Consider the following 131,265-nt stretch of genomic DNA (forward strand, 5'->3'; position numbering starts at 1 on the left):
CTGGTTTTGTTCCTCGAGCTCTGGTTTTGTTCCTTGGGCACTGGTTTTGTTCCTCGGGCTCTCGTTTTCTTCCTCGGACTCTCGTTTTCTTCCTCGGGTTCTGGTTTTGTTCCTTGAGCTCTGTTTTTTTTCCTCGGGCTCTGGTTTTCTTCCTCAGGCTCTGGTTTTGTTGCTCGGGCTGTGGATTTCTTCCTCGAGCTCTCGTTTTCTTCTTCACGCCCTGGATTTGTTCCGCGGGTTCTGTTTTTGTTCCTCGGGCTGTGGTTGTGTTCCTCGGGCTCTGGTTTTGTTCCACGAGCTCTGGCTGTGTTCCTTGGGCTCTGGTTTTGTTCCTTGAGCTCTAGTTTTGTTCTTCGAGCTCGGGTTTTGTTCCTGGGGCTCTGGTTTTCTTTCACGGGCTCTGGTTTTGTTCCTCATGTTCTGGTTTTATTCCTCAGGCCCTGGTTTTATTCCTCGGGCTCTCGTTTTGTTCCTCGGGCTCTGCTTTATTTCCACGGGCTCTGGTTTTGTTCCTCGAGCTCTGGTTTTGTTCCTGGAGGGCTGGTTTTGTTCCTTGGGCTATGGTTTTCTTTCTCGGGCTCTGGCTTGGTTCCTCGGGTCCTGGTTTTTTCCTCGGGCTCTATTTTTGTTCCTCGGGCTCTTGTTTTCTTCCTCAGGCTCTGGTTTTGTTCCTCGGGCTCTGGTTTTGTTCCTCGGGCTCTGGCTTGGTTCCTCGCGCCCTGGTTTTTTGCCTCGGGCTCTGGTTTTGTTCCTCGGGCTCTGGTTTTGTTCCTCGGTTTCTGGTTTGGTTCCTCGGGCCCTGGTTTTATTCCACGGGCTCTGGTTTTCTTCCTATGGCCCTCTTTTTGTTCTTCAGGTCCTCCTTTTTGTCCTTGGGTTCTGGTTTTGTTCCTCGGGCTCTGGTTTTCTTCCTCAGCATCTGGTTTTGTTCCTCGAGCTCTGGTTTTGTTCCTTGGGCACTGGTTTTGTTCCTCGGGCTCTCGTTTTCTTCCTCGGACTCTCGTTTTGTTCCTCGGGTTCTGGTTTTGTTCCTTGAGCTCTGGTTTTCTTCTTTGGGCTCTGGTTTTCTTCCTCAGGCTCTGGTTTTGTTGCTCGGGCTGTGGATTTCTTCCTCGAGCTCTCGTTTTTTTCTTCAGGCCCTAGATTTTTTCCTCGGGCCCTGGTTGTGTTCCTTGGGCTCTGGTTTTGTTTCTCGAGCTCTGGTTTTGTTCCTTGGGCACTGGTTTTGTTCCTCGGGCTCTCGTTTTCTTCCTCGGACTCTCGTTTTGTTCCTCGGGTTCTGGTTTTGTTCCTTGAGCTCTGTTTTTTTTCCTCGGGCGCTGGTTTTATTCCTCGGGCTCTGGTTTTGTTGCTCGGGCTCTGGATTTCTTCCTCGAGCTCTCGTTTTCTTCTTCACGCCCTGGATTTGTTCCTCGGGTTCTGTTTTTGTTCCTCGGGCTGTGGTTGTGTTCCTCGGGCTCTGGTTTTGTTCCTCGAGCTCTGGCTGTGTTCCTTGGGCTCTGGTTTTGTTCCTTGAGCTCTAGTTTTGTTCTTCGAGCTCGGGTTTTGTTCCTGCGGCTCTGGTTTTCTTTCACGGGCTCTGGTTTTGTTCCTCATGTTCTGGTTTTATTCCTCAGGCCCTGGTTTTATTCCTCGGGCTCTCGTTTTGTTCCTCGGGCTCTGCTTTATTTCCACGGGCTCTGGTTTTGTTCCTCGAGCTCTGGTTTTGTTCCTCGAGGGCTGGTTTTGTTCCTTGGGCTATGGTTTTCTTTCTCGGGCTCTGGCTTGGTTCCTCGGGTCCTGGTTTTTTCCTCGGGCTCTATTTTTGTTCCTCGGGCTCTTGTTTTCTTCCTCAGGCTCTGGTTTTGTTCCTCGGGCTCTGGTTTTGTTCCTCGGGCTCTGGCTTGGTTCCTCGCGCCCTGGTTTTTTGCCTCGGGCTCTGGTTTGGTTCATCGGGCCCTGGTTTTATTCCACGGGCTCTGGTTTTCTTCCTATGGCCCTCTTTTTGTTCTTCAGGTCCTCCTTTTTGTCCTTGGGTTCTGGTTTTGTTCCTCGGGCTCTGGTTTTCTTCCTCAGGATCTGGTTTTGTTCCTCGAGCTCTGGTTTTGTTCCTTGGGCACTGGTTTTGTTCCTCGGGCTCTCGTTTTCTTCCTCGGACTCTCGTTTTGTTCCTCGGGTTCTGGTTTTGTTCCGTGAGCTCTGGTTTTCTTCTTTGGGCTCTGGTTTTCTTCCTCAGGCTCTGGTTTTGTTGCTCGGGCTGTGGATTTCTTCCTCGAGCTCTCGTTTTTTTCTTCAGGCCCTAGATTTTTTCCTTGGGCTCTGGTTGTGTTCCTTGGGCTCTGGTTTTGTTTCTCGAGCTCTGGTTTTGTTCCTTGGGCACTGGTTTTGTTCCTCGGGTTCTCGTTTTTTTCCTTGAGCTCTGTTTTTTTTCCTCGGGCTCTGGTTTTCTTCCTCAGGCTCTGGTTTTTTTGCTCGGGCTGTGGATTTCTTCCTCGAGCTCTCGTTTTCTTCTTCACGCCCTGGATTTGTTCCTCGGGTTCTGTTTTTGTTCCTCGGGCTGTGGTTGTGTTCCTCGGGCTCTGGTTTTGTTCCTCGAGCTCTGGTTGTGTTCCTTGGGCTCTGGTTTTGTTCCTTGAGCTCTAGTTTTGTTCTTCGAGCTCTGGTTTTGTTCCTGGGGCTCTGGTTTTCTTTCACGGGCTCTGGTTTTGTTCCTCATGTTCTGGTTTTATTCCTCAGGCCCTGGTTTTATTCCTCGGGCTCTCGTTTTGTTCCTCGGGCTCTGCTTTATTTCCACGGGCTCTGGTTTTGTTCCTCGAGGGCTGGTTTTGTTCCTTGGGCTATGGTTTTCTTTCTCGGGCTCTGGCTTGGTTCCTCGGGTCCTGGTTTTTTCCTCGGGCTCTATTTTTGTTCCTCGGGCTCTTGTTTTCTTCCTCGGGCTCTGGTTTTGTTCCTCGGGCTCTGGCTTGGTTCCTCGGGCCCTGGTTTTTTGCCTCGGGCTCTGGTTTTGTTCCTCGGGCTCTGGTTTTGTTCCTCAATTTCTGGTTTGGTTCCTCGGGCCCTGGTTTTATTCCACGGGCTCTCGTTTTCTTCCTATGGCCCTCTTTTTGTTCTTCAGGTCCTCCTTTTTGTCCTTGGGTTCTGGTTTTGTTCCTCGGGCTCTGGTTTTCTTCCTCAGCATCTGGTTTTGTTCCTCGAGCTCTGGTTTTGTTCCTTGGGCACTGGTTTTGTTCCTCGGGCTCTCGTTTTCTTCCTCGGACTCTCATTTTGTTCCTCGGGTTCTGGGTTTGTTCCCTGAGCTCTGGTTTTCTTCTTTGGGCTCTGGTTTTCTTCCTCAGGCTCTGGTTTTGTTGCTCGGGCTCTGGATTTCTTCCTCGAGCTCTCGTTTTTTTCTTCAGGCCCTAGATTTTTTCCTCGGGCCCTGGTTGTGTTCCTTGGGCTCTGGTTTTGTTTCTCGAGCTCTGGTTTTGTTCCTTGGGCACTGGTTTTCTTCCTCGGGCTCTCGTTTTCTTCCTCGGACTCTCGTTTTGTTCCTCGGGTTCTGGTTTTTTTCCTTGAGCTCTGTTTTTTTTCCTCGGGCTCTGGTTTTCTTCCTCAGGCTCTGGTTTTGTTGCTCGGGCTGTGGATTTCTTCCTCGAGCTCTCGTTTTCTTCTTCACGCCCTGGATTTGTTCCTCGGGTTCTGTTTTTGTTCCTCGGGCTGTGGTTGTGTTCCTCGGGCTCTGGTTTTGTTCCTCGAGCTCTGGCTGTGTTCCTTGGGCTCTGGTTTTGTTCCTTGAGCTCTAGTTTTGTTCTTTGAGCTCGGGTTTTGTTCCTGGGGCTCTGGTTTTCTTTCACGGGCTCTGGTTTTGTTCCTCATGTTCTGGTTTTATTCCTCAGGCCCTGGTTTTATTCCTCGGGCTCTCGTTTTGTTCCTCGGGCTCTGCTTTATTTCCACGGGCTCTGGTTTTGTTCCTCGAGCTCTGGTTTTGTTCCTCGAGGGCTGGTTTTGTTCCTTGGGCTATGGTTTTCTTTCTCGGGCTCTGGCTTGGTTCCTCGGGTCCTGGTTTTTTCCTCGGGCTCTATTTTTGTTCCTCGGGCTCTTGTTTTCTTCCTCAGGCTCTGGTTTTGTTCCTCGGGCTCTGGTTTTGTTCCTCGGGCTCTGGCTTGGTTCCTCGCGCCCTGGTTTTTTGCCTCGGGCTCTGGTTTGGTTCATCGGGCCCTGGTTTTATTCCACGGGCTCTGGTTTTCTTCCTATGGCCCTCTTTTTGTTCTTCAGGTCCTCCTTTTTGTCCTTGGGTTCTGGTTTTGTTCCTCGGGCTCTGGTTTTCTTCCTCAGCATCTGGTTTTGTTCCTCGAGCTCTGGTTTTGTTCCTTGGGCACTGGTTTTGTTCCTCGGGCTCTCGTTTTCTTCCTCGGACTCTCGTTTTGTTCCTCGGGTTCTGGGTTTGTTCCCTGAGCTCTGGTTTTCTTCTTTGGGCTCTGGTTTTCTTCCTCAGGCTCTGGTTTTGTTGCTCGGGCTGTGGATTTCTTCCTCGAGCTCTCGTTTTTTTCTTCAGGCCCTAGATTTTTTCCTCGGGCCCTGGTTGTGTTCCTTGGGCTCTGGTTTTGTTTCTCGAGCTCTGGTTTTGTTCCTTGGGCACTGGTTTTGTTCCTCGGGCTCTCGTTTTCTTCCTCGGACTCTCGTTTTGTTCCTCGGGTTCTGTTTTTTTTCCTTGAGCTCTGTTTTTTTTCCTCGGGCTCTGGTTTTATTCCTTGGGCTCTGGTTTTGTTGCTCGGGCTGTGGATTTCTTCCTCGAGCTCTCGTTTTCTTCTTCACGCCCTGGATTTGTTCCTCGGGTTCTGTTTTTGTTCCTCGGGCTGTGGTTGTGTTCCTCGGGCTCTGGTTTTGTTCCTCGAGCTCTGGTTGTGTTCCTTGGGCTCTGGTTTTGTTCCTTGAGCTCTAGTTTTGTTCTTCGAGCTCGGGTTTTGTTCCTGGGGCTCTGGTTTTCTTTCACGGGCTCTGGTTTTGTTCCTCATGTTCTGGTTTTATTCCTCAGGCCCTGGTTTTATTCCTCGGGCTCTCGTTTTGTTCCTCGGGCTCTGCTTTATTTCCACGGGCTCTGGTTTTGTTCCTCGAGCTCTGGTTTTGTTCCTCGAGGGCTGGTTTTGTTCCTTGGGCTATGGTTTTCTTTCTCGGGCTCTGGCTTGGTTCCTCGTGTCCTGGTTTTTTCCTCGGGCTCTATTTTTGTTCCTCGGGCTCTTGTTTTCTTCCTCAGGCTCTGGTTTTGTTCCTCGGGCTCTGGTTTTGTTCCTCGGGCTCTGGCTTGGTTCCTCGCGCCCTGGTTTTTTGCCTCGGGCTCTGGTTTTGTTCCTCGGGCTCTGGTTTTGTTCCTCGGTTTCTGGTTTGGTTCCTCGGGCCCTGGTTTTATTCCACGGGCTCTGGTTTTCTTCCTATGGCCCTCTTTTTGTTCTTCAGGTCCTCCTTTTTGTCCTTGGGTTCTGGTTTTGTTCCTCGGGCTCTGGTTTTCTTCCTCAGCATCTGGTTTTGTTCCTCGAGCTCTGGTTTTGTTCCTTGGGCACTGGTTTTGTTCCTCGGGCTCTCGTTTTCTTCCTCGGACTCTCGTTTTGTTCCTCGGGTTCTGGTTTTTTTCTGTGAGCTCTGGTTTTCTTCTTTGGGCTCTGGTTTTCTTCCTCAGGCTCTGGTTTTGTTGCTCGGGCTCTGGATTTCTTCCTCGAGCTCTCGTTTTTTTCTTCAGGCCCTAGATTTTTTCCTCGGGCCCTGGTTGTGTTCCTTGGGCTCTGGTTTTGTTTCTCGAGCTCTGGTTTTGTTCCTTGGGCACTGGTTTTGTTCCTCGGGCTCTCGTTTTCTTCCTCGGACTCTCGTTTTCTTCCTCGGGTTCTGGTTTTTTTCCTTGAGCTCTGTTTTTTTTCCTCGGGCTCTGGTTTTCTTCCTCAGGCTCTGGTTTTGTTGCTCGGGCTGTGGATTTCTTCCTCGAGCTCTCGTTTTCTTCTTCACGCCCTGGATTTGTTCCTCGGGTTCTGTTTTTGTTCCTCGGGCTGTGGTTGTGTTCCTCGGGCTCTGGTTTTGTTCCTCGAGCTCTGGCTGTGTTCCTTGGGCTCTGGTTTTGTTCCTTGAGCTCTAGTTTTGTTCTTCGAGCTCGGGTTTTGTTCCTGGGGCTCTGGTTTTCTTTCACGGGCTCTGGTTTTGTTCCTCATGTTCTGGTTTTATTCCTCAGGCCCTGGTTTTATTCCTCGGGCTCTCGTTTTGTTCCTCGGGCTCTGCTTTATTTCCACGGGCTCTGGTTTTGTTCCTCGAGCTCTGGTTTTGTTCCTCGAGGGCTGGTTTTGTTCCTTGGGCTATGGTTTTCTTTCTCGGGCTCTGGCTTGGTTCCTCGGGTCCTGGTTTTTTCCTCGGGCTCTATTTTTGTTCCTCGGGCTCTTGTTTTCTTCCTCAGGCTCTGGTTTTGTTCCTCGGGCTCTGGTTTTGTTCCTCGGGCTCTGGCTTGGTTCCTCGCGCCCTGGTTTTTTGCCTCGGGCTCTGGTTTTGTTCCTCGGGCCCTGGTTTTATTCCACGGGCTCTGGTTTTCTTCCTATGGCCCTCTTTTTGTTCTTCAGGTCCTCCTTTTTGTCCTTGGGTTCTGGTTTTGTTCCTCGGGCTCTGGTTTTCTTCCTCAGCATCTGGTTTTGTTCCTCGAGCTCTGGTTTTGTTCCTTGGGCACTGGTTTTGTTCCTCGGGCTCTCGTTTTCTTCCTCGGACTCTCGTTTTGTTCCTCGGGTTCTGGTTTTGTTCCTTGAGCTCTGGTTTTCTTCTTTGGGCTCTGGTTTTCTTCCTCAGGCTCTGGTTTTGTTGCTCGGGCTGTGGATTTCTTCCTCGAGCTCTCGTTTTTTTCTTCAGGCCCTAGATTTTTTCCTTGGGCTCTGGTTGTGTTCCTTGGGCTCTGGTTTTGTTTCTCGAGCTCTGGTTTTGTTCCTTGGGCACTGGTTTTGTTCCTCGGGCTCTCGTTTTCTTCCTCGGACCATCGTTTTGTTCCTCGGGTTCTCGTTTTTTTCCTTGAGCTCTGTTTTTTTTCCTCGGGCTCTGGTTTTCTTCCTCAGGCTCTGGTTTTTTTGCTCGGGCTGTGGATTTCTTCCTCGAGCTCTCGTTTTCTTCTTCACGCCCTGGATTTGTTCCTCAGGTTCTGTTTTTGTTCCTCGGGCTGTGGTTGTGTTCCTCGGGCTCTGGTTTTGTTCCTCGAGCTCTGGTTGTGTTCCTTGGGCTCTGGTTTTGTTCCTTGAGCTCTAGTTTTGTTCTTCGAGCTCTGGTTTTGTTCCTGGGGCTCTGGTTTTCTTTCACGGGCTCTGGTTTTGTTCCTCATGTTCTGGTTTTATTCCTCAGGCCCTGGTTTTATTCCTCGGGCTCTCGTTTTGTTCCTCGGGCTCTGCTTTATTTCCACGGGCTCTGGTTTTGTTCCTCGAGCTCTGGTTTTGTTCCTCGAGGGCTGGTTTTGTTCCTTGGGCTATGGTTTTCTTTCTCGGGCTCTGGCTTGGTTCCTCGGGTCCTGTTTTTTTCCTCGGGCTCTATTTTTGTTCCTCGGGCTCTTGTTTTCTTCCTCAGGCTCTGGTTTTGTTCCTCGGGCTCTGGTTTTGTTCCTCGGGCTCTGGCTTGGTTCCTCGGGCCCTGGTTTTTTGCCTCGGGCTCTGGTTTTGTTCCTCGGGCTCTGGTTTTGTTCCTCGGTTTCTGGTTTGGTTCCTCGGGCCCTGGTTTTATTCCACGGGCTCTGGTTTTCTTCCTATGGCCCTCTTTTTGTTCTTCAGGTCCTCCTTTTTGTCCTTGGGTTCTGGTTTTGTTCCTCGGGCTCTGGTTTTCTTCCTCAGGATCTGGTTTTGTTCCTCGAGCTCTGGTTTTGTTCCTTGGGCACTGGTTTTGTTCCTCGGGCTCTCGTTTTCTTCCTCGGACTCTCGTTTTGTTCCTCGGGTTCTGGTTTTGTTCCTTGAGCTCTGTTTTTTTTCCTCGGGCTCTGGTTTTCTTCCTCAGGCTCTGGTTTTGTTGCTCGGGCTGTGGATTTCTTCCTCGAGCTCTCGTTTTCTTCTTCACGCCCTGGATTTGTTCCGCGGGTTCTGTTTTTGTTCCTCGGGCTGTGGTTGTGTTCCTCGGGCTCTGGTTTTGTTCCACGAGCTCTGGCTGTGTTCCTTGGGCTCTGGTTTTGTTCCTTGAGCTCTAGTTTTGTTCTTCGAGCTCGGGTTTTGTTCCTGGGGCTCTGGTTTTCTTTCACGGGCTCTGGTTTTGTTCCTCATGTTCTGGTTTTATTCCTCAGGCCCTGGTTTTATTCCTCGGGCTCTCGTTTTGTTCCTCGGGCTCTGCTTTATTTCCACGGGCTCTGGTTTTGTTCCTCGAGCTCTGGTTTTGTTCCTCGAGGGCTGGTTTTGTTCCTTGGGCTATGGTTTTCTTTCTCGGGCTCTGGCTTGGTTCCTCGGGTCCTGGTTTTTTCCTCGGGCTCTATTTTTGTTCCTCGGGCTCTTGTTTTCTTCCTCAGGCTCTGGTTTTGTTCCTCGGGCTCTGGTTTTGTTCCTCGGGCTCTGGCTTGGTTCCTCGCGCCCTGGTTTTTTGCCTCGGGCTCTGGTTTTGTTCCTCGGGCTCTGGTTTTGTTCCTCGGTTTCTGGTTTGGTTCCTCGGGCCCTGGTTTTATTCCACGGGCTCTGGTTTTCTTCCTATGGCCCTCTTTTTGTTCTTCAGGTCCTCCTTTTTGTCCTTGGGTTCTGGTTTTGTTCCTCGGGCTCTGGTTTTCTTCCTCAGCATCTGGTTTTGTTCCTCGAGCTCTGGTTTTGTTCCTTGGGCACTGGTTTTGTTCCTCGGGCTCTCGTTTTCTTCCTCGGACTCTCGTTTTGTTCCTCGGGTTCTGGTTTTGTTCCTTGAGCTCTGGTTTTCTTCTTTGGGCTCTGGTTTTCTTCCTCAGGCTCTGGTTTTGTTGCTCGGGCTGTGGATTTCTTCCTCGAGCTCTCGTTTTTTTCTTCAGGCCCTAGATTTTTTCCTCGGGCCCTGGTTGTGTTCCTTGGGCTCTGGTTTTGTTTCTCGAGCTCTGGTTTTGTTCCTTGGGCACTGGTTTTGTTCCTCGGGCTCTCGTTTTCTTCCTCGGACTCTCGTTTTGTTCCTCGGGTTCTGGTTTTGTTCCTTGAGCTCTGTTTTTTTTCCTCGGGCGCTGGTTTTATTCCTCGGGCTCTGGTTTTGTTGCTCGGGCTCTGGATTTCTTCCTCGAGCTCTCGTTTTCTTCTTCACGCCCTGGATTTGTTCCTCGGGTTCTGTTTTTGTTCCTCGGGCTGTGGTTGTGTTCCTCGGGCTCTGGTTTTGTTCCTCGAGCTCTGGCTGTGTTCCTTGGGCTCTGGTTTTGTTCCTTGAGCTCTAGTTTTGTTCTTCGAGCTCGGGTTTTGTTCCTGGGGCTCTGGTTTTCTTTCACGGGCTCTGGTTTTGTTCCTCATGTTCTGGTTTTATTCCTCAGGCCCTGGTTTTATTCCTCGGGCTCTCGTTTTGTTCCTCGGGCTCTGCTTTATTTCCACGGGCTCTGGTTTTGTTCCTCGAGCTCTGGTTTTGTTCCTCGAGGGCTGGTTTTGTTCCTTGGGCTATGGTTTTCTTTCTCGGGCTCTGGCTTGGTTCCTCGGGTCCTGGTTTTTTCCTCGGGCTCTATTTTTGTTCCTCGGGCTCTTGTTTTCTTCCTCAGGCTCTGGTTTTGTTCCTTGGGCTCTGGTTTTGTTCCTCGGGCTCTGGCTTGGTTCCTCGCGCCCTGGTTTTTTGCCTCGGGCTCTGGTTTGGTTCATCGGGCCCTGGTTTTATTCCACGGGCTCTGGTTTTCTTCCTATGGCCCTCTTTTTGTTCTTCAGGTCCTCCTTTTTGTCCTTGGGTTCTGGTTTTGTTCCTCGGGCTCTGGTTTTCTTCCTCAGGATCTGGTTTTGTTCCTCGAGCTCTGGTTTTGTTCCTTGGGCACTGGTTTTGTTCCTCGGGCTCTCGTTTTCTTCCTCGGACTCTCGTTTTGTTCCTCGGGTTCTGGTTTTGTTCCGTGAGCTCTGGTTTTCTTCTTTGGGCTCTGGTTTTCTTCCTCAGGCTCTGGTTTTGTTGCTCGGGCTGTGGATTTCTTCCTCGAGCTCTCGTTTTTTTCTTCAGGCCCTAGATTTTTTCCTTGGGCTCTGGTTGTGTTCCTTGGGCTCTGGTTTTGTTTCTCGAGCTCTGGTTTTGTTCCTTGGGCACTGGTTTTGTTCCTCGGGTTCTGGTTTTTTTCCTTGAGCTCTGTTTTTTTTCCTCGGGCTCTGGTTTTCTTCCTCAGGCTCTGGTTTTTTTGCTCGGGCTGTGGATTTCTTCCTCGAGCTCTCGTTTTCTTCTTCACGCCCTGGATTTGTTCCTCGGGTTCTGTTTTTGTTCCTCGGGCTGTGGTTGTGTTCCTCGGGCTCTGGTTTTGTTCCTCGAGCTCTGGTTGTGTTCCTTGGGCTCTGGTTTTGTTCCTTGAGCTCTAGTTTTGTTCTTCGAGCTCTGGTTTTGTTCCTGGGGCTCTGGTTTTCTTTCACGGGCTCTGGTTTTGTTCCTCATGTTCTGGTTTTATTCCTCAGGCCCTGGTTTTATTCCTCGGGCTCTCGTTTTGTTCCTCGGGCTCTGCTTTATTTCCACGGGCTCTGGTTTTGTTCCTCGAGCTCTGGTTTTGTTCCTCGAGGGCTGGTTTTGTTCCTTGGGCTATGGTTTTCTTTCTCGGGCTCTGGCTTGGTTCCTCGGGTCCTGGTTTTTTCCTCGGGCTCTATTTTTGTTCCTCGGGCTCTTGTTTTCTTCCTCAGGCTCTGGTTTTGTTCCTCGGGCTCTGGTTTTGTTCCTCGGGCTCTGGCTTGGTTCCTCGCGCCCTGGTTTTTTGCCTCGGGCTCTGGTTTTGTTCCTCGGGCTCTGGTTTTGTTCCTCGGTTTCTGGTTTGGTTCCTCGGGCCCTGGTTTTATTCCACGGGCTCTGGTTTTCTTCCTATGGCCCTCGTGTTGTTCTTCAGGTCCTCCTTTTTGTCCTTGGGTTCTGGTTTTGTTCCTCGGGCTCTGGTTTTCTTCCTCAGGATCTGGTTTTGTTCCTCGAGCTCTGGTTTTGTTCCTTGGGCTCTGGTTTTCTTTCACGGGCTCTGGTTTTGTTCCTCATGTTCTGGTTTTATTCCTCAGGCCCTGGTTTTATTCCTCGGGCTCTCGTTTTGTTCCTCGGGCTCTGCTTTATTTCCACGGGCTCTGGTTTTGTTCCTCGAGCTCTGGTTTTGTTCCTCGAGGGCTGGTTTTGTTCCTTGGGCTATGGTTTTCTTTCTCGGGCTCTGGCTTGGTTCCTCGGGTCCTGGTTTTTTCCTCGGGCTCTATTTTTGTTCCTCGGGCTCTGGTTTTGTTCCTCGGGCTCTGGTTTTGTTCCTCGGGCTCTGGTTTTGTTCCTCGGGCTCTGGCTTGGTTCCTCGCGCCCTGGTTTTTTGCCTCGGGCTCTGGTTTGGTTCCTCGGGCCCTGGTTTTATTCCACGGGCTCTGGTTTTCTTCCTATGGCCCTCTTTTTGTTCTTCAGGTCCTCCTTTTTGTCCTTGGGTTCTGGTTTTGTTCCTCGGGCTCTGGTTTTCTTCCTCAGCATCTGGTTTTGTTCCTCGAGCTCTGGTTTTGTTCCTTGGGCACTGGTTTTGTTCCTCGGGCTCTCGTTTTCTTCCTCGGACTCTCGTTTTGTTCCTCGGGTTCTGGTTTTGTTCCTTGAGCTCTGGTTTTCTTCTTTGGGCTCTGGTTTTCTTCCTCAGGCTCTGGTTTTGTTGCTCGGGCTGTGGATTTCTTCCTCGAGCTCTCGTTTTTTTCTTCAGGCCCTAGATTTTTTCCTTGGGCTCTGGTTGTGTTCCTTGGGCTCTGGTTTTGTTTCTCGAGCTCTGGTTTTGTTCCTTGGGCACTGGTTTTGTTCCTCGGGCTCTCGTTTTCTTCCTCGGACTCTCGTTTTGTTCCTCGGGTTCTCGTTTTTTTCCTTGAGCTCTGTTTTTTTTCCTCGGGCTCTGGTTTTCTTCCTCAGGCTCTGGTTTTTTTGCTCGGGCTGTGGATTTCTTCCTCGAGCTCTCGTTTTCTTCTTCACGCCCTGGATTTGTTCCTCGGGTTCTGTTTTTGTTCCTCGGGCTGTGGTTGTGTTCCTCGGGCTCTGGTTTTGTTCCTCGAGCTCTGGTTGTGTTCCTTGGGCTCTGGTTTTGTTCCTTGAGCTCTAGTTTTGTTCTTCGAGCTCTGGTTTTGTTCCTGGGGCTCTGGTTTTCTTTCACGGGCTCTGGTTTTGTTCCTCATGTTCTGGTTTTATTCCTCAGGCCCTGGTTTTATTCCTCGGGCTCTCGTTTTGTTCCTCGGGCTCTGCTTTATTTCCACGGGCTCTGGTTTTGTTCCTCGAGCTCTGGTTTTGTTCCTCGAGGGCTGGTTTTGTTCCTTGGGCTATGGTTTTCTTTCTCGGGCTCTGGCTTGGTTCCTCGGGTCCTGGTTTTTTCCTCGGGCTCTATTTTTGTTCCTCGGGCTCTTGTTTTCTTCCTCAGGCTCTGGTTTTGTTCCTCGGGCTCTGGTTTTGTTCCTCGGGCTCTGGCTTGGTTCCTCGCGCCCTGGTTTTTTGCCTCGGGCTCTGGTTTGGTTCCTCGGGCCCTGGTTTTATTCCACGGGCTCTGGTTTTCTTCCTATGGCCCTCTTTTTGTTCTTCAGGTCCTCCTTTTTGTCCTTGGGTTCTGGTTTTGTTCCTCGGGCTCTGGTTTTCTTCCTCAGCATCTGGTTTTGTTCCTCGAGCTCTGGTTTTGTTCCTTGGGCACTGGTTTTGTTCCTCGGGCTCTCGTTTTCTTCCTCGGACTCTCGTTTTGTTCCTCGGGTTCTGGTTTTGTTCCTTGAGCTCTGGTTTTCTTCTTTGGGCTCTGGTTTTCTTCCTCAGGCTCTGGTTTTGTTGCTCGGGCTGTGGATTTCTTCCTCGAGCTCTCGTTTTTTTCTTCAGGCCCTAGATTTTTTCCTTGGGCTCTGGTTGTGTTCCTTGGGCTCTGGTTTTGTTTCTCGAGCTCTGGTTTTGTTCCTTGGGCACTGGTTTTGTTCCTCGGGCTCTCGTTTTCTTCCTCGGACCATCGTTTTGTTCCTCGGGTTCTCGTTTTTTTCCTTGAGCTCTGTTTTTTTTCCTCGGGCTCTGGTTTTCTTCCTCAGGCTCTGGTTTTTTTGCTCGGGCTGTGGATTTCTTCCTCGAGCTCTCGTTTTCTTCTTCACGCCCTGGATTTGTTCCTCAGGTTCTGTTTTTGTTCCTCGGGCTGTGGTTGTGTTCCTCGGGCTCTGGTTTTGTTCCTCGAGCTCTGGTTGTGTTCCTTGGGCTCTGGTTTTGTTCCTTGAGCTCTAGTTTTGTTCTTCGAGCTCTGGTTTTGTTCCTGGGGCTCTGGTTTTCTTTCACGGGCTCTGGTTTTGTTCCTCATGTTCTGGTTTTATTCCTCAGGCCCTGGTTTTATTCCTCGGGCTCTCGTTTTGTTCCTCGGGCTCTGCTTTATTTCCACGGGCTCTGGTTTTGTTCCTCGAGCTCTGGTTTTGTTCCTCGAGGGCTGGTTTTGTTCCTTGGGCTATGGTTTTCTTTCTCGGGCTCTGGCTTGGTTCCTCGGGTCCTGTTTTTTTCCTCGGGCTCTATTTTTGTTCCTCGGGCTCTTGTTTTCTTCCTCAGGCTCTGGTTTTGTTCCTCGGGCTCTGGTTTTGTTCCTCGGGCTCTGGCTTGGTTCCTCGGGCCCTGGTTTTTTGCCTCGGGCTCTGGTTTTGTTCCTCGGGCTCTGGTTTTGTTCCTCGGTTTCTGGTTTGGTTCCTCGGGCCCTGGTTTTATTCCACGGGCTCTGGTTTTCTTCCTATGGCCCTCTTTTTGTTCTTCAGGTCCTCCTTTTTGTCCTTGGGTTCTGGTTTTGTTCCTCGGGCTCTGGTTTTCTTCCTCAGGATCTGGTTTTGTTCCTCGAGCTCTGGTTTTGTTCCTTGGGCACTGGTTTTGTTCCTCGGGCTCTCGTTTTCTTCCTCGGACTCTCGTTTTCTTCCTCGGGTTCTGGTTTTGTTCCTTGAGCTCTGTTTTTTTTCCTCGGGCTCTGGTTTTCTTCCTCAGGCTCTGGTTTTGTTGCTCGGGCTGTGGATTTCTTCCTCGAGCTCTCGTTTTCTTCTTCACGCCCTGGATTTGTTCCGCGGGTTCTGTTTTTGTTCCTCGGGCTGTGGTTGTGTTCCTCGGGCTCTGGTTTTGTTCCACGAGCTCTGGCTGTGTTCCTTGGGCTCTGGTTTTGTTCCTTGAGCTCTAGTTTTGTTCTTCGAGCTCGGGTTTTGTTCCTGGGGCTCTGGTTTTCTTTCACGGGCTCTGGTTTTGTTCCTCATGTTCTGGTTTTATTCCTCAGGCCCTGGTTTTATTCCTCGGGCTCTCGTTTTGTTCCTCGGGCTCTGCTTTATTTCCACGGGCTCTGGTTTTGTTCCTCGAGCTCTGGTTTTGTTCCTGGAGGGCTGGTTTTGTTCCTTGGGCTATGGTTTTCTTTCTCGGGCTCTGGCTTGGTTCCTCGGGTCCTGGTTTTTTCCTCGGGCTCTATTTTTGTTCCTCGGGCTCTTGTTTTCTTCCTCAGGCTCTGGTTTTGTTCCTCGGGCTCTGGTTTTGTTCCTCGGGCTCTGGCTTGGTTCCTCGCGCCCTGGTTTTTTGCCTCGGGCTCTGGTTTTGTTCCTCGGGCTCTGGTTTTGTTCCTCGGTTTCTGGTTTGGTTCCTCGGGCCCTGGTTTTATTCCACGGGCTCTGGTTTTCTTCCTATGGCCCTCTTTTTGTTCTTCAGGTCCTCCTTTTTGTCCTTGGGTTCTGGTTTTGTTCCTCGGGCTCTGGTTTTCTTCCTCAGCATCTGGTTTTGTTCCTCGAGCTCTGGTTTTGTTCCTTGGGCACTGGTTTTGTTCCTCGGGCTCTCGTTTTCTTCCTCGGACTCTCGTTTTGTTCCTCGGGTTCTGGTTTTGTTCCTTGAGCTCTGGTTTTCTTCTTTGGGCTCTGGTTTTCTTCCTCAGGCTCTGGTTTTGTTGCTCGGGCTGTGGATTTCTTCCTCGAGCTCTCGTTTTTTTCTTCAGGCCCTAGATTTTTTCCTCGGGCCCTGGTTGTGTTCCTTGGGCTCTGGTTTTGTTTCTCGAGCTCTGGTTTTGTTCCTTGGGCACTGGTTTTGTTCCTCGGGCTCTCGTTTTCTTCCTCGGACTCTCGTTTTGTTCCTCGGGTTCTGGTTTTGTTCCTTGAGCTCTGTTTTTTTTCCTCGGGCGCTGGTTTTATTCCTCGGGCTCTGGTTTTGTTGCTCGGGCTCTGGATTTCTTCCTCGAGCTCTCGTTTTCTTCTTCACGCCCTGGATTTGTTCCTCGGGTTCTGTTTTTGTTCCTCGGGCTGTGGTTGTGTTCCTCGGGCTCTGGTTTTGTTCCTCGAGCTCTGGCTGTGTTCCTTGGGCTCTGGTTTTGTTCCTTGAGCTCTAGTTTTGTTCTTCGAGCTCGGGTTTTGTTCCTGCGGCTCTGGTTTTCTTTCACGGGCTCTGGTTTTGTTCCTCATGTTCTGGTTTTATTCCTCAGGCCCTGGTTTTATTCCTCGGGCTCTCGTTTTGTTCCTCGGGCTCTGCTTTATTTCCACGGGCTCTGGTTTTGTTCCTCGAGCTCTGGTTTTGTTCCTCGAGGGCTGGTTTTGTTCCTTGGGCTATGGTTTTCTTTCTCGGGCTCTGGCTTGGTTCCTCGGGTCCTGGTTTTTTCCTCGGGCTCTATTTTTGTTCCTCGGGCTCTTGTTTTCTTCCTCAGGCTCTGGTTTTGTTCCTCGGGCTCTGGTTTTGTTCCTCGGGCTCTGGCTTGGTTCCTCGCGCCCTGGTTTTTTGCCTCGGGCTCTGGTTTGGTTCATCGGGCCCTGGTTTTATTCCACGGGCTCTGGTTTTCTTCCTATGGCCCTCTTTTTGTTCTTCAGGTCCTCCTTTTTGTCCTTGGGTTCTGGTTTTGTTCCTCGGGCTCTGGTTTTCTTCCTCAGGATCTGGTTTTGTTCCTCGAGCTCTGGTTTTGTTCCTTGGGCACTGGTTTTGTTCCTCGGGCTCTCGTTTTCTTCCTCGGACTCTCGTTTTGTTCCTCGGGTTCTGGTTTTGTTCCGTGAGCTCTGGTTTTCTTCTTTGGGCTCTGGTTTTCTTCCTCAGGCTCTGGTTTTGTTGCTCGGGCTGTGGATTTCTTCCTCGAGCTCTCGTTTTTTTCTTCAGGCCCTAGATTTTTTCCTTGGGCTCTGGTTGTGTTCCTTGGGCTCTGGTTTTGTTTCTCGAGCTCTGGTTTTGTTCCTTGGGCACTGGTTTTGTTCCTCGGGTTCTCGTTTTTTTCCTTGAGCTCTGTTTTTTTTCCTCGGGCTCTGGTTTTCTTCCTCAGGCTCTGGTTTTTTTGCTCGGGCTGTGGATTTCTTCCTCGAGCTCTCGTTTTCTTCTTCACGCCCTGGATTTGTTCCTCGGGTTCTGTTTTTGTTCCTCGGGCTGTGGTTGTGTTCCTCGGGCTCTGGTTTTGTTCCTCGAGCTCTGGTTGTGTTCCTTGGGCTCTGGTTTTGTTCCTTGAGCTCTAGTTTTGTTCTTCGAGCTCTGGTTTTGTTCCTGGGGCTCTGGTTTTCTTTCACGGGCTCTGGTTTTGTTCCTCATGTTCTGGTTTTATTCCTCAGGCCCTGGTTTTATTCCTCGGGCTCTCGTTTTGTTCCTCGGGCTCTGCTTTATTTCCACGGGCTCTGGTTTTGTTCCTCGAGGGCTGGTTTTGTTCCTTGGGCTATGGTTTTCTTTCTCGGGCTCTGGCTTGGTTCCTCGGGTCCTGGTTTTTTCCTCGGGCTCTATTTTTGTTCCTCGGGCTCTTGTTTTCTTCCTCGGGCTCTGGTTTTGTTCCTCGGGCTCTGGCTTGGTTCCTCGGGCCCTGGTTTTTTGCCTCGGGCTCTGGTTTTGTTCCTCGGGCTCTGGTTTTGTTCCTCAATTTCTGGTTTGGTTCCTCGGGCCCTGGTTTTATTCCACGGGCTCTCGTTTTCTTCCTATGGCCCTCTTTTTGTTCTTCAGGTCCTCCTTTTTGTCCTTGGGTTCTGGTTTTGTTCCTCGGGCTCTGGTTTTCTTCCTCAGCATCTGGTTTTGTTCCTCGAGCTCTGGTTTTGTTCCTTGGGCACTGGTTTTGTTCCTCGGGCTCTCGTTTTCTTCCTCGGACTCTCATTTTGTTCCTCGGGTTCTGGGTTTGTTCCCTGAGCTCTGGTTTTCTTCTTTGGGCTCTGGTTTTCTTCCTCAGGCTCTGGTTTTGTTGCTCGGGCTCTGGATTTCTTCCTCGAGCTCTCGTTTTTTTCTTCAGGCCCTAGATTTTTTCCTCGGGCCCTGGTTGTGTTCCTTGGGCTCTGGTTTTGTTTCTCGAGCTCTGGTTTTGTTCCTTGGGCACTGGTTTTCTTCCTCGGGCTCTCGTTTTCTTCCTCGGACTCTCGTTTTGTTCCTCGGGTTCTGGTTTTTTTCCTTGAGCTCTGTTTTTTTTCCTCGGGCTCTGGTTTTCTTCCTCAGGCTCTGGTTTTGTTGCTCGGGCTGTGGATTTCTTCCTCGAGCTCTCGTTTTCTTCTTCACGCCCTGGATTTGTTCCTCGGGTTCTGTTTTTGTTCCTCGGGCTGTGGTTGTGTTCCTCGGGCTCTGGTTTTGTTCCTCGAGCTCTGGCTGTGTTCCTTGGGCTCTGGTTTTGTTCCTTGAGCTCTAGTTTTGTTCTTTGAGCTCGGGTTTTGTTCCTGGGGCTCTGGTTTTCTTTCACGGGCTCTGGTTTTGTTCCTCATGTTCTGGTTTTATTCCTCAGGCCCTGGTTTTATTCCTCGGGCTCTCGTTTTGTTCCTCGGGCTCTGCTTTATTTCCACGGGCTCTGGTTTTGTTCCTCGAGCTCTGGTTTTGTTCCTCGAGGGCTGGTTTTGTTCCTTGGGCTATGGTTTTCTTTCTCGGGCTCTGGCTTGGTTCCTCGGGTCCTGGTTTTTTCCTCGGGCTCTATTTTTGTTCCTCGGGCTCTGGTTTTCTTCCTCAGGATCTAGTTTTGTTCCTCGGGCTCTCGTTTTGTTCCTTGGGCACTGGTTTTGTTCCTCGGGCTCTCGTTTTCTTCCTCGGGTTCTGGTTTTGTTCCTTGAGCTCTGGTTTTGTTCTTTGGGCTCTGGTTTTCTTCCTCAGGCTCTGGTTTTTTTGCTCGGGCTCTGCATTTCTTCCTCGAGCTCTTGTTTTTTTCTTCAGGCCCTAGATTTGTTCCTCGGGCTCTGTTTTTGTTCCTCGGGCCCTGGTTGTGTTCCTTGGGCTCTGGTTTTGTTTCTCGAGCTCTGGTTTTGTTCCTCGGGCTCTGCTTTATTTCCACGGGCTCTGGTTTTGTTCCTCGAGCTCTGGTTTTGTACCTTGGGCACTGGTTTTGTTCCTCGGGCTCTCGTTTTCTTCCTCGGACTATCGTTTTGTTCCTCAGGTTGTGGTTTCTTTCCTTGAGCTCTGGTTTTCTTCTTTGGGCTCTGGTTTTCTTCCTCAGGCTCTGGTTTTGTTGCTCGGGCTCTGGATTTCTTCCTTGAGCTCTCGTTTTTTTCTTCAGGCCCTAGATTTGTTCCTCGGGCTCTGGTTTTGTTCCTCGAGCTCTGGTTGTGTTCCACGGGCTCTGGTTTTGTTCCTCGAGCTCTGGTTTTGTTCCTTGGGCTCTTGTTTTCTTCCTCGGACTCTCGTTTTGTACCTCGGGTTCTGTTTTTTTTTCTTGAGCTCTGTTTTTATTCCTCGGGCTCTGGTTTTCTTCCTCAGGCTCTGGTTTTGTTGCTCGGGCTATGGATTTCTTCCTCAAGCTCTCGTTTTCTTCTTCACGCCCTGGATTTTTTCCTCGGGTTCTGTTTTTGTTCCTCGGGCTGTGGTTGTGTTCCTCGGGCTCTGGTTTTGTTCCTCGAGCTCTGGTTGTGTTCCTTGGGCTCTGGTTTTGTTCCTTGAGCTCTAGTTTTGTTCTTCGAGCTCTGGTTTTGTTCCTGGGGCTCTGGTTTTCTTTCACGGGCTCTGGTTTTGTTCCTCATGTTCTGGTTTTATTCCTCAGGCCCTGGTTTTATTCGTCGGGGTTTCGTTTTTTTCCTCGGGCTCTGCTTTATTTCCTCGGGCTCTGGTTTTGTTCCTCGAGTTCTGGTTTTGTTCCTCAAGGGCTGGTTTTGTTCCTTGGGCTATGGTTTTCTTTCTCGGGCTCTGGCTTGGTTCCTCGGGTCCTGGTTTTTTCCTCGGGCTCTATTTTTTTTCCTCGGGCTCTTGTTTTCTTTCTCAGGCTCTGGTTTTGTTCATGGAGGTCTGGTTTTGTTCCTCGGGCTCTGGCTTGGTTCCTCGGGCCCTGGTTTTTTGCCTCGGGCTCTGGTTTTGTTCCTCGGGCTCTGGTTTTGTTCCTCGGTTTCTGGTTTGGTTCCTCGGGCCCTGGTTTTATTCCACGGGCTCTGGTTTTCTTCCTATGGCCCTCTTTTTATTCTTCAGGTCCTCCTTTTTGTCCTTGGGCTCTGGTTTTGTTCCTCGAGCTCTGGTTTTGTTTCTTGGGCACTGGTTTTGTTCCTCGGGCTCTCGTTTTCTTCCGCGGACTCGCATTTTGTTCCTCGGGTTCTGGTTTTGTTCCTTGAGCTCTGGTTTTCTTCTTTGGGCTCTGGTTTTCTTCCTCAGGCTCTGGTTTTGTTGCTCGGGCTGTGGATTTCTTCCTCGAGCTCTCGTTTTTTTCTTCAGGCCCTAGATTTGTTCCTCGGGCCCTGGTTGTGTTCCTTGGGCTCTGGTTTTGTTCCTCGAGCTCTGGTTTTGTTCCTTGGGCACTGGTTGTGTTCCTCGGGCTCTGGTTTTCTTCCTTGAGCTCTGGTTTTCTTCCTCGGGATCTGGTTGTCTTCCTCAGGCTCTGGTTTTATTGCTCGGGTTCTGGATTTCTTCCTCGAGCTCTTGTTTTCTTCTTCACGCCCTGGATTTGTTCCTCGGGTTCTGTTTTTGTTCCTCGGGCTGTGGTTGTGTTCCTCGGGCTCTGGTTTATTCCTCGAGCTCTGGTTGTGTTCCTTGGGCTCTGGTTTTGTTCCTTGAGCTCTAGTTTTGTTCTTCGAGCTCTGGTTTTGTTCCTTCAGGCTCTGGTTTTATTCCTCATGCTCTGGTTTTATTCCTCAGGCCCTGGTTTTATTCCTCGGGGTTTCCTTTTGTTCCTCGGGCTCTGCTTTATTTCCACGGGCTCTGGTTTTGTTCCTCGAGCTCTGGTTTTGTTCCTCGAGGGCTGGTTTTGTTCCTTGGGCTATGGTTTTCTTTCTCGGGCTCTGGCTTGGTTCCTCGGATCCTGTTTTTTTCCTCGGGCTCTATTTTTGTTCCTCGGGCTCTTGTTTTCTTCCTCAGGCTCTGGTTTTGTTCCTCAGGCTCTGGTTTTGTTGCTCGGGCTCTGGATTTCTTCCTCAAGCTCTCGTTTTCTTCTTCACGCCCTGGATTTGTTCCTCGGGTTCTGTTTTTGTTCCTCGGGCTGTGGTTGTGTTCCTCGGGCTCTGGTTTTGTTCCTCGAGCTCTGGCTGTGTTCCTTGGGCTCTGGTTTTGTTCCTTGAGCTCTAGTTTTGCTCTTCGAGCTCTGGTTTTGTTCCTGCAGCTCTGGTTTTCTTTCACGGGCTCTGGTTTTGTTCCTCATGTTCTGGTTTTATTCCTCAGGCCCTGGTTTTATTCGTCGGGGTTTCGTATTTTTCCTCGGGCCCTGCTTTATTTCCTCGGGCTCTGGTTTTGTTCCTCGAGTTCTGGTTTTGTTCCTCAAGGGCTGGTTTTGTTCCTTGGGCTATGGTTTTCTTTCTCGGGCTCTGGCTTGGTTCCTCGGGCCCTGGTTTTTTCCTCGGGCTCTATTTTTGTTCCTCGGGCTCTTGTTTTCTTCCTCAGGCTCTGGTTTTGTTCCTCGGGCTCTGGTTTTGTTCCTCGGGCTCTGGCTTGGTTCCTCGGGCCCTGGTTTTTTGCCTCGGGCTCTGGTTTTGTTCCTCGGGCTCTGGTTTTGTTCCTCGGGCTCTGGTTTTGTTCCTCGGTTTCTGGTATGGTTCCTCGGGCCCTGGTTTTATTCCACGGGCTCTGGTTTTCTTCCTATGGCCCTCGTGTTGTTCTTCAGGTCCTCCTTTTTGTCCTTGGGTTCTGGTTTTGTTCCTCGGGCTCTGGTTTTCTTCCTCAGGATCTGGTTTTGTTCCTCAAGCTCTGGTTTTGTTCCTCGGGCTCTGGTTTTTTTCCACGGGCTCTGGTTTTGTTCCTCGAGCTCTGGTTTTGTACCTTGGGCACTGGTTTTGTCCTCGGGCTCTCGTTTTCTTCCTCGCACTCTCGTTTTGTTCCTCAGGTTCTGGTTTTTTTCCTTGAGCTCTGGTTTTCTTCCTCGGGCTCTGGTTTTCTTCCTCAGGCTCTGGTTTTATTGCTCGGGCTCTGGATTTCTTCCTTGAGCTCTCGTTTTTTTCTTCAGGCCCTAGATTTGTTCCTCGGGCTCTGTTTTTGTTCCTCGGGCTCTGGTTGTGTTCCACGGGCTCTTGTTTTGTTCCTCGAGCTCTGGTTTTCTTCCTCGGGCACTGGTTTTGTTCCTCGGGCTCTCGTTTTCTTCTCGGACTGTCGTTTTGTACCTCGGGTTCTGTTTTTTTTCCTTGAGCTCTGTTTTTATTCCTCGGGCTCTGGTTTTCTTCCTCAGGCTCTGGTTTTGTTGCTCGGGCTCTGGATTTCTTCCTCAGGATCTGGTTTTGTTCATGGAGGTCTGGTTTTGTTCCTCGGGCTCTGGCTTGGTTCCTCGGGCCCTGGTTTTTTGCCTCGGGCTCTGGTTTTGTTCCTCGGGCTCTGGTTTTGTTCCTCGGTTTCTGGTTTGGTTCCTCGGGCCCTGGTTTTATTCCACGGGCTCTGGTTTTCTTCCTATGGCCCTCTTTTTGTTCTTCAGGTCCTCCTTTTTGTCCTTGGGCTCTGGTTTTGTTCCTCGGGCTCTGGTTTTCTTCCTCAGGATCTGGTTTTGTTCCTCGAGCTCTGGTTTTGTTCCTTGGGCACTGGTTTTGTTCCTCGGGCTCTCGTTTTCTTCCTCGGACTCTCGTTTTGTTCCTTGGGTTCTGGTTTTTTTCCTTGAGCTCTGGTTTTCTTCTTTGGGCTCTGGTTTTCTTCCTCAGGCTCTGGTTTTGTTGCTCGGGCTCTGGATTTCTTCCTCGAGCTCTCGTTTTCTTCTTCACGCCCTAGATTTCTTCCTCAGGCCCTGGTTGTGTTCCTTGGGCGCTGGTTGTGTTCCTTGGGCTCTGGTTTTGTTTCTCGAGCTCTGGTTTTGTTCCTCGGGCTCTGCTTTATTTCCACGGGCTCTGGTTTTGTTCCTCGGGTTCTGGTTTTGTTCCTTGAGCTCTGGTTTTCTTCCTCGGGATCTGGTTTTCTTCCTCAGGCTCTGGTTTTGTTCCTCGGGCTCTGGATTTCTTCCTCGAGCTCTCGTTTTTTTCTTCAGGCCCTAGATTTGTTCCTCGGGCCCTGGTTGTGTTCCTTGGGCACTGGTTTTGTTCCTCGAGCTCTGGTTTTGTTCCTTGGGCACTGGTTTTGTTCCTCGGGCTCTCGTGTTCTTCCTCGGACTCTCGTTTTGTTCCTCGGGTTCTGGTTTTCTTCCTTGAGCTCTGGTTTTCTTCCTCAGGCTCTGGTGTTCTTCCTCAGGCTCTGGTTTTTTTCCTCAGGCTCTGGTTTTATTGCTCGGGCTCTGGATTTCTTCCTCGAGCTCTTGTTTTCTTCTTCACGCCCTGGATTTGTTCCTCGGGTTCTGTTTTTGTTCCTCGGGCTGTGGTTGTGTTCCTCGGGCTCTGGTTTTGTTCCTCGAGCTCTGGCTGTGTTCCTTGGGCTCTGGTTTTGTTCCTTGAGCTCTAGTTTTGTTCTTCGAGCTCTGGTTTTGTTCCTGCGGCTCTGGTTTTCTTTCACGGGCTCTGGTTTTGTTCCTCAGGCTCTGGTTTTATTCCTCAGGCCCTGGTTTTATTCCTCGGGGTTTTGTTTTGTTCCTCAGGCTCTGCTTTATTTCCACGGGCTCTGGTTTTGTTACTCGAGCTCTGGTTTTGTTCCTCGAGGGCTGGTTTTGTTCCTTGGGCTATGGTTTTCTTTCTCGGGCTCTGGCTTGGTTCCTCGGATCCTGTTTTTTTCCTTGGGCTCTATTTTTGTTCCTCGGGCTCTTGTTTTCTTCCTCAGGCTCTGGTTTTGTTCATGGAGGTCTGGTTTTGTTGCTCGGGCTCTGGCTTGGTTCCTCGCGCCCTGGTTTTTTGCCTCGGGCTCTGGTTTTGTTCCTCGGGCTCTGGTTTTGTTCCTCGGTTTCTGGTTTGGTTCCTCGGGCCCTGGTTTTATTCCACAGGCTCTGGTTTTCTTCCTATGGCCCTCGTGTTGTTCTTCAGGTCCTCCTTTTTGTCCTTGGGCTCTGGTTTTGTTCCGCGGGCTCTGGTTTTCTTCCTCAGGATCTGGTTTTGTTCCTCGAGCTCTGGTTTTGTTCCTTGGGCACTGGTTTTGTTCCTCGGGCTCTCGTTTTCTTCCTCGGACTCTAGTTTTGTTCCTCGGGTTCTGGTTTTGTTCCTTGAGCTCTGGTTTTCTTCTTTGGGCTCTGGTTTTCTTCCTCAGGCTCTGGTTTTGTTGCTCGGGCTCTGGATTTCTTCCTCGAGCTCTCGTTTTCTTCTTCAGGCCCTAGTTTTCTTCCTCAGGCCCTGGTTGTGTTCCTTGGGCGCTGGTTGTGTTCCTTGGGCTCTGGTTTTGTTTCTCGAGCTCTGGTTTTCTTCCTCGGGCTCTGCTTTATTTCCACGGGCTCTGGTTTTGTTCCTCGGGTTCTGGTTTTGTTCCTTGAGCTCTGGTTTTCTTCCTCGGGCTCTGGTTTTCTTCCTCAGGCTTTGTTTTTGTTGCTCGGGCTCTGGATTTCTTCCTCGAGCTCTCGTTTTTTTCTTCAGGCCCTAGATTTGTTCCTCGGGCCCTGGTTGTTTTCCTTGGGCTCTGGTTTTGTTCCTCGAGCTCTGGTTTTGTTCCTTGGGCACTGGTTTTGTTCCTCGGGCTCTCGTTTTCTTCCTCGGACTCTCGTTTTGTTCCTCGGGCTCTGGTGTTCTTCCTCAGGCTCTGGTTTTCTTCCTCAGGCTCTGGTTTTATTGCTCGGGCTCTGGAGTCCTTCCTCGAGCTCTTGTTTTCTTCTTCACGCCCTGGATTTGTTCCTCGGGTTCTGTTTTTGTTCCTCGGGCTGTGGTTGTGTTCCTCGGGATCTGGTTTTGTTCCTCGAGCTCTGGTTGTGTTCCTTGGGCTCTGGTTTTGTTCCTTGAGCTCTAGTTTTGTTCTTCGAGCTCTGGTTTTGTTCCTGCGGCTCTGGTTTTCTTTCACGGGCTCTGGTTTTGTTCCTCAGGCTCTGGTTTTATTCCTCAGGCCCTGGTTTTATTCCTCGGGGTTTCGTTTTGTTCCTCGGGCTCTGCTTTATTTCCACGGGCTCTGGTTTTGTTCCTCGAGCTCCGTTTTTGTTCCTCGAGGGCTGGTTTTGTTCCTTGGGGTATGGTTTTCTTTCTCGGGCTCTGGCTTGGTTCCTCGGGTCCTGGTTTTTTCCTCGGGCTCTATTTTTGTTCCTCGGGCTCTATTTTTGTTCCTCGGGCTCTTGTTTTCTTCCTCGGGCTCTGGTTTTGTTCCTCGGGCTCTGGCTTGGTTCCTCGGGCCCTGGTTTTTTGCCTCGGGCTCTGGTTTTGTTCCTCGGGCTCTGGTTTTGTTCCTCGGTTTCTGGTTTGGTTCCTCGGGCCCTGGTTTTATTCCACGGGCTCTGGTTTTCTTCCTATGGCCCTCTTTTTGTTCTTCAGGTCCTCCTTTTTGTCCTTGGGTTCTGGTTTTGTTCCTCAGGCTCTGGTTTTCTTCCTCAGGATCTGGTTTTGTTCCTCGAGCTCTGGTTTTGTTCCTTGGGCACTGGTTTTGTTCCTCGGGCTCTCGTTTTCTTCCTCGGACTCTCGTTTTGTTCCTCGGGTTCTGGTTTTTTTCTGTGAGCTCTGGTTTTCTTCTTTGGGCTCTGGTTTTCTTCCTCAGGCTCTGGTTTTGTTGCTCGGGCTCTGGATTTCTTCCTCGAGCTCTCGTTTTTTTCTTCAGGCCCTAGATTTTTTCCTCGGGCCCTGGTTGTGTTCCTTGGGCTCTGGTTTTGTTTCTCGAGCTCTGGTTTTGTTCCTTGGGCACTGGTTTTCTTCCTCGGGCTCTCGTTTTCTTCCTCGGACTCTCGTTTTGTTCCTCGGGTTCTGGTTTTTTTCCTTGAGCTCTGTTTTTTTTCCTCGGGCTCTGGTTTTCTTCCTCAGGCTCTGGTTTTGTTGCTCGGGCTGTGGATTTCTTCCTCGAGCTCTCGTTTTCTTCTTCACGCCCTGGATTTGTTCCTCGGGTTCTGTTTTTGTTCCTCGGGCTGTGGTTGTGTTCCTCGGGCTCTGGTTTTGTTCCTCGAGCTCTGGCTGTGTTCCTTGGGCTCTGGTTTTGTTCCTTGAGCTCTAGTTTTGTTCTTCGAGCTCGGGTTTTGTTCCTGGGGCTCTGGTTTTCTTTCACGGGCTCTGGTTTTGTTCCTCATGTTCTGGTTTTATTCCTCAGGCCCTGGTTTTATTCCTCGGGCTCTCGTTTTGTTCCTCGGGCTCTGCTTTATTTCCACGGGCTCTGGTTTTGTTCCTCGAGCTCTGGTTTTGTTCCTCGAGGGCTGGTTTTGTTCCTTGGGCTATGGTTTTCTTTCTCGGGCTCTGGCTTGGTTCCTCGGGTCCTGTTTTTTTCCTCGGGCTCTATTTTTGTTCCTCGGGCTCTTGTTTTCTTCCTCAGGCTCTGGTTTTGTTCCTCGGGCTCTGGTTTTGTTCCTCGGGCTCTGGCTTGGTTCCTCGCGCCCTGTTTTTTTGCCTCGGGCTCTGGTTTGGTTCCTCGGGCCCTGGTTTTATTCCACGGGCTCTGGTTTTCTTCCTATGGCCCTCTTTTTGTTCTTCAGGTCCTCCTTTTTGTCCTTGGGTTCTGGTTTTGTTCCTCGGGCTCTGGTTTTCTTCCTCAGCATCTGGTTTTGTTCCTCGAGCTCTGGTTTTGTTCCTTGGGCACTGGTTTTGTTCCTCGGGCTCTCGTTTTCTTCCTCGGACTCTCGTTTTGTTCCTCGGGTTCTGGTTTTGTTCCTTGAGCTCTGGTTTTCTTCTTTGGGCTCTGGTTTTCTTCCTCAGGCTCTGGTTTTGTTGCTCGGGCTGTGGATTTCTTCCTCGAGCTCTTGTTTTTTTCTTCAGGCCCTAGATTTTTTCCTCGGGCCCTGGTTGTGTTCCTTGGGCTCTGGTTTTGTTTCTCGAGCTCTGGTTTTGTTCCTTGGGCACTGGTTTTGTTCCTCGGGCTCTCGTTTTCTTCCTCGGACTCTCGTTTTGTTCCTCGGGTTCTGGTTTTGTTCCTTGAGCTCTGTTTTTTTTCCTCGGGCTCTGGTTTTATTCCTCGGGCTCTGGTTTTGTTGCTCGGGCTCTGGATTTCTTCCTCGAGCTCTCGTTTTCTTCTTCACGCCCTGGATTTGTTCCTCGGGTTCTGTTTTTGTTCCTCGGGCTGTGGTTGTGTTCCTCGGGCTCTGGTTTTGTTCTTCGAGCTCTGGTTTTGTTCCTGGGGCTCTGGTTTTCTTTCACGGGCTCTGGTTTTGTTCCTCATGTTCTGGTTTTATTCCTCAGGCCCTGGTTTTATTCCTCGGGCTCTCGTTTTGTTCCTCGGGCTCTGCTTTATTTCCACGGGCTCTGGTTTTGTTCCTCGAGCTCTGGTTTTGTTCCTCGAGGGCTGGTTTTGTTCCTTGGGCTATGGTTTTCTTTCTCGGGCTCTGGCTTGGTTCCTCGGGTCCTGTTTTTTTCCTCGGGCTCTATTTTTGTTCCTCGGGCTCTTGTTTTCTTCCTCAGGCTCTGGTTTTGTTCCTCGGGCTCTGGTTTTGTTCCTCGGGCTCTGGCTTGGTTCCTCGGGCCCTGGTTTTTTGCCTCGGGCTCTGGTTTTGTTCCTCGGGCTCTGGTTTTGTTCCTCGGTTTCTGGTTTGGTTCCTCGGGCCCTGGTTTTATTCCACGGGCTCTGGTTTTCTTCCTATGGCCCTCTTTTTGTTCTTCAGGTCCTCCTTTTTGTCCTTGGGTTCTGGTTTTGTTCCTCGGGCTCTGGTTTTCTTCCTCAGGATCTGGTTTTGTTCCTTGAGCTCTGGTTTTGTTCCTTGGGCACTGGTTTTGTTCCTCGGGCTCTCGTTTTCTTCCTCGGACTCTCGTTTTCTTCCTCGGGTTCTGGTTTTGTTCCTTGAGCTCTGTTTTTTTTCCTCGGGCTCTGGTTTTCTTCCTCAGGCTCTGGTTTTATTCCTCGGGCTCCGGATTTCTTCCTCGAGCTCTCGTTTTCTTCTTCACGCCCTGGATTTGTTCCTCGGGTTCTGTTTTTGTTCCTCGGGCTGTGGTTGTGTTCCTCGGGCTCTGGTTTTGTTCCTCGAGCTCTGGTTGTGTTCCTTGGGCTCTGGTTTTGTTCCTTGAGCTCTAGTTTTGTTCTTCGAGCTCTGGTTTTGTTCCTGGGGCTCTGGTTTTCTTTTACGGGCTCTGGTTTTGTTCCTCATGTTCTGGTTTTATTCCTCAGGCCCTGGTTTTATTCCTCGGGCTCTCGTTTTGTTCCTCGGGCTCTGCTTTATTTCCACGGGCTCTGGTTTTGTTCCTCGAGCTCTGGTTTTGTTCCTCGAGGGCTGGTTTTGTTCCTTGGGCTATGGTTTTCTTTCTCGGGCTCTGGCTTGGTTCCTCGGGTCCTGGTTTTTTCCTCGGGCTCTATTTTTGTTCCTCGGGCTCTTGTTTTCTTCCTCGGGCTCTGGTTTTGTTCCTCGGGCTCTGGTTTTGTTCCTCGGGCTCTGGCTTGGTTCCTCGCGCCCTGGTTTTTTGCCTCGGGCTCTGGTTTTGTTCCTCGGGCTCTGGTTTTGTTCCTCGGTTTCTGGTTTGGTTCCTCGGGCCCTGGTTTTATTCCAAGGGCTCTGGTTTTCTTCCTATGGCCCACTTTTTGTTCTTCAGGTCCTCCTTTTTGTCCTTGGGTTCTGGTTTTGTTCCTCGGGCTCTGGTTTTCTTCCTCAGGATCTGGTTTTGTTCCTCGAGCCCTGGTTTTGTTCCTTGGGCACTGGTTTTGTTCCTCGGGCTCTCGTTTTCTTCCTCGGACTCTCGTTTTGTTCCTCGGGTTCTGGTTTTGTTCCTTGAGCTCTGGTTTTCTTCTTTGGGCTCTGGTTTTCTTCCTCAGGCTCTGGTTTTGTTGCTCGGGCTGTGGATTTCTTCCTCGAGCTCTCGTTTTTTTCTTCAGGCCCTAGATTTTTTCCTCGGGCCCTGGTTGTGTTCCTTGGGCTCTGGTTTTGTTTCTTGAGCTCTGGTTTTGTTCCTTGGGCACTGGTTTTGTTCCTCGGGCTCTCGTTTTCTTCTTCGGACTCTCGTTTTGTTCCTCGGGTTCTGGTTTTTTTCCTTGAGCTCTGTTTTTTTTCCTCGGGCTCTGGTTTTCTTCCTCAGGCTCTGGTTTTGTTGCTCGGGCTGTGGATTTCTTCCTCGAGCTCTCGTTTTCTTCTTCACGCCCTGGATTTGTTCCTCGGGTTCTGTTTTTGTTCCTCGGGCTGTGGTTGTGTTCCTCGGGCTCTGGTTTTGTTCCTCGAGCTCTGGCTGTGTTCCTTGGGCTCTGGTTTTGTTCCTTGAGCTCTAGTTTTGTTCTTCGAGCTCGGGTTTTGTTCCTGGGGCTCTGGTTTTCTTTCACGGGCTCTGGTTTTGTTCCTCATGTTCTGGTTTTATTCCTCAGGCCCTGGTTTTATTCCTCGGGCTCTCGTTTTGTTCCTCGGGCTCTGCTTTATTTCCACAGGCTCTGGTTTTGTTCCTCGAGCTCTGGTTTTGTTCCTCGAGGGCTGGTTTTGTTCCTTGGGCTATGGTTTTCTTTCTCGGGCTCTGGCTTGGTTCCTCGGGTCCTGGTTTTTTCCTCGGGCTCTATTTTTGTTCCTCGGGCTCTTGTTTTCTTCCTCAGGCTCTGGTTTTGTTCCTCGGGCTCTGGTTTTGTTCCTCGGACTCTGGCTTGGTTCCTCGCGCCCTGGTTTTTTGCCTCGGGCTCTGGTTTTGTTCCTCGGGCTCTGGTTTTGTTCCTCGGTTTCTGGTTTGGTTCCTCGGGCCCTGGTTTTATTCCACGGGCTCTGGTTTTCTTCCTATGGCCCTCTTTTTGTTCTTCAGGTCCTCCTTTTTGTCCTTGGGTTCTGGTTTTGTTCCTCGGGCTCTGGTTTTCTTCCTCAGCATCTGGTTTTGTTCCTCGAGCTCTGGTTTTGTTCCTTGGGCACTGGTTTTGTTCCTCGGGCTCTCGTTTTCTTCCTCGGACTCTCGTTTTGTTCCTCGGGTTCTGGTTTTGTTCCTTGAGCTCTGGTTTTCTTCTTTGGGCTCTGGTTTTCTTCCTCAGGCTCTGGTTTTGTTGCTCGGGCTGTGGATTTCTTCCTCGAGCTCTCGTTTTTTTCTTCAGGCCCTAGATTTTTTCCTCGGGCCCTGGTTGTGTTCCTTGGGCTCTGGTTTTGTTTCTCGAGCTCTGGTTTTGTTCCTTGGGCACTGGTTTTGTTCCTCGGGCTCTCGTTTTCTTCCTCGGACTCTCGTTTTGTTCCTCGGGTTCTGGTTTTGTTCCTTGAGCTCTGTTTTTTTTCCTCGGGCTCTGGTTTTATTCCTCGGGCTCTGGTTTTGTTGCTCGGGCTCTGGATTTCTTCCTCGAGCTCTCGTTTTCTTCTTCACGCCCTGGATTTGTTCCTCGGGTTCTGTTTTTGTTCCTCGGGCTGTGGTTGTGTTCCTCGGGCTCTGGTTTTGTTCCTCGAGCTCTGGCTGTGTTCCTTGGGCTCTGGTTTTGTTCCTTGAGCTCTAGTTTTGTTCTTCGAGCTCGGGTTTTGTTCCTGGGGCTCTGGTTTTCTTTCACGGGCTCTGGTTTTGTTCCTCATGTTCTGGTTTTATTCCTCAGGCCCTGGTTTTATTCCTCGGGCTCTCGTTTTGTTCCTCGGGCTCTGCTTTATTTCCACGGGCTCTGGTTTTGTTCCTCGAGCTCTGGTTTTGTTCCTCGAGGGCTGGTTTTGTTCCTTGGGCTATGGTTTTCTTTCTCGGGCTCTGGCTTGGTTCCTCGGGTCCTGGTTTTTTCCTCGGGCTCTATTTTTGTTCCTCGGGCTCTTGTTTTCTTCCTCAGGCTCTGGTTTTGTTCCTCGGGCTCTGGTTTTGTTCCTCGGGCTCTGGCTTGGTTCCTCGCGCCCTGGTTTTTTGCCTCGGGCTCTGGTTTGGTTCATCGGGCCCTGGTTTTATTCCACGGGCTCTGGTTTTCTTCCTATGGCCCTCTTTTTGTTCTTCAGGTCCTCCTTTTTGTCCTTGGGTTCTGGTTTTGTTCCTCGGGCTCTGGTTTTCTTCCTCAGGCTCTGGTTTTGTTGCTCGGGCTGTGGATTTCTTCCTCGAGCTCTCGTTTTTTTCTTCAGGCCCTAGATTTTTTCCTTGGGCTCTGGTTGTGTTCCTTGGGCTCTGGTTTTGTTTCTCGAGCTCTGGTTTTGTTCCTTGGGCACTGGTTTTGTTCCTCGGGCTCTCGTTTTCTTCCTCGGACTCTCGTTTTGTTCCTCGGGTTCTCGTTTTTTTCCTTGAGCTCTGTTTTTTTTCCTCGGGCTCTGGTTTTCTTCCTCAGGCTCTGGTTTTTTTGCTCGGGCTGTGGATTTCTTCCTCGAGCTCTCGTTTTCTTCTTCACGCCCTGGATTTGTTCCTCGGGTTCTGTTTTTGTTCCTCGGGCTGTGGTTGTGTTCCTCGGGCTCTGGTTTTGTTCCTCGAGCTCTGGTTGTGTTCCTTGGGCTCTGGTTTTGTTCCTTGAGCTCTAGTTTTGTTCTTCGAGCTCTGGTTTTGTTCCTGGGGCTCTGGTTTTCTTTCACGGGCTCTGGTTTTGTTCCTCATGTTCTGGTTTTATTCCTCAGGCCCTGGTTTTATTCCTCGGGCTCTCGTTTTGTTCCTCGGGCTCTGCTTTATTTCCACGGGCTCTGGTTTTGTTCCTCGAGCTCTGGTTTTGTTCCTCGAGGGCTGGTTTTGTTCCTTGGGCTATGGTTTTCTTTCTCGGGCTCTGGCTTGGTTCCTCGGGTCCTGGTTTTTTCCTCGGGCTCTATTTTTGTTCCTCGGGCTCTTGTTTTCTTCCTCGGGCTCTGGTTTTGTTCCTCGGGCTCTGGCTTGGTTCCTCGGGCCCTGGTTTTTTGCCTCGGGCTCTGGTTTTGTTCCTCGGGCTCTGGTTTTGTTCCTCAATTTCTGGTTTGGTTCCTCGGGCCCTGGTTTTATTCCACGGGCTCTCGTTTTCTTCCTATGGCCCTCTTTTTGTTCTTCAGGTCCTCCTTTTTGTCCTTGGGTTCTGGTTTTGTTCCTCGGGCTCTGGTTTTCTTCCTCAGGATCTGGTTTTGTTCCTCGAGCTCTGGTTTTGTTCCTTGGGCACTGGTTTTGTTCCTCGGGCTCTCGTTTTCTTCCTCGGACTCTCGTTTTGTTCCTCGGGTTCTGGGTTTGTTCCCTGAGCTCTGGTTTTCTTCTTTGGGCTCTGGTTTTCTTCCTCAGGCTCTGGTTTTGTTGCTCGGGCTCTGGATTTCTTCCTCGAGCTCTCGTTTTATTCTTCAGGCCCTAGATTTTTTCCTCGGGCCCTGGTTGTGTTCCTTGGGCTCTGGTTTTGTTTCTCGAGCTCTGGTTTTGTTCCTTGGGCACTGGTTTTGTTCCTCGGGCTCTCGTTTTCTTCCTCGGACTCTCGTTTTGTTCCTCGGGTTCTGGTTTTTTTCCTTGAGCTCTGTTTTTTTTCCTCGGGCTCTGGTTTTATTCCTCGGGCTCTGGTTTTGTTGCTCGGGCTGTGGATTTCTTCCTCGAGCTCTCGTTTTCTTCTTCACGCCCTGGATTTGTTCCTCGGGTTCTGTTTTTGTTCCTCGGGCTGTGGTTGTGTTCCTTGGGCTCTGGTTTTGTTCCTTGAGCTCTAGTTTTGTTCTTCGAGCTCGGGTTTTGTTCCTGGGGCTCTGGTTTTCTTTCACGGGCTCTGGTTTTGTTCCTCATGTTCTGGTTTTATTCCTCAGGCCCTGGTTTTATTCCTCGGGCTCTCGTTTTGTTCCTCGGGCTCTGCTTTATTTCCACGGGCTCTGGTTTTGTTCCTCGAGCTCTGGTTTTGTTCCTCGAGGGCTGGTTTTGTTCCTTGGGCTATGGTTTTCTTTCTCGGGCTCTGGCTTGGTTCCTCGGGTCCTGGTTTTTTCCTCGGGCTCTATTTTTGTTCCTCGGGCTCTTGTTTTCTTCCTCAGGCTCTGGTTTTGTTCCTCGGGCTCTGGTTTTGTTCCTCGGGCTCTGGCTTGGTTCCTCGCGCCCTGGTTTTTTGCCTCGGGCTCTGGTTTTGTTCCTCGGGCTCTGGTTTTGTTCCTCGGTTTCTGGTTTGGTTCCTCGGGCCCTGGTTTTATTCCACGGGCTCTGGTTTTCTTCCTATGGCCCTCTTTTTTTTTTCTTCAGGTCCTCCTTTTTGTCCTTGGGTTCTGGTTTTGTTCCTCGGGCTCTGGTTTTCTTCCTCAGGATCTGGTTTTGTTCCTTGAGCTCTGGTTTTGTTCCTTGGGCACTGGTTTTGTTCCTCGGGCTCTCGTTTTGTTCCTCGGGTTCTGGTTTTGTTCCTTGAGCTCTGTTTTTGTTCTTTGGGCTCTGGTTTCCTTCCTCAGGCTCTGGTTTTTTCCTCGGGCTCTGCATTTCTTCCTCGAGCTCTCGTTTTTTTCTTCAGGCCCTAGATTTGTTCCTCGGGCTCTGTTTTTGTTCCTCGGGCCCTGGTTGTGTTCCTTGGGCTCTGGTTTTGTTTCTCGAGCTCTGGTTTTGTTCCTCGGGCTCTGCTTTATTTCCACGGGCTCTGGTTTTGTTCCTCGAGCTCTGGTTTTGTACCTTGGGCACTGGTTTTGTTCCTCGGGCTCTCGTTTTCTCCCTCGGACTATCGTTTTGTTCCTCAGGTTGTGGTTTCTTTCCTTGAGCTCTGGTTTTCTTCCTCGGCCTCTGGTTTTCTTCCTCAGGCTCTGGTTTTCTTCCTCAGGCTCTGGTTTTATTGCTCGGGCTCTGGATTCCTTCCTCGAGCTCTTGTTTTCTTCTTCACGCCCTGGATTTGTTCCTCGGGTTCTGTTTTTGTTCCTCGGGCTGTTTTTGTGTTCCTCGGGCTCTGGTTTTGTTCCTCGAGCTCTGGTTGTGTTCCTTGGGCTCTGGTTTTGTTCGTTGAGCTCTAGTTTTGTTTTTCGAGCTCTGGTTTTGTTCCTGGGGCTCTGGTTTTGTTCCTCATGTTCTGGTTTTATTCCTCAGGCCCTGGTTTTATTCCTCGGGGTTTCGTTTTGTTCCTCGGGCTCTGCTTTATTTCCACGGGCTCTGGTTTTGTTCCTCGAGCTCTGGTTTTGTTCCTCGAGGGCTGGTTTTTTTCCTTGGGCTATGGTTTTCTTTCTCGGGCTCTGGCTTGGTTCCTCGGGTCCTGGTTTTTTGCTCGGGCTCTATTTTTGTTCCTCGGGCTCTTGTTTTCTTCCTCAGGCTCTGGTTTTGTTCCTCGGGCTCTGGTTTTGTTCCTCGGGCTCTGGCTTGGTTCCTCGTCCCTGTTTTTTTGCCTCGGGCTCTGGTTTTGTTCCTCGGGCTCTGGTTTTGTTCCTCGGTTTCTGGTTTGGTTCCTCGGGCCCTGGTTTTATTCCACAGGCTCTGGTTTTCTTCCTATGGCCCTCGTGTTGTTCTTCAGGTCCTCCTTTTTGTCCTTGGGTTCCGGTTTTGTTCCTCGGGCTCTGGTTTTCTTCCTCAGGATCTGGTTTTGTTCCTCGAGCTCTGGTTTTGTTCCTTGGGCACTGGTTTTGTTCCTCGGGCTCTCGTTTTGTTCCTCGGGTTCTGGTTTTGTTCCTTGAGCTCTGGTTTTGTTCTTTGGGCTCTGGTTTCCTTCCTCAGGCTCTGGTTTTTTGCTCGGGCTCTGCATTTCTTCCTCGAGCTCTCGTTTTTTTGTTCAGGCCCTAGATTTGTTCCTCGGGCTCTGTTTTTGTTCCTCGGGCCCTGGTTGTGTTCCTTGGGCTCTGGTTTTGTTCCTCGAGCTCTGGTTTTGTACCTTGGGCACTGGTTTTTTTTCCTCGGGCTCTCGTTTTCTCCCTCGGACTATCGTTTTGTTCCTCAGGTTGTGGTTTCTTTCCTTGAGCTCTGGTTTTCTTCCTCGGCCTCTGGTTTTCTTCCTCAGGCTCTGGTTTTCTTCCTCAGGCTCTGGTTTTATTGCTCGGGCTCTGGATTCCTTCCTCGAGCTCTTGTTTTCTTCTTCACGCCCTGGATTTGTTCCTCGGGTTCTGTTTTTGTTCCTCGGGCTGTGGTTGTGTTCCTCGGGCTCTGGTTTTGTTCCTCGAGCTCTGGTTGTGTTCCTTGGGCTCTGGTTTTGTTCCTTGAGCTCTAGTTTTGTTCTTCGAGCTCTGGTTTTGTTCCTGGGGCTCTGGTTTTCTTTCACGGGCTCTGGTTTTGTTCCTCATGTTCTGGTTTTATTCCTCAGGCCCTGGTTTTATTCCTCGGGGTTTCGTTTTGTTCCTTGGGCTCTGCTTTATTTCCACGGGCTCTGGTTTTGTTCCTCGAGCTCTGGTTTTGTTCCTCGAGGGCTGGTTTTGTTCCTTGGGCTATGGTTTTCTTTCTCGGGCTCTGGCTTGGTTCCTCTTGTCCTCGTTTTTTCCTCGGGCTCTATTTTTGTTCCTCGGGCTCTGGCTTGGTTCCTCGGTTCCTGTTTTTTGCCTCAAGCTCTGGTTTTGTTCCTCGGGCTCTGGTTTTGTTCCTCGGTTTCTGGTTTGGTTCCTCAGGCCCTGGTTTTATTCCACGGGCTCTGGTTTTCTTCCTATGGCCCTCGTGTTGTTCTTCAGGTCCTCCTTTGTGTCCTTGGGCTCTGGTTTTGTTCCTCGGGCTCTGGTTTTCTTCCTCAGGATCTGGTTTTGTTCCTCGAGCTCTGGTTTTGTTCCTTGGGCACTGGTTTTGTTCCTCGGACTCTCGTTTTCTTCCTCGGACTCTCGTTTTGTTCCTCGTGTTCTGGTTTTTTTCCTTGAGCTCTGGTTTTGTTTCTTGGGCACTGGTTTTGTTCCTCCGGCTCTCGTTTTCTTTCTCGGACTCTCGTTTTGTTCCTCGGGTTCTGGATTTTTTCCTTGAGCTCTGGTTTTCTTCCTCGGGCTCTGGTTTTCCTCCTCAGGCTCTGGTTTTATTGCTCGGGTTCTGGATTTCTTCCTCGAGCTCTTGTTTTCTTCTTCACGCCCTGGATTTGTTCCTCGGGTTCTGTTTTTGTTCCTCGGGCTGTGGTTGTGTTCCTCGGGCTCTGGTTTTGTTCCTCGAGCTCTGGTTGTGTTCCTTGGGCTCTGGTTTTGTTCCTTGAGCTCTAGTTTTGTTCTTCGAGCTCTGGTTTTGTTCCTTCAGGCTCTGGTTTTGTTCCTCATGTTCTGGTTTTATTCCTCAGGCCCTGGTTTTGTTCCTCGGGCTCTCGTTTTGTTCCTCGGGCTCTGCTTTATTTCCACGGGGTCTGGTTTTGTTCCTCGAGCTCTGGTTTTGTTCCTCGAGGGCTGGTTTTGTTCCTTGGGCTATGGTTTTCTTTCTCGGGCTCTGGCTTGGTTCCTCGGGTCCTGGTTTTTTCCTCGGGCTCTATTTTTGTTCCTCGGGCTCTGGTTTTCTTCCTCAGGATCTAGTTTTGTTCCTCGGGCTCTCGTTTTGTTCCTTGGGCACTGGTTTTGTTCCTCGGGCTCTCGTTTTCTTCCTCGGGTTCTGGTTTTGTTCCTTGAGCTCTGGTTTTGTTCTTTGGGCTCTGGTTTTCTTCCTCAGGCTCTGGTTTTTTTGCTCGGGCTCTGCATTTCTTCCTCGAGCTCTTGTTTTTTTCTTCAGGCCCTAGATTTGTTCCTCGGGCTCTGTTTTTGTTCCTCGGGCCCTGGTTGTGTTCCTTGGGCTCTGGTTTTGTTTCTCGAGCTCTGGTTTTGTTCCTCGGGCTCTGCTTTATTTCCACGGGCTCTGGTTTTGTTCCTCGAGCTCTGGTTTTGTACCTTGGGCACTGGTTTTGTTCCTCGGGCTCTCGTTTTCTTCCTCGGACTATCGTTTTGTTCCTCAGGTTGTGGTTTCTTTCCTTGAGCTCTGGTTTTCTTCTTTGGGCTCTGGTTTTCTTCCTCAGGCTCTGGTTTTGTTGCTCGGGCTCTGGATTTCTTCCTTGAGCTCTCGTTTTTTTCTTCAGGCCCTAGATTTGTTCCTCGGGCTCTGGTTTTGTTCCTCGAGCTCTGGTTGTGTTCCACGGGCTCTGGTTTTGTTCCTCGAGCTCTGGTTTTGTTCCTTGGGCACTGGTTTTGTTCCTCGGGCTCTCGTTTTCTTCCTCGGACTCTCGTTTTGTTCCTCGGGTTCTGGTTTTGTTCCTTGAGCTCTGGTTTTCTTCTTTGGGCTCTGGTTTTCTTCCTCAGGCTCTGGTTTTGTTGCTCGGGCTCTGGATTTCTTCCTCGAGCTCTCGTTTTCTTCTTCACGCCCTAGATTTCTTCCTCAGGCCCTGGTTGTGTTCCTTGGGCGCTGGTTGTGTTCCTTGGGCTCTGGTTTTGTTTCTCGAGCTCTCGTTTTCTTCCTCGGGCTCTGCTTTATTTCCACGGGCTCTGGTTTTGTTCCTCGGGTTCTGGTTTTGTTTCTTGAGCTCTGGTTTTCTTCCTCGGGATCTGGTTTTCTTCCTCAGGCTCTGGTTTTGTTGCTCGGGCTCTGGATTTCTTCCTCAAGCTCTCGTTTTTTTCTTCAGGCCCTAGATTTGTTCCTCGGGCCCTGGTTGTGTTCCTTGGGCACTGGTTTTGTTCCTCGAGCTCTGGTTTTGTTCCTTGGGCACTGGTTTTGTTCCTCGGGCTCTCGTGTTCTTCCTCGGACTCTCGTTTTGTTCCTCGGGTTCTGGTTTTCTTCCTTGAGCTCTGGTTTTCTTCCTCAGGCTCTGGTGTTCTTCCTCAGGCTCTGGTTTTCTTCCTCAGGCTCTGGTTTTATTGCTCGGGCTCTGGATTTCTTCCTCGAGCTCTTGTTTTCTTCTTCACGCCCTGGATTTGTTCCTCGGGTTCTGTTTTTGTTCCTCGGGCTGTGCTTGTGTTCCTCGGGCTCTGGTTTTGTTCCTCGAGCTCTGGTTGTGTTCCTTGGGCTCTGGTTTTGTTCCTTGAGCTCTAGTTTTGTTCTTCGAGCTCTGGTTTTGTTCCTGCGGCTCTGGTTTTCTTTCACGGGCTCTGGTTTTGTTCCTCAGGCTCTGGTTTTATTCCTCAGGCCCTGGTTTTATTCCTCGGGGTTTGGTTTTGTTCCTCAGGCTCTGCTTTATTTCCACGGGCTCTGGTTTTGTTACTCGAGCTCTGGTTTTGTTCCTCGAGGGCTGGTTTTGTTCCTTGGGCTATGGTTTTCTTTCTCGGGCTCTGGCTTGGTTCCTCGGATCCTGTTTTTTTCCTCGGGCTCTATTTTTGTTCCTCGGGCTCTTGTTTTCTTCCTCAGGCTCTGGTTTTGTTCATGGAGGTCTGGTTTTGTTGCTCGGGCTCTGGCTTGGTTCCTCGCGCCCTGGTTTTTTGCCTCGGGCTCTGGTTTTGTTCCTCGGGCTCTGGTTTTGTTCCTCGGTTTCTGGTTTGGTTCCTCGGGCCCTGGTTTTATTCCACAGGCTCTGGTTTTCTTCCTATGGCCCTCGTGTTGTTCTTCAGGTCCTCCTTTTTGTCCTTGGGCTCTGGTTTTGTTCCGCGGGCTCTGGTTTTCTTCCTCAGGATCTGGTTTTGTTCCTCGAGCTCTGGTTTTGTTCCTTGGGCACTGGTTTTGTTCCTCGGGCTCTCGTTTTCTTCCTCGGACTCTCGTTTTGTTCCTCGGGTTCTGGTTTTGTTCCTTGAGCTCTGGTTTTCTTCTTTGGGCTCTGGTTTTCTTCCTCAGGCTCTGGTTTTGTTGCTCGGGCTCTGGATTTCTTCCTCGAGCTCTCGTTTTCTTCTTCAGGCCCTAGTTTTCTTCCTCAGGCCCTGGTTGTGTTCCTTGGGCGCTGGTTGTGTTCCTTGGGCTCTGGTTTTGTTTCTCGAGCTCTCGTTTTCTTCCTCGGGCTCTGCTTTATTTCCACGGGCTCTGGTTTTGTTCCTCGGGTTCTGGTTTTGTTCCTTGAGCTCTGGTTTTCTTCCTCGGGCTCTGGTTTTCTTCCTCAGGCTCTGGTTTTGTTGCTCGGGCTCTGGATTTCTTCCTCGAGCTCTCGTTTTTTTCTTCAGGCCCTAGATTTGTTCCTCGGGCCCTGGTTGTTTTCCTTGGGCTCTGGTTTTGTTCCTCGAGCTCTGGTTTTGTTCCTTGGGCACTGGTTTTGTTCCTCGGGCTCTCGTTTTCTTCCTCGGACTCTCGTTTTGTTCCTCGGGCTCTGGTGTTCTTCCTCAGGCTCTGGTTTTCTTCCTCAGGCTCTGGTTTTATTGCTCGGGCTCTGGAGTCCTTCCTCGAGCTCTTGTTTTCTTCTTCACGCCCTGGATTTGTTCCTCGGGTTCTGTTTTTGTTCCTCGGGCTGTGGTTGTGTTCCTCGGGCTCTGGTTTTGTTCCTCGAGCTCTGGTTGTGTTCCTTGGGCTCTGGTTTTGTTCCTTGAGCTCTAGTTTTGTTCTTCGAGCTCTGGTTTTGTTCCTGGGGCTCTGGTTTTCTTTCACGGGCTCTGGTTTTGTTCCTCAGGCTCTGGTTTCATTCCTCAGGCCCTGGTTTTATTCCTCGGGGTTTGGTTTTGTTCCTCAGGCTCTGCTTTATTTCCACGGGCTCTGGTTTTGTTCCTCGAGCTCTGGTTTTGTTCCTCGAGGGCTGGTTTTGTTCCTTGGGCTATGGTTTTCTTTCTCGGGCTCTGGCTTGGTTCCTCGGGTCCTGGTTTTTTCCTCGGGCTCTATTTTTGTTCCTCGGGCTCTTGTTTTCTTCCTCAGGCTCTGGTTTTGTTCATGGAGGTCTGGTTTTGTTGCTCGGGCTCTGGCTTGGTTCCTCGGGCCCTGGTTTTTTGCCTCGGGCTCTGGTTTTGTTCCTCGGGCTCTGGCTTGGTTCCTCGGTTTCTGGTTTGGTTCCTCGGGCCCTGGTTTTATTCCACGGGCTCTGGTTTTCTTCCTATGGTCCTCGTGTTGTTCTTCAGGTCCTCCTTTTTGTCCTTGGGCTCTGGTTTTGTTCCTCGGGCTCTGGTTTTCTTCCTCAGGATCTGGTTTTGTTCCTCGAGCTCTGGTTTTGTTCCTTGGGCACTGGTTTTGTTCCTCGAGCTCTGGTTTTTTTCCCTGAGCTCTGGTTTTCTTCTTTGGGCTCTGGTTTTCTTCCTCAGGCTCTGGTTTTGTTGCTCGGGCTCTGCATTTCTTCCTCGAGCTCTCGTTTTTTTCTTCAGGCCCTAGATTTGTTCCTCGGGCTCTGTTTTTGTTCCTCGGGCCCTGGTTGTGTTCCTTCGGCTCTGGTTTTGTTTCTCGAGCTCTGGTTTTGTTCCTCGGGCTCTGCTTTTTTTCCACGGGCTCTGGTTTTGTTCCTCGAGCTCTGGTTTTGTACCTTGGGCACTGGTTTTGTTCCTCGGGCTCTCGTTTTCTTCCTCGCACTCTCGTTTTGTTCCTCAGGTTCTGGTTTTTTTCCCTGAGCTCTGGTTTTCTTCCTCGGGCTCTGGTTTTCTTCCTCAGGCTCTGGTTTTGTTGCTCGGGCTCTGGACTTCTTCCTCGAGCTCTCGTTTTTTTCTTCAGGCCCTAGATTTGTTCCTCGGGGTCTGTTTTTGTTCCTCGGGCTCTGGTTGTGTTCCACGGGCTCTTGTTTTGTTCCTCGAGCTCTGGTTTTGTTCCTCGGGCACTGGTTTTGTTCCTCGGGCTCTCGTTTTCTTCTCGGACTCTCGTTTTGTACCTCGGGTTCTGTTTTTTTTCCTTGAGCTCTGTTTTTATTCCTCGGGCTCTGGTTTTCTTCCTCAGGCTCTGGTTTTGTTGCTCGGGCTCTGGATTTCTTCCTCGAGCTCTCGTTTTCTTCTTCACGCCCTGGATTTGTTCCTCGGGTTCTGTTTTTGTTCCTCGGGCTGTGGTTGTGTTCCTCGGGCTCTGGTTTTGTTCCTCGAGCTCTGGCTGTGTTCCTTGGGCTCTGGTTTTGTTCCTTGAGCTCTAGTTTTGTTCTTCGAGCTCTGGTTTTGTTCCTGGGGCTCTGGTTTTCTTTCACGGGCTCTGGTTTTGTTCCTCATGTTCTGGTTTTATTCCTCAGGCCTTGGTTTTATTCGTCGGGGTTTCGTATTTTTCCTCGGGCCCTGCTTTATTTCCTCGGGCTGTGGTTTTTTTCCTCGAGTTCTGGTTTTGTTCCTCAAGGGCTGGTTTTGTTCCTTGGGCTATGGTTTTCTTTCTCGGGCTCTGGCTTGGTTCCTCGGGTCCTGGTTTTTTCCTCGGGCTCTATTTTTGTTCCTCGGGCTCTTGTTTTCTTCCTCAGGCTCTGGTTTTGTTCCTCGGGCTCTGGTTTTGTTCCTCGGGCTCTGGCTTGGTTCCTCGGGCCCTGGTTTTTTGCCTCGGGCTCTGGTTTTGTTCCTCGGGCTCTGGTTTTGTTCCTCGGTTTCTGGTTTGGTTCCTCGGGCCCTGGTTTTATTCCACGGGCTCTGGTTTTCTTCCTATGGCCCTCGTGTTGTTCTTCAGGTCCTCCTTTTTGTCCTTGGGCTCTGGTTTTGTTCCTCGGGCTCTGGTTTTCTTCCTCAGGATCTGGTTTTGTTCCTCGAGCTCTGGTTTTGTTCCTTGGGCACTGGTTTTGTTCCTCGGGCTCTCGTTTTCTTCCTCGGACTCTCGTTTTGTTCCTCGGGTTCTGGTTTTGTTCCTTCGGCTCTGGTTTTCTTCTTTGGGCTCTGGTTTTCTTCCTCAGGCTCTGGTTTTGTTGCTCGGGCTCTGGATTTCTTCCTCGAGCTCTCGTTTTCTTCTTCAGGCCCAAGATTTCTTCCTCAGGCCTTGGTTGTGTTCCTTGGGCGCTGGTTGTGTTCCTCGGGTTCTGGTTTTGTTCCTTGAGCTCTGGTTTTCTTCCTCGGGATCTGGTTTTCTTCCTCAGGCTCTGGTTTTGTTGCTCGGGCTCTGGATTTCTTCCTCGAGCTCTCGTTTTTTTCTTCAGGCCCTAGATTTGTTCCTCGGGCCCTGGTTGTGTTCCTTGGGCTCTGGTTTTGTTCCTCGAGCTCTGGTTTTCTTCCTTGAGCTCTGGTTTTCTTCCTCGGGCTCTGGTGTTCTTCCTCAGGCTCTGGCTTTCTTCCTCAGGCTCTGGTTTTATTGCTCGGGCTCTGGATTCCTTCCTCGAGCTCTTGTTTTCTTCTTCACGCCCTGGATTTTTTCCTCGGGTTCTGTTTTTGTTCCTCGGGCTGTGCTTGTGTTCCTCGGGCTCTGGTTTTGTTCCTCGAGCTCTGGTTGTGTTCCTTGGGCTCTGGTTTTGTTCCTTGAGCTCTAGTTTTGTTCTTCGAGCTCTGGTTTTGTTCCTGCGGCTCTGGTTTTCTTTCACGGGCTCTGGTTTTGTTCCTCAGGCTCTGGTTTTATTCCTCAGGCCCTGGTTTTATTCCTCGGGGTTTTGTTTTGTTCCTCAGGCTCTGCTTTATTTCCACGGGCTCTGGTTTTGTTCCTCGAGCTCTGGTTTTGTTCCTCGAGGGCTGGTTTTGTTCCTTGGGCTATGGTTTTCTTTCTCGGGCTCTGGCTTGGTTCCTCGGGTCCTGGTTTTTTCCTCGGGCTCTATTTTTGTTCCTCGGGCTCTTGTTTTCTTCCTCAGGCTCTGGTTTTGTTCATGGAGGTCTGGTTTTGTTCCTCGGTTTCTGGTTTGGTTCCTCGCGCCCTGGTTTTTTGCCTCGGGCTCTGGTTTTGTTCCTCGGGCTCTGGTTTTGTTCCTCGGTTTCTGGTTTGGTTCCTCGGGCCCTGGTTTTATTCCACGGGCTCTGGTTTTCTTCCTATGGTCCTCGTGTTGTTCTTCAGGTCCTCCTTTTTGTCCTTGGGCTCTGGTTTTGTTCCTCGGGCTCTGGTTTTCTTCCTCAGGATCTGGTTTTGTTCCTCGAGCTCTGGTTTTGTTCCTTGGGCACTGGTTTTGTTCCTCGGGCTCTCGTTTTCTTCCTCGGACTCTCGTTTTGTTCCTCGGGTTCTGGTTTTGTTCCTTGAGCTCTGGTTTTCTTCCTCAGGCTCTGGTGTTCTTCCTCAGGCTCTGGTTTTCTTCCTCAGGCTCTGGTTTTATTGCTCGGGCTCTGGATTTCTTCCGCGAGCTCTCGCTTTTTTCTTCAGGCCCTAGATTTGTTTTTCGGGCTCTGTTTTTGTTCCTCGGGCTGTGGTTGTGTTCCACGGGCTCTGGTTTTGTTCCTCGAGCTCTGGTTTTGTTCCTTGGGCACTGGTTTTTTTCATCGGGCTCTCGTTTTCTTCCTCGGACTCTCGTTTTCTTCCTTGGATTCTGGTTTTGTTCCCTGAGCTCTGGTTTTCTTCTTTGGGCTCTGGTTTTCTTCCTCAGGCTCTGGTTTTGTTCATGGAGGTCTGGTTTTGTTCCTCGGGCTCTGGCTTGGTTCCTCGGGCCCTGTTTTTTTGCCTCGGGCTCTGGTTTTCTATTTCGGGCTTTGGTTTTGTTCCTCGGTTTCTGATTTGGTTCCTCGGGCCCTGGTTTTATTCCACGGGCTCTGGTTTTCTTCCTATGGTCCTCGTCTTGTTCTTCAGGTCCTCCTTTTTGTCCTTGGGCTCTGGTTTTGTTCCTCGGGCTCTGGTTTTCTTCCTCAGGATCTGGTTTTGTTCCTCGAGCTCTGGTTTTGTTCCTTGGGCACTGGTTTTGTTCCTCGGGCTCTCGTTTTCTTCCTCGGACTCTCGTTTTGTTCCTCGGGTTCTGGTTTTGTTCCTCGAGCTCTGGTTTTCTTCTTTGGGCTCTGGTTTTCTTCCTCAGGCTCTGGTTTTGTTGCTCGGGCTCTGGATTTCTTCCTCGAGCTCTCGCTTTTTTCTTCAGGCCCTAGATTTGTTTTTCGGGCTCTGTTTTTGTTCCTCGGGCTCTGGTTGTGTTCCTCGGGCTCTGGTTTTGTTCCTCGAGCTCTGGTTTTGTTTTTCGAGGGCTGGTTTTGTTCCTTGGGCTATGGTTTTCTTTCTCGGGCTCTGGCTTGGTTCCTCGGGCCCTGGTTTTTTCCTCGGGCTCTATTTTTGTTCCTCGGGCTCTTGTTTTCTTCCTCAGGCTCTGGTTTTGTTCATGGAGGTCTGGTTTTGTTCCTCGGGCTCTGGCTTGGTTCCTCGGGCCTTGGTTTTTTGCCTCGGGCTCTGGTTTTGTTGCTCGGGCTCTGGATTTCTTCCTCGAGCTCTCGATTTTTCTTCAGGCCCTAGGTTTGTTCCTCGGGATCTGTTTTTGTTCCTCGGGCGCTGGTTGTGTTCCTCGGGCCCTGGTTTTATTCCACAGGCTCTGGTTTTCTTCCTATGTCCCTCTTTTTATTCTTCAGGCCCTCCTTTTTGTCCTTGGCCTTGGCTTTTGTTCCTCGGGCTCTGGTTTTCTTCCTCAGGATCTGGTTTTGTTCCTCGAGCTCTGGTTTTGTTCCTTGGGCACTGGTTTTGTTCCTCGGGCTCTAGTTCTCTTCCTCGGACTCTCGTTTTGTTCCTCGGGTTCTGGTTTTGTTCCTTGAGCTCTGGTTTTCTTCCTCGGGATCTGGTTTTCTTCCTCAGGATCTGGTTTTGTTGCTCGGGCTCTGGATTTCTTCCTCGAGCTCTCATTTTCTTCTTCACGCCCTGGATTTGTTCCTCGGGCTCTGTTTTTGTTCCTCGGGCTGTGGTTGTGTTCCTCGGGCTCTGGTTTTGTTCCTCGAGCTCTGGTTGTGTTCCTTGGGCTCTGGTTTTGTTCCTTGAGCTCTAGTTTTGTTCTTCGAGCTCTGGTTTTGTTCCTGGGGCTCTGGTTCTCTTTCACGGGCTCTGGTTTTCTTCCTCAGGCTCTGGTTTTATTCCTCAGGCCCTGGTTTTATTCCTCGGGGTTTCGTTTTGTTCCTCGGGCTCTGCTTTATTTCCACGGGCTCTGGTTTTGTTCCTCGAGCTCTGTTTTTCTTCCTCGAGGACTGGTTTTGTTCCTTGGGCTATGGTTTTCTTTCTCGGGCTCTGGCTTTGTTCCTCGGGCCCTGGTTTTTTTCCTCGGGCTCTATTTTTGTTCCTCGGGCTCTTGTTTTCTTCCTCAGGCTCTGCTTTGTTTCATGGAGGTCTGTTTTTTTTCCTTGGTCTCTGGCTTGTTTCCTCGGGCCCTGGTTTCTTTTTCTCGGCCTCTGGTTTTGTTCCTCGGGCTCTGACTTTGTTCCTCGGTTTCTGGTTTGGTTCCTCGGGCCCTGGTTTTATTCCACGGGCTCTGGTTTTCTTCCTATGGCCCTCGTGTTGTTCTTCAGGCCCTCCTTTTTGTCCTTGGCCTTGGTTTTTGTTCCTCGGGCTCTGGTTTTCTTCCTCAGGATCTGGTTTTGTTCCTTGAGCTCTGGTTTTGTTCCTTGGGCACTGGTTTTGTTCCTCGGGCTCTCGTTTTGTTCCTCGGGTTCTGGTTTTGTTCCTTGAGCTCTGATTTTCTTCTTTGGGCTCTGGTTTTCTTCCTCAGGCTCTGGTTTTGTTGCTCGGGCTCTGGATTTCTTCCTCGAGCTCTCGTTTTCTTCTTCAGGCCCTAGATTTGTTCCTCGGGCTGTGTTTTTGTTCCTCGGGCTCTGGTTGTGTTCCTTGCGCTCTGGTTTTGTTTCTCGAGCTCTGGTTTTGTTCCTCGGGCTCTCGTTTTCTTCCTCGGACTCTCTTTTTGTTCCTTGGGTTCTGGTTTTGTTCCTTGAGCTCTAGTTTTGTTCTTTGAGCTCTGCTTTTTTTCCTGGGGCTCTGGTTTTCTTTCACGGGCTCTGGTTTTGTTCCTCAGGCTCTGGTTTTATTCCTCAGGCCCTGGTTTCATTCCTCGGGGTTTCGTTTTGTTCCTCGGGCTCTGCTTTATTTCCACGGGCTCTGGTTTTGTTCCTCGAGCTCTGGTTTTGTTCCTCGAGGGCTGGTTTTGTTCCTTGGGCTATGGTTTTCTTTCTCGTGCTCTGGCTTGGTTCCTTGGGTCCTCGTTTTTTTCTCGGGCTCTATTTTTGTTCCTCGGGTTCTGGCTTGGTTCCTCGGGCCCTGGTTTTTTGCCTCGGGCTCTGGTTTTGTTCCTCGGGCTCTGGTTTTGTTCCTCGGTTTCTGGTGTGTTTCCTCGGGCCCTGGTTTTATTCCATGGGCTCTGGTTTTCTTCCTATGGCCCTCTTTTTGTTCTTCAGGTCCTCCTTTTTGTCCTTGGGCTCTGGTTTTGTTCCTCGGGCTCTGGTTTTCTTCCTCAGGATCTGGTTTTATTCCTCGAGCTCTGGTTTTGTTCCTTGGGCACTGGTTTTGTTCCTCGGGCTCTCGTTTTCTTCCTCGGACTCTCGTTTTGTTCCTCGGGTTCTGGTTTTGTTCCTCGAGCTCTGGTTTTCTTCTTTGGGCTCTGGTTTTCTTCCTCAGGCTCTGGTTTTGTTGCTCGGGCTCTGGATTTCTTCCGCGAGCTCTCGCTTTTTTCCTCAGGCCCTAGATTTGTTTTTCGGGCTCTGTTTTTGTTCCTCGGGCTGTGGTTGTGTTCCTCGGGCTCTGGTTTTGTTCCTCGAGCTCTGGTTTTGTTTCTCGAGGGCTGGTTTTTTTCCTTGGGCTATGGTTTTCTTTCTCGGGCTCTGGCTTGGTTCCTCGGGCCCTGGTTTTTTCCTCGGGCTCTATTTTTGTTCCTCGGGCTCTTGTTTTCTTCCTCAGGCTCTGGTTTTGTTCATGGAGGTCTGGTTTTGTTCCTCGGGCTCTGGCTTGGTTCCTCGGGCCTTGGTTTTTTGCCTCGGGCTCTGGTTTTGTTGCTCGGGCTCTGGATTTCTTCCTCGAGCTCTCGATTTTTCTTCAGGCCCTATATTTGTTCCTCGGGATCTGTTTTTGTTCCTCGGGCGCTGGTTGTGTTCCTCGGGCACTGGTTGTGTTCCTCGGGCCCTGGTTTTATTCCACAGGCTCTGGTTTTCTTCCTATGGCCCTCTTTTTATTCTTCAGGCCCTCCTTTTTATCCTTGGCCTTGGCTTTTGTTCCTCGGGCTCTGGTTTTCTTCCTCAGGATCTGGTTTTGTTCCTCGAGCTCTGGTTTTGTTCCTTGGGCACTGGTTTTGTTCCTCGGGCTCTCGTTCTCTTCCTCGGACTCTCGTTTTGTTCCTCGGGTTCTGGTTTTGTTCCTTGAGCTCTGGTTTTCTTCTTTGGGCTCTGGTTTTCTTCCTCAGGATCTGGTTTTATTGCTCGGGCTCTGGATTTCTTCCTCGAGCTCTCGTTTTCTTCTTCACTCCCTGGATTTGTTCCTCGGGCTCTGTTTTTGTTCCTCGGGCTGTGGTTGTGTTCCTCGGGCTCTGGTTTTGTTCCTCGAGCTCTGGTTTTGTTCCTTGAGCTCTAGTTTTGTTCTTCGAGCTCTGGTTTTGTTCCTGGGGCTCTGGTTTTCTTTCACGGGCTCTGGTTTTCTTCCTCAGGCTCTGGTTTTATTCCTCAGGCCCTGGTTTTATTCCTCGGGGTTTCGTTTTGTTCCTCGGGCTCTGCTTTATTTCCACGGGCTCTGGTTTTGTTCCTCGAGCTCTGTTTTTCTTCCTCGAGGACTGGTTTTGTTCCTTGGGCTATGGTTTTCTTTCTCGGGCTCTGGCTTGGTTCCTCGGGCCCTGGTTTTTTTCCTCAGGCTCTATTTTTGTTCCTCGGGCTCTTGTTTTCTTCCTCAGGCTCTGCTTTGGTTCATGGAGGTCTGGTTTTTTTCCTTGGTCTCTGGCTTGTTTCCTCGGGCCCTGGTTTCTTTTTCTCGGCCTCTGGTTTTGTTCCTCGGGCTCTGACTTTGTTCCTCGGTTTCTGGTTTGTTTCCTCGGGCCCTGGTTTTATTCCACGGGCTCTAGTTTTCTTTCTATGGCCCTCTTTTTGTTCTTCAGGCCCTCCTTTTTGTCCTTGGCCTTGGTTTTTGTTCCTCGGGCTCTGGTTTTCTTCCTCAGCATCTGGTTTTGTTCCTCGAGCTCTGGTTTTGTTCCTTGGGCACTGGTTTTGTTCCTCGGGCTCTCGTTCTCTTCCTCGGACGCTCGTTTTGTTCCTCGGGGTCTGTTTTTTTTTCCTTGAGCTCTGGCTTTCTTCTTTGGGCTCTGGTTTTCTTCCTCAGGCTCTGGTTTTGTTGCTCGGGCTCTGGATTTCTTCCTCGAGCTCTCGTTTTCTTCTTCACACCCTGGATTTGTTCCTCGGTTCTGTTTTTATTCCTTGGGCTGTGGTTGTGTTTCTCGGGCTCTGGTTTTGTTCCTCGAGCTCTGGTTGTGTTCCTTGGGCTCTGGTTTTGTTCCCTGAGCTCTAGTTTTGTTCTTTGAGCTCTAGTTTTGTTCCTGGGGCTCTGGTTTTCTTTCACGGGCTCTGGTTTTGTTCCTCAAACTCTGGTTTTATTCCTCAGGCCCTGGTTTTATTCCTCGGGCTCTCGTTTTGTTCCTCGGGCTCTGCTTTATTTCCACAGGCTCTGTTTTTCTTCCTCGAGGGCTGGTTTTGTTCCTTGGGCTCTGGATTTCTTCCTCAAGCTCTCGTTTTCTTCTTCAGGCCCTAGATTTGTTCCTTGGGCTCTGTTTTTGTTCCTTGGGTTCTGGTTTTGTTCCTTGAGCTCTAGTTTTGTTCTTTGAGCTCTGCTTTTTTTCCTGGGGCTCTGGTTTTCTTTCACGGGCTCTGGTTTTGTTCCTCATGTTCTGGTTTTATTCCTCAGGCCCTGGTTTTATTCCTCGGGGTTTCGTTTTGTTCCTCAGGCTCTGCTTTATTTCCACGGGCTCTGGCTTTGTTCCTCGAGCTCTGTCTTTGTTCCTCGAGGACTGGTTTTGTTCCTTGGGCTATGGTTTTGTTCCTCGGGATCTGTCTTGGTTCCTCAGGCCCTGGCTTTTTGTCTCGGCTCTGGTTTTGTTCCTCGGGCTCTTGTTTTCTTCCTCAGGATCTGGTTTTGTTCATGGAGGGCTGGTTTTGTTCCTCGGACTCTGGCTTTGTTCCTCGGGCCCTTTTTTTTTGCCTCGGGCTCTTGTTTTGTTTCTCGGGCTCTGATTTTGTTCCTCAGTTTCTGGTTTGATTCCTCGGGCCCTGGTTTTATTCCACGGGCTCTGGTTTTCTTCCTATGGCCCTCTTTTTGTTCTTCAGGCCCTCCTTTTTGTCCTTGGCCTTGGTTTTTGTTCCTCGGGCTCTGGTTTTCTTCCTCAGGCTCTGGTTTTGTTGCTCGGGCTCTGGATTTCTTCCTCCAGCTCTCGTTTTTTTCTTCAGGCCCTAGATTTGTTCCTCGGGCTCTGTTTTTGTTCCTCGAGCTCTGGTTGTGTTCCTTGGGCTCTGGTTTTGTTCCTCGAGCTCTGGTTTTGTTCCTTGGGCACTGGTTTTGTTCCTCGGGCTCTCGTTTTCTTCCTCGGACTCTCGTTTTGTTCCTTGGGTTCTGGTTTTGTTCCTTGAGCTCTGCTTTTCTTCTTTGGGCTGTGGTTTTATTCCTCAGGCTGTGGTTTTGTTGCTCGGGCTCTGGATTTCTTCCTCGAGCTATCGTTTTCTTCTTCACACCCTGGATTTGTTCCTCGGGCTCTGTTTTTGTTCCTCAGTCTCTGGTTGTGTTCCTTGGGCTCTGGTTTTGTTCCTTGAGCTCTAGTTTTTTTCTTCCTCAGGCTCTGGTTTTGTTCCTCAGGCTCTGGTTTTATTCCTCAGGCCCTGGTTTTATTCCTCGGGGTTTCGTTTTGTTCCTCGGGCTCTGCTTTATTTCCACGGGCTCTAGTTTTGTTCCTTGATCTCTGTTTTAGTTCCTCGAGGGCTGGTTTTGTTCCTTGGGCTATGGTTTTCTTTCTCAGGCTCTGGCTTGGTTCCTCGGGTCCTGGTTTTTTCCTCGGGCTCTATTTTTGTTCCTCGGGCTCTTGTTTTCTTCCTCAGGCTCTGGTTTTGTTCATGGAGGTCTGGCTTTGTTCCTCGGGCTCTGGCTTGGTTCCTCGGGCCCTGTTTTTGTTTTCTTGGCCGCTGTTTTTGTTCCTGGGTCTCTGATTTTGTTCCTCAGTTTCTGGTTTGGTTCCTCGGGCCCTGGTTTTATTCCACGGGCTCTGGTTTTCTTCCTATGGCCCTCTTTTTGTTCTTCAGGCCCTCCTTTTTGTCCTTGGCCTTGGTTTTTGTTCCTCGGGCTCTGGTTTTCTTCCTCAGGATCTGGTTTTGTTCCTCGAGCTCTCGTTTTCTTCTTCACGCCCTGGATTTGTTCCTCGGGCTCTGTTTTCGTTCCTTGGTCTGTGGTTGTGTTCCTCGGGCTCTGGTTTTGTTCCTCAAGCTCTGGTTGTGTTCCTCGGGCTCTGGTTGTGTTCCCTGGTCTCTGGTTCTCTTCCTTGATCCCTAGTTTTGTTCTTCGAGCTCTGGTTTTGTTCCTGGGGCTCTGGTTTTCTTTCACGGGCTCTGGTTTTGTTCCTCAGGCTCTGGTTTTATTCCTCAGGCCCTGGTTTTATTCCTCGGGGTTTCATTTTGTCCCTCGGGCTCTGCTTTATTTCCACGGGCTCTGGTTTTGTTCCTCGAGGGCTGGTTTTGTTCCTTGGGCTATGGTTTTTTTCATGGCGGGCTGGTTTTGTTCCTCGGGCTCTGGTTGTGTTCCTTGGGCTCTGGTTTTGTTTCTCGAGCTCTGGTTTTGTTCCTCGGGCTCTGCTTTATTTCCACGGGCTCTGGTCTTGTTCCTCGAGCTCTGGTTTTGTTCCTTGGGCACTGGTTTTGTTCCTCGGGCTCTCGTTTTCTTCCTCGGACTCTCGTTTTGTTCCTCGGGCTCTGGTTTTCTTCCTCGGGCTCTGGTTTTCTTCCTCAGGCTCTGGTTTTATTGCTCGGACTCTGGATTTCTTCCTCGAGCTCTCGTTTTCTTCTTCACGCCCTGGATTTGTTCCTCGGGCTCTGTTTTTGTTCCTCGGGCGCTGGTTGTGTTCCTCGGTTTCTGGTTTGGTTCCTCGGGCCCTGATTTTATTCCACGGGCTCGGGTTTTCTTCCTATGGCCCTCTTTTTGTTCTTCAGGCCCTCCTTTTTGTCCTTGGCCTTGGTTTTTGTTCCTCGGGCTCTGGTTTTCTTCCTCAGGATCTGGTTTTGTTCCTCGAGCTCTGGTTTTGTTCCTTGGGCACTGGTTTTTGTTCCTCGGGCTCTCCTTTTCTTCCTCGGACTCTCGGTTTGTTCCTCGGGTTCTGGTTTTGTTCCTTGAGCTCTGGTTTTCTTCTTTGGGCTCTGGTTTTCTTCCTCAGGATCTGGTTTTGTTGCTCGGGCTCTGGATTTCTTCCTCAAGCTCTCGTTTTGTTCTTCAGGCCCTAGATTTGTTCCTCGGGCTCTTTTTTTTTATCCTCGGGCTCTGGTTGTGTTCCTTGGGCTCTGGTTTTGTTCCTTGAGCTCTAGTTTTGTTCTTCGAGCTCTGGTTTTGTTCCTGCGGCTCTGGTTTTCTTTCACGCGCTCTGGTTTTGTTCCTCAGGCCCTGGTTTTATTCCTCGGGGTTTCGTTTTGTTCCTCGGTCTCTGCTTTATTTCCACGGGCTCTGTTTTTCTTCCTCGAGGGCTGGTTTTGTTCCTTGGGCTATGGTTTTCTTTCTCGGGCGCTGGCTTGGTTCCTCGGGCCCTGGTTTTTTTCCTCGGGCTCTATTTTTGTTCCTCGGGCTCTTGTTTTCTTCCTCAGGCCCTGGTTTTGTTCATGGAGGGCTGGTTTTGTTCCTCGGGCTCTGGCTTGGTTCCTCGGGCCCTGGTTTTTTGCCTCGGGCTCTGGTTTTGTTGCTTGGGCTCTGGATTTCTTCCTCGAGCTCTCGTTTTCTTCTTCACACACTGGATTTGTTCCTCGGGCTCTGTTTTTGATCCTCGGGCTCTGGTTGTGTTCCTTGGGCTCTGGTTTTGTTTCTCGAGCTCTGGTTTTGTTCCTCGGGCTCTGCTTTATTTCCACGGGCTCTGGTTTTGTTCCTCGAGCTCTGGTTTTGTTCCTTGGGCACTGGTTTTGTTCCTCGAGCTCTGTTTTTCTTCCTCGAGGGCTGGTTTTGTTCCTTGGGCTATGGTTTTCTTTCTCGGGCTCTGGCTTGGTTCCTCGGGCCCTGGTTTTTTTCCTCGGGCTCTATTTTTGTTCCTCGGGCTCTTGTTTTCTTCCTCAGGCTCTGGTTTTGTTCATGGAGGGCTGGTTTTGTTCCTCGGGCCCTGGCTTTTTGTCTCGGCTCTGGTTTTGTTCCTCGGGCTCTGATTTTGTTCCTCGGTTTCTGGTTTGGTTCCTCGGGCCCTGGTTTTATTCCACGGGCTCCGGTTTTCTTCCTATGGCACTCTTTTTGTTCTTCAGGCCCTCCTTTTTGTCCTTGGCCTTGGTTTTTGTTCCTCGGGCTCTGGTTTTCTTCCTCAGGATCTGGTTTTGTTCCTCGAGCTCTGGTTTTGTTCCTTGGGCACTGGTTTTTTTCCTCGGGCTCTCGTTTTCTTCCTCGGACTCTCGTTTTGTTCCTCGGGTTCTGGCTTTGTTCCTTGAGCTCTGTTTTTTTCCCTCGGGCTCTGGTTTTCTTCCTCAGGCTCTGGTTTTGTTGCTCGGGCTCTGGATTTCTTCCTCAAGCTCTCGTTTTCTTCTTCACGCCCTGGATTTGTTCCTCGGGCTCTGTTTTTGTTCCTCGGGCTGTGGTTGTGTTCCTCGGGCTCTGGTTTTGTTCCTCGAGCTCTGGTTGTGTTCCTTGGGCTCTGGTTTTGTTCCCTGAGCTCTAGTTTTGTTCTTTGAGCTCTAGTTTTGTTCCTGGGGCTCTGGTTTTCTTTCACGGGCTCTGGTTTTGTTCCTCAAACTCTGGTTTTATTCCTCAGGCCCTGGTTTTATTCCTCGGGCTCTCGTTTTGTTCCTCGGGCTCTGCTTTATTTCCACAGGCTCTGTTTTTCTTCCTCGAGGGCTGGTTTTGTTCCTTGGGCTCTGGATTTCTTCCTCAAGCTCTCGTTTTCTTCTTCAGGCCCTAGATTTGTTCCTTGGGCTCTGTTTTTGTTCCTTGGGTTCTGGTTTTGTTCCTTGAGCTCTAGTTTTGTTCTTTGAGCTCTGCTTTTTTTCCTGGGGCTCTGGTTTTCTTTCACGGGCTCTGGTTTTGTTCCTCATGTTCTGGTTTTATTCCTCAGGCCCTGGTTTTATTCCTCGGGGTTTCGTTTTGTTCCTCAGGCTCTGCTTTATTTCCACGGGCTCTGGCTTTGTTCCTCGAGCTCTGTCTTTGTTCCTCGAGGACTGGTTTTGTTCCTTGGGCTATGGTTTTGTTCCTCGGGATCTGTCTTGGTTCCTCAGGCCCTGGCTTTTTGTCTCGGCTCTGGTTTTGTTCCTCGGGCTCTTGTTTTCTTCCTCAGGATCTGGTTTTGTTCATGGAGGGCTGGTTTTGTTCCTCGGACTCTGGCTTTGTTCCTCGGGCCCTTTTTTTTTGCCTCGGGCTCTTGTTTTGTTTCTCGGGCTCTGATTTTGTTCCTCAGTTTCTGGTTTGATTCCTCGGGCCCTGGTTTTATTCCACGGGCTCTGGTTTTCTTCCTATGGCCCTCTTTTTGTTCTTCAGGCCCTCCTTTTTGTCCTTGGCCTTGGTTTTTGTTCCTCGGGCTCTGGTTTTCTTCCTCAGGCTCTGGTTTTGTTGCTCGGGCTCTGGATTTCTTCCTCCAGCTCTCGTTTTTTTCTTCAGGCCCTAGATTTGTTCCTCGGGCTCTGTTTTTGTTCCTCGAGCTCTGGTTGTGTTCCTTGGGCTCTGGTTTTGTTCCTCGAGCTCTGGTTTTGTTCCTTGGGCACTGGTTTTGTTCCTCGGGCTCTCGTTTTCTTCCTCGGACTCTCGTTTTGTTCCTTGGGTTCTGGTTTTGTTCCTTGAGCTCTGCTTTTCTTCTTTGGGCTGTGGTTTTATTCCTCAGGCTGTGGTTTTGTTGCTCGGGCTCTGGATTTCTTCCTCGAGCTATCGTTTTCTTCTTCACACCCTGGATTTGTTCCTCGGGCTCTGTTTTTGTTCCTCAGTCTCTGGTTGTGTTCCTTGGGCTCTGGTTTTGTTCCTTGAGCTCTAGTTTTTTTCTTCCTCAGGCTCTGGTTTTGTTCCTCAGGCTCTGGTTTTATTCCTCAGGCCCTGGTTTTATTCCTCGGGGTTTCGTTTTGTTCCTCGGGCTCTGCTTTATTTCCACGGGCTCTAGTTTTGTTCCTTGATCTCTGTTTTAGTTCCTCGAGGGCTGGTTTTGTTCCTTGGGCTATGGTTTTCTTTCTCAGGCTCTGGCTTGGTTCCTCGGGTCCTGGTTTTTTCCTCGGGCTCTATTTTTGTTCCTCGGGCTCTTGTTTTCTTCCTCAGGCTCTGGTTTTGTTCATGGAGGTCTGGCTTTGTTCCTCGGGCTCTGGCTTGGTTCCTCGGGCCCTGTTTTTGTTTTCTCGGCCGCTGTTTTTGTTCCTGGGTCTCTGATTTTGTTCCTCAGTTTCTGGTTTGGTTCCTCGGGCCCTGGTTTTATTCCACGGGCTCTGGTTTTCTTCCTATGGCCCTCTTTTTGTTCTTCAGGCCCTCCTTTTTGTCCTTGGCCTTGGTTTTTGTTCCTCGGGCTCTGGTTTTCTTCCTCAGGATCTGGTTTTGTTCCTCGAGCTCTCGTTTTCTTCTTCACGCCCTGGATTTGTTCCTCGGGCTCTGTTTTCGTTCCTTGGTCTGTGGTTGTGTTCCTCGGGCTCTGGTTTTGTTCCTCAAGCTCTGGTTGTGTTCCTCGGGCTCTGGTTGTGTTCCCTGGTCTCTGGTTCTCTTCCTTGATCCCTAGTTTTGTTCTTCGAGCTCTGGTTTTGTTCCTGGGGCTCTGGTTTTCTTTCACGGGCTCTGGTTTTGTTCCTCAGGCTCTGGTTTTATTCCTCAGGCCCTGGTTTTATTCCTCGGGGTTTCATTTTGTCCCTCGGGCTCTGCTTTATTTCCACGGGCTCTGGTTTTGTTCCTCGAGGGCTGGTTTTGTTCCTTGGGCTATGGTTTTTTTCATGGCGGGCTGGTTTTGTTCCTCGGGCTCTGGTTGTGTTCCTTGGGCTCTGGTTTTGTTTCTCGAGCTCTGGTTTTGTTCCTCGGGCTCTGCTTTATTTCCACGGGCTCTGGTCTTGTTCCTCGAGCTCTGGTTTTGTTCCTTGGGCACTGGTTTTGTTCCTCGGGCTCTCGTTTTCTTCCTCGGACTCTCGTTTTGTTCCTCGGGCTCTGGTTTTCTTCCTCGGGCTCTGGTTTTCTTCCTCAGGCTCTGGTTTTATTGCTCGGACTCTGGATTTCTTCCTCGAGCTCTCGTTTTCTTCTTCACGCCCTGGATTTGTTCCTCGGGCTCTGTTTTTGTTCCTCGGGCGCTGGTTGTGTTCCTCGGTTTCTGGTTTGGTTCCTCGGGCCCTGATTTTATTCCACGGGCTCGGGTTTTCTTCCTATGGCCCTCTTTTTGTTCTTCAGGCCCTCCTTTTTGTCCTTGGCCTTGGTTTTTGTTCCTCGGGCTCTGGTTTTCTTCCTCAGGATCTGGTTTTGTTCCTCGAGCTCTGGTTTTGTTCCTTGGGCACTGGTTTTTGTTCCTCGGGCTCTCCTTTTCTTCCTCGGACTCTCGGTTTGTTCCTCGGGTTCTGGTTTTGTTCCTTGAGCTCTGGTTTTCTTCTTTGGGCTCTGGTTTTCTTCCTCAGGATCTGGTTTTGTTGCTCGGGCTCTGGATTTCTTCCTCAAGCTCTCGTTTTGTTCTTCAGGCCCTAGATTTGTTCCTCGGGCTCTTTTTTTTTATCCTCGGGCTCTGGTTGTGTTCCTTGGGCTCTGGTTTTGTTCCTTGAGCTCTAGTTTTGTTCTTCGAGCTCTGGTTTTGTTCCTGCGGCTCTGGTTTTCTTTCACGCGCTCTGGTTTTGTTCCTCAGGCCCTGGTTTTATTCCTCGGGGTTTCGTTTTGTTCCTCGGTCTCTGCTTTATTTCCACGGGCTCTGTTTTTCTTCCTCGAGGGCTGGTTTTGTTCCTTGGGCTATGGTTTTCTTTCTCGGGCGCTGGCTTGGTTCCTCGGGCCCTGGTTTTTTTCCTCGGGCTCTATTTTTGTTCCTCGGGCTCTTGTTTTCTTCCTCAGGCCCTGGTTTTGTTCATGGAGGGCTGGTTTTGTTCCTCGGGCTCTGGCTTGGTTCCTCGGGCCCTGGTTTTTTGCCTCGGGCTCTGGTTTTGTTGCTTGGGCTCTGGATTTCTTCCTCGAGCTCTCGTTTTCTTCTTCACACACTGGATTTGTTCCTCGGGCTCTGTTTTTGATCCTCGGGCTCTGGTTGTGTTCCTTGGGCTCTGGTTTTGTTTCTCGAGCTCTGGTTTTGTTCCTCGGGCTCTGCTTTATTTCCACGGGCTCTGGTTTTGTTCCTCGAGCTCTGGTTTTGTTCCTTGGGCACTGGTTTTGTTCCTCGAGCTCTGTTTTTCTTCCTCGAGGGCTGGTTTTGTTCCTTGGGCTATGGTTTTCTTTCTCGGGCTCTGGCTTGGTTCCTCGGGCCCTGGTTTTTTTCCTCGGGCTCTATTTTTGTTCCTCGGGCTCTTGTTTTCTTCCTCAGGCTCTGGTTTTGTTCATGGAGGGCTGGTTTTGTTCCTCGGGCCCTGGCTTTTTGTCTCGGCTCTGGTTTTGTTCCTCGGGCTCTGATTTTGTTCCTCGGTTTCTGGTTTGGTTCCTCGGGCCCTGGTTTTATTCCACGGGCTCCGGTTTTCTTCCTATGGCACTCTTTTTGTTCTTCAGGCCCTCCTTTTTGTCCTTGGCCTTGGTTTTTGTTCCTCGGGCTCTGGTTTTCTTCCTCAGGATCTGGTTTTGTTCCTCGAGCTCTGGTTTTGTTCCTTGGGCACTGGTTTTTTTCCTCGGGCTCTCGTTTTCTTCCTCGGACTCTCGTTTTGTTCCTCGGGTTCTGGCTTTGTTCCTTGAGCTCTGTTTTTTTCCCTCGGGCTCTGGTTTTCTTCCTCAGGCTCTGGTTTTGTTGCTCGGGCTCTGGATTTCTTCCTCAAGCTCTCGTTTTCTTCTTCACGGCCTGGATTTGTTCCTCGGGCTCTGTTTTTGTTCCTCGGGCTGTGGTTGTGTTCCTCGGGCTCTGGTTTTGTTCCTCGAGCTCTGGTTGTGTTCCTTTGGCTCTGGTTTTGTTCCTTGAGCTCTAGTTTTTTTCTTCGAGCTCTGGTTTTGTTCCTGGGGCTCTGGTTTTCTTTCACGGGCTCTGGTTTTGTTCCTCGAGCTCTGGTTTTGTTCCTTGGGCACTGGTTTTGTTCCTCGTGCTCTCGTTTTCTTCCTCGGACTCTCGTTTTGATCCTCGGGTTCTGGTTTTGTTCCTTGAGCTCTGGTTTTCTTCTTTGGGCTCTGGTTTTCTTCCTCAGGCTCTGGTTTTCTTGCTCGGGCTCCGGATTTCTTCCTCGAGCTCTCGTTTTCTTCTTCACGCCCTGGATTTTTTCCTCGGGCTCTGTTTTCGTTCCTTGGGCTGTGGTTGTGTTCCTCGGGCTCTGGTTGTGTTCCCTGGGCTCTGGTTCTCTTCCTTGATCCCTAGTTTTGTTCTTTGAGCTCTGGTTTTGTTCCTGGGGCTCTGGTTTTCTTTCACGGGCTCTGGTTTTGTTCCTCAGGCTCTGGTTTTATTCCTCAGGCCCTGGTTTTATTCCTCGGGGTTTCCTTTTGTTCCTCGGGCTCTGCTTTATTTCCCCGGGCTCTGGTTTTGTTTCTCGAGGGCTGGTTTTGTTCCTTGGGCTATGGTTTTCTTTCTCGCGCTCTGGCTTGGTTCCTCGGGATCTGGTTTTTTTCCTCGGGCTCTATTTTTGTTCCTCGGGCTCTTGTTTTCTTCCTCAGGCCCTGGTTTTTTTCATGGCGGGCTGGTTTTGTTCCTCGGGCTCTGGTTGTGTTCCTTGGGCTCTGGTTTTGTTTCTCGAGCTCTGGTTTTGTTCCTCGGGCTCTGCTTTATTTCCACGGGCTCTGGTCTTGTTCCTCGAGCTCTGGTTTTGTTCCTTGGGCACTGGTTTTGTTCCTCGGGCTCTCGTTTTCTTCCTCGGACTCTCGTTTTGTTCCTCGGGCTCTGGTTTTCTTCCTCGGGCTCTGGTTTTCTTCCTCAGGCTCTGGTTTTATTGCTCGGACTCTGGATTTCTTCCTCGAGCTCTCGTTTTCTTCTTCACGCTCTGGATTTGTTCCTCGGGCTCTGTTTTTGTTCCTCGGGCGCTGGTTGTGTTCCTTGGTTTCTGGTTTGGTTCCTCGGGCCCTGATTTTATTCCACGGGCTCGGGTTTTCTTCCTATGGCCCTCTTTTTGTTCTTCAGGCCCTCCTTTTTGTCCTTGGCCTTGGTTTTTGTTCCTCGGGCTCTGGTTTTCTTCCTCAGGATCTGGTTTTGTTCCTCGAGCTCTGGTTTTGTTCCTTGGGCACTGGTTTTTTTCCTCGGGCTCTCGTTTTCTTCCTCGGACTCTCGTTTTGTTCCTCGGGCTCTGGTTGTGTTCCTTGGGCTCTGGTTTTGTTCCTTGAGCTCTAGTTTTGTTCTTCCTCAGGCTCTGGTTTTGTTCCTGGGGCTCTGGTTTTCTTTCACGGGCTCTGGTTTTGTTCCTCATGTTCTGGTTTTATTCCTCAGGCCCTGGTTTTATTCCTCGGGGTTTCATTTTGTTCCTCGGGCTCTGCTTTATTTCCACGGGCTCTAGTTTTGTTCCTCCATCTCTGTTTTAGTTCCTCGAGGGCTGGTTTTGTTCCTTGGGCTATGGTTTTCTTTCTCAGGCTCTGGCTTGGTTCCTCGGGTCCTGGTTTTTTCCTCGGGCTCTATTTTTGTTCCTCGGGCTCTTGTTTTCTTCCTCAGGCTCTGGTTTTGTTCATGGAGGTCTGGTTTTGTTCCTCGGGCTCTGGCTTGGTTCCTCGGGCCCTGTTTTTTTTTTCTCGGCCTCTGGTTTTGTTCCTCGGGCTCTGATTTTGTTCCTCAGTTTCTGGTTTGGTTCCTCGGGCCCTGGTTTTATTCCACGGGCTCTGGTTTTCTTCCTATGGCCCTCGTTTTGTTCTTCAGGCCCTCCTTTTTGTCCTTGGCCTTGGTTTTTGTTCCTCGGGCTCTGGTTTTCTTCCTCAGGATCTGGTTTTGTTCCTCGAGCTCTGGTTTTGTTCCTTGCGCACTGGTTTTGTTCCTCGGGCTCTCGTTCTCTTCCTCGGACTCTCGTTTTGTTCCTTGGGGTCTGTTTTTTTTTCCTTGAGCTCTGGTTTTCTTCCTCGGGCTCTGGTTTTCTTCCTCAGGCTCTGGTTTTGTTGCTCGGGCTCTGGATTTCTTCCTCGAGCTCTCGTTTTCTTCTTCACACCCTGGATTTGTTCCTCGGGCTCTCGTTTTCTTCTTCACACCCTGGATTTGTTCCTCGGGCTCTGTTTTTGTTCCTCGGGCTGTGGTTGTGTTTCTCGGGCTCTGGTTTTGTTCCTCAAGCTCTGGTTGTGTTCCTCGGGCTCTGGTTGTGTTCCCTGGGCTCTGGTTCTCTTCCTTGATCCCTAGTTTTGTTCTTCGAGCTCTGGTTTTGTTCCTGGGGCTCTGGTTTTCTTTCACGGGCTCTGGTTTTGTTCCTCAGGCTCTGGTTTTATTCCTCAGGCCCTGGTTTTATTCCTCGGGGTTTCATTTTGTTCCTCGGGCTCTGCTTTATTTCCACGGGCTCTGGTTTTGTTCCTCGAGGGCTGGTTTTGTTCCTTGGGCTATGGTTTTCTTTCTCGAGCTCTGGCTTGGTTACTCGGGTCCTGGTTTTTTTCCTCGGGCTCTATTTTTGTTCCTCGGGCTCTTGTTTTCTTCCTCAGGCCCTGGTTTTTTTCATGGCGGGCTGGTTTTGTTCCTCGGGCTCTGGTTGTGTTCCTTGGGCTCTGGTTTTATTTCTCGAGCTCTGGTTTTGTTCCTCGGGCTCTGCTTTATTTCCACGGGCTCTGGTCTTGTTCCTCGAGCTCTGGTTTTGTTCCTTGGGCACTGGTTTTGTTCCTCGGGCTCTCGTTTTCTTCCTCGGACTCTCGTTTTGTTCCTCGGGCTCTGGTTTTCTTCCTCGGGCTCTGGTTTTCTTCCTCAGGCTCTGGTTTTATTGCTCGGGCTCTGGATTTCTTCCTCGAGCTCTCGTATTCTTCTTCACGCCCTGGATTTGTTCCTCGGGCTCTGTTTTTGTTCCTGGGGCGCTGGTTGTGTTCCTCGGTTTCTGGTTTGGTTCCTCGGGCCCTGATTTTATTCCACGGGCTCGGGTTTTCTTCCTATGGCCCTCTTTTTGTTCTTCAGGCCCTCCTTTTTGTCCTTGGCCTTGGTTTTTGTTCCTCGGGCTCTGGTTTTCTTCCTCAGGATCTGGTTTTGTTCCTCGAGCTCTGGTTTTGTTCCTTGGGTTCTGGTTTTGTTCCTTGAGCTCTAGTTTTGTTCTTTGAGCTCTGCTTTTTTTCCTGGGGCTCTGGTTTTCTTTCACGGGCTCTGGTTTTGTTCCTCAGGCTCTGGTTTTATTCCTCAGGCCCTGGTTTCATTCCTCGGGGTTTCGTTTTGTTCCTCGGGCTCTGCTTTATTTCCACGGGCTCTGGCTTTGTTCCTCGAACTCTGTCTTTGTTCCTCGAGGGCTGGTTTTGTTCCTTGGGCTATGGTTTTCTTTCTCGGGCTCTGGCTTGGTTCCTCGGGCCCTGGTTTTTTTCCTCGGGCTCTATTTTTGTTCCTCAGGCTCTTGTTTTCTTCCTCAGGCTCTGGTTTTGTTCATGGCGGGCTGGTTTTCTTCCTCGGGCTCTGGCTTGGTTCCTCGGGCCCTGGCTTTTTGTCTCGGCTCTGGTTTTGTTCCTCGGGCTCTGATTTTGTTCCTCGGTTTCTGGTTTGGTTCCTCGGGCCCTGGTTTTATTCCACGGGCTCCGGTTTTCTTCCTATGGCACTCTTTTTGTTCTTCAGGCCCTCCTTTTTGTCCTTGGCCTTGGTTTTTGTTCCTCGGGCTCTGGTTTTCTTCCTCAGGATCTGGTTTTGTTCCTCGAGCTCTGGTTTTGTTCCTTGGGCACTGGTTTTTTTCCTCGGGCTCTCGTTTTCTTCCTCGGACTCTCGTTTTGTTCCTCGGGTTCTGGTTTTGTTCCTTGAGCTCTGGTTTTCTTCTTTGGGCTCTGGTTTTCTTCCTCAGGCTCTGGTTTTGTTGCTCGGGCTCTGGATTTCTTCCTCGAGCTCTCGTTTTTTTCTTCAGGCCCTAGATTTGTTCCTCGGGCTCTGTTTTTGTTCCTCGAGCTCTGGTTGTGTTCCTTGGGCTCTGGTTTTGTTCCTCGAGCTCTGGTTTTGTTCCTTGGGCACTGGTTTTGTTCCTCGGGCTCTCGTTTTCTTCCTCGGACTCTCGTTTTGTTCCTTGGGTTCTGGTTTTCTTCCTTGAGCTCTGCTTTTCTTCTTTGGGCTCTGGTTTTCTTCCTCAGGCTGTGGTTTTGTTGCTCGGGCTCTGGATTTCTTCCTCGAGTTCTTGTTTTCTTCTTCACACCCTGGATTTGTTCCTCGGGCTCTGGTTTTGTTCCTCAGGCTCTGGTTGTGTTCCTTGGGCTCTGGTTTTGTTCCTTGAGCTCTAGTTTTTTTCTTCCTCAGGCTCTGGTTTTGTTCCTGGGGCTCTGGTTTTCTTTCATGGGCTCTGGTTTTGTTTCTCAGGCTCTGGTTTTATTCCTCAGGCCCTGGTTTTATTCCTCGGGGTTTCGTTTTGTTCCTCGGGCTCTGCTTTATTTCCACGGGCTCTAGTTTTGTTCCTCGATCTCTGTTTTAGTTCCTCGAGGGCTGGTTTTGTTCCTTGGGCTATGGTTTTCTTTCTCAGGCTCTGGCTTGGTTCCTCGGGTCCTGGTTTTTTCATCGGGCTCTATTTTTGTTCCTCGGGCTCTTGTTTTCTTCCTCAGGCTCTGGTTTTGTTCATGGAGGTCTGGTTTTGTTCCTCGGGCTCTGGCTTGGTTCCTCGGGCCCTGTTTTTTTTTTCTCGGCCTCTGGTTTTGTTCCTCGGGCTCTGATTTTGTTCCTCAGTTTCTGGTTTGGTTCCTCGGGCCCTGGTTTTATTCCACGGGCTCTGGTTTTCTTCCTATGGCCCTCGTTTTGTTCTTCAGGCCCTCCTTTTTGTCCTTGGCCTTGGTTTTTGTTCCTCGGGCTCTGGTTTTCTTCCTCAGGATCTGGTTTTGTTCCTCGAGCTCTGGTTTTGTTCCTTGCGCACTGGTTTTGTTCCTCGGGCTCTCGTTCTCTTCCTCAGGCTCTGGTTTTGTTGCTCGGGCTCTGGATTTCTTCCTCGAGCTCTCGTTTTCTTCTTCACACCCTGGATTTGTTCCTCGGGCTCTGTTTTTGTTCCTCGGGCTGTGGTTGTGTTTCTCGGGCTCTGGTTTTGTTCCTCGAGCTCTGGTTGTGTTCCTTGGGCTCTGGTTTTGTTCCTTGAGCTCTAGTTTTGTTCTTCGAGCTCTAGTTTTGTTCCTGGGGCTCTGGTTTTCTTTCACGGGCTCTGGTTTTGTTCCTCAAACTCTGGTTTTGTTCCTCAGGCCCTGGTTTTATTCCTCGGTGTTTCGTTTTGTTCCTCGGTCTCTGATTTATTTCCACGGGCTCTGTTTTTCTTCCTCGAGGGCTGGTTTTGTTCCTTGGGCTATGGTTTTCTTTCTCGGGCGCTGGCTTGGTTCCTCGGGCCCTGGTTTTTTTCCTCGGGCTCTATTTTTGTTCCTCGGGCTCTTGTTTTCTTCCTCAGGCCCTGGTTTTGTTCATGGAGGGCTGGTTTTGTTCCTCGGGCTCTGGCTTGGTTCCTCAGACCCTGGTTTTTTGCCTCGGGCTCTGGTTTTGTTGCTTGGGCTCTGGATTTCTTCCTCGAGCTCTCGTTTTCTTCTTCACACACTGGATTTGTTCCTCGGGCTCTGTTTTTGATCCTCGGGCTCTGGTTGTGTTCCTTGGGCTCTGGTTTTGTTTCTCGAGCTCTGGTTTTGTTCCTCGGGCTCTGCTTTATTTCCACGGGCTCTGGTTTTGTTCCTCGAGCTCTGGTTTTGTTCCTTGGGCACTGGTTTTGTTCCTCGAGCTCTGTTTTTCTTCCTCGAGGGCTGGTTTTGTTCCTTGGGCTATGGTTTTCTTTCTCGGGCTCTGGCTTGGTTCCTCGGGCCCTGGTTTTTTTCCTCGGGCTCTATTTTTGTTCCTCGGGCTCTTGTTTTCTTCCTCAGGCTCTGGTTTTGTTCATGGAGGGCTGGTTTTGTTCCTCGGGCCCTGGCTTTTTGTCTCGGCTCTGGTTTTGTTCCTCGGGCTCTGATTTTGTTCCTCGGTTTCTGGTTTGGTTCCTCGGGCCCTGGTTTTATTCCACGGGCTCCGGTTTTCTTCCTATGGCACTCTTTTTGTTCTTCAGGCCCTCCTTTTTGTCCTTGGCCTTGGTTTTTGTTCCTCGGGCTCTGGTTTTCTTCCTCAGGATCTGGTTTTGTTCCTCGAGCTCTGGTTTTGTTCCTTGGGCACTGGTTTTTTTCCTCGGGCTCTCGTTTTCTTCCTCGGACTCTCGTTTTGTTCCTCGGGTTCTGGTTTTGTTCCTTGAGCTCTGTTTTTTTCCCTCGGGCTCTGGTTTTCTTCCTCAGGCTCTGGTTTTGTTGCTCGGGCTCTGGATTTCTTCCTCAAGCTCTCGTTTTCTTCTTCACGCCCTGGATTTGTTCCTCGGGCTCTGTTTTTGTTCCTCGGGCTGTGGTTGTGTTCCTCGGGCTCTGGTTTTGTTCCTCGAGCTCTGGTTGTGTTCCTTTGGCTCTGGTTTTGTTCCTTGAGCTCTAGTTTTTTTCTTCGAGCTCTGGTTTTGTTCCTGGGGCTCTGGTTTTCTTTCACGGGCTCTGGTTTTGTTCCTCGAGCTCTGGTTTTGTTCCTTGGGCACTGGTTTTGTTCCTCGCGCTCTCGTTTTCTTCCTCGGACTCTCGTTTTGATCCTCGGGTTCTGGTTTTGTTCCTTGAGCTCTGGTTTTCTTCTTTGGGCTCTGGTTTTCTTCCTCAGGCTCTGGTTTTCTTGCTCGGGCTCCGGATTTCTTCCTCGAGCTCTCGTTTTCTTCTTCACGCCCTGGATTTTTTCCTCGGGCTCTGTTTTCGTTCCTTGGGCTGTGGTTGTGTTCCTCGGGCTCTGGTTGTGTTCCCTGGGCTCTGGTTCTCTTCCTTGATCCCTAGTTTTGTTCTTTGAGCTCTGGTTTTGTTCCTGGGGCTCTGGTTTTCTTTCACGGGCTCTGGTTTTGTTCCTCAGGCTCTGGTTTTATTCCTCAGGCCCTGGTTTTATTCCTCAGGGTTTCATTTTGTTCCTCGGGCTCTGCTTTATTTCCCCGGGCTCTGGTTTTGTTTCTCGAGGGCTGGTTTTGTTCCTTGGGCTATGGTTTTCTTTCTCGCGCTCTGGCTTGGTTCCTCGGGATCTGGTTTTTTTCCTCGGGCTCTATTTTTGTTCCTCGGGCTCTTGTTTTCTTCCTCAGGCCCTGGTTTTTTTCATGGCGGGCTGGTTTTGTTCCTCGGGCTCTGGTTGTGTTCCTTGGGCTCTGGTTTTGTTTCTCGAGCTCTGGTTTTGTTCCTCGGGCTCTGCTTTATTTCCACGGGCTCTGGTCTTGTTCCTCGAGCTCTGGTTTTGTTCCTTGGGCACTGGTTTTGTTCCTCGGGCTCTCGTTTTCTTCCTCGGACTCTCGTTTTGTTCCTCGGGCTCTGGTTTTCTTCCTCGGGCTCTGGTTTTCTTCCTCAGGCTCTGGTTTTATTGCTCGGACTCTGGATTTCTTCCTCGAGCTCTCGTTTTCTTCTTCACGCCCTGGATTTGTTCCTCGGGCTCTGTTTTTGTTCCTCGGGCGCTGGTTGTGTTCCTTGGTTTCTGGTTTGGTTCCTCGGGCCCTGATTTTATTCCACGGGCTCGGGTTTTCTTCCTATGGCCCTCTTTTTGTTCTTCAGGCCCTCCTTTTTGTCCTTGGCCTTGGTTTTTGTTCCTCGGGCTCTGGTTTTCTTCCTCAGGATCTGGTTTTGTTCCTCGAGCTCTGGTTTTGTTCCTTGGGCACTGGTTTTTTTCCTCGGGCTCTCGTTTTCTTCCTCGGACTCTCGTTTTGTTCCTCGGGCTCTGGTTGTGTTCCTTGGGCTCTGGTTTTGTTCCTTGAGCTCTAGTTTTGTTCTTCCTCAGGCTCTGGTTTTGTTCCTGGGGCTCTGGTTTTCTTTCACGGGCTCTGGTTTTGTTCCTCATGTTCTGGTTTTATTCCTCAGGCCCTGGTTTTATTCCTCGGGGTTTCATTTTGTTCCTCGGGCTCTGCTTTATTTCCACGGGCTCTAGTTTTGTTCCTCCATCTCTGTTTTAGTTCCTCGAGGGCTGGTTTTGTTCCTTGGGCTATGGTTTTCTTTCTCAGGCTCTGGCTTGGTTCCTCGGGTCCTGGTTTTTTCCTCGGGCTCTATTTTTGTTCCTCGGGCTCTTGTTTTCTTCCTCAGGCTCTGGTTTTGTTCATGGAGGTCTGGTTTTGTTCCTCGGGCTCTGGCTTGGTTCCTCGGGCCCTGTTTTTTTTTTCTCGGCCTCTGGTTTTGTTCCTCGGGCTCTGATTTTGTTCCTCAGTTTCTGGTTTGGTTCCTCGGGCCCTGGTTTTATTCCACGGGCTCTGGTTTTCTTCCTATGGCCCTCGTTTTGTTCTTCAGGCCCTCCTTTTTGTCCTTGGCCTTGGTTTTTGTTCCTCGGGCTCTGGTTTTCTTCCTCAGGATCTGGTTTTGTTCCTCGAGCTCTGGTTTTGTTCCTTGCGCACTGGTTTTGTTCCTCGGGCTCTCGTTCTCTTCCTCGGACTCTCGTTTTGTTCCTTGGCGTCTGTTTTTTTTTCCTTGAGCTCTGGTTTTCTTCCTCGGGCTCTGGTTTTCTTCCTCAGGCTCTGGTTTTGTTGCTCGGGCTCTGGATTTGTTCCTCGGGCTCTCGTTTTCTTCTTCACACCCTGGATTTGTTCCTCGGGCTCTGTTTTTGTTCCTCGGGCTGTGGTTGTGTTTCTCGGGCTCTGGTTTTGTTCCTCAAGCTCTGGTTGTGTTCCTCGGGCTCTGGTTGTGTTCCCTGGGCTCTGGTTCTCTTCCTTGATCCCTAGTTTTGTTCTTCGAGCTCTGGTTTTGTTCCTGGGGCTCTGGTTTTCTTTCACGGGCTCTGGTTTTGTTCCTCAGGCTCTGGTTTTATTCCTCAGGCCCTGGTTTTATTCCTCGGGGTTTCATTTTGTTCCTCGGGCTCTGCTTTATTTCCACGGGCTCTGGTTTTGTTCCTCGAGGGCTGGTTTTGTTCCTTGGGCTATGGTTTTCTTTCTCGAGCTCTGGCTTGGTTACTCGGGCCCTGGTTTTTTTCCTCGGGCTCTATTTTTGTTCCTCGGGCTCTTGTTTTCTTCCTCAGGCCCTGGTTTTTTTCATGGCGGGCTGGTTTTGTTCCTCGGGCTCTGGTTGTGTTCCTTGGGCTCTGGTTTTATTTCTCGAGCTATGGTTTTGTTCCTCGGGCTCTGCTTTATTTCCACGGGCTCTGGTCTTGTTCCTCGAGCTCTGGTTTTGTTCCTTGGGCACTGGTTTTGTTCCTCGGGCTCTCGTTTTCTTCCTCGGACTCTCGTTTTGTTCCTCGGGCTCTGGTTTTCTTCCTCGGGCTCTGGTTTTCTTCCTCAGGCTCTGGTTTTATTGCTCGGGCTCTGGATTTCTTCCTCGAGCTCTCGTATTCTTCTTCACGCCCTGGATTTGTTCCTCGGGCTCTGTTTTTGTTCCTGGGGCGCTGGTTGTGTTCCTCGGTTTCTGGTTTGGTTCCTCGGGCCCTGATTTTATTCCACGGGCTCGGGTTTTCTTCCTATGGCCCTCTTTTTGTTCTTCAGGCCCTCCTTTTTGTCCTTGGCCTTGGTTTTTGTTCCTCGGGCTCTGGTTTTCTTCCTCAGGATCTGGTTTTGTTCCTCGAGCTCTGGTTTTGTTCCTTGGGTTCTGGTTTTGTTCCTTGAGCTCTAGTTTTGTTCTTTGAGCTCTGCTTTTTTTCCTGGGGCTCTGGTTTTCTTTCACGGGCTCTGGTTTTGTTCCTCAGGCTCTGGTTTTATTCCTCAGGCCCTGGTTTCATTCCTCGGGGTTTCGTTTTGTTCCTCGGGCTCTGCTTTATTTCCACGGGCTCTGGCTTTGTTCCTCGAACTCTGTCTTTGTTCCTCGAGGGCTGGTTTTGTTCCTTGGGCTATGGTTTTCTTTCTCGGGCTCTGGCTTGGTTCCTCGGGCCCTGGTTTTTTTCCTCGGGCTCTATTTTTGTTCCTCGGGCTCTTGTTTTCTTCCTCAGGCTCTGGTTTTGTTCATTGCGGGCTGGTTTTCTTCCTCGGGCTCTGGCTTGGTTCCTCGGGCCCTGGCTTTTTGTCTCGGCTCTGGTTTTGTTCCTCGGGCTCTGATTTTGTTCCTCGGTTTCTGGTTTGGTTCCTCGGGCCCTGGTTTTATTCCACGGGCTCCGGTTTTCTTCCTATGGCACTCTTTTTGTTCTTCAGGCCCTCCTTTTTGTCCTTGGCCTTGGTTTTTCTTCCTCGGGCTCTGGTTTTCTTCCTCAGGATCTGGTTTTGTTCCTCGAGCTCTGGTTTTGTTCCTTGGGCACTGGTTTTTTTCCTCGGGCTCTCGTTTTCTTCCTCGGACTCTCGTTTTGTTCCTCGGGTTCTGGTTTTGTTCCTTGAGCTCTGGTTTTCTTCTTTGGGCTCTGGTTTTCTTCCTCAGGCTCTGGTTTTGTTGCTCGGGCTCTGGATTTCTTCCTCGAGCTCTCGTTTTTTTCTTCAGGCCCTAGATTTGTTCCTCGGGCTCTGTTTTTGTTCCTCGAGCTCTGGTTGTGTTCCTTGGGCTCTGGTTTTGTTCCTCGAGCTCTGGTTTTGTTCCTTGGGCACTGGTTTTGTTCCTCGGGCTCTCGTTTTCTTCCTCGGACTCTCGTTTTGTTCCTTGGGTTCTGGTTTTCTTCCTTGAGCTCTGCTTTTCTTCTTTGGGCTCTGGTTTTCTTCCTCAGGCTGTGGTTTTGTTGCTCGGGCTCTGGATTTCTTCCTCGAGTTCTTGTTTTCTTCTTCACACCCTGGATTTGTTCCTCGGGCTCTGGTTTTGTTCCTCAGGCTCTGGTTGTGTTCCTTGGGCTCTGGTTTTGTTCCTTGAGCTCTAGTTTTTTTCTTCCTCAGGCTCTGGTTTTGTTCCTGGGGCTCTGGTTTTCTTTCATGGGCTCTGGTTTTGTTTCTCAGGCTCTGGTTTTATTCCTCAGGCCCTGGTTTTATTCCTCGGGGTTTCGTTTTGTTCCTCGGGCTCTGCTTTATTTCCACGGGCTCTAGTTTTGTTCCTCGATCTCTGTTTTAGTTCCTCGAGGGCTGGTTTTGTTCCTTGGGCTATGGTTTTCTTTCTCAGGCTCTGGCTTGGTTCCTCGGGTCCTGGTTTTTTCATCGGGCTCTATTTTTGTTCCTCGGGCTCTTGTTTTCTTCCTCAGGCTCTGGTTTTGTTCATGGAGGTCTGGTTTTGTTCCTCGGGCTCTGGCTTGGTTCCTCGGGCCCTGTTTTTTTTTTCTCGGCCTCTGGTTTTGTTCCTCGGGCTCTGATTTTGTTCCTCAGTTTCTGGTTTGGTTCCTCGGGCCCTGGTTTTATTCCACGGGCTCTGGTTTTCTTCCTATGGCCCTCGTTTTGTTCTTCAGGCCCTCCTTTTTTCCTTGGCCTTGGTTTTTGTTCCTCGGGCTCTGGTTTTCTTCCTCAGGATCTGGTTTTGTTCCTCGAGCTCTGGTTTTGTTCCTTGCGCACTGGTTTTGTTCCTCGGGCTCTCGTTCTCTTCCTCAGGCTCTGGTTTTGTTGCTCGGGCTCTGGATTTCTTCCTCGAGCTCTCGTTTTCTTCTTCACACCCTGGATTTGTTCCTCGGGCTCTGTTTTTGTTCCTCGGGCTGTGGTTGTGTTTCTCGGGCTCTGGTTTTGTTCCTCGAGCTCTGGTTGTGTTCCTTGGGCTCTGGTTTTGTTCCTTGAGCTCTAGTTTTGTTCTTCGAGCTCTAGTTTTGTTCCTGGGGCTCTGGTTTTCTTTCACGGGCTCTGGTTTTGTTCCTCAAACTCTGGTTTTGTTCCTCAGGCCCTGGTTTTATTCCTCGGGGTTTCGTTTTGTTCCTCGGTCTCTGATTTATTTCCACGGGCTCTGTTTTTCTTCCTCGAGGGCTGGTTTTGTTCCTTGGGCTATGGTTTTCTTTCTCGGGCGCTGGCTTGGTTCCTCGGGCCCTGGTTTTTTTCCTCGGGCTCTATTTTTGTTCCTCGGGCTCTTGTTTTCTTCCTCAGGCCCTGGTTTTGTTCATGGAGGGCTGGTTTTGTTCCTCGGGCTCTGGCTTGGTTCCTCAGGCCCTGGTTTTTTGCCTCGGGCTCTGGTTTTGTTGCTTGGGCTCTGGATTTCTTCCTCGAGCTCTCGTTTTCTTCTTCACACACTGGATTTGTTCCTCGGGCTCTGTTTTTGATCCTCGGGCTCTGGTTGTGTTCCTTGGGCTCTGGTTTTGTTTCTCGAGCTCTGGTTTTGTTCCTCGGGCTCTGCTTTATTTCCACGGGCTCTGGTTTTGTTCCTCGAGCTCTGGTTTTGTTCCTTGGGCACTGGTTTTGTTCCTCGAGCTCTGTTTTTCTTCCTCGAGGGCTGGTTTTGTTCCTTGGGCTATGGTTTTCTTTCTCGGGCTCTGGCTTGGTTCCTCGGGCCCTGGTTTTTTTCCTCGGGCTCTATTTTTGTTCCTCGGGCTCTTGTTTTCTTCCTCAGGCTCTGGTTTTGTTCATGGAGGGCTGGTTTTGTTCCTCGGGCCCTGGCTTTTTGTCTCGGCTCTGGTTTTGTTCCTCGGGCTCTGATTTTGTTCCTCGGTTTCTGGTTTGGTTCCTCGGGCCCTGGTTTTATTCCACGGGCTCCGGTTTTCTTCCTATGGCACTCTTTTTGTTCTTCAGGCCCTCCTTTTTGTCCTTGGCCTTGGTTTTTGTTCCTCGGGCTCTGGTTTTCTTCCTCAGGATCTGGTTTTGTTCCTCGAGCTCTGGTTTTGTTCCTTGGGCACTGGTTTTTTTCCTCGGGCTCTCGTTTTCTTCCTCGGACTCTCGTTTTGTTCCTCGGGTTCTGGTTTTGTTCCTTGAGCTCTGTTTTTTTCCCTCGGGCTCTGGTTTTCTTCCTCAGGCTCTGGTTTTGTTGCTCGGGCTCTGGATTTCTTCCTCAAGCTCTCGTTTTCTTCTTCACGCCCTGGATTTGTTCCTCGGGCTCTGTTTTTGTTCCTCGGGCTGTGGTTGTGTTCCTCGGGCTCTGGTTTTGTTCCTCGAGCTCTGGTTGTGTTCCTTTGGCTCTGGTTTTGTTCCTTGAGCTCTAGTTTTTTTCTTCGAGCTCTGGTTTTGTTCCTGGGGCTCTGGTTTTCTTTCACGGGCTCTGGTTTTGTTCCTCGAGCTCTGGTTTTGTTCCTTGGGCACTGGTTTTGTTCCTCGCGCTCTCGTTTTCTTCCTCGGACTCTCGTTTTGATCCTCGGGTTCTGGTTTTGTTCCTTGAGCTCTGGTTTTCTTCTTTGGGCTCTGGTTTTCTTCCTCAGGCTCTGGTTTTCTTGCTCGGGCTCCGGATTTCTTCCTCGAGCTCTCGTTTTCTTCTTCACGCCCTGGATTTTTTCCTCGGGCTCTGTTTTCGTTCCTTGGGCTGTGGTTGTGTTCCTCGGGCTCTGGTTGTGTTCCCTGGGCTCTGGTTCTCTTCCTTGATCCCTAGTTTTGTTCTTTGAGCTCTGGTTTTGTTCCTGGGGCTCTGGTTTTCTTTCACGGGCTCTGGTTTTGTTCCTCAGGCTCTGGTTTTATTCCTCAGGCCCTGGTTTTATTCCTCGGGGTTTCATTTTGTTCCTCGGGCTCTGCTTTATTTCCCCGGGCTCTGGTTTTGTTTCTCGAGGGCTGGTTTTGTTCCTTGGGCTATGGTTTTCTTTCTCGCGCTCTGGCTTGGTTCCTCGGGATCTGGTTTTTTTCCTCGGGCTCTATTTTTGTTCCTCGGGCTCTTGTTTTCTTCCTCAGGCCCTGGTTTTTTTCATGGCGGGCTGGTTTTGTTCCTCGGGCTCTGGTTGTGTTCCTTGGGCTCTGGTTTTGTTTCTCGAGCTCTGGTTTTGTTCCTCGGGCTCTGCTTTATTTCCACGGGCTCTGGTCTTGTTCCTCGAGCTCTGGTTTTGTTCCTTGGGCACTGGTTTTGTTCCTCGGGCTCTCGTTTTCTTCCTCGGACTCTCGTTTTGTTCCTCGGGCTCTGGTTTTCTTCCTCGGGCTCTGGTTTTCTTCCTCAGGCTCTGGTTTTATTGCTCGGACTCTGGATTTCTTCCTCGAGCTCTCGTTTTCTTCTTCACGCCCTGGATTTGTTCCTCGGGCTCTGTTTTTGTTCCTCGGGCGCTGGTTGTGTTCCTTGGTTTCTGGTTTGGTTCCTCGGGCCCTGATTTTATTCCACGGGCTCGGGTTTTCTTCCTATGGCCCTCTTTTTGTTCTTCAGGCCCTCCTTTTTGTCCTTGGCCTTGGTTTTTGTTCCTCGGGCTCTGGTTTTCTTCCTCAGGATCTGGTTTTGTTCCTCGAGCTCTGGTTTTGTTCCTTGGGCACTGGTTTTTTTCCTCGGGCTCTCGTTTTCTTCCTCGGACTCTCGTTTTGTTCCTCGGGCTCTGGTTGTGTTCCTTGGGCTCTGGTTTTGTTCCTTGAGCTCTAGTTTTGTTCTTCCTCAGGCTCTGGTTTTGTTCCTGGGGCTCTGGTTTTCTTTCACGGGCTCTGGTTTTGTTCCTCATGTTCTGGTTTTATTCCTCAGGCCCTGGTTTTATTCCTCGGGGTTTCATTTTGTTCCTCGGGCTCTGCTTTATTTCCACGGGCTCTAGTTTTGTTCCTCCATCTCTGTTTTAGTTCCTCGAGGGCTGGTTTTGTTCCTTGGGCTATGGTTTTCTTTCTCAGGCTCTGGCTTGGTTCCTCGGGTCCTGGTTTTTTCCTCGGGCTCTATTTTTGTTCCTCGGGCTCTTGTTTTCTTCCTCAGGCTCTGGTTTTGTTCATGGAGGTCTGGTTTTGTTCCTCGGGCTCTGGCTTGGTTCCTCGGGCCCTGTTTTTTTTTTCTCGGCCTCTGGTTTTGTTCCTCGGGCTCTGATTTTGTTCCTCAGTTTCTGGTTTGGTTCCTCGGGCCCTGGTTTTATTCCACGGGCTCTGGTTTTCTTCCTATGGCCCTCGTTTTGTTCTTCAGGCCCTCCTTTTTGTCCTTGGCCTTGGTTTTTGTTCCTCGGGCTCTGGTTTTCTTCCTCAGGATCTGGTTTTGTTCCTCGAGCTCTGGTTTTGTTCCTTGCGCACTGGTTTTGTTCCTCGGGCTCTCGTTCTCTTCCTCGGACTCTCGTTTTGTTCCTTGGGGTCTGTTTTTTTTTCCTTGAGCTCTGGTTTTCTTCCTCGGGCTCTGGTTTTCTTCCTCAGGCTCTGGTTTTGTTGCTCGGGCTCTGGATTTGTTCCTCGGGCTCTCGTTTTCTTCTTCACACCCTGGATTTGTTCCTCGGGCTCTGTTTTTGTTCCTCGGGCTGTGGTTGTGTTTCTCGGGCTCTGGTTTTGTTCCTCAAGCTCTGGTTGTGTTCCTCGGGCTCTGGTTGTGTTCCCTGGGCTCTGGTTCTCTTCCTTGATCCCTAGTTTTGTTCTTCGAGCTCTGGTTTTGTTCCTGGGGCTCTGGTTTTCTTTCACGGGCTCTGGTTTTGTTCCTCAGGCTCTGGTTTTATTCCTCAGGCCCTGGTTTTATTCCTCGGGGTTTCATTTTGTTCCTCGGGCTCTGCTTTATTTCCACGGGCTCTGGTTTTGTTCCTCGAGGGCTGGTTTTGTTCCTTGGGCTATGGTTTTCTTTCTCGAGCTCTGGCTTGGTTACTCGGGCCCTGGTTTTTTTCCTCGGGCTCTATTTTTGTTCCTCGGGCTCTTGTTTTCTTCCTCAGGCCCTGGTTTTTTTCATGGCGGGCTGGTTTTGTTCCTCGGGCTCTGGTTGTGTTCCTTGGGCTCTGGTTTTATTTCTCGAGCTCTGGTTTTGTTCCTCGGGCTCTGCTTTATTTCCACGGGCTCTGGTCTTGTTCCTCGAGCTCTGGTTTTGTTCCTTGGGCACTGGTTTTGTTCCTCGGGCTCTCGTTTTCTTCCTCGGACTCTCGTTTTGTTCCTCGGGCTCTGGTTTTCTTCCTCGGGCTCTGGTTTTCTTCCTCAGGCTCTGGTTTTATTGCTCGGGCTCTGGATTTCTTCCTCGAGCTCTCGTATTCTTCTTCACGCCCTGGATTTGTTCCTCGGGCTCTGTTTTTGTTCCTGGGGCGCTGGTTGTGTTCCTCGGTTTCTGGTTTGGTTCCTCGGGCCCTGATTTTATTCCACGGGCTCGGGTTTTCTTCCTATGGCCCTCGTGTTGTTCTTCAGGCCCTCCTTTTTGTCCTTGGCCTTGGTTTTTGTTCCTCGGGCTCTGGTTTTCTTCCTCAGGATCTGGTTTTGTTCCTCGAGCTCTGGTTTTGTTCCTTGGGTTCTGGTTTTGTTCCTTGAGCTCTAGTTTTTTTCTTTGAGCTCTGCTTTTTTTCCTGGGGCTCTGGTTTTCTTTCACGGGCTCTGGTTTTGTTCCTCAGGCTCTGGTTTTATTCCTCAGGCCCTGGTTTCATTCCTCGGGGTTTCGTTTTGTTCCTCGGGCTCTGCTTTATTTCCACGGGCTCTGGCTTTGTTCCTCGAACTCTGTCTTTGTTCCTCGAGGGCTGGTTTTGTTCCTTGGGCTATGGTTTTCTTTCTCGGGCTCTGGCTTGGTTCCTCGGGCCCTGGTTTTTTTCCTCGGGCTCTATTTTTGTTCCTCGGGCTCTTGTTTTCTTCCTCAGGCTCTGGTTTTGTTCATTGCGGGCTGGTTTTCTTCCTCGGGCTCTGGCTTGGTTCCTCGGGCCCTGGCTTTTTGTCTCGGCTCTGGTTTTGTTCCTCGGGCTCTGATTTTGTTCCTCGGTTTCTGGTTTGGTTCCTCGGGCCCTGGTTTTATTCCACGGGCTCCGGTTTTCTTCCTATGGCACTCTTTTTGTTCTTCAGGCCCTCCTTTTTGTCCTTGGCCTTGGTTTTTCTTCCTCGGGCTCTGGTTTTCTTCCTCAGGATCTGGTTTTGTTCCTCGAGCTCTGGTTTTGTTCCTTGGGCACTGGTTTTTTTCCTCGGGCTCTCGTTTTCTTCCTCGGACTCTCGTTTTGTTCCTCGGGTTCTGGTTTTGTTCCTTGAGCTCTGGTTTTCTTCTTTGGGCTCTGGTTTTCTTCCTCAGGCTCTGGTTTTGTTGCTCGGGCTCTGGATTTCTTCCTCGAGCTCTCGTTTTTTTCTTCAGGCCCTAGATTTGTTCCTCGGGCTCTGTTTTTGTTCCTCGAGCTCTGGTTGTGTTCCTTGGGCTCTGGTTTTGTTCCTCGAGCTCTGGTTTTGTTCCTTGGGCACTGGTTTTGTTCCTCGGGCTCTCGTTTTCTTCCTCGGACTCTCGTTTTGTTCCTTGGGTTCTGGTTTTCTTCCTTGAGCTCTGCTTTTCTTCTTTGGGCTCTGGTTTTCTTCCTCAGGCTGTGGTTTTGTTGCTCGGGCTCTGGATTTCTTCCTCGAGTTCTTGTTTTCTTCTTCACACCCTGGATTTGTTCCTCGGGCTCTGGTTTTGTTCCTCAGGCTCTGGTTGTGTTCCTTGGGCTCTGGTTTTGTTCCTTGAGCTCTAGTTTTTTTCTTCCTCAGGCTCTGGTTTTGTTCCTGGGGCTCTGGTTTTCTTTCATGGGCTCTGGTTTTGTTTCTCAGGCTCTGGTTTTATTCCTCAGGCCCTGGTTTTATTCCTCGGGGTTTCGTTTTGTTCCTCGGGCTCTGCTTTATTTCCACGGGCTCTAGTTTTGTTCCTCGATCTCTGTTTTAGTTCCTCGAGGGCTGGTTTTGTTCCTTGGGCTATGGTTTTCTTTCTCGGGCTCTGGCTTGGTTCCTCGGGTCCTGGTTTTTTCCTCGGGCTCTATTTTTGTTCCTCGGGCTCTTGTTTTCTTCCTCAGGCTCTGGTTTTGTTCATGGAGGTCTGGTTTTGTTCCTCGGGCTCTGGCTTGGTTCCTCGGGCCCTGTTTTTTTTTTCTCGGCCTCTGGTTTTGTTCCTCGGGCTCTGATTTTGTTCCTCAGTTTCTGGTTTGGTTCCTCGGGCCCTGGTTTTATTCCACGGGCTCTGGTTTTCTTCCTATGGCCCTCGTTTTGTTCTTCAGGCCCTCCTTTTTGTCCTTGGCCTTGGTTTTTGTTCCTCGGGCTCTGGTTTTCTTCCTCAGGATCTGGTTTTGTTCCTCGAGCTCTCGTTTTCTTCTTCACGCCCTGGATTTGTTCCTCGGGCTCTGTTTTAGTTCCTTGGGCTGTGGTTGTGTTCCTCGGGCTCTGGTTTTGTTCCTCAAGCTCTGGTTGTGTTCCTTGGGCTCTGGTTTTGTTCCTTGAGCTCTAGTTTTGTTCTTCGAGCTCTGGTTTTATTCCACGGGCTCTGGTTTTCTTCCTATGGCCCTCGTTTTGTTCTTCAGGCCCTCCTTTTTGTCCTTGGCCTTGGTTTTTGTTCCTCGGGCTCTGGTTTTCTTCCTCAGGATCTGGTTTTGTTCCTCGAGCTCTGGTTTTGTTCCTTGCGCACTGGTTTTGTTCCTCGGGCTCTCGTTCTCTTCCTCAGGCTCTGGTTTTGTTGCTCGGGCTCTGGATTTCTTACTCGAGCTCTCGTTTTCTTCTTCACACCCTGGATTTGTTCCTCGGGCTCTGTTTTTGTTCCTCGGGCTGTGGTTGTGTTTCTCGGGCTCTGGTTTTGTTCCTCGAGCTCTGGTTGTGTTCCTTGGGCTCTGGTTTTGTTCCTTGAGCTCTAGTTTTGTTCTTCGAGCTCTAGTTTTGTTCCTGGGGCTCTGGTTTTCTTTCACGGGCTCTGGTTTTGTTCCTCAAACTCTGGTTTTATTCCTCAGGCCCTGGTTTTATTCCTCGGGGTTTCGTTTTATTCCTCGGGCTCTGCTTTATTTCCACGGGCTCTGTTTTTCTTCCTCGAGGGCTGGTTTTGTTCCTTGGGCTCTGGATTTCTTCCTCAAGCTCTCGTTTTCTTCTTCAGGCCCTAGATTTGTTCCTTGGGCTCTGTTTTTGTTCCTTGGGTTCTGGTTTTGTTCCTTGAGTTCTGCTTTATTTCCACGGGCTCTGGTTTTGTTCCTCGGGCTCTGATTTTGTTCCTCGGTTTCTGGTTTGGTTCCTTGGTCCCTGGTTTTATTCCACGGGCTCCGGTTTTCTTCCCATGGCACTCTTTTTGTTCTTCAGGCCCTCCTTTTTGTCCTTGGCCTTGGTTTTTGTTCCTCGGGCTCTGGTTTTCTTCCTCAGGATCTGACTTTGTTCCTCGAGCTCTGGTTGTGTTTCTTGGGCACTGGTTTTGTTCCTCGAGCTCTGGTTTTGTTCCTTGGGCACTGGTTTTGTTCCTCGGGCTCTCGTTTTCTTCCTCGGACTCTCGTTTTGTTCCTTGGGTTCTGGTTTTGTTCCTTGAGCTCTGCTTTTCTTCTTTGGGCTCTGGTTTTCTTCCTCAGGCTGTGGTTTTGTTGCTCGGGCTCTGGATTTCTTCCTCGAGTTCTTGTTTTCTTCTTCACACCCTGGATTTTTTCCTCGGGCTCTGGTTTTGTTCCTCAGGCTCTGGTTGTGTTCCTTGGGCTCTGGTTTTGTTCCTTGAGCTCTAGTTTTTTTCTTCCTCAGGCTCTGGTTTTGTTCCTGGGGCTCTGGTTTTCTTTCATGGGCTCTGGTTTTGTTTCTCAGGCTCTGGTTTTATTCCTCAGGCCCTGGTTTTATTCCTCGGGGTTTCGTTTTGTTCCTCGGGCTCTGCTTTATTTCCACGGGCTCTAGTTTTGTTCCTCGATCTCTGTTTTAGTTCCTCGAGGGCTGGTTTTGTTCCTTGGGCTATGGTTTTCTTTCTCAGAGTCTGGCTTGGTTCCTCAGGCCCTGGTTTTTTCATCGGGCTCTATTTTTGTTCCTCGGGCTCTTGTTTTCTTCCTCAGGCTCTGGTTTTGTTCATGGAGGGCTGGTTTTTTTCCTCAGGCTCTGTCTTTGTTCCTCGGGCCGTGGTTTCTTTTTCTCGGCCTCTGGTTTTGCTCCTCGGGCTCTGATTTTGTTCCTCGGTTTCTGGTTTGGTTCCTCGGGCCCTGGTTTTATTCCACGGGCTCTGGTTTTCTTCCTATGGCCCTCTTTTTGTTCTTCAGGCCCTCCTTTTTGTCCTTGGCCTTGGTTTTTGTTCCTCGGGCTCTGGTTTTCTTCCTCAGGATCTGGTTTTGTTCCTCGAGCTCTCGTTTTCTTCTTCACGCCCTGGATTTGTTCCTCGGGCTCTGTTTTAGTTCCTTGGGCTGTGGCTGTGTTCCTCGGGCTCTGGTTTTGTTCCTCAAGCTCTGGTTGTGTTCCTTGGGCTCTGGTTTTGTTCCTTGAGCTCTAGTTTTGTTCTTCGAGCTCTGGTTTTATTCCACGGGCTCTGGTTTTATTCCTATGGCCCTCTTTTTGTTCTTCAGGCCCTCCTTTTTGTCCTTGGCCTTGGTTTTTGTTCCTCGGGCTCTGGTTTTCTTCCTCAGGATCTGGTTTTGTTCCTCGAGCTCTGGTTTTGTTTCTTGGGCACTGGTTTTGTTCCTCGGGCTCTCGTTTTCTTCCTCGGACGCTCGTTTTGTTCCTCGGGTTCTGGTTTTGTTTCTTGAGCTCTGTTTTTTTCCCTCGGGCTCTGGTTTTCTTCCTATGGCCCTCGTTTTGTTCTTCAGGCCCTCCTTTTTGTCCTTGGCCTTGGTTTTTGTTCCTCGGGCTCTGGTTTTCTTCCTCAGGATCTGGTTTTGTTCCTCGAGCTCTGGTTTTGTTCCTTGCGCACTGGTTTTGTTCCTCGGGCTCTCGTTCTCTTCCTCAGGCTCTGGTTTTGTTGCTCGGGCTCTGGATTTCTTCCTCGAGCTCTCGTTTTCTTCTTCACACCCTGGATTTGTTCCTCGGGCTCTGTTTTTGTTCCTCGGGCTGTGGTTGTGTTTCTCGGGCTCTGGTTTTGTTCCTCGAGCTCTGGTTGTGTTCCTTGGGCTCTGGTTTTGTTCCTTGAGCTCTAGTTTTGTTCTTCGAGCTCTAGTTTTGTTCCTGGGGCTCTGGTTTTCTTTCACGGGCTCTGGTTTTGTTCCTCAAACTCTGGTTTTATTCCTCAGGCCCTGGTTTTATTCCTCGGGGTTTCGTTTTATTCCTCGGGCTCTGCTTTATTTCCACGGGCTCTGTTTTTCTTCCTCGAGGGCTGGTTTTGTTCCTTGGGCTCTGGATTTCTTCCTCAAGCTCTCGTTTTCTTCTTCAGGCCCTAGATTTGTTCCTTGGGCTCTGTTTTTGTTCCTTGGGTTCTGGTTTTGTTCCTTGAGTTCTGCTTTATTTCCACGGGCTCTGGTTTTGTTCCTCGGGCTCTGATTTTGTTCCTCGGTTTCTGGTTTGGTTCCTTGGTCCCTGGTTTTATTCCACGGGCTCCGGTTTTCTTCCCATGGCACTCTTTTTGTTCTTCAGGCCCTCCTTTTTGTCCTTGGCCTTGGTTTTTGTTCCTCGGGCTCTGGTTTTCTTCCTCAGGATCTGACTTTGTTCCTCGAGCTCTGGTTTTGTTCCTTGGGCACTGGTTTTTTTCCTCGGGCTCTCGTTTTCTTCCTCGGACTCTCGTTTTGTTCCTCGGGTTCTGGTTTTGTTCCTTGAGCTCTGGTTTTCTTCTTTGGGCTCTGGTTTTCTTCCTCAGGCTCTGGTTTTGTTGCTCGGGCTCTGGATTTCTTCCTCGAGCTCTCGTTTTTTTCTTCAGGCCCTAGATTTGTTCCTCGGGCTCTGTTTTTGTTCCTCGAGCTCTGGTTGTGTTCCTTGGGCTCTGGTTTTGTTCCTCGAGCTCTGGTTTTGTTCCTTGGGCACTGGTTTTGTTCCTCGGGCTCTCGTTTTCTTCCTCGGACTCTCGTTTTGTTCCTTGGGTTCTGGTTTTGTTCCTTGAGCTCTGCTTTTCTTCTTTGGGCTCTGGTTTTCTTCCTCAGGCTGTGGTTTTGTTGCTCGGGCTCTGGATTTCTTCCTCGAGTTCTTGTTTTCTTCTTCACACCCTGGATTTGTTCCTCGGGCTCTGGTTTTGTTCCTCAGGCTCTGGTTGTGTTCCTTGGGCTCTGGTTTTGTTCCTTGAGCTCTAGTTTTTTTCTTCCTCAGGCTCTGGTTTTGTTCCTGGGGCTCTGGTTTTCTTTCATGGGCTCTGGTTTTGTTTCTCAGGCTCTGGTTTTATTCCTCAGGCCCTGGTTTTATTCCTCGGGGTTTCGTTTTGTTCCTCGGGCTCTGCTTTATTTCCACGGGCTCTAGTTTTGTTCCTCGATCTCTGTTTTAGTTCCTCGAGGGCTGGTTTTGTTCCTTGGGCTATGGTTTTCTTTCTCAGAGTCTGGCTTGGTTCCTCAGGCCCTGGTTTTTTCATCGGGCTCTATTTTTGTTCCTCGGGCTCTTGTTTTCTTCCTCAGGCTCTGGTTTTGTTCATGGAGGGCTGGTTTTTTTCCTCAGGCTCTGTCTTTGTTCCTCGGGCCGTGGTTTCTTTTTCTCGGCCTCTGGTTTTGCTCCTCGGGCTCTGATTTTGTTCCTCGGTTTCTGGTTTGGTTCCTCGGGCCCTGGTTTTATTCCACGGGCTCTGGTTTTCTTCCTATGGCCCTCTTTTTGTTCTTCAGGCCCTCCTTTTTGTCCTTGGCCTTGGTTTTTGTTCCTCGGGCTCTGGTTTTCTTCCTCAGGATCTGGTTTTGTTCCTCGAGCTCTGGTTTTGTTTCTTGGGCACTGGTTTTGTTCCTCGGGCTCTCGTTTTCTTCCTCGGACGCTCGTTTTGTTCCTCGGGTTCTGGTTTTGTTTCTTGAGCTCTGTTTTTTTCCCTCGGGCTCTGGTTTTCTTCCTATGGCCCTCGTTTTGTTCTTCAGGCCCTCCTTTTTGTCCTTGGCCTTGGTTTTTGTTCCTCGGGCTCTGGTTTTCTTCCTCAGGATCTGGTTTTGTTCCTCGAGCTCTGGTTTTGTTCCTTGCGCACTGGTTTTGTTTCTCGGGCTCTCGTTCTCTTCCTCAGGCTCTGGTTTTGTTGCTCGGGCTCTGGATTTCTTCCTCGAGCTCTCGTTTTCTTCTTCACACCCTGGATTTGTTCCTCGGGCTCTGTTTTTGTTCCTCGGGCTGTGGTTGTGTTTCTCGGGCTCTGGTTTTGTTCCTCGAGCTCTGGTTGTGTTCCTTGGGCTCTGGTTTTGTTCCTTGAGCTCTAGTTTTGTTCTTCGAGCTCTAGTTTTGTTCCTGGGGCTCTGGTTTTCTTTCACGGGCTCTGGTTTTGTTCCTCAAACTCTGGTTTTATTCCTCAGGCCCTGGTTTTATTCCTCGGGGTTTCGTTTTATTCCTCGGGCTCTGCTTTATTTCCACGGGCTCTGTTTTTCTTCCTCGAGGGCTGGTTTTGTTCCTTGGGCTCTGGATTTCTTCCTCAAGCTCTCGTTTTCTTCTTCAGGCCCTAGATTTGTTCCTTGGGCTCTGTTTTTGTTCCTTGGGTTCTGGTTTTGTTCCTTGAGTTCTGCTTTATTTCCACGGGCTCTGGTTTTGTTCCTCGGGCTCTGATTTTGTTCCTCGGTTTCTGGTTTGGTTCCTCGGGCCCTGGTTTTATTCCACGGGCTCCGGTTTTCTTCCCATGGCACTCTTTTTGTTCTTCAGGCCCTCCTTTTTGTCCTTGGCCTTGGTTTTTGTTCCTCGGGCTCTGGTTTTCTTCCTCAGGATCTGACTTTGTTCCTCGAGCTCTGGTTTTGTTTCTTGGGCACTGGTTTTGTTCCTCGGGCTCTCGTTTTCTTCCTCGGACTCTCGTTTTGTTCCTCGGGTTCTGGTTTTGTTCCTTGAGCTCTGTTTTTTTCCCTCGGGCTCTGGTTTTCTTCCTCAGGCTCTGGTTTTGTTGCTCGGGCTCTGGATTTCTTCCTCAAGCTCTCGTTTTCTTCTTCACGCCCTGGATTTGTTCCTCGGGCTCTGTTTTTGTTCCTCGGGCTGTGGTTGTGTTCCTCGGGCTCTGGTTTTGTTCCTCGAGCTCTGGTTGTGTTCCTTGGGCTCTGGTTTTGTTCCTTGAGCTCTAGTTTTTTTCTTCGAGCTCTGGTTTTGTTCCTGGGGCTCTGGTTTTCTTTCACGGGCTCTGGTTTTGTTCCTCGAGCTCTGGTTTTGTTCCTTGGGCACTGGTTTTGTTCCTCGCGCTCTCGTTTTCTTCCTCGGACTCTCGTTTTGATCCTCGGGTTCTGGTTTTGTTCCTTGAGCTCTGGTTTTCTTCTTTGGGCTCTGGTTTTCTTCCTCAGGCTCTGGTTTTCTTGCTCGGGCTCTGGATTTCTTCCTCGAGCTCTCGTTTTCTTCTTCACGCCCTGGATTTTTTCCTCGGGCTCTGTTTTCGTTCCTTGGGCTGTGGTTGTGTTCCTCGGGCTCTGGTTGTGTTCCCTGGGCTCTGGTTCTCTTCCTTGATCCCTAGTTTTGTTCTTTGAGCTCTGGTTTTGTTCCTGGGGCTCTGGTTTTCTTTCACGGGCTCTGGTTTTGTTCCTCAGGCTCTGGTTTTATTCCTCAGGCCCTGGTTTTATTCCTCGGGGTTTCATTTTGTTCCTCGGGCTCTGCTTTATTTCCCCGGGCTCTGGTTTTGTTTCTCGAGGGCTGGTTTTGTTCCTTGGGCTATGGTTTTCTTTCTCGCGCTCTGGCTTGGTTCCTCGGGATCTGTTTTTTTTCCTCGGGCTCTATTTTTGTTCCTCGGGCTCTTGTTTTCTTCCTCAGGCCCTGGTTTTTTTCATGGCGGGCTGGTTTTGTTTCTCGAGCTCTGGTTTTGTTCCTCGGGCTCTGCTTTATTTCCACGGGCTCTGGTCTTGTTCCTCGAGCTCTGGTTTTGTTCCTTGGGCACTGGTTTTGTTCCTCGGGCTCTCGTTTTCTTCCTCGGACTCTCGTTTTGTTCCTCGGGCTCTGGTTTTCTTCCTCGGGCTCTGGTTTTCTTCCTCAGGCTCTGGTTTTATTGCTCGGACTCTGGATTTCTTCCTCGAGCTCTCGTTTTCTTCTTCACGCCCTGGATTTGTTCCTCGGGCTCTGTTTTTGTTCCTCGGGCGCTGGTTGTGTTCCTCGGTTTCTGGTTTGGTTCCTCGGGCCCTGGTTTTATTCCACGGGCTCTGGTTTTCTTCCTGTGGCCCTCTTTTTGTTCTTCAGGCCCTCCTTTTTGTCCTTGGCCTTGGTTTCTGTTCCTCGGGCTCTGGTTTTCTTCCTCAGGATCTGGTTTTGTTCCTCGAGCTCTGGTTTTGTTCCTTGGGCACTGGTTTTTGTTCCTCGGGCTCTCCTTTTCTTCCTCGGACTCTCGGTTTGTTCCTCGGGTTCTGGTTTTGTTCCTTGAGCTCTGGTTTTCTTCTTTGGGCTCTGGTTTTCTTCCTCAGGATCTGGTTTTGTTGCTCGGGCTCTGGATTTCTTCCTCGAGCTCTCGTTTTGTTCTTCAGGGCCTAGATTTGTTCCTCGGGCTCTTTTTTTTTATCCTCGGGCTCTGGTTGTGTTCCTTGGGCTCTGGTTTTGTTCCTTGAGCTCTAGTTTTGTTCTTCGAGCTCTGGTTTTGTTCCTGCGGCTCTGGTTTTCTTTCACGCGCTCTGGTTTTGTTCCTCAGGCCCTGGTTTTATTCCTCGGGGTTTCGTTTTGTTCCTCGGTCTCTGCTTTATTTCCACGGGCTCTGTTTTTCTTCCTCGAGGGCTGGTTTTGTTCCTTGGGCTATGGTTTTCTTTCTCGGGCGCTGGCTTGGTTCCTCGGGCCCTGGTTTTTTTCCTCGGGCTCTATTTTTGTTCCTCGGGCTCTTGTTTTCTTCCTCAGGCCCTGGTTTTGTTCATGGAGGGCTGGTTTTGTTCCTCGGGCTCTGGCTTGGTTCCTCGGGCCCTGGTTTTTTGCCTCGGGCTCTGGTTTTGTTGCTTGGGCTCTGGATTTCTTCCTCGAGCTCTCGTTTTCTTCTTCTCGCCCTGGATTTGTTCCTCGGGCTCTGTTTTTTTTCCTCGGGCTCTGGTTGTGTTCCTTGGGCTCTGGTTTTGTTTCTCGAGCTCTGGTTTTGTTCCTCGGGCTCTGCTTTATTTCCACGGGCTCTGGTTTTGTTCCTTGGGCACTGGTTTTGTTCCTCGAGCTCTGTTTTTCTTCCTCGAGGGCTGGTTTTGTTCCTTGGGCTATGGTTTTCTTTCTCGGGCTCTGGCTTGGTTCCTCGGGCCCTGGTTTTTTTCCTCGGGCTCTATTTTTGTTCCTCGGTCTCTTGTTTTCTTCCTCAGGCTCTGGTTTTTTTCATGGCGGGCTGGTTTTGTTCCTCGGGCTCTGGCTTGGTTCCTCAGGCCCTGGCTTTTTGTCTCGGCTCTGGTTTTGTTCCTCGGGCTCTGGTTTTGTTCCTCGGTTTCTGGTTTGGTTCCTCGGGCCCTGGTTTTATTCCACGGGCTCCGGTTTTCTTCCTATGGCCCTCTTTTTGTTCTTCAGGCCCTCCTTTTTGTCCTTGGCCTTGGTTTTTGTTCCTCGGGCTCTGGTTTTCTTCCTCAGGATCTGACTTTGTTCCTTGAGCTCTGGTTTTGTTTCTTGGGCACTGGTTTTGTTCCTCAGGCTCTCGTTTTCTTCCTCGGACGCTCGTTTTGTTCCTCGGGTTCTGGTTTTGTTCCTTGAGCTCTGTTTTTCTTCTTTGGGCTCTGGTTTTCTTCCTCAGGCTCTGGTTTTGTTGCTTGGGCTCTGGATTTCTTCCTCGAGCTCTCATTTTCTTCTTCACGCCCTGGATTTGTTCCTCGGGCTCTGTTTTTGTTCCTCGGGCGCTGGTTGTGTTCCTTGGGCTCTGGTTTTGTTTCTCGAGCTCTGGTTTTGTTCCACGGGCTCTGCTTTATTTCCACGTCTCTGGTTTTGTTCCTCGAGCTCTGGTTTTGTTCCTTGGGCACTGGTTTTGTTCCTCGGTCTCTCGTTTTCTTCCTCGGACTCTCGTTTTCTTCCTCGGCCTCTGGTTTTCTTCCTCAGGCTCTGGTTTTGTTGCTCGGGCTCTGGACCTCTTCCTCGAGCTCTCGTTTTCTTATGCACGCCCTGGATTTTTTCCTCGGGCTCTGTTTTTGTTCCTCGGGCTGTGGTTATGTTCCTCGGGCTCTGGTTTTGTTCCTCGAGCTCTGGTTGTGTTCCTTGGGCTCTGGTTTTTTTTCCTTGAGCTCTAGTTTTGTTCTTCGAGCTCTGGTTTTGTTCCTGGGGCTCTGGTTTTCTTTCATGGGCTCTGGTTTTGTTCCTCAGGCCCTGGTTTTATTCCTCGGGGTTTCCTTTTGTTCCTCGGGCTCTGCTTTATTTCCACGGGCTCTGGTTTTCTTCCTCGAGGGCTGGTTTTGTTCCTTGGGCTATGGTTTTCTTTCTCGGGCTCTGGCTTGGTTCCTCGGGCCCTGGTTTTTTTCCTCGGGCTCTATTTTTGTTCCTCGGGCTCTTGTTTTCTTCCTCAGGCCCTGGTTTTGTTCATGGAGGGCTGGTTTTGTTCCTCGGGCTCTGGCTTGGTTCCTCGGGCCCTGGTTTTTTCCCTCGGGCTCTGGTTGTGTTCCTTGGGCTCTGGATTTCTTCCTCGAGCTCTCGTTTTCTTCTTCAGGCCCTAGATTTGTTCCTCGGGCTCTGTTTTTGATCCTCGGGCTCTGGTTGTGTTCCTTGGGCTCTGGTTTTGTTTCTCGAGCTCTGGTTTTGTTCCTCGGGCTCTGCTTTATTTCCACGGGCTCTGGTTTTGTTCCTCGAGCTCTGGTTTTGTTCCTTGGGCACTGGTTTTGTTCCTCGAGCTCTGGTTTTCTTCCTCGAGGGCTGGTTTTGTTCCTTGGGCTATGGTTTTCTTTCTCGGGCTCTGGCTTGGTTCCTCGGGCCCTGGTTTTTTTCCTCGGGCTCTATTTTTGTTCCTCGGGCTCTTGTTTTCTTCCTCAGGCTCTGGTTTTTTTCATGGCGGGCTGGTTTTGTTCCTCAGGCTCTGGCTTGGTTCCTCGGGCCCTGGCTTTTTGTCTCGGCTCTGGTTTTGTTCCTCGGGCTCTGATTTTGTTCCTCGGTTTCTGGTTTGGTTCCTCGGGCCCTGGTTTTATTCCACGGGCTTCGGTTTTCTTCCTATGGCCCTCTTTTTGTTCTTCAGGCCCTCCTTTTTGTCCTTGGCCTTGGTTTTTGTTCCTCGGGCTCTGGTTTTCTTCCTCAGGATCTGACTTTGTTCCTCGAGCTCTGGTTTTGTTTCTTGGGCACTGGTTTTGTTCCTCGGGCTCTCGTTTTCTTCCTCGGACTCTCGTTTTGTTCCTCGGGTTCTGGTTTTGTTCCTTGAGCTCTGGTTTTCTTCTTTGGGCTCTGGTTTTCTTCCTCAGGCTCTGGTTTTGTTGCTCGGGCTCTGGATTTCTTCCTCGAGCTCTCGTTTTCTTCTTCACGCCCTGGATTTGTTCCTCGGGCTCTGTTTTTTTTCCTCGGGCTCTGGTTGTGTTCCTTGGGCTCTGGTTTTGTTTCTCGAGCTCTGGTTGTGTTCCTCGGGCTCTGGCTTGGTTCCTCGGGCCCTGGTTTTTTGCCTCGGGCTCTGGTTGTGTTCCTTGGGCTCTGGATTTCTTCCTCGAGCTCTCGTTTTCTTCTTCAGGCCCTAGATTTGTTCCTCGGGCTCTGTTTTTGATCCTCGGGCTCTGGTTGTGTTCCTTGGGCTCTGGTTTTGTTTCTCGAGCTCTGGTTTTGTTCCTCGGGCTCTGGCTTGGTTCCTCGGGCCCTGGCTTTTTGTCTCGGCTCTGGTTTTGTTCCTTGGGCTCTGGTTTTGTTCCTCGGTTTCTGGTTTGGTTCCTCGGGCCCTGGTTTTATTCCACGGGCTCCGGTTTTCTTCCTATGGCCCTCTTTTTGTTCTTCAGGCCCTCCTTTTTGTCCCTGGCCTTGGTTTTTGTTCCTCGGGCTCTGGTTTTCTTCCTCAGGATCTGACTTTGTTCCTCGAGCTCTGGTTTTGTTTCTCGAGCTCTGGTTTTGTTCCTCGGGCTCTGCTTTATTTCCACGGGCTCTGGTTTTGTTCCTCGAGCTCTGGTTGTGTTCCTTGGGCTCTGGTTTTTTTTCCTTGAGCTCTAGCTTTGTTCTTCGAGCTCTGGTTTTGTTCCTGGGGCTCTGGTTTTCTTTCATGGTCTCTGGTTTTGTTCCTCAGGCCCTGGTTTTATTCCTCGGGGTTTCCTTTTGTTCCTCGGGCTCTGCTTTATTTCCACGGGCTCTGGTTTTCTTCCTCGAGGGCTGGTTTTGTTCCTTGGGCTATGGTTTTCTTTCTCGGGCTCTGGCTTGGTTCCTCGGGCCCTGGATTTGTTCCTTGGGCTCTGTTTTTGTTCCTTGGGCTGTGGTTGTGTTCATCGGGCTCTGGTTTTGTTTCTCGAGCTCTGGTTTTGTTCCTCGGGCTCTGCTTTATTTCCACGGGCTCTGGTTTTCTTCCTCGAGCTCTGGTTGTGTTCCTTGGGCACTGGTTGTGTTCCTCGGGCTCTCGATTTCTTCTTCAGGCCCTAGATTTGTTCCTCGGGCTCTGTTTTTGATCCTCGGGCTCTGGTTGTGTTCCTTGGGCTCTGGTTTTGTTTCTCGAGCTCTGGTTTTGTTCCTCGGGCTCTGCTTTATTTCCACGATCTCTGGTTTTGTTCCTCGAGCTCTGGTTTTGTTCCTCGGGCACTGGTTTTGTTCCTCGAGCTCTGTTTTTCTTCCTCGAGGGCTGGTTTTGTTCCTTGGGCTATGGTTTTCTTTCTCGGGCTCTGGCTTGGTTCCTCGGGCCCTGTTTTTTTTCCTCGGGCTCTATTTTTGTTCCTCGGGCTCTTGTTTTCTTCCTCAGGCTCTGGTTTTGTTCATGGCGGGCTGGTTTTATTCCTCCGGCCCTGGCTTTTTGTCTCGGCTCTGGTTTTGTTCCTCGGGCTCTGATTTTGTTCCTCGGTTTCTGGTTTGGTTCCTCGGGCCCTGGTTTTATTCCACGGGCTCCGGTTTTCTTCCTATGGCCCTCTTTTTGTTCTTCAGGCCCTCCTTTTTGTCCTTGGCCTTGGTTTTTGTTCCTCGGGCTCTGGTTTTCTTCCTCAGGATCTGACTTTGTTCCTCGAGCTCTGGTTTTGTTCCTTGGGCACTGGTTTTGTTCCTCGGGCTCTCGTTTTCTTCCTCGGACGCTCGTTTTGTTCCTCGGGTTCTGGTTTTGTTCCTTGAGCTCTGGTTTTCTTCTTTGGGCTCTGGTTTTCTTCCTCAGGCTCTGGTTTTCTTGCTCGGGCTCTGGATTTCTTCCTCGAGCTCTCGTTTTCTTCTTCACACCCTGGATTTGTTCCTCGGGCTCTGTTTTTGATCCTCGGGCTCTGGTTGTGTTCCTTGGACACTGGTTTTGTTTCTCGAGCTCTGGTTTTGTTCCTCGGGCTCTGCTTTATTTCCACGGGCTCTGGTTTTGTTCCTCGAGCTCTGGTTTTGTTCCTTGGGCACTGGTTTTGTTCCTCGAGCTCTGGTTTTCTTCCTCAAGGGCTGGTTTTGTTCCTTGGTCTATGGTTCTCTTTCTCGGGCTCTGGCTTGGGTCCTCGGGCCCTGGTTTTTTTCCTCGGGCTCTATTTTTGTTCCTTGGGCTCTTGTTTTCTTCCTCAGGCCCTGGTTTTTTTCATGGAGGGCTGGTTTTGTTCCTCGGGCTCTGGCTTGGTTCCTCGGGCCCTGGTTTTTTCCCTCGGGCTCTGGTTGTGTTCCTTGGGCTCTGGATTTCTTCCTCGAGCTCTCGTTTTCTTCTTCAGGCCCTAGATTTGTTCCTCGGGCTCTGTTTTTGATCCTCGGGCTCTGGTTGTGTTCCTTGGGCTCTGGTTTTGTTTCTCGAGCTCTGGTTTTGTTCCTCGGGCTCTGCTTTATTTCCACGGGCTCTGGTTTTGTTCCTCGAGCTCTGGTTTTGTTCCTTGGGCACTGGTTTTGTTCCTCGAGCTCTGGTTTTCTTCCTCGAGGGCTGGTTTTGTTCCTTGGGCTATGGTTTTCTTTCTCGGGCTCTGGCTTGGTTCCTCGGGCCCTGGTTTTTTTCCTCGGGCTCTATTTTTGTTCCTCAGGCTCTTGTTTTCTTCCTCAGGCTCTGGTTTTTTTCATGGCGGGCTGGTTTTGTTCCTCGGGCTCTGGCTTGGTTCCTCGGGCCCTGGCTTTTTGTCTCGGCTCTGGTTTTGTTCCTCGGGCTCTGATTTTGTTCCTCGGTTTCTGGTTTGGTTCCTCGGGCCTGGTTTTATTCCACGGGCTCCGGTTTTCTTCCTATGGCCCTCTTTTTGTTCTTCAGGCCCTCCTTTTTGTCCGTGGCCTTGGTTTTTGTTCCTCGGGCTCTGGTTTTCTTCCTCAGGATCTGGTTTTGTTCCTCGAGCTCTGGTTTTGTTTCTTGGGCACTGGTTTTGTTCCTCGGGCTCTCGTTTTCTTCCTCGGACTCTCGTTTTGTTCCTCGGGTTCTGGTTTTGTTCCTTGAGCTCTGGTTTTCTTCTTTGGGCTCTGGTTTTCTTCCTCAGGCTCTAGTTTTGTTGCTCGGGCTCTGGATTTCTTCCTCGAGCTCTCATTTTCTTCTTCACGCCCTGGATTTGTTCCTCGGGCTCTGTTTTTGTTCCTCGGGCTCTGGTTGTGTTCCTTGGGCTCTGGTTTTGTTTCTCGAGCTCTGGTTTTGTTCCTCGGGCTCTGCTTTATTTCCACGGGCTCTGGTTTTCTTCCTCGAGCTCTGGTTTTGTTCCTTGGGCACTGGTTGTGTTCCTCGGGCTCTCGTTTTCTTCTTCAGGCCCTAGATTTGTTCCTCGGGCTCTGTTTTTGATCCTCGGGCTCTGGTTGTGTTCCTTGGGCTCTGGTTTTGTTTCTCGAGCTCTGGTTTTGTTCCTCGGGCTCTGCTTTATTTCCACGGGCTCTGGTTTTGTTCCTCGAGCTCTGGTTTTGTTTCTTGGGCACTGGTTTTGTTCCTCGAGCTCTGGTTTTCTTCCTCGAGGGCTGGTTTTGTTCCTTGGGGTATGGTTTTCTTTCTCGGGCTCTGGCTTGGTTCCTCAGGCCCTGGTTTTTTTCCTCGGGCTCTATTTTTGTTCCTCGGGCTCTTGTTTTCTTCCTCAGGCTCTGGTTTTGTTCATGGCAGGCTGGTTTTGTTCCTCGGGCCCTGGCTTTTTGTCTCGGCTCTGGTTTTGTTCCTCGGGCTCTGATTTTGTTCCTCGGTTTCTGGTTTGGTTCCTCGGGCCCTGGTTTTATTCCACGGGCTCTGGTTTTCTTCCTATGGCCCTCTTTTTGTTCTTCAGGCCCTCCTTTTTGTCCTTGGCCTTGGTTTTTGTTCCTCGGGCTCTGGTTTTCTTCCTCAGGACCTGACTTTGTTCCTCGAGCTCTGGTTTTGTTTCTTGGGCACTGGTTTTGTTCCTCGGGCTCTCGTTTTCTTCCTCGGACTCTCGTTTTGTTCCTCGGGTTCTGGTTTTGTTCCTTGAGCTCTGGTTTTCTTCTTTGGGCTCTGGTTTTCTTCCTCAGGCTCCGGTTTTGTTGCTTGGGCTCTGGATTTCTTCCTCGAGCTCTCCTTTTCTTCTTCACGCCCTGGATTTGTTCCTCGGGCTCTGTTTTTGATCCTCGGGCTCTGGTTGTGTTCCTTGGGCTCTGGTTTTGTTTCTCGAGCTCTGGTTTTGTTCCTTGGGCACTGGTTTTGTTCCTCGGGCTCTCGTTTTCTTCCTCGGACTCTCGTTTTCTTCCTCGGCCTCTGGTTTTCTTCCTCAGGCTCTGGTTTTATTGCTCGGGCTCTGGATCTGTTCCTCGAGCTCTCATTTTCTTATTCACGCCCTGGATTTGTTCCTCGGGCTCTGTTTTTGTTCCTCGGGCTGTGCTTGTGTTCCTCGGGCTCTGGTTTTGTTCCTCAAGCTCTGGTTGTGTTCCTTGGGCTCTGGTTTTGTTCCTTGAGCTCTAGTTTTGTTCTTCGAGCTCTGGTTTTATTCCACGGGCTCTGGTTTTATTCCTATGGCCCTCTTTTTGTTCTTCAGGCCCTCCTTTTTGTCCTTGGCCTTGGTTTTTGTTCCTCGGGCTCTGGTTTTCTTCCTCAGGATCTGGTTTTGTTCCTCGAGCTCTGGTTTTGTTTCTTGGGCACTGGTTTTTTTCCTCGGGCTCTCGTTTTCTTCCTCGGATGCTCGTTTTGTTCCTTGGGTTCTGGTTTTGTTCCTTGAGCTCTCGTTTTCTTCCTCGGCCTCTGGTTTTCTTCCTCAGGCTCTGGTTTTATTGCTCGGGCTCTGGATCTCTTCCTCGAGCTCTCGTTTTCTTCTTCACGCCCTGGATTTGTTCCTCGGGCTCTGTTTTCGTTCCTCGGGCTGTGCTTGTGTTCCTTGGGCTCTGGTTTTGTTCCTCGAGCTCTGGTTGTGTTCCTTGGGCTATGGTTTTGTTCCTTGAGCTCTAGATTTGTTCTTCGACCTCGGGTTTTGTTCCTGCGGCTCTGGTTTTCTTTCACGGGCTCTGGTTTTGTTCCTCAGGCTCTGGTTTTATTCCTCAGGCCCTGGTTTTATTCCTCGGGGTTTTGTTTTGTTCCTCGGGTTCTGCTTTATTTCCACGGGCTCTGGCTTTGTTCCTCGAGCTCTGTTTTTGTTCCTCGAGGGCTGGTTTTGTTCCTTGGGTTATGGTTTTCTTTCTCGGTCTCAGGCTTGGTTCCTCGGGTCCTGGTTTTTACCTCGGGCTCTATTTTTGTTCCTCGGGCTCTTGTTTTCTTCCTCAGGCTCTGGTTTTGTTCATGGAGGTCTGGTTTTGTTCCTCAGGCTCTGTCTTTGTTCCTCGGGCCGTGGTTTCTTTTTCTCGGCCTCTGGTTTTGTTCCTCGGGCTCTGATTTTGTTCCTCGGTTTCTGGTTTGGTTCCTCGGGCCCTGGTTTTATTCCACGGGCTCTGGTTTTCTTCCTATGGCCCTTTTTTTGTTCTTCAGGCCCTCTTTTTTGTCCTTGGCCTTGGTTTTTGTTCCTCGGGCTCTGGTTTTCTTCCTCAGGATCTGGTTTTGTTCCTCGAGCTCTGGTTTTGTTCCTTGGGCACTGGTTTTGTTCCTCGGGCTCTCCTTTTCTTCCTCGGACTCTCGTTTTGTTCCTCGGGTTCTGGTTTTGTTCCTTGAGCTCTGGTTTTCTTCCTCGGGCTCTGGTTTTCTTCCTCAGGCTCTGGTTTTGTTGCTCGGGGTCTGGATTTCTTCCTCGAGCTCTCGTTTTCTTCTTCACGCCCTGGATTTGTTCCTCGGGCTCTGTTTTCGTTCCTTGGGCTGTGGTTGTGTTCCTCGGGCTCTGGTTTTGTTCCTCAAGCTCTGGTTGTGTTCCTTGGGCTCTGGTTTTGTTCCTTGAGCTCTAGTTTTGTTCTTCGAGCTCTGGTTTTATTCCACGGGATCTGGTTTTCTTCCTATGGCCCTCTTTTTGTTCTTCAGGCCCTCCTTTTTGTCCTTGGCCTTGGTTTTTGTTCCTCGGGTTCTGGTTTTCTTCCTCAGGCTCTGGTTTTATTGCTCGGGCTCTGGATCTCTTCCTCGAGCTCTCGTTTTCTTTTTCACGCCCTGGATTTGTTCCTCGGGCTCTGTTTTAGTTCCTCGGGCTGTGCTTGTGTTCCTTGGGCTCTGGTTTTGTTCCTCGAGCTCTGGTTGTGTTCCTTGGGCTATGGTTTTGTTCCTTGAGCTCTAGTTTTGTTCTTCGAGCTCTGGTTTTGTTCCTGGGGCTCTGGTTTTCTTTCACGGGCTCTGGTTTTCTTCCTCAGGCTCTGGTTTTATTCCTCAGGCCCTGGTTTTATTCCTCGGGCTCTCGTTTTGTTCCTCGGGCTCTGCTTTATTTCCACGGGCTCTGGTTTTGTTCCTCGAGGGCTGGTTTTGTTCCTTGGGCTATGGTTTTCTTTCTCGGGCTCTGGCTTGGTTCCTCGGGTCCTGGTTTTTTCCTCGGGCTCTATTTTTGTTCCTCGGGCTCTTGTTTTCTTCCTCAGGCCCTGGTTTTGTTCATGGAGGGCTGGTTTTGTTCCTCAGGCTCTGGCTTGGTTCCTCGGGCCGTGGTTTCTTTTTCTCGGCCTCTGGTTTTGTTCCTCGGGCTCTGATTTTGTTCCACGGTTTCTGGTTTGGTTCCTCGGGCCCTGGTTTTATTCCACGGGCTCTGGTTTTCTTCCTATGGCCCTCTTTTTGTTCTTCAGGCCCTCCTTTTTGTCCTTGGCCTTGGTTTTTGTTCCTCGGGCTCTGGTTTTCTTCCTCAGGATCTGGTTTTGTTCCTCGAGCTCTGGTTTTGTTCCTTGGCACTGGTTTTGTTCCTCGGGCTCTCCTTTTCTTCCTCGGACTCTCGTTTTGTTCCTCGGGTTCTGGTTTTGTTCCTTGAGCTCTGATTTTGTTCTTTGGGCTCTGGTTTTCTTCCTCAGGCTCTGGTTTTGTTGCTCGGGCTCTGGATTTCTTCCTCGAGCTCTCGTTTTCTTCTTCGCGCCCTGGATTTGTTCCTCGGGCTCTGTTTTCGTTCCTTGGGCTGTGGTTGTGTTCCTCGGGCTCTGGTTTTGTTCCTCAAGCTCTGGTTGTGTTCCTTGGGCTCTGGTTTTGTTCCTCGGGCTCTAGTTTTGTTCTTCGAGCTCTGGTTTTATTGCACGGGCTCTGGTTTTCTTCCTATGGCCCTCTTTTTGTTCTTCAGGCCCTCCTTTTTGTCCTTGGCCTTGGTTTTTGTTCCTCGGGTTCTGGTTTTCTTCCTCAGGCTCTGGTTTTATTGCTCGGGGTCTGGATCTCTTCCTCGAGCTCTCGTTTTCTTTTTCACTCCCTGGATTTGTTTCTCGGGCTCTGTTTTTATTCCTCAGGCTGTGCTTGTGTTCCTTGGGCTCTGGTTTTGTTCCTTGAGCTCTAGTTTTGTTCTTCGAGCTCTGGTTTTGATCCTGGGGCTCTGGTTTTCTTTCACGGGCTCTGGTTTTGTTCCTCAGGCTCTTGTTTTATTCCTCAGGCCCTGGTTTTATTCCTCGGGGTTTTGTTTTGTTCCTCGGGCTCTGCTTTATTTCCACGGGCTCTGGTTTTGTTCCTCGAGCTCTGTTTTTCTTCCTCGAGGGCTGGTTTTGTTCCTTGGGCTATGGTTTTCTTTCTCAGGCTCTGGCTTGGTTCCTCGGGCCCTGTTTTTTTTCCTCGGGCTCTATTTTTGTTCCTCGGGCTCTTGTTTTCTTCCTCAGGCCCTGGTTTTATTCCTCGGGGTTTCGTTTTGTTCCTCAGGCTCTGCTTTATTTCCACCGGCTCTGGTTTTGTTCCTCGGGCTCTGGTTTTGTTCCTTGGGCATTGCTTTTGTTCCTCGGGCTCTCTTTTTCTTCCTCGGACTCTCGTTTTATTCCTCGGGTTCTGTTTTATTTCCTTGAGCTCTGGGTTTCTTCCTCGGGCTCTGGTTTTCTTCCTCAGGCTCTGGATTTATTGCTCGGGCTCTGGATTTCTTCCTCGAGCTCTCGTTTTCTTCTTCACGCCCTGGATTTGTTCCTCGGGCTCTGTTTTTGTTCCTCGGGCTGTGGTTGTGTTCCTCGGGCTCTGGTTTTGTTCCTCGAGCTCTGGTTGTGTTCCTTTGGCTCTGGTTTTGTTCCTTGAGCTCTAGTTTTGTTCTTCGAACTCTGGTTTTGTTCCTGGGGCTCTGGTTTTCTTTCACGGGCTCTGGTTTTGTTCCTCATGTTCTGGTTTTATTCCTCAGGCCCTGGTTTTATTCCTCGGGGTTTCCTTTTGTTCCTCGGGTCTGCTTTATTTCCACGGGCTCTGGTTTTGTTCCTCGAGGGCTGGTTTTGTTCCTTGGGCTATGGTTTTCTTTCTCGGGCTCTGGCTTGGTTCCTCGGGCCCTGGTTTTTTTCCTCGGGCTCTATTTTTGTTCCTCGGGCTCTTGTTTTCTTCCTCAGGCCCTGGTTTTGTTCATGGAGGGCTGGTTTTGTTCCTCGGGCTCTGGCTTGGTTCCTCGGGCCCTGTTTTCTTGCCTCGGGCTCTGGTTTTGTTCCTCGGGCTCTATTTTTGTTCCTCGGGCTCTTGTTTTCTTCCTCAGGCCCTGGTTTTGTTCATGGAGGGCTGGTTTTGTTCCTCAGGCTCTGGCTTGGTTCCTCGGGCCCTGGTTTCTTTTTCTCGGCCTCTGGTTTTGTTCCTCGGGCTCTGATTTTGTTGCTCGGTTTCTGGTTTGGTTCCTCGGGCCCTGGTTTTATTCCACGGGCTCCGGTTTTCTTCCTATGGCCCTCTTTTTGTTCTTCAGGCCCTCCTTTTTGTCCTTGGCCTTGGTTTTTGTTCCTCGGGCTCTGGTTTTCTTCCTCAGGATCTGGTTTTATTCCTCGAGCTCTGGTTGTGTTCCTTGGGCTCTGGTTTTGTTCCTTGAGCTCTAGTTTTGTTCTTCGAGCTCTGGTTTTATTCCACGGGATCTGGTTTTCTTCCTATGGCCCTCTTTTTGTTCTTCAGGCCCTCCTTTTTGTCCTTGGCCTTGGTTTTTGTTCCTCGGGTTCTGGTTTTCTTCCTCAGGCTCTGGTTTTATTGCTCGGGCTCTGGATCTCTTCCTCGAGCTCTCGTTTTCTTTTTCACGCCCTGGATTTGTTCCTCGGGCTCTGTTTTAGTTCCTCGGGCTGTGCTTGTGTTCCTTGGGCTCTGGTTTTGTTCCTCGAGCTCTGGTTGTGTTCCTTGGGCTATGGTTTTGTTCCTTGAGCTCTAGTTTTGTTCTTCGAGCTCTGGTTTTGTTCCTGGGGCTCTGGTTTTCTTTCACGGGCTCTGGTTTTCTTCCTCAGGCTCTGGTTTTATTCCTCAGGCCCTGGTTTTATTCCTCGGGGTTTCGTTTTGTTCCTCGGGCTCTGCTTTATTTCCACGGGCTCTGGTTTTGTTCCTCGAGGGCTGGTTTTGTTCCTTGGGCTATGGTTTTCTTTCTCGGGCTCTGGCTTGGTTCCTCAGGCCCTGGTTTTTTTCCTCGGGCTCTATTTTTGTTCCTCGGGCTCTTGTTTTCTTCCTCAGGCTCTGGTTTTGTTCATGGCGGGCTGGTTTTGTTCCTCGGGCCCTGGCTTTTTGTCTCGGCTCTGGTTTTGTTCCTCGGGCTCTGATTTTGTTCCTCGGTTTCTGGTTTGGTTCCTCGGGCCCTGGTTTTATTCCACGGGCTCCGGTTTTCTTCCTATGGCCCTCTTTTTGTTCTTCAGGCCCTCCTTTTTGTCCTTGGCCTTGGTTTTTGTTCCTCGGGCTCTGGTTTTCTTCCTCAGGACCCTGACTTTGTTCCTCGAGCTCTGGTTTTGTTTCTTGAGCACTGCTTTTGTTCCTCGGGCTCTCCTTTTCTTCCTCGGACTCTCGTTTTGTTCCTCGGGTTCTGGTTTTGTTCCTTGAGCTCTGGTTTTCTTCTTTGGGCTCTGGTTTTCTTCCTCAGGCTCTGGTTTTGTTGCTTGGGCTCTGGATTTCTTCCTTGAGCTCTCCTTTTCTTCTTCACGCCCTGGATTTGTTCCTCGGGCTCTGTTTTTGATCCTCGGGCTCTGGTTGTGTTCCTTGGGCTCTGGTTTTGTTTCTCGAGCTCTGGTTTTGTTCCTTGGGCTCTGCTTTATTTCCACGGGCTCTGGTTTTCTTCCTCGAGCTCTGGTTGTGTTCCTTGGGCTATGGTTTTGTTCCTTGAGCTCTAGTTTTGTTCTTCGAGCTCTGGTTTTGTTCCTGGGGCTCTGGTTTTCTTTCACGGGCTCTGGTTTTGTTCCTCAGGCTCTGGTTTTATTCCTCGGGGTTTCGTTTTGTTCCTCGGGTTCTGCTTTATTTCCACGGGCTCTGGTTTTGTTCCTCGAGCTCTGTTTTAGTTCCTCGAGGACTGGTTTTGTTCCTTGGGTTATGGTTTCCTTTCTCGGGCTCTGGCTTGGTTCCTCGGGTCCTGGTTTTTTCCTCGGGCTCTATTTTTGTTCCTCGGGCTCTTGTTTTCTTCCTCAGGCTCTGGTTTTGTTCATGGAGGGCTGGTTTTGTTCCTCAGGCTCTGGCTTGGTTCCTCGGGCCGTGGTTTCTTTTTCTCGGCCTCTGGTTTTGTTCCTCGGGCTCTGATTTTGTTCCTCGGTTTCTGGTTTGGTTCCTCGGGCCCTGGTTTTATTCCACGGGCTCTGGTTTTCTTCCTATGGCCCACTTTTTGTTCTTCAGGCCCTCCTTTTTGTCCTTGGCCTTGGTTTTTGTTCCTCGGTCTGTGGTTTTCTTCCTCAGGGTCTGGTTTTGTTCCTCGAGCTCTGGTTTTGTTCCTTGGGCACTGGTTTTTTTCCTCGGGCTCTCCTTTTCTTCCTCGGACTCTCGTTTTGTTCCTCGGGTTCTGGTTTTGTTCCTTGAGCTCTGGTTTTCTTCCTCGGGCTCTGGTTTTCTTCCTCAGGCTCTGGTTTTGTTGCTCGGGCTCTGGATTTCTTCCTCGAGCTCTCGTTTTCTTCTTCACGCCCTGGATTTGTTCCTCGGGCTCTGTTTTCGTTCCTTGGGCTGTGGTTGTGTTCCTCGGGCTCTGGTTTTGTTCCTCAAGCTCTGGTTGTGTTCCTTGGGCTCTGGTTTTGTTCCTTGAGCTCTAGTTTTGTTCTTCGAGCTCTGGTTTTATTCCACGGGCTCTGGTTTTATTCCTATGGCCCTCTTTTTGTTCTTCAGGCCCTCCTTTTTGTCCTTGGCCTTGGTTTTTGTTCCTCGGGCTCTGGTTTTCTTCCTCAGGATCTGGTTTTGTTCCTCGAGCTCTGGTTTTGTTTCTTGGGCACTGGTTTTTTTCCTCGGGCTCTCGTTTTCTTCCTCGGATGCTCGTTTTGTTCCTTGGGTTCTGGTTTTGTTCCTTGAGCTCTGGTTTTCTTCTTTGGGCTCTGGTTTTCTTCCTCAGGCTCTGGTTTTGTTGCTCGGGCTCTGGATTTCTTCCTCGATCTCTTGTTTTCTTCCTCACACCCTGGATTTCTTCCGCGGGCTCTGTTTTTGTTCCTCGGGCTCTGGTTGTGTTCCACGGGCTCTGGTTTTGTTCCTCGAGCTCTGGTTTTGTTCCTTGGGCACTGGTTTTGTTCCTCGGGCTCTCGTTTTCTTCCTCGGATGCTCGTTTTGTTCCTTGGGTTCTGGTTTTGTTCCTTGAGCTCTCGTTTTCTTCCTCGGCCTCTGGTTTTCTTCCTCAGGCTCTGGTTTTATTGCTCGGGCTCTGGATCTCTTCCTCGAGCTCTCGTTTTCTTCTTCACGCCCTGGATTTGTTCCTCGGGCTCTGTTTTCGTTCCTCGGGCTGTGCTTGTGTTCCTTGGGCTCTGGTTTTGTTCCTCGAGCTCTGGTTGTGTTCCTTGGGCTATGGTTTTGTTCCTTGAGCTCTAGATTTGTTCTTCGACCTCGGGTTTTGTTCCTGCGGCTCTGGTTTTCTTTCACGGGCTCTGGTTTTGTTCCTCAGGCTCTGGTTTTATTCCTCAGGCCCTGGTTTTATTCCTCGGGGTTTCCTTTTGTTCCTCGGGCTCTGCTTTATTTCCACGGGCTCTGGCTTTGTTCCTCGAGCTCTGGTTTTCTTCCTCGAGGACTGGTTTTGTTCCTTGGGTTATGGTTTTCTTTCTCGGTCTCTGGCTTGGTTCCTCGGGTCCTGGTTTTTACCTCGGGCTCTATTTTTGTTCCTCGGGCTCTTGTTTTCTTCCTCAGGCTCTGGTTTTGTTCATGGAGGTCTGGTTTATTTCCTCAGGCTCTGTCTTTGTTCCTCAGGCTGTGGTTTCTTTTTCTCGGCCTCTGGTTTTGTTCCTCGGGCTCTGATTTTGTTCCTCGGTTTCTGGTTTGGTTCCTCGGGCCCTGGTTTTATTCCACGGGCTCTGGTTTTATTCCTATGGCCCTTTTTTTGTTCTTCAGGCCCTCTTTTTTGTCCTTGGCCTTGGTTTTTGTTCCTCGGGCTCTGGTTTTCTTCCTCAGGATCTGGTTTTGTTCCTCGAGCTCTGGTTTTGTTCCTTGGGCACTGGTTTTTTTCCTCGGGCTCTCCTTTTCTTCCTCGGACTCTCGTTTTGTTCCTCGGGTTCTGGTTTTGTTCCTTGAGCTCTGGTTTTCTTCTTTGGGCTCTGGTTTTCTTCCTCAGGCTCTGGTTTTGTTGCTCGGGCTCTGGATTTCTTCCTCGAGCTCTCGTTTTCTTCTTCACGCCCTGGATTTGTTCCTCGGGCTCTGTTTTCGTTCCTTGGGCTGTGGTTGTGTTCCTCGGGCTCTGGTTTTGTTCCTCGAGCTCTGGTTGTGTTCCTTTGGCTCTGGTTTTGTTCCTTGAGCTCTAGTTTTGTTCTTCGAGCTCTGGTTTTGTTCCTGGGGCTCTGGTTTTCTTTCACGGGCTCTGGTTTTGTTCCTCAGGCTCTGGTTTTATTCCTCAGGCCCTGGTTTTATTCCTCGGGGTTTCCTTTTGTTCCTCGGGCTCTGCTTTATTTCCACGGGCTCTGGTTTTGTTCCTCGAGGGCTGGTTTTGTTCCTTGGGCTATGGTTTTCTTTCTCGGGCTCTGGCTTGGTTCCTCGGGCCCTGGTTTTTTTCCTCGGGCTCTATTTTTGTTCCTCGGGCTCTTGTTTTCTTCCTCAGGCCCTGGTTTTGTTCATGGAGGGCTGGTTTTGTTCCTCGGGCTCTGGCTTGGTTCCTCGGGCCCTGTTTTTTTGCCTCGGGCTCTGGTTTTGTTCCTCGGGATCTATTTTTGTTCCTCGGGCTCTTGTTTTCTTCCTCAGGCCCTGGTTTTGTTCATGGAGGGCTGGTTTTGTTCCTCAGGCTCTGGCTTGGTTCCTCGGCCCCTGGTTTCTTTTTCTCGGCCTCTGGTTTTGTTCCTCAAGCTCTGATTTTGTTCCTCAGTTTCTGGTTTGGTTCCTCGGGCCCTGGTTTTATTCCACGGGCTCTGGTTTTCTTCCTATGGCCTTCTTTTTGTTCTTCAGGCCCTCCTTTTTGTCCTTGGCCTTGGTTTTTGTTCCTCGGGCTCTGGTTTTCTTCCTCAGGACCTGACTTTGTTCCTCGAGCTCTGGTTTTGTTTCTTGGGCACTGGTTTTGTTCCTCGGGCTCTCGTTTTCTTCCTCGGACTCTTGTTTTGTTCCTCGGGTTCTGGTTTTGTTCCTTGAGCTCTGGTTTTCTTCTTTGGGCTCTGGTTTTCTTCCTCAGGCTCTGGTTTTGTTGCTCGGGCTCTGGATTTCTTCCTCGAGCTCTCGTTTTCTTCTTCACGCCCTGGATTTGTTCCTCGGGCTCTGTTTTTGTTCCTCGGGCTCTGGTTGTGTTCCTTGGGCTCTGCTTTTGTTTCTCGAGCTCTGGTTTTGTTCCTCGGGCTCTGCTTTATTTCCACGGGCTCTGGTTTTCTTCCTTGAGCTCTGGTTTTGTTCCTTGGGCACTGGTTGTGTTCCTCGGGCTCTCGTTTTCTTCTTCAGGCCCTAGATTTGTTCCTCGGGCTCTGTTTTTGATCCTCGGGCTCTGGTTGTGTTCCTTGGGCTCTGGTTTTGTTTCTCGAGCTCTGGTTTTGTTCCTCGGGCTCTGCTTTATTTCCACGGGCTCTGGTTTTGTTCCTCGAGCTCTGGTTTTGTTCCTTGGGCACTGGTTTTGTTCCTCGAGCTCTGGTTTTCTTCCTCGAGGGCTGGTTTTGTTCCTTGGGGTATGGTTTTCTTTCTCGGGCTCTGGCTTGGTTCCTCAGGCCCTGGTTTTTTTCCTCGGGCTCTATTTTTGTTCCTCGGGCTCTTGTTTTCTTCCTCAGGCTCTGGTTTTGTTCATGGCGGGCTGGTTTTGTTCCTCGGGCCCTGGCTTTTTGTCTCGGCTCTGGTTTTGTTCCTCGGGCTCTGATTTTGTTCCTCGGTTTCTGGTTTGGTTCCTCGGGCCCTGGTTGTATTCCACGGGCTCCGGTTTTCTTCCTATGGCCCTCTTTTTGTTCTTCAGGCCCTCCTTTTTGTCCTTGGCCTTGGTTTTTGTTCCTCGGGCTCTGGTTTTCTTCCTCAGGATCTGGTTTTATTCCTCGAGCTCTGGTTTTGTTTCTTGGGCACTGGTTTTGTTCCTCGGGCTCTCGTTTTCTTCCTCGGACTCTCGTTTTGTTCCTCGGGTTCTGGTTTTCTTCCTTGAGCTCTGGTTTTCTTCTTTGGGCTCTGGTTTTCTTCCTCAGGCTCTGGTTTTGTTGCTTGGGCTCTGGATTTCTTCCTCGAGCTCTCCTTTTCTTCTTCACGCCCTGGATTTGTTCCTCGGGCTCTGTTTTTGATCCTCGGGCTCTGGTTGTGTTCCTTGGGCTCTGGTTTTGTTTCTCGAGCTCTGGTTTTGTTCCTTGGGCTCTGCTTTATTTCCACGGGCTCTGGTTTTCTTCCTCGAGCTCTGGTTTTGTTCCTTGGGCACTGGTTTTGTTCCTCGGGCTCTCGTTTTCTTCCTCGGACTCTCGTTTTCTTCCTCGGCCTCTGATTTTCTTCCTCAGGCTCTGGTTTTATTGCTCGGGCTCTGGACTTTTTCCTCGAGCTCTCGTTTTCTTATTCACGCCCTGGATTTGTTCCTCGGGCTCTGTTTTTGTTCCTCGGGCTGTGCTTGTGTTCCTTGGGCTCTGGGCTTGTTCCTCGAGCTCTGGTTGTGTTCCTTGGGCTCTGGTTTTGTTCCTTGAGCTCTAGTTTTGTTCTTCGAGCTCTGGTTTTGTTCCTGGGGCTCTGGTTTTCTTTCACGGGCTCTGGTTTTCTTCCTCAGGCCCTGGTTTTATTCCTCGGGCTCTCGTTTTGTTCCTCGGGCTCTGCTTTATTTCCACGGGCTCTGCTTTATTTCCACGGGCTCTGGTTTTGTTCCTCGAGGGCTGGTTTTGTTCCTTGGGCTATGGTTTTCTTTCTCGGACTCTGGCTTGGTTCCTCGGGCCCTGGTTTTTTCCTCGGGCTCTATTTTTGTTCCTCGGGCTCTTGTTTTCTTCCTCAGGCCCTGGTTTTGTTCATGGAGGGCTGGTTTTGTTCCTCAGGCTCTGGCTTGGTTCCTCGGGCCGTGGTTTCTTTTTCTCCGCCTCTAGTTTTGTTCCTCGGGCTCTGATTTTGTTCCTCGGTTTCTGGTTTGGTTCCTCGGGCCCTGGTTTTATTCCACGGGCTCTGGTTTTCTTCCTATGGCCCTCTTTTTGTTCTTCAGGCCCTCCTTTTTGTCCTTGGCCTTGGTTTTTGTTCCTCGGGCTCTCGTTTTCTTCCTCAGGATCTGGTTTTGTTCCTCGAGCTCTGGTTTTGTTCCTTGGGCACTGGTTTTGTTCCTTGGGCTCTCCTTTTCTTCCTCGGACTCTCGTTTTGTTCCTCGGGTTCTGGTTTTGTTCCTTGAGCTCTGATTTTGTTCTTTGGGCTCTGGTTTTCTTCCTCAGGCTCTGGTTTTGTTGCTCGGGCTCTGGATTTCTTCCTCGAGCTCTCGTTTTCTTCTTCGCGCCCTGGATTTGTTCCTCGGGCTCTGTTTTCGTTCCTTGGGCTGTGGTTGTGTTCCTCGGGCTCTGGTTTTGTTCCTCAAGCTCTGGTTGTGTTCCTTGGGCTCTGGTTTTGTTCCTTGAGCTCTAGTTTTGTTCTTCGAGCTCTGGTTTTATTGCACGGGCTCTGGTTTTCTTCCTATGGCCCTCTTTTTGTTCTTCAGGCCCTCCTTTTTGTCCTTGGCCTTGGTTTTTGTTCCTCGGGTTCTGGTTTTCTTCCTCAGGCTCTGGTTTTATTGCTCGGGGTCTGGATCTCTTCCTCGAGCTCTCGTTTTCTTTTTCACTCCCTGGATTTGTTTCTCGGGCTCTGTTTTTGTTCCTCAGGCTGTACTTGTGTTCCTTGGGCTCTGGTTTTGTTCCTCGAGCTCTGGTTGTGTTCCTTGAGCTCTGGTTTTGTTCCTTGAGCTCTAGTTTTGTTCTTCGAGCTCTGGTTTTGATCCTGGGGCTCTGGTTTTCTTTCACGGGCTCTGGTTTTGTTCCTCAGGCTCTGGTTTTATTCCTCAGGCCCTGGTTTTATTCCTCGGGGTTTCCTTTTGTTCCTCGGGCTCTGCTTTATTTCCACGGGCTCTGGTTTTGTTCCTCGAGGGCTGGTTTTGTTCCTTGGGCTATGGTTTTCTTTCTCGGGCTCTGGCTTGGTTCCTCGGGCCCTGGTTTCTTTTTCTCGGCCTCTGGTTTTGTTCCTCGGGCTCTATTTTTGTTCCTTCGGCTCTTGTTTTCTTCCTCAGGCCCTGGTTTTGTTCATGGAGGGCTGGTTTTGTTCCTCAGGCTCTGGCTTGGTTCCTCGCGCCCTGGTTTCTTTTTCTCGGCCTCTGGTTTTGTTCCTCGGGCTCTGATTTTGTTGCTCGGTTTCTGGTTTGGTTCCTCGGGCCCTGGTTTTATTCCACGGGCTCTGGTTTTCTTCCTATGGCCTTCTTTTTGTTCTTCAGGCCTTCCTTTTTGTCCTTGGCCTTGGTTTTTGTTCCTCGGGCTCTGGTTTTCTTCCTCAGGATCTGGTTTTGTTCCTCGAGCTCTGGTTTTGTTTCTTGGGCACTGGTTTTGTTCCTCGGGCTCTCGTTTTCTTCCTCGGACTCTCGTTTTGTTCCTCGGGTTCTGGTTTTGTTCCTTGAGCTCTGGTTTTCTTCTTTGGGCTCTGGTTTTCTTCCTCACGCTCTAGTTTTGTTGCTCGGGCTCTGGATTTCTTCCTCGAGCTCTCGTTTTCTTCTTCACGCCCTGGATTTGTTCCTCGGGCTCTGTTTTTGTTCCTCGGGCTCTGGTTGTGTTCCTTGGGCTCTGGTTTTGTTTCTCGAGCTCTGGTTTTGTTCCTCGGGCTCTGCTTTATTTCCACGGGCTCTGGTTTTCTTCCTCGAGCTCTGGTTTTGTTCCTTGGGCACTGGTTGTGTTCCTCGGGCTCTCGTTTTCTTCTTCAGGCCCTAGATTTGTTCCTCGGGCTCTGTTTTTGATCCTCGGGCTCTGGTTGTGTTCCTTGGGCTCTGGTTTTGTTTCTCGAGCTCTGGTTTTGTTCCTCGGGCTCTGCTTTATTTCCACGGGCTCTGGTTTTGTTCCTCGAGCTCTGGTTTTGTTCCTTGGGCACTGGTTTTGTTCCTCGAGCTCTGGTTTTCTTCCTCGAGGGCTGGTTTTGTTCCTTGGGCTATGGTTTTCTTTCTCGGGCTCTGGCTTGGTTCCTCAGGCCCTGGTTTTTTTCCTCGGGCTCTATTTTTGTTCCTCGGGCTCTTGTTTTCTTCCTCAGGCTCTGGTTTTGTTCATGGCGGGCTGGTTTTGTTCCTCGGGCCCTGGCTTTTTGTCTCGGCTCTGGTTTTGTTCCTCGGGCTCTGATTTTGTTCCTCGGTTTCTGGTTTGGTTCCTCGGGCCCTGGTTTTATTCCACGGGCTCCGGTTTTCTTCCTATGGCCCTCTTTTTGTTCTTCAGGCCTTCCTTTTTGTCCTTGGCCTTGGTTTTTGTTCCTCGGGCTCTGGTTTTCTTCCTCAGGACCTGACTTTGTTCCTCGAGCACTGGTTTTGTTTCTTGGGCACTGGTTTTGTTCCTCGGGCTCTCGTTTTCTTCCTCGGACTCTCGTTTTGTTCCTCGGGTTCTGGTTTTGTTCCTTGAGCTCTGGTTTTCTTCTTTGGGCTCTGGTTTTCTTCCTCAGGCTCTGGTTTTGTTCCTTGGGCTCTGGATTTCTTCCTCGAGCTCTCCTTTTCTTCTTCATGCCCTGGATTTGTTCCTCGGGCTCTGTTTTTGATCCTCGGGCTCTGGTTGTGTTCCTTGGGCTCTGGTTTTGTTTCTCGAGCTCTGGTTTTGTTCCTTGGGCTCTGCTTTATTTCCACGGGCTCTGGTTTTCTTCCTCGAGCTCTGGTTTTGTTCCTTGGGCACTGGTTTTGTTCCTCGGGCTCTCGTTTTCTTCCTCGGACTCTCGTTTTCTTCCTCGGCCTCTGGTTTTCTTCCTCAGGCTCTGGTTTTATTGCTCGGGCTCTGGAACTTTTCCTCGAGCTCTCGTTTTCTTATTCACGCCCTGGATTTGTTCCTCGGGCTCTGTTTTTGTTCCTCGGGCTGTGCTTGTGTTCCTTGGGCTCTGGGCTTGTTCCTCGAGCTCTGGTTGTGTTCCTTGGGCTCTGGTTTTGTTCCTTGAGCTCTAGTTTTGTTCTTCGAGCTCTGGTTTTGTTCCTGGGGCTCTGGTTTTCTTTCACGGGCTCTGGTTTTGTTCCTCAGGCCCTGGTTTTATTCCTCGGGGTTTCGTTTTGTTCCTCGGGCTCTGCTTTATTTCCACGGGCTCTGGTTTTGTTCCTCGAGCTCTGTTTTAGTTCCTCGAGGACTGGTTTTGTTCCTTGGGTTATGGTTTTCTTTCTCGGGCTCTGGCTTGGTTCCTCGGGTCCTGTTTTTTTCCTCGGGCTCTATTTTTGTTCCTCGGGCTCTTGTTTTCTTCCTCAGCCTCTGGTTTTGTTCATGGAGGGCTGGTTTTGTTCCTCAGGCTCTGGCTTGGTTCCTCGGGCCGTGGTTTCTTTTTCTCGGCCTCTGGTTTTGTTCCTCGGGCTCTGATTTTGTTCCTCGGTTTCTGGTTTGGTTCCTCGGGCCCTGGTTTTATTCCACGGGCTCTGGTTTTCTTCCTATGGCCCACTTTTTGTTCTTCAGGCCCTCCTTTTTGTCCTTGGCCTTGGTTTTTGTTCCTCGGTCTGTGGTTTTCTTCCTCAGGGTCTGGTTTTTTTCCTCGAGCTCTGGTTTTGTTCCTTGGGCACTGGTTTTGTTCCTCCGGCTCTCCTTTTCTTCCTCGGACTCTTGTTTTGTTCCTCGGGTTCTGGTTTTGTTCCTTGAGCTCTGGTTTTCTTCCTCGGGCTCTGGTTTTCTTCCTCAGGCTCTGGTTTTGTTGCTCGGGCTCTGGATTTCTTCCTCGAGCTCTCGTTTTCTTCCTCACGCCCTGGATTTGTTCCTCGGGCTCTGTTTTCGTTCCTTGGGCTGTGGTTGTGTTCCTCGGGCTCTGGTTTTGTTCCTCAAGCTCTGGTTGTGTTCCTTGGGCTCTGGTTTTGTTCCTTGAGCTCTAGTTTTGTTCTTCGAGCTCTGGTTTTATTCCACGGGCTCTGGTTTTATTCCTGTGGCCCTCTTTTTGTTCTTCAGGACCTCCTTTTTGTCCTTGGCCTTGGTTTTTGTTCCTCGGGCTCTGGTTTTCTTCCTCAGGCCCTGGTTTTGTTCCTCGAGCTCTGGTTTTGTTTCTTGGGCACTGTTTTTGTTCCTCGGGCTCTCGTTTTCTTCCTCGGACTCTCGTTTTGTTCCTCGGGTTCTGGTTTTGTTCCTTGAGCTCTGGTTTTCTTCTTTGGGCTCTGGTTTTCTTCCTCACGCTCTAGTTTTGTTGCTCGGGCTCTGGATTTCTTCCTCGAGCTCTCGTTTTCTTCTTCACGCCCTGGATTTGTTCCTCGGGCTCTGTTTTTGTTCCTCGGGCTCTGGTTGTGTTCCTTGGGCTCTGGTTTTGTTTCTCGAGCTCTGGTTTTGTTCCTCGGGCTCTGCTTTATTTCCACGGGCTCTGGTTTTCTTCCTCGAGCTCTGGTTTTGTTCCTTGGGCACTGGTTGTGTTCCTCGGGCTCTCGTTTTCTTCTTCAGGCCCTAGATTTGTTCCTCGGGCTCTGTTTTTGATCCTCGGGCTCTGGTTGTGTTCCTTGGGCTCTGGTTTTGTTTCTCGAGCTCTGGTTTTGTTCCTCGGGCTCTGCTTTATTTCCACGGGCTCTGGTTTTGTTCCTCGAGCTCTGGTTTTGTTCCTTGGGCACTGGTTTTGTTCCTCGAGCTCTGGTTTTCTTCCTCGAGGGCTGGTTTTGTTCCTTGGGCTATGGTTTTCTTTCTCGGGCTCTGGCTTGGTTCCTCAGGCCCTGGTTTTTTTCCTCGGGCTCTATTTTTGTTCCTCGGGCTCTTGTTTTCTTCCTCAGGCTCTGGTTTTGTTCATGGCGGGCTGGTTTTGTTCCTCGGGCCCTGGCTTTTTGTCTCGGCTCTGGTTTTGTTCCTCGGGCTCTGATTTTGTTCCTCGGTTTCTGGTTTGGTTCCTCGGGCCCTGGTTTTATTCCACGGGCTCCGGTTTTCTTCCTATGGCCCTCTTTTTGTTCTTCAGGCCTTCCTTTTTGTCCTTGGCCTTGGTTTTTGTTCCTCGGGCTCTGGTTTTCTTCCTCAGGACCTGACTTTGTTCCTCGAGCACTGGTTTTGTTTCTTGGGCACTGGTTTTGTTCCTCGGGCTCTCGTTTTCTTCCTCGGACTCTCGTTTTGTTCCTCGGGTTCTGGTTTTGTTCCTTGAGCTCTGGTTTTCTTCTTTGGGCTCTGGTTTTCTTCCTCAGGCTCTGGTTTTGTTCCTTGGGCTCTGGATTTCTTCCTCGAGCTCTCCTTTTCTTCTTCATGCCCTGGATTTGTTCCTCGGGCTCTGTTTTTGATCCTCGGGCTCTGGTTGTGTTCCTTGGGCTCTGGTTTTGTTTCTCGAGCTCTGGTTTTGTTCCTTGGGCTCTGCTTTATTTCCACGGGCTCTGGTTTTCTTCCTCGAGCTCTGGTTTTGTTCCTTGGGCACTGGTTTTGTTCCTCGGGCTCTCGTTTTCTTCCTCGGACTCTCGTTTTCTTCCTCGGCCTCTGGTTTTCTTCCTCAGGCTCTGGTTTTATTGCTCGGGCTCTGGAACTTTTCCTCGAGCTCTCGTTTTCTTATTCACGCCCTGGATTTGTTCCTCGGGCTCTGTTTTTGTTCCTCGGGCTGTGCTTGTGTTCCTTGGGCTCTGGGCTTGTTCCTCGAGCTCTGGTTGTGTTCCTTGGGCTCTGGTTTTGTTCCTTGAGCTCTAGTTTTGTTCTTCGAGCTCTGGTTTTGTTCCTGGGGCTCTGGTTTTCTTTCACGGGCTCTGGTTTTGTTCCTCAGGCCCTGGTTTTATTCCTCGGGGTTTCGTTTTGTTCCTCGGGCTCTGCTTTATTTCCACGGGCTCTGGTTTTGTTCCTCGAGCTCTGTTTTAGTTCCTCGAGGACTGGTTTTGTTCCTTGGGTTATGGTTTTCTTTCTCGGGCTCTGGCTTGGTTCCTCGGGTCCTGTTTTTTTCCTCGGGCTCTATTTTTGTTCCTCGGGCTCTTGTTTTCTTCCTCAGCCTCTGGTTTTGTTCATGGAGGGCTGGTTTTGTTCCTCAGGCTCTGGCTTGGTTCCTCGGGCCGTGGTTTCTTTTTCTCGGCCTCTGGTTTTGTTCCTCGGGCTCTGATTTTGTTCCTCGGTTTCTGGTTTGGTTCCTCGGGCCCTGGTTTTATTCCACGGGCTCTGGTTTTCTTCCTATGGCCCACTTTTTGTTCTTCAGGCCCTCCTTTTTGTCCTTGGCCTTGGTTTTTGTTCCTCGGTCTGTGGTTTTCTTCCTCAGGGTCTGGTTTTTTTCCTCGAGCTCTGGTTTTGTTCCTTGGGCACTGGTTTTGTTCCTCCGGCTCTCCTTTTCTTCCTCGGACTCTTGTTTTGTTCCTCGGGTTCTGGTTTTGTTCCTTGAGCTCTGGTTTTCTTCCTCGGGCTCTGGTTTTCTTCCTCAGGCTCTGGTTTTGTTGCTCGGGCTCTGGATTTCTTCCTCGAGCTCTCGTTTTCTTCCTCACGCCCTGGATTTGTTCCTCGGGCTCTGTTTTCGTTCCTTGGGCTGTGGTTGTGTTCCTCGGGCTCTGGTTTTGTTCCTCAAGCTCTGGTTGTGTTCCTTGGGCTCTGGTTTTGTTCCTTGAGCTCTAGTTTTGTTCTTCGAGCTCTGGTTTTATTCCACGGGCTCTGGTTTTATTCCTGTGGCCCTCTTTTTGTTCTTCAGGACCTCCTTTTTGTCCTTGGCCTTGGTTTTTGTTCCTCGGGCTCTGGTTTTCTTCCTCAGGCCCTGGTTTTGTTCCTCGAGCTCTGGTTTTGTTTCTTGGGCACTGTTTTTTTTCCTCGGGCTCTCGTTTTCTTCCTCGGATGCTCGTTTTGTTCCTTGGGTTCTGGTTTTGTTCCTTGAGCTCTGGTTTTCTTCTTTGGGCTCTGGTTTTCTTCCTCAGGCTCTGGTTTTGTTGCTCGGGCTCTGGATTTCTTCCTCGAGGTCTTGTTTTCTTCCTCACACCCTGGATTTGTTCCTCGGGCTCTGTTTTTGTTCCTCGGGCTCTGGTTGTGTTCCACGGGCTCTGGTTTTGTTCCTCGAGCTCTGGTTTTGTTCCTTGGGCACTGCTTTTGTTCCTCGGGCTCTCGTTTTCTTCCTCGGATGCTCGTTTTGTTCCTTGGGTTCTGGTTTTGTTCCTTGAGCTCTCGTTTTCTTCCTCGGCCTCTGGTTTTCTTCCTCAGGCTCTGGTTTTATTGCTCGGGCTCTGGATCTCTTCCTCGAGCTCTCGTTTTCTTCTTCACGCCCTGGATTTGTTCCTCGGGCTCTGTTTTCGTTCCTCGGGCTGTGCTTGTGTTCCTTGGGCTCTGGTTTTGTTCCTCGAGCTCTGGTTGTGTTCCTTGGGCTATGGTTTTGTTCCTTGAGCTCTAGATATGTTCTTCGACCTCGGGTTTTGTTCCTGCGGCTCTGGTTTTCTTTCACGGGCTCTGGTTTTGTTCCTCATGTTCTGGTTTTATTCCTCAGGCCCTGGTTTTATTCCTCGGGGTTTTGTTTTGTTCCTCGGGTTCTGCTTTATTTCCACGGGCTCTGGCTTTGTTCCTCGAGCTCTGTTTTAGTTCCTCGAGGACTGGTTTTGTTCCTTGGGTTATGGTTTTCTTTCTCGGTCTCTGGCTTGGTTCCTCGGGTCCTGGTTTTTACCTCGGGCTCTATTTTTGTTCCTCGGGCTCTTGTTTTCTTCCTCAGGCTCTGGTTTTGTTCATGGAGGTCTGGTTTTGTTCCTCAGGCTCTGTCTTTGTTCCTCGGGCTGTGGTTTCTTTTTCTCGGCCTCTGGTTTTGTTCCTCGGGCTCTGATTTTGTTCCTCGGTTTCTGGTTTGGTTCCTCGGGCCCTGGTTTTATTCCACGGGCTCTGGTTTTCTTCCTATGGCCCTTTTTTTGTTCTTCAGGCCCTCTTTTTTGTCCTTGGCCTTGGTTTTTGTTCCTCGGGCTCTGGTTTTCTTCCTCAGGATCTGGTTTTGTTCCTCGAGCTCTGGTTTTGTTCCTTGGGCACTGGTTTTTTTCCTCGGGCTCTCCTTTTCTTCCTCGGACTCTCGTTTTGTTCCTCGGGTTCTGGTTTTGTTCCTTGAGCTCTGGTTTTCTTCTTTGGGCTCTGGTTTTCTTCCTCAGGCTCTGGTTTTGTTGCTCGGGCTCTGGATTTCTTCCTCGAGCTCTCGTTTTCTTCTTCACGCCCTGGATTTGTTCCTCGGGCTCTGTTTTCGTTCCTTGGGCTGTGGTTGTGTTCCTCGGGCTCTGGTTTTGTTCCTCAAGCTCTGGTTGTGTTCCTTGGGCTCTGGTTTTGTTCCTTGAGCTCTAGTTTTGTTCTTCGAGCTCTGGTTTTATTCCACGGGCTCTGGTTTTCTTCCTATGGCCCTCTTTTTGTTCTTCAGGCCCTCCTTTTTGTCCTTGGCCTTGGTTTTTGTTCCTCGGGTTCTGGTTTTCTTCCTCAGGCTCTGGTTTTATTGCTCGGGCTCTGGATCTCTTCCTCGAGCTCTCGTTTTCTTTTTCACGCCCTGGATTTGTTCCTCGGGCTCTGTTTTTGTTCCTCGGGCTGTGCTTGTGTTCCTTGGGCTCTGGTTTTGTTCCTCGAGCTCTGGTTGTGTTCCTTGGGCTATGGTTTTGTTCCTTGAGCTCTAGTTTTGTTCTTCGAGCTCTGGTTTTGTTCCTGGGGCTCTGGTTTTCTTTCACGGGCTCTGGTTTTGTTCCTCAGGCTCTGGTTTTATTCCTCAGGCCCTGGTTTTATTCCTCGGGGTTTCGTTTTGTTCCTCGGGCTCTGCTTTATTTCCACGGGCTCTGGTTTTGTTCCTCGAGCTCTGTTTTATTTTCTCGAGGACTGGTTTTGTTCCTCAGGCTCTGGCTTGGTTCCTCGGGCCCTGGTTTCTTTTTCTCGGCCTCTGGTTTTGTTCCTCGGTTTCTGGTTTGGTTCCTCGGGCCCTGGTTTTATTCCACGTGCTCTGGTTTTCTTCCTATGGCCTTCTTTTTGTTCTTCAGGCCCTCCTTTTTGTCCTTGGTCTTGGTCTTTTTTCCTCGGGCTCTGGTTTTCTTCGTCAGGATCTGGTTTTGTTGCTCGGGCTCTGGATTTCTTCCTCGAGCTCTCGTTTTCTTCTTCACGCCCTGGATTTGTTCCTCGGGCTCTGTTTTCGTTCCTTGGGCTGTGGTTGTGTTCCTCGGGCTCTGGTTTTGTTCCTCGAGCTCTGGTTGTGTTCCTTGGGCTCTGGTTTTGTTCCTTGAGCTCTAGTTTTGTTCTTTGAGCTCTGGTTTTGTTCCTGGGGCTCTGGTTTTCTTTCACAGGCTCTGGTTTTGTTCCTCAGGCTCTGGTTTTATTCCTCAGGCCCTGGTTTTATTCCTCGGGGTTTCCTTTTGTTCCTCGGGCTCTGCTTTATTTCCACGGGCTCTGGTTTTGTTCCTCGAGGGCTGGTTTTGTTCCTTGGGCTATGGTTTTCTTTCTCGGGCTCTGGCTCGGTTCCTCGGGCCCTGGTTTTTTCCTCGGGCTCTATTTTTGTTCCTCGGGCTCTTGTTTTCTTCCTCAGGCCCTGGTTTTGTTCATGGAGGGCTGGTTTTGTTCCTCAGGCTCTGGCTTGGTTCCTCGGGCCCTGGTTTCTTTTTCTCGGCCTCTGGTTTTGTTCCTCGGGCTCTGATTTTGTTCCACGGTTTCTGGTTTGGTTCCTCGGGCCCTGGTTTTATTCCACGGGCTCTGGTTTTCTTCCTATGGCCCTCTTTTTGTTCTTCAGGCCCTCCTTTTTGTCCTTGGCCTTGGTTTTTGTTCCTCGGGCTCTGGTTTTCTTCCTCAGGATCTGGTTTTGTTCCTCGAGCTCTGGTTTTGTTCCTTGGGCACTGGTTTTGTTCCTCGGGCTCTCGTTTTCTTCCTCGGACTCTCGTTTTGTTCCTCGGGTTCTGGTTTTGTTCCTTGAGCTCTGATTTTGTTCTTTGGGCTCTGGTTTTCTTCCTCAGGCTCTGGTTTTGTTGCTCGGGCTCTGGATTTCTTCCTCGAGCTCTCGTTTTCTTCTTCGCGCCCTGGATTTGTTCCTCGGGCTCTGTTTTCGTTCCTTGGGCTGTGGTTGTGTTCCTCGGGCTCTGGTTTTGTTCCTCAAGCTCTGGTTGTGTTCCTTGGGCTCTGGTTTTGTTCCTTGAGCTCTAGTTTTGTTCTTCGAGCTCTGGTTTTATTGCACGGGCTCTGGTTTTCTTCCTATGGCCCTCTTTTTGTTCTTCAGGACCTCCTTTTTGTCCTTGGCCTTGGTTTTTGTTCCTCGGGTTCTGGTTTTCTTCCTCAGGCTCTGGTTTTATTGCTCGGGGTCTGGATCTCTTCCTCGAGCTCTCGTTTTCTTTTTCACTCCCTGGATTTGTTTCTCGGGCTCTGTTTTTGTTCCTCAGGCTGTGCTTGTGTTCCTTGGGCTCTGGTTTTGTTCCTCGAGCTCTGGTTGTGTTCCTTGAGCTCTGGTTTTGTTCCTTGAGCTCTAGTTTTGTTCTTCGAGCTCTGGTTTTGATCCTGGGGCTCTGGTTTTCTTTCACGGGCTCTGGTTTTGTTCCTCAGGCTCTGGTTTTATTCCTCAGGCCCTGGTTTTATTCCTCGGGGTTTTGTTTTGTTCCTCGGGCTCTGCTTTATTTCCACGGGCTCTGGTTTTGTTCCTCGAGCTCTGTTGTTCTTCCTCGAGGGCTGGTTTTGTTCCTTGGGCTATGGTTTTCTTTCTCAGGCTCTGGCTTGGTTCCTCGGGCTCTGTTTTTTTTCCTCGGGCTCTATTTTTGTTCCTCGGGCTCTTGTTTTCTTCCTCAGGCCCTGGTTTTATTCCTCGGGGTTTCGTTTTGTTCCTCAGGCTCTGCTTTATTTCCACCGGCTCTGGTTTTGTTCCTCGGGCTCTGGTTTTGTTCCTTGGGCACTGCTTTTGTTCCTCGGGCTCTCGTTTTCTTCCTCGGACTCTCGTTTTATTCCTCGGGTTCTGTTTTTTTTCCTTGAGCTCTGGGTTTCTTCCTCGGGCTCTGGTTTTCTTCCTCAGGCTCTGGTTTTATTGCTCGGGCTCTGGATTTCTTCCTCGAGCTCTCGTTTTTTCCTCACGCCCTGGATTTGTTCCTCGGGCTCTCTTTTCGTTCCTTGGGCTGTGGTTGTGTTCCTCGGGCTCTGGTTTTGTTCCTCGAGCTCTGGTTGTGTTCCTTGGGCTCTGGTTTTGTTCCTTGAGCTCTAGTTTTGTTCTTCGAGCTCTGGTTTTGTTCCTGGGGCTCTGGTTTTCTTTCACGGGCTCTGGTTTTGTTCCTCAGGCTCTGGTTTTATTCCTCAGGCCCTGGTTTTATTCCTCGGGGTTTCGTTTTGTTCCTCAGGCTCTGCTTTATTTCCACGGGCTCTGGTTTTGTTCCTCGAGCTCTGGTTTTGTTCCTTGGGCACTGCTTTTGTTCCTCGGGCTCTCGTTTTCTTCCTCGGACTCTCGTTTTATTCCTCGGGTTCTGTTTTTTTTCCTTGAGCTCTGGGTTTCTTCCTCGGGCTCTGCTTTTCTTCCTCAGGCTCTGGTTTTATTGCTCGGGCTCTGAATTTCTTCCTCGAGCTCTCTTTTTATTCTTCACGCCCTGGATTTGTTCCTCGGGCTCTGGTTGTGTTCCTTGGGCTCTGGTTTTGTTTCTCGAGCTCTGGTTTTGTTCCTCGAGCTCTGGTTGTGTTCCTTGGGCTCTGGTTTTGTTCCTTGAGCTCTAGTTTTGTTCTTCGAGCTCTGGTTTTGTTCCTGGGGCTCTGGTTTTCTTTCACGGGCTCTGGTTTTGTTCCTCAGGCTCTGGTTTTATTCCTCAGGCCCTGGTTTTATTCCTCGGGGTTTCCTTTTGTTCCTCGGGCTCTGCTTTATTTCCACGGGCTCTGGTTTTGTTCCTCGAGGGCTGGTTTTGTTCCTTGGGCTATGGTTTTCTTTCTCGGGCTCTGGCTTGGTTCCTCGGGACCTGGTTTCTTTTTCTCGGCCTCTGGTTTTGTTCCTCGGGCTCTATTTTTGTTCCTCGGGCTCTTGTTTTCTTCCTCAGGCCCTGGTTTTGTTCATGGAGGGCTGGTTTTGTTCCTCAGGCTCTGGCTTGGTTCCTTGGGCCCTGGTTTCTTTTTCTCGGCCTCTTGTTTTGTACCTCGGGCTCTGATTTTGTTCCTCGTTTTCTGGTTTGGTTCCTCGGGCCCTGGTTTTATTCCACGGGCTCTGGTTTTCTTCCTATGGCCTTCTTTTTGTTCTTCAGGCCCTCCTTTTTGTCCTTGGCCTTGGTTTTTGTTCCTCGGGCTCTGGTTTTCTTCCTCAGGATCTGGTTTTGTTCCTCGAGCTCTGGTTTTGTTTCTTGGGCACTGGTTTTGTTCCTCGGGCTCTCGTTTTCTTCCTCGGACTCTCGTTTTGTTCCTCGGGTTCTGGTTTTGTTCCTTGAGCTCCGGTTTTCTTCTTTGGGCTCTGGTTTTCTTCCTCAGGCTCTGGTTTTGTTGCTCGGGCTCTGGATTTCTTCCTCGAGCTCTCGTTTTCTTCCTCACGCCCTGGATTTGTTCCTCGGGCTCTGTTTTCGTTCCTTGGGCTTTGGTTGTGTTCTTCGGGCTCTGGTTTTGTTCCTCGAGCTCTGGTTGTGTTCCTTGGGCTCTGGTTTTGTTCCTTGAGCTCTAGTTTTGTTCTTCGAGCTCTGGTTTTGTTCCTGGGGCTCTGGTTTTCTTTCACGGGCTCTGGTTTTGTTCCTCAGGCTCTGGTTTTATTCCTCAGGCCCTGGTTTTATTCCTCGGGGTTTCGTTTTGTTACTCAGGCTCTGCTTTATTTCCACGGGCTCTGGTTTTGTTCCTCGAGCTCTGGTTTTGTTCCTTGGGCTATGGTTTTCTTTCTCGGGCTCTGGCTTGGTTCCTCGGGCCACGGTTTCTTTTTCTCGGCCTCTGGTTTTGTTCCTCGGGCTCTATTTTTGTTCCTCGGGCTCTTGTTTTCTTCCTCAGGCCCTGGTTTTGTTCATGGAGGGCTGGTTTTGTTCCTCAGGCTCTGGCTTGGTTCCTTGGGCCCTGGTTTCTTTTTCTCGGCCTCTGGTTTTGTTCCTCGGGCTCTGATTTTGTTCCTCGGTTTCTGGTTTGGTTCCTCGGGCCCTGGTTTTATTCCACGGGCTCTGGTTTTCTTCCTATGGCCTTCTTTTTGTTCTTCAGGCCCTCCTTTTTGTCCTTGGCCTTGGCTTTTGTTCCTCGGGCTCTGGTTTTGTTTCTTGGGCACTGGTTTTGTTCCTCGGGCTCTCGTTTTCTTCCTCGGACTCTCGTTTTGTTACTCGGGTTCTGGTTTTGTTCCTTGAGCTCTGGTTTTCTTCTTTGGGCTCTGGTTTTCTTCCTCAGGCTCTGGTTTTGTTGCTCGGGCTCTGGATTTCTTCCTCGAGCTCTCGTTTTTTCCTCACGCCCTGGATTTGTTCCTCGGGCTCTGTTTTCGTTCCTTGGGCTGTGGTTGTGTTCCTTGGGCTCTGGTTTTGTTCCTCGAGCTCTGGTTGTGTTCCTTGGGCTCTGGTTTTGTTCCTTGAGCTCTAGTTTTGTTCTTCGAGCTCTGGTTTTGCTCCTGCGGCTCTGGTTTTCTTTCACGGGCTCTGGTTTTGTTCCTCAGGCTCTGGTTTTATTCCTCAGGCCCTGGTTTTATTCCTCGGGGTTTCGTTTTGTTCCTCGGGCTCTGCTTTATTTCCACGGGCTCTGGTTTTGTTCCTCGAGCTCTGTTTTTCTTCCTTGAGGGCTGGTTTTGTTCCTTGGGCTATGGTTTTCTTTCTCAGGCTCTGGCTTAGTTCCTCGGGCCCTGGTTTTTTTCCTCGGGCTCTATTTTTGTTCCTCGGGCTCTTGTTTTCTTCCTCAGGCCCTGGTTTTATTCCTCGGGGTTTCGTTTTGTTCCTCAGGCTCTGCTTTATTTCCACCTGCTCTGGTTTTGTTCCTCGAGCTCTGGTTTTGTTCCTTGGGCACTGCTTTTGTTCCTCGGGCTCTCGTTTTCTTCCTCGGACTCTCGTTTTATTCCTCGGGTTCTGTTTTTTTTCCTTGAGCTCTGGGTTTCTTCCTCGGGCTCTGGTTTTCTTCCTCAGGCTCTGGTTTTATTGCTCGGGCTCTGGATTTCTTCCTCGAGCTCTCGTTTTCTTCCTCACGACCTGGATTTGTTCCTCGGGCTCTGTTTTCGTTCCTTGGGCTGTGGTTGTGTTCCTCGGGCTCTGGTTTTGTTCCTCGAGCTCTGGTTGTGTTCCTTGGGCTCTGGTTTTGTTCCTTGAGCTCTAGTTTTGTTCTTCGAGCTCTGGTTTTGTTCCTGGGGCTCTGGTTTTCTTTCACGGGCTCTGGTTTTGTTCCTCAGGCTCTGGTTTTATTCCTCAGGCCCTGGTTTTATTCCTCGGGGTTTCCTTTTGTTCCTCGGGCTCTGCTTTATTTCCACGAGCACTGGTTTTGTTCCTCGAGGGCTGGTTTTGTTCCTTGGGCTATGGTTTTCTTTCTCGGGCTCTGGCTTGGTTCCTCGGGCCCTGGTTTCTTTTTCTCGGCCTCTGGTTTTGTTCCTCGGGCTCTATTTTTGTTCCTCGGGCTCTTGTTTTCTTCCTCAGGCCCTGGTTTTGTTCATGGAGGGCTGGTATTGTTCCTCAGGCTCTGGCTTGGTTCCTCGGGCCCTGGTTTCTTTTTCTCGGCCTCTGGTTTTGTTCCTCGGGCTCTGATTTTGTTCCTCGGTTTCTGGTTTGGTTCCTCGGGCCCTGGTTTTATTCCACGGGCTCTGGTTTTCTTCCTATGGCCTTCTTTTTGTTCTTCAGGCCCTCCTTTTTGTCCTTGGCCTTGGTTTTTGTTCCTCGGGCTCTGGTTTTCTTCCTCAGGATCTGGTTTTGTTCCTCGAGCTCTGGTTTTGTTTCTTGGGCACTGGTTTTGTTCCTCGGGCTCTCGTTTTCTTCCTCGGACTCTCGTTTTGTTCCTCGGGTTCTGGTTTTGTTCCTTGAGCTCCGGTTTTCTTCTTTGGGCTCTGGTTTTCTTCGTCAGGCTCTGGTTTTGTTGCTCGGGCTCTGGATTTCTTCCTCGAGCTCTCGTTTTCTTCCTCACGCCCTGGATTTGTTCCTCGGGCTCTGTTTTCGTTCCTTGGGCTGTGGTTGTGTTCCTCGGGCTCTGGTTTTGTTCCTCGAGCTCTGGTTGTGTTCCTTGGGCTCTGGTTTTGTTCCTTGAGCTCTAGTTTTGTTCTTCGAGCTCTGGTTTTGTTCCTGGGGCTCTGGTTTTCTTTCACGGGCTCTGGTTTTGTTCCTCAGGCTCTGGTTTTATTCCTCAGGCCCTGGTTTTATTCCTCGGGGTTTCCTTTTGTTCCTCGGGCTCTGCTTTATTTCCACGGGCACTGGTTTTGTTCCTCGAGGGCTGGTTTTGTTCCTTGGGCTATGGTTTTCTTTCTCGGGCTCTGGCTTGGTTCCTCGGGCCCTGGTTTCTTTTTCTCGGCCTCTGGTTTTGTTCCTCGGGCTCTATTTTTGTTCCTCGGGCTCTTGTTTTCTTCCTCAGGCCCTGGTTTTGTTCATGGAGGGCTGGTTTTGTTCCTCAGGCTCTAGCTTGGTTCCTCGGGCCCTGGTTTCTTTTTCTCGGCCTCTGGTTTTGTTCCTCGGGCTCTGATTTTGTTCCTCGGTTTCTGGTTTGGTTCCTCGGGCCCTGGTTTTATTCCACGGGCTCTGGTTTTCTTCCTATGGCCTTCTTTTTGTTCTTCAGGCCCTCCTTTTTGTCCTTGGCCTTGGTTTTTGTTCCTCGGGCTCTGGTTTTCTTCCTCAGGATCTGGTTTTGTTCCTCGAGCTCTGGTTTTGTTTCTTGGGCACTGGTTTTGTTCCTCGGGCTCTCGTTTTGTTCCTCGGACTCTCGTTTTGTTCCTCGGGTTCTGGTTTTGTTCCTTGAGCTCTGGTTTTCTTCTTTGGGCTCTGGTTTTCTTCCTCAGGCTCTGGTTTTGTTGCTCGGGCTCTGGATTTCTTCCTCGAGCTCTCGTTTTCTTCCTCACGCCCTGGATTTGTTCCTCGGGCTCTGTTTTCGTTCCTTGGGCTGTGGTTGTGTTCCTCGGGCTCTGGTTTTGTTCCTCGAGCTCTGGTTGTGTTCCTTGGGCTCTGGTTTTGTTCCTTGAGCTCTAGTTTTGTTCTTCGAGCTCTGGTTTTGTTCCTGGGGCTCTGGTTTTCTTTCACGGGCTCTGGTTTTGTTCCTCAGGCTCTGGTTTTATTCCTAAGGCCCTGGTTTTATTCCTCGGGGTTTCGTTTTGTTCCTCAGGCTCTGCTTTATTTCCACGGGCTCTGGTTTTGTTCCTCGAGCTCTGGTTTTGTTCCTTGGGCACTGCTTTTGTTCCTCGGGCTCTCGTTTTCTTCCTCGGACTCTCGTTTTATTCCTCGGGTTCTGTTTTTTTTCCTTGAGCTCTGGGTTTCTTCCTCGGGCTCTGCTTTTCTTCCTCAGGCTCTGGTTTTATTTCTCGGGCTCTGGATTTCTTCCTCGAGCTCGCGTTTTCTTCTTCACGCCCTGGATTTGCTCCTCGGGCTCTGTTTTCGTTCCTTGGGCTGTGGTTGTGTTCCTCGGGCTCTGGTTTTGTTCCTCGAGCTCTGGTTGTGTTCCTTGGGCTCTGGTTTTGTTCCTTGAGCTCTAGTTTTGTTCTTCGAGCTCTGGTTTTGTTCCTGGGGCTCTGGTTTTCTTTCACGGGCTCTGGTTTTGTTCCTCGGGCTCTGGTTTTATTCCTCAGGCCCTGGTTTTATTCCTCGGGGTTTCCTTTTGATCCTCGGGCTCTGCTTTATTTCCACGGGCTCTGGTTTTGTTCCTCGAGCTCTGGTTTTGTTCCTTGGGCTATGGTTTTCTTTCTCGGGCTCTGGCTTGGTTCCTCGGGCCCTGGTTTCTTTTTCTCGGCCTCTGGTTTTGTTCCTCGGGCTCTATTTTTGTTCCTCGGGCTCTTGTTTTCTTCCTCAGGCCCTGGTTTTGTTCATGGAGGGCTGGTTTTGTTCCTCAGGCTCTGGCTTGGTTCCTTGGGCCCTGGTTTCTTTTTCTCGGCCTCTGGTTTTGTTCCTCGGGCTCTGATTTTGTTCCTCGGATTCTGGTTTGGTTCCTCGGGCCCTGGTTTTATTCCACGGGCTCTGGTTTTCTTCCTATGGCCTTCTTTTTGTTCTTCAGGCCCTCCTTTTTGTCCTTGGCCTTGGCTTTTGTTCCTCGGGCTCTGGTTTTCTTCCTCAGGATCTGGTTTTGTTCCTCGAGCTCTGGTTTTGTTTCTTGGGCACTGGTTTTGTTCCTCGGGCTCTCGTTTTCTTCCTCGGACTCTCGTTTTGTTCCTCGGGTTCTGGTTTTGTTCCTTGAGCTCTGGTTTTCTTCTTTGGGCTCTGGTTTTCTTCCTCAGGCTCTGGTTTTGTTGCTCGGGCTCTGGATTTCTTCCTCGAGCTCTCGTTTTCTTCCTCACGCCCTGGATTTGTTCCTCGGGCTCTGTTTTCGTTCCTTGGGCTGTGGTTGTGTTCCTCGGGCTCTGGTTTTGTTCCTCGAGCTCTGGTTGTGTTCCTTGGGCTCTGGTTTTGTTCCTTGAGCTCTAGTTTTGTTCTTCGAGCTCTGGTTTTGTTCCTGGGGCTCTGGTTTTCTTTCACGGGCTCTGGTTTTGTTCCTCAGGCTCTGGTTTTATTCCTCAGGCCCTGGTTTTATGCCTCGGGGTTTCCTTTTGTTCCTCGGGCTCTGCTTTATTTCCACAGGCTCTGGTTTTGTTCCTCGAGGGCTGGTTTTGTTCCTTGGGCTATGGTTTTCTTTCTCGGGCTCTGGCTTGGTTCCTCGGGCCCTGGTTTTATTCCTCGGACTCTATTTTTGTTCCTCGGACTCTTGTTTTCTTCCTCAGGCCCTGGTTTTGTTCATGGAGGGCTGGTTTTGTTCCTCGAGCTCTGGTTGTGTTCCTCGAGCTCTGGTTTTGTTCCTTGGATTCTGGTTTTGTTCCTTGAGCTCTAGTTTTGTTCTTCGAGCTCTGGTTTTGTTCCTGGGGCTCTGGTTTTCTTTCACGGGCTCTGGTTTTGTTCCTCAGGCTCTGGTTTTATTCCTCAGGCCCTGGTTTTATTCCTCGGGGTTTCCTTTTGTTCCTCGGGCTCTGCTTTATTTCCACGGGCTCTGGCTTTGTTCCTCGAGGGCTGGTTTTGTTCCTTGGGCTATGGTTTTCTTTCTCGGGCTCTGGCTTGCTTCCTCAGGCCCTGGTTTCTTTTTCTCGGCCTCTGGTTTTGTTCCTCGGGCTCTATTTTTGTTCCTCGGGCTATTGTTTTCTTCCTCAGGCCCTGGTTTTGTTCATGGAGGGCTGGTTTTGTTCCTCAGGCTCTGGCTTGGTTCCTCGGGCCCTGGTTTTATTCCTCGGACTCTATTTTTGTTCCTCGGGCTCTTGTTTTCTTCCTCAGGCCCTGGTTTTGTTCATGGAGGGCTGGTTTTGTTCCTCGGGCTCTGGCTTGGTTCCTCGGGCCCTGGTTTCTTTTTCTCGGCCTCTGGTTTTGTTCCTCGGGCTCTATTTTTGTTCCTTGGGCTCTTGTTTTCTTCCTCAGGCCCTGGTTTTTTTCATGGAGGGCTGGTTTTGTTCCTCAGGCTCTGGCTTGGTTCCTTGGGCCCTGGTTTCTTTTTCTCGGCCTCTGGTTTTGTTCCTCGGGCTCTGATTTTGTTCCTCAGTTTCTGGTTTGGTTCCTCGGGCCCTGGTTTTATTCCACGGGCTCTGGTTTTCTTCCTATGGCCTTCTTTTTGTTCTTCAGGCCCTCCTTTTTGTCCTTGGCCTTGGCTTTTGTTCCTCGGGCTCTGGTTTTCTTCCTCAGGATCTGGTTTTGTTCCTCGAGCTCTGGTTTTGTTTCTTGGGCACTGGTTTTGTTCCTCGGGCTCTCGTTTTCTTCCTCGGACTCTCGTTTTGTTCCTCGGGTTCTGGTTTTGTTCCTTGAGCTCTGGTTTTCTTCTTTGGGCTCTGGTTTTCTTCCTCAGGCTCTGGTTTTGTTGCTCGGGCTCTGGATTTCTTCCTCGAGCTCTCGTTTTCTTCCTCACGCCCTGGATTTGTTCCTCGGGCTCTGTTTTCGTTCCTTGGGCTGTGGTTGTGTTCCTCGGGCTCTGGTTTTGTTCCTCGAGCTCTGGTTGTGTTCCTTGGGCTCTGGTTTTGTTGCTTGAGCTCTAGTTTTGTTCTTCGAGCTCTGGTTTTGTTCCTGGGGCTCTGGTTTTCTTTCACGGGCTCTGGTTTTGTTCCTCAGGCTCTGGTTTTATTCCTCAGGCCCTGGTTTTATTCCTCGGGGTTTCGTTTTGTTCCTCAGGCTCTGCTTTATTTCCACGGGCTCTGGTTTTGTTCCTCGAGCTCTGGTTTTTTTTCTTGGGCACTGCTTTTGTTCCTCGGGCTCTCGTTTTCTTCCTCGGACTCTCGTTTTATTCCTCGGGTTCTGTTTTTTTTCCTTGAGCTCTGGGTTTCTTCCTTGGGCTCTGGTTTTCTTCCTCAGGCTCTGGTTTTATTGCTCGGGCTCTGGATTTCTTCCTCGAGCTCTCGTTTTCTTCTTCACGCCCTGGATTTGTTCCTCGGGCTCTGGTTGTGTTCCTTGGGCACTGGTTTTGTTTCTCGAGCTCTGGTTTTGTTCCTCGAGCTCTGGTTGTGTTCCTCGAGCTCTGGTTTTGTTCCTTGGATTCTGGTTTTGTTCCTTGAGCTCTAGTTTTGTTCTTCGAGCTCTGGTTTTGTTCCTGGGGCTCTGGTTTTCTTTCACGGGCTCTGGTTTTGTTCCTCAGGCTCTGGTTTTATTCCTCAGGCCCTGGTTTTATTCCTCGGGGTTTCCTTTTGTTCCTCGGGCTCTGCTTTATTTCCACGGGCTCTGGCTTTGTTCCTCGAGGGCTGGTTTTGTTCCTTGGGCTATGGTTTTCTTTCTCGGGCTCTGGCTTGCTTCCTCAGGCCCTGGTTTCTTTTTCTCGGCCTCTGGTTTTGTTCCTCGGGCTCTATTTTTGTTCCTCGGGCTCTTGTTTTCTTCCTCAGGCCCTGGTTTTGTTCATGGAGGGCTGGTTTTGTTCCTCAGGCTCTGGCTTGGTTCCTTGGGCCCTGGTTTCTTTTTCTCGGCCTCAGGTTTTGTTCCTCGGGCTCTGATTTTGTTCCTCGGTTTCTGGTTTGGTTCCTCGGGCCCTGGTTTTATTCCACGGGCTCTGGTTTTCTTCCTATGGCCTTCTTTTTGTTCTTCAGGCCCTCCTTTTTGTCCTTGGCCTTGGCTTTTGTTCCTCGGGCTCTGGTTTTCTTCCTCAGGATCTGGTTTTGTTCCTCGAGCTCTGGTTTTGTTTCTTGGGCACTGGTTTTGTTCCTCGGGCTCTCGTTTTCTTCCTCGGGTTCTGGTTTTGTTCCTTGAGCTCTGGTTTTCTTCTTTGGGCTCTGGTTTTCTTCCTCAGGCTCTGGTTTTGTTGCTCGGGCTCTGGATTTCTTCCTCGAGCTCTCGTTTTCTTCCTCACGCCCTGGATTTGTTCCTCGGGCTCTGTTTTCGTTCCTTGGGCTGTGGTTGTGTTCCTCGGGCTCTGGTTTTGTTCCTCGAGCTCTGGTTGTGTTCCTTGGGCTCTGGTTTTGTTGCTTGAGCTCTAGTTTTGTTCTTCGAGCTCTGGTTTTGTTCCTGGGGCTCTGGTTTTCTTTCACGGGCTCTGGTTTTGTTCCTCAGGCTCTGGTTTTATTCCTCAGGCCCTGGTTTTATTCCTCGGGGTTTCGTTTTGTTCCTCAGGCTCTGCTTTATTTCCACGGGCTCTGGTTTTGTTCCTCGAGCTCTGGTTTTTTTTCTTGGGCACTGCTTTTGTTCCTCGGGCTCTCGTTTTCTTCCTCGGACTCTCGTTTTATTCCTCGGGTTCTGTTTTTTTTCCTTGAGCTCTGGGTTTCTTCCTTGGGCTCTGGTTTTCTTCCTCAGGCTCTGGTTTTATTGCTCGGGCTCTGGATTTCTTCCTCGAGCTCTCGTTTTCTTCTTCACGCCCTGGATTTGTTCCTCGGGCTCTGGTTGTGTTCCTTGGGCACTGGTTTTGTTTCTCGAGCTCTGGTTTTGTTCCTCGAGCTCTGGTTGTGTTCCTCGAGCTCTGGTTTTGTTCCTTGGATTCTGGTTTTGTTCCTTGAGCTCTAGTTTTGTTCTTCGAGCTCTGGTTTTGTTCCTGGGGCTCTGGTTTTCTTTCACGGGCTCTGGTTTTGTTCCTCAGGCTCTGGTTTTATTCCTCAGGCCCTGGTTTTATTCCTCGGGGTTTCCTTTTGTTCCTCGGGCTCTGCTTTATTTCCACGGGCTCTGGCTTTGTTCCTCGAGGGCTGGTTTTGTTCCTTGGGCTATGGTTTTCTTTCTCGGGCTCTGGCTTGCTTCCTCAGGCCCTGGTTTCTTTTTCTCGGCCTCTGGTTTTGTTCCTCGGGCTCTATTTTTGTTCCTCGGGCTCTTGTTTTCTTCCTCAGGCCCTGGTTTTGTTCATGGAGGGCTGGTTTTGTTCCTCAGGCTCTGGCTTGGTTCCTCGGGCCCTGGTTTTATTCCTCGGACTCTATTTTTGTTCCTCGGGCTCTTGTTTTCTTCCTCAGGCCCTGGTTTTGTTCATGGAGGGCTGGTTTTGTTCCTCGGGCTCTGGCTTGGTTCCTCGGGCCCTGGTTTCTTTTTCTCGGCCTCTGGTTTTGTTCCTCGGGCTCTATTTTTGTTCCTTGGGCTCTTGTTTTCTTCCTCAGGCCCTGGTTTTTTTCATGGAGGGCTGGTTTTGTTCCTCAGGCTCTGGCTTGGTTCCTTGGGCCCTGGTTTCTTTTTCTCGGCCTCTGGTTTTGTTCCTCGGGCTCTGATTTTGTTCCTCAGTTTCTGGTTTGGTTCCTCGGGCCCTGGTTTTATTCCACGGGCTCTGGTTTTCTTCCTATGGCCTTCTTTTTGTTCTTCAGGCCCTCCTTTTTGTCCTTGGCCTTGGCTTTTGTTCCTCGGGCTCTGGTTTTCTTCCTCAGGATCTGGTTTTGTTCCTCGAGCTCTGGTTTTGTTTCTTGGGCACTGGTTTTGTTCCTCGGGCTCTCGTTTTCTTCCTCGGACTCTCGTTTTGTTCCTCGGGTTCTGGTTTTGTTCCTTGAGCTCTGGTTTTCTTCTTTGGGCTCTGGTTTTCTTCCTCAGGCTCTGGTTTTGTTGCTCGGGCTCTGGATTTCTTCCTCGAGCTCTCGTTTTCTTCCTCACGCCCTGGATTTGTTCCTCGGGCTCTGTTTTCGTTCCTTGGGCTGTGGTTGTGTTCCTCGGGCTCTGGTTTTGTTCCTCGAGCTCTGGTTGTGTTCCTTGGGCTCTGGTTTTGTTGCTTGAGCTCTAGTTTTGTTCTTCGAGCTCTGGTTTTGTTCCTGGGGCTCTGGTTTTCTTTCACGGGCTCTGGTTTTGTTCCTCAGGCTCTGGTTTTATTCCTCAGGCCCTGGTTTTATTCCTCGGGGTTTCGTTTTGTTCCTCAGGCTCTGCTTTATTTCCACGGGCTCTGGTTTTGTTCCTCGAGCTCTGGTTTTTTTTCTTGGGCACTGCTTTTGTTCCTCGGGCTCTCGTTTTCTTCCTCGGACTCTCGTTTTATTCCTCGGGTTCTGTTTTTTTTCCTTGAGCTCTGGGTTTCTTCCTTGGGCTCTGGTTTTCTTCCTCAGGCTCTGGTTTTATTGCTCGGGCTCTGGATTTCTTCCTCGAGCTCTCGTTTTCTTCTTCACGCCCTGGATTTGTTCCTCGGGCTCTGGTTGTGTTCCTTGGGCACTGGTTTTGTTTCTCGAGCTCTGGTTTTGTTCCTCGAGCTCTGGTTGTGTTCCTCGAGCTCTGGTTTTGTTCCTTGGATTCTGGTTTTGTTCCTTGAGCTCTAGTTTTGTTCTTCGAGCTCTGGTTTTGTTCCTGGGGCTCTGGTTTTCTTTCACGGGCTCTGGTTTTGTTCCTCAGGCTCTGGTTTTATTCCTCAGGCCCTGGTTTTATTCCTCGGGGTTTCCTTTTGTTCCTCGGGCTCTGCTTTATTTCCACGGGCTCTGGCTTTGTTCCTCGAGGGCTGGTTTTGTTCCTTGGGCTATGGTTTTCTTTCTCGGGCTCTGGCTTGCTTCCTCAGGCCCTGGTTTCTTTTTCTCGGCCTCTGGTTTTGTTCCTCGGGCTCTATTTTTGTTCCTCGGGCTCTTGTTTTCTTCCTCAGGCCCTGGTTTTGTTCATGGAGGGCTGGTTTTGTTCCTCAGGCTCTGGCTTGGTTCCTTGGGCCCTGGTTTCTTTTTCTCGGCCTCAGGTTTTGTTCCTCGGGCTCTGATTTTGTTCCTCGGTTTCTGGTTTGGTTCCTCGGGCCCTGGTTTTATTCCACGGGCTCTGGTTTTCTTCCTATGGCCTTCTTTTTGTTCTTCAGGCCCTCCTTTTTGTCCTTGGCCTTGGCTTTTGTTCCTCGGGCTCTGGTTTTCTTCCTCAGGATCTGGTTTTGTTCCTCGAGCTCTGGTTTTGTTTCTTGGGCACTGGTTTTGTTCCTCGGGCTCTCGTTTTCTTCCTCGGGTTCTGGTTTTGTTCCTTGAGCTCTGGTTTTCTTCTTTGGGCTCTGGTTTTCTTCCTCAGGCTCTGGTTTTGTTGCTCGGGCTCTGGATTTCTTCCTCGAGCTCTCGTTTTCTTCCTCACGCCCTGGATTTGTTCCTCGGGCTCTGTTTTCGTTCCTTGGGCTGTGGTTGTGTTCCTCGGGCTCTGGTTTTGTTCCTCGAGCTCTGGTTGTGTTCCTTGGGCTCTGGTTTTGTTCCTTGAGCTCTAGTTTTGTTCTTCGAGCTCTGGTTTTGTTCCTGGGGCTCTGGTTTTATTGCTCGGGCTCTGGATTTCTTCCTCGAGCTCTCGTTTTCTTCTTCACGCCCTGGATTTGTTCCTCGGGCTCTGGTTGTGTTCCTTGGGCTCTGGTTTTGTTTCCCCGGGCCCTGGTTTTATTCCATGGGCTCCGGTTTTCTTCCTATGGCCCTCCTGTTGTTCTTCAGGCCCTCCTTTTTGTCCTTGAGCTCTGGTTTTCTTCCTCGGGCTCTAGTTTTCTTCCTCAGGATCTGGTTTTGTTCCTTGAGCTCTGGTTTTGTTCCTTGGGCACTGGTTTTGTTCCTCGGGCTCTCGTTTTCTTCCTCGGACTCTCGTTTTTTTCCTTGGGCTCTGGTTTTCTTCCTCGGACTCTCGTTTTTTTCCTCGAGCTCTGGTTTTGTTCCTGGGGCTCTGGTTTTCTTTCACGGGCTCTGGTTTTGTTCCTCAGGCTCTGGTTTTATTCCTCAGGCCCTGGTTTTCTTCCTCGGGGTTTCGTTTTGTTCCTCGGGCTCTGCTTTATTTCCACGGGCTCTGGTTTTGTTCCTCGAGCTCTGTTTTTGTTCCTCGAAGGCTGGTTTTGTTCCTTGGGATTTGGTTTTCTTCCTCAGGCTCTGGTTTTGTTCATGGAGGGTTGGTTTTGTTCCTCGGGCTCTGGCTTGGTTCCTCGGGCCCTGGGTCTTTGCCTCGGGCTCTGGTTTTGTTCCTCGGGCTCTCGTTTTGTTCCTCGGTCTCTGGTTTTGTTTCCCCGGGCCCTGGTTTTATTCCATGGGCTCCGGTTTTCTTCCTATGGCCCTAGTGTTGTTCTTCAGGCCCTCCTTTTTGTCCTTGGGCTCTGGTTTTGTTCCTCGGGCTCTGGTTTTCTTCCTCAGGATCTGGTTTTGTTCCTCGAGCTCTGGTTTTGTTCCTTGGGCACTGGTTTTGTTCCTCGGGCTCTCGTTTTCTTCCTCGGACTCTCGTTTTGTTCCTCGGGTTCTGGTTTTGTTCCTCGGGATCTGGTTTTGTTCCTTGAGCTCTGGTTTTCTTCCTCGGGCTCTGGTTCTCTTCCTCAGGCTCTGGTTTTCTTGCTCGGGCTCTTTTTTGTTCCTCGGTCTCAGGTTGTGTTCCTCGGGCTCTGGTTTTGTTCCTTGAGCTCTAGTTTTGTTCTTCGAGCTCTGGTTTTGTTCCTGGGGCTCTGGTTTTATTGCTCGGGCTCTGGATTTCTTCCTCGAGCTCTCGTTTTCTTCTTCACGCCCTGGATTTGTTCCTCGGGCTCTGGTTGTGTTCCTTGGGCTCTGGTTTTGTTTCCCCGGGCCCTGGTTTTATTCCATGGGCTCCGGTTTTCTTCCTATGGCCCTCGTGTTGTTCTTCAGGCCCTCCTTTTTGTCCTTGAGCTCTGGTTTTCTTCCTCGGGCTCTAGTTTTCTTCCTCAGGATCTGGTTTTGTTCCTAGAGCTCTGGTTTTGTTCCTTGGGCACTGGTTTTGTTCCTCGGGCTCTCGTTTTCTTCCTCGGACTCTCGTTTTTTTCCTTGGGCTCTGGTTTTGTTCCTCGGGATCTGGTTTTGTTCCTCGAGCTCTGGTTTTGTTCCTGGGGCTCTGGTTTTCTTTCACGGGCTCTGGTTTTGTTCCTCAGGCTCTGGTTTTATTCCTCAGGCCCTGGTTTTCTTCCTCGGGGTTTCGTTTTGTTCCTCGGGCTCTGCTTTATTTCCACGGGCTCTGGTTTTGTTCCTCGAGCTCTGTTTTTGTTCCTCGAAGGCTGGTTTTGTTCCTTGGGATTTGGTTTTCTTCCTCAGGCTCTGGTTTTGTTCATGGAGGGTTGGTTTTGTTCCTCGGGCTCTGGCTTGGTTCCTCGGGCCCTGGGTCTTTGCCTCGGGCTCTGGTTTTGTTCCTCGGGCTCTCGTTTTGTTCCTCGGGCTCTGGTTTTGTTTCCCCGGGCCCTGGTTTTATTCCATGGGCTCCGGTTTTCTTCCTATGGCCCTAGTGTTGTTCTTCAGGCCCTCCTTTTTGTCCTTGGGCTCTGGTTTTGTTCCTCGGGCTCTGGTTTTCTTCCTCAGGATCTGGTTTTGTTCCTCGAGCTCTGGTTTTGTTCCTTGGGCACTGGTTTTTTTCCTCGGGCTCTCGTTTTCTTCCTCGGACTCTTGTTTTTTTCCTTAGGTTCTGGTTTTGTTCCTCGGGATCTGGTTTTGTTCCTTGAGCTCTGGTTTTCTTCCTCGGGCTCTGGTTCTCTTCCTCAGGCTCTGGTTTTCTTGCTCGGGCTCTTTTTTTTTCCTCGGTCTCAGGTTGTGTTCCTCGGGCTCTGGTTTTTTCCTCGGGCACTGGTTTTGTTCCTCGGGCTCTCGTTTTCTTCCTCGGATTCTCATTTTGTTCCTCGGGTTCTGTTTTTTTCCTTGAGCTCTGGTTTTCTTCCTCGGGCTCTGGTTTTCTTCCTCAGGATCTGGTTTTGTTCCTCGAGCTCTGGTTTTGTTCCTTGGGCACTGGTTTTTTTCCTCGGGCTCTCGTTTTCTTCCTCGGACTCTCGTTTTTTTCCTCGGGTTCTGGTTTTGTTCCTGGAGCTCTGGATTTCTTCCTCGGGCTCTGGTTTTCTTCCTCAGGATCTGGTTTTGTTCCTCGAGCTCTGGTTTTGTACCTTGGGCACTGGTTTTGTTCCTCGGGCTCTCGTTTTGTTCCTCGGTTTCTGGTTTTGTTCCTTGAGCTCTGGTTTTCTTCCTCGGCTCTGGTTTTCTTCCTCAGGATCTGATTTTGTTCCTCGAGCTCTGGGTTTGTTCCTTGGGCTCTCCTTTTATCCGTCGGGCTCTGGATTTCTTCCTCGAGCTCTCGTTTTCTTCTTCACGCGCTAGATTTGTTCCTCGGGCCCTGGTTTTTTTCCTCGGGCTTTGGTTTTGTTCCTCGGGCTCTCGTTTTGTTCCTCGGACTGTGGTTTTGTTTCCCCGGGCCCTGGTTTTATTCCATGGGCTCCGGTTTTCTTCCTATGGCCCTAGTGTTGTTCTTCAGGCCCTCCTTTTTGTCCTTGGGCTCTGGTTTTGTTCCTCGGGCTCTGGTTTTCTTCCTCAGGATCTGGTTTTGTTCCTCGAGCTCTGGTTTTGTTCCTTGGGCACTGGTTTTGTTCCTCGGGCTCTCGTTTTCTTCCTCGGACTCTCGTTTTGTTCCTCGGGTTTTGTTTTTTTTCCTTGAGCTCTGGATTTCTTCCTCGGGCTCTGGTTTTCTTCCTCAGGATCTGGTTTTGTTCCTCGAGATCTGGTTTTTTTCCTTGGGCACTGGGTTTGCTCCTCGGGCTCTCGTTTTCTTCCTCGGACTCTCGTTTTGTTCCTCATGTTCTGGTTTTGTTCCTTGAGCTCTGCTTTTCTTCCTCGAGCTCTGGTTTTGTTTCTTGGGCACTGGTTTTGTTCCTTGGGCACTGGTTTTGTTCCTCGGGCGCTGGCTTGGTTCCTCGGGCCCTGGTTCTTTGCCTCGGGCTCTGGTTTTGTTCCTTGGGCTCTCGTTTTGTTCCTCGGTTTCTGGTTTGTTTCCCCGGGCCCTGGTTTTATTCCATTGGCTCCGGTTTTCTTCCTATGGCCCTCGTGTTGTTCTTCAGGCCCTCCTTTTTGTCCTTGGACTCTGGTTTTGTTCCTCGAGCTCTGGTTTTCTTCCTTAGGATCTGGTTTTGTTCCTCGAGCTCTGGTTTTCTTCCTCAGGATCTGGTTTTGTTCCTCGGACTCTCGTTTTTTTCCTTAGGTTCTGGTATTGTTCCTCGGGATCTGGTTTTGTTCCTTGAGCTCTGGTTTTCTTCCTCGGGCTCTGGTTCTCTTTCTCAGGCTCTGGTTTTCTTGCTCGGGCTCTTTTTTGTTCCTCGGGCTCAGGTTGTGTTCCTCGGGCTCTCGTTTTTTCCTCGGGCACTGGTTTTGTTCCTCGGGCTCTCGTTTTCTTCCTCGGACTCTCGTTTTGTTCCTCGGGTTCTGGTTTTGTTCCTGGAGCTCTGGTTTTCTTCCTCGGCTCTGGTTTTCTTCCTCAGGATCTGGTTTTGTTCCTCGAGCTCTGGGTTTGTTCCTTGGGCTCTCCTTTTATCCGTCGGGCTCTGGATTTCTTCCTCGAGCTCTCGTTTTCTTCTTCACGCGCTAGATTTGTTCCTCGGGCTCTGTTTTTTTTCCTCTGGCTCTGGTTTTGTTCCTCGGGCTCTGGCTGGGTTCCTCAGGCCCTGGTTCTTTGCCTCGGGCTCTGGTTTTGTTCCTCGGGCTCTCGTTTTGTTCCTCGGTCTCTGGTTTTGTTTCCCCGGGCCCTGGTTTTATTCCATGGGCTCCGGTTTTCTTCCTATGGCCCTAGTGTTGTTCTTCAGGCCCTCCTTTTTGTCCTTGGGCTCTGGTTTTGTTCCTCGGGCTCTGGTTTTCTTCCTCAGGATCTGGTTTTGTTCCTCGAGCTCTGGTTTTGTTCCTTGGGCACTGGTTTTGTTCCTCGGGCTCTCGTTTTCTTCCTCGGTCTCTCGTTTTCTTCCTCGGGCTCTCGTTTTCTTCCTCGGTCTCTCTTTTTTTTCTTCGGGTTCTGGTTTTGTTGGTTGAGCTCTGGATTTCTTCCTCAGGCTCTGGTTTTCTTCCTCAGGATCTGGTTTTGTTCCTCGAGCTCTAGTTTTGTTCCTTGGGCACTGGGTTTGCTCCTCGGGCTCTCGTTTTCTTCCTCGGACTCTCGTTTTGTTCCTCGTGTTCTGGTTTTGTTCCTTGAGCTCTGGTTTTCTTCCTCGAGCTCTGGTTTTGTTCCTTGGGCACTGGTTTTGTTCCTTGGGCACTGGTTTTGTTCCTCGGGCTCTGGCTTGGTTCCTCGGGCCCTGGTTCTTTGCCTCAGGCTCTGGTTTTGTTCCTTGGGCTCTCGTTTTGTTCCTCGGTTTCTGGTTTGTTTCCTCGGGCCCTGGTTTTATTCCATGGGCTCCGGTTTTCTTCCTATGGCCCTCGTGTTGTTCTTCAGGCCCTCCTTTTTGTCCTTGGGCTCTGGTTTTGTTCCTCGAGCTCTGGTTTTCTTCCTTAGGATCTGGTTTTGTTCCTCGAGCTCTGGTTTTCTTCCTCAGGATCTGGTTTTATTCCTCGGGCTCTCGTTTTCTTCCTCGGACTCTCGTTTTTTTCCTTGGGTTCTGGTTTTGTTCCTCGGGATCTGGTTTTGTTCCTCGAGCTCTGGTTTTGTTCCTGGGGCTCTGGTTTTCTTTCACGGGCTCTGGTTTTGTTCCTCAGGCTCTGGTTTTATTCCTCAGGCCCTGGTTTTATTCCTCGGGGTTTCCTTTTGTTCCTCGGGCTCTGCTTTATTTCCACGGGCTCTGGTTTTGTTCCTCGAGCTCTGTTTTTGTTCCTCGAGGGCTGGTTTTGTTCCTTGGGATATGGTTTTCTTCCTCAGGCTCTGGTTTTGTTCATGGAGGGTTGGTTTTGTTCCTCGGGCTCTGGCTTGGTTCCTCGGGCCCTGGGTCTTTGCCTCGGGCTCTGGTTTTGTTCCTTGGGCTCTCGTTTTGTTCCTCGGCCTCTGGTTTTGTTTCCCCGGGCCATGGTTTTGTTCCATGGGCTCCGGTTCTCTTCCTATGGCCCTAGTATTGTTCTTCAGGCCCTCCTTTTTGTCCTTGGGCTCTGGTTTTGTTCCTCGGGCTCTGGTTTTCTTCCTCAGGATCTGGTTTTGTTCCTCGAGCTCTGGTTTTGTTCCTTGGGCACTGGTTTTGTTCCTCGGGCTCTCGTTTTCTTCCTCGGACTCTCGTTTTTTTCCTTAGGTTCTGGTTTTGTTCCTCGGGATCTGGTTTTGTTCCTTGAGCTCTGGTTTTCTTCCTCGGGCTCTGGTTCTCTTCCTCAGGCTCTGGTTTTCTTGCTCGGGCTCTTTTTTGTTCCTCGGGCTCAGGTTGTGTTCTCGGGCTCTAGTTTTTTCCTCAGGCACTGGTTTTGTTCCTCGGGCTCTCGTTTTCTTCCTCGGATTCTCATTTTGTTCCTCGGGTTCTGGTTTTTTTCATTGAGCTCTGGTTTTCTTCCTCGGGCTCTGGTTTTCTTCCTCAGGATCTGGTTTTGTTCCTCGAGCTCTGGTTTTGTTCCTTGGGCACTGTTTTTTTTCCTCGGGCTCACGTTTTCTTCCTCGGACTCTCGTTTTCTTCCTCGGGTTCTGGTTTTCTTCCTGGAGATCTGGATTTCTCCCTCGGGCTCTGGTTTTCTTCCTCAGGATCTGGTTTTGTTTCTCGAGCTCTGGTTTTGTTCCTTGGGCACTGGTTTTGTTCCTCGGACTCTCGTTTTCTTCCTCGGACTCTCGTTTTCTTCCTCGGGTTCTGGTTTTGTTCCTTGAGCTCTGGATTTCTTCCTCGGGCTCTGGGTTTGTTCCTCGGGCTCTCGTTTTCTTCCTCGGACTCTCGTTTTCTTCCTCGGGTTCTGGTTTTGTTCCTTGAGCTCTGGTTTTCTTCCTCGGGCTCTGGTTTTCTTCCTCAGGATCTGGTTTTGTTCCTCGAGCTCTGGTTTTGTTCCTTGGGCACTGGGTTTGTTCCTTGGGCTCTCGTTTTATTCCTCGGGCTCTGGATTTCTTCCTCGAGCTCTCGTTTTCTTCTTCACGCGCTAGATTTGTTCCTCGGGCTCTGTTTTTGTTCCTCTGGCTCTCGTTTTGTTCCTCGGGCTCTGGTTTTGTTCCTCAAGCTCTGTTTTCTTCCTCGGGCTCTAGTTTTCTTCCTCAGGATCTGGTTTGTTCCTCGAGCTCTGGTTTTGTTCCTTGGGCACTGTTTTTGTTCCTCGGGCTCTCGTTTTGTTCCTCTGGTTCTGTTTTTGTTCCTCGGGATCTGGTTTTGTTCCTTGAGCTCTGGTTTTCTTCCTCGGGCTCTGGTTTTCTTCCTCAGACTCTGGTTTTCTTGCTCGGGCTTTTTTTTGTTCCTCCGGGTCTGGTTTTGTTCCTGGGGCTCTGGTTTTTTCCTCGAGCTCTGCTTTTGATCCTCGAGCTCTTGTTTTCTTCCTCAGGATCTGGTTTTGTTCCTCGAGCTCTGGTTTTGTTCCTTGGGCACTGTTTTTTTTCCTCGGGCTCTCGTTTTCTTCCTCGGACTCTCGTTTTCTTCCTCGGGTTCTGGTTTTGTTCCTTGAGCTCTGGTTTTCTTCCTCGGCTCTGGTTTTCTTCCTCAGGATCTGGTTTTGTTCCTCGAGCTCTGGGTTTGTTCCTTGGGCTCTCCTTTTATCCGTCGGGCTCTGGATTTCTTCCTCGAGCTCTCGTTTTCTTCTTCACGCGCTAGATTTGTTCCTCGGGCTCTGTTTTTGTTCCTCTGGCTCTGGTTTTGTTCCTCGGGCTCTGGCTGGGTTCCTCGGGCCCTGGTTCTTTGCCTCGGGCTCTGGTTTTGTTCCTCGGGCTCTCGTTTTGTTCCTCGGTCTCTGGTTTTGTTTCCCCGGGCCCTCGTTTTATTCCATGGGCTCCGGTTTTCTTCCTATGGCCCTAGTGTTGTTCTTCAGGCCCTCCTTTTTGTCCTTGGGCTCTGGTTTTGTTCCTCGGGCTCTGGTTTTCTTCCTCAGGATCTGGTTTTGTTCCTCGAGCTCTGGTTTTGTTCCTTGGGCACTGTTTTTTTTCCTCGGGCTCTCGTTTTCTTCCTCGGTCTCTCGTTTTCTTCCTCGGGCTCTCGTTTTCTTCCTCGGTCTCTCGTTTTTTTCTTCGGGTTCTGGTTTTGTTGGTTGAGCTCTGGATTTCTTCCTCGGGCTCTGGTTTTCTTCCTCAGGATCTGGTTTTGTTCCTCGAGCTCTAGTTTTGTTCCTTGGGCACTGGGTTTGCTCCTCGGGCTCTCGTTTTCTTCCTCGGACTCTCGTTTTGTTCCTCGTGTTCTGGTTTTGTTCCTTGAGCTCTGGTTTTCTTCCTCGAGCTCTGGTTTTGTTCCTTGGGCACTGGTTTTGTTCCTTGGGCACTGGTTTTGTTCCTCGGGCGCTGGCTTGGTTCCTCGGGCCCTGGGTCTTTGCCTCAGGCTCTGGTTTTGTTCCTTGGGCTCTCGTTTTGTTCCTCGGTTTCTGGTTTGTTTCCCCGGGCCCTGGTTTTATTCCATGGGCTCCGGTTTTCTTCCTATGGCCCTCGTGTTGTTCTTCAGGCCCTCCTTTTTGTCCTTGGGCTCTGGTTTTGTTCCTCGAGCTCTGGTTTTCTTCCTTAGGATCTGGTTTTGTTCCTCGAGCTCTGGTTTTGTTCCTTGGGCACTGGTTTTATTCCTCGGGCTCTCGTTTTCTTCCTCGGACTCTCGTTTTTTTCCTTGGGTTCTGGTTTTGTTCCTCGGGATCTGGTTTTGTTCCTCGAGCTCTGGTTTTGTTCCTGGGGCTCTGGTTTTCTTTCACGGGCTCTGGTTTTGTTCCTCAGGCTCTGGTTTTATTCCTCAGGCCCTGGTTTTCTTCCTCGGGGTTTCCTTTTGTTCCCCGGGCTCTGCTTTATTTCCACGGGCTCTGGTTTTGTTCCTCGAGCTCTGTTTTTGTTCCTCGAGGACTGGTTTTGTTCCTTGGGATATGGTTTTCTTCCTCAGGCTCTGGTTTTGTTCATGGAGGGTTGGTTTTGTTCCTCGGGCTCTGGCTTGGTTCCTCGGGCCCTGGGTCTTTGCCT

This window comes from Calonectris borealis, unplaced genomic scaffold (genome assembly GCF_964195595.1).
Source record: "Calonectris borealis unplaced genomic scaffold, bCalBor7.hap1.2 HAP1_SCAFFOLD_68, whole genome shotgun sequence".
Taxonomy (NCBI): Eukaryota; Metazoa; Chordata; class Aves; order Procellariiformes; family Procellariidae; genus Calonectris; species Calonectris borealis.